The sequence below is a fragment of the Callospermophilus lateralis genome, chromosome 17 (genome assembly GCF_048772815.1).
Source record: "Callospermophilus lateralis isolate mCalLat2 chromosome 17, mCalLat2.hap1, whole genome shotgun sequence".
NCBI lineage: Eukaryota > Metazoa > Chordata > Mammalia > Rodentia > Sciuridae > Callospermophilus > Callospermophilus lateralis.
In genome coordinates, this window is record NC_135321.1 from 73,903,511 (window position 1) to 74,047,689 (window position 144,179).

The 144,179-nt window shown below is 42.1% G+C and overlaps 4 protein-coding genes and 2 pseudogenes across 10 annotated transcripts in view; 3 read left to right on the plus strand and 3 right to left on the minus strand.

The window, feature by feature from the left end:
- LOC143382720 (NUT family member 2G-like) overlaps positions 1-5,361 on the minus strand; it is a 9,116-nt gene extending 3,755 nt beyond the window's left edge. Inside the window, exons 1-3 of the mRNA XM_077105634.1 lie at positions 5,195-5,361; positions 4,965-5,095; positions 1,101-1,785 (exon numbers count right to left, since the gene is read on the minus strand). Of these exons, the coding sequence (XP_076961749.1) occupies positions 1,101-1,785; positions 4,965-5,095; positions 5,195-5,361 (983 nt within the window). The remainder of the gene's footprint in view (positions 1-1,100; positions 1,786-4,964; positions 5,096-5,194) is intronic.
- A 20,617-nt stretch (positions 5,362-25,978) lies between these two features.
- LOC143382570 (uncharacterized) lies at positions 25,979-26,212 on the plus strand. The gene has a single exon (XM_076836743.1). The coding sequence runs from the start codon at positions 25,979-25,981 to the stop codon at positions 26,210-26,212; it is 234 nt and encodes a 77-aa protein (XP_076692858.1).
- Positions 26,213-53,004: 26,792 nt separating this feature from the next.
- Positions 53,005-92,267, minus strand: LOC143382610 (F-box/WD repeat-containing protein 12-like). 3 transcript variants are annotated; one of them, XM_076836825.1, is made up of 10 exons: positions 92,149-92,267; positions 89,517-89,554; positions 85,753-85,904; positions 85,053-85,168; positions 72,275-72,484; positions 57,537-57,695; positions 55,769-55,979; positions 54,594-54,772; positions 54,388-54,515; positions 53,005-53,433 (listed from the first exon to the last, which is right to left on the minus strand). In XM_076836825.1, exons 1-10 carry the CDS (start codon positions 92,236-92,238, stop codon positions 53,307-53,309), a joined length of 1,410 nt encoding a protein of 469 aa, XP_076692940.1. In that variant the 5' UTR covers positions 92,239-92,267; the 3' UTR covers positions 53,005-53,306. The 3 variants fall into 3 exon arrangements, with proteins under 3 accessions (XP_076692940.1, XP_076692941.1, XP_076692942.1); XM_076836826.1 differs by having other exon boundaries at positions 53,310-53,433; positions 54,601-54,772; XM_076836827.1 differs by lacking the exon at positions 54,388-54,515 and having other exon boundaries at positions 53,348-53,433.
- Positions 92,268-94,823: 2,556 nt separating this feature from the next.
- Cdk20 (cyclin dependent kinase 20) lies at positions 94,824-109,444 on the minus strand. Of its 5 annotated transcripts, none has more exons than XM_076836666.2 (8): positions 109,112-109,444; positions 108,641-108,754; positions 106,211-106,399; positions 105,902-106,023; positions 105,723-105,785; positions 105,004-105,127; positions 104,451-104,606; positions 94,824-102,806 (listed from the first exon to the last, which is right to left on the minus strand). In XM_076836666.2, exons 1-8 carry the CDS (start codon positions 109,184-109,186, stop codon positions 102,609-102,611), a joined length of 1,041 nt encoding a protein of 346 aa, XP_076692781.1. In that variant the 5' UTR covers positions 109,187-109,444; the 3' UTR covers positions 94,824-102,608. The 5 variants fall into 5 exon arrangements, with proteins under 5 accessions (XP_076692781.1, XP_076692784.1, XP_076692782.2 ...); XM_076836670.2 differs by having other exon boundaries at positions 102,662-102,806; positions 104,498-104,606; XM_076836668.2 differs by lacking the exon at positions 94,824-102,806 and adding an exon at positions 103,666-103,784.
- Positions 109,427-117,579, plus strand: LOC143382721 (S-methyl-5'-thioadenosine phosphorylase-like; annotated as a pseudogene).
- An 8,757-nt stretch (positions 117,580-126,336) lies between these two features.
- Positions 126,337-127,404, plus strand: LOC143638121 (keratin, type II cytoskeletal 8 pseudogene; annotated as a pseudogene).
- Positions 127,405-144,179: the final 16,775 nt, after the last annotated feature.

Sequence of the window (144,179 nt, forward strand, 5' to 3'; positions counted from 1 at the left end):
CATGCCCTCCTGCCTTTGTTACATCTGCTCCATCATGTTCATCTCAAAGCATTAGCATTTAGACTCCAGGACACTGTACCTTATGCCAGACATTAACACCAAGGTCTGCATTGGCCTTGGGATTTTACTTGGGTTCTTCAGTGGTGTGGTGTACTAGGTGCTGAATGTCTTTTTATCCTCCAAATCCACCTGTTGAAGTCCTAACCCCCAATGTGGTGGTATCTGGTGAGATTATCTTTTGTGTTTAGGAGGGTTAGATGAGATCCAGAGGGTGGGCTTCATGAGGGCATTAGTGGTCTTCCTGGAGAAGACAGAGACACTGAAGAGATGTCAGTCATGTGAGGATGCAGGTGAGCCAGCCATCTTCTCTAGCAAGGAGAAGAGAGAGGCCTCATGGGACTCTGGGTCAGGCACCCTTCCTGTGGGACTCCAGACTCCATAACTGTGAGAAATGAACGTGTGGGGTTTCATCTACCCAGTCTATGGCATTCAGTATGGCAGCCCCAGATAACCAAGACCATGCAATGAGTGGCCTGGGAGCAGGGTTACAAACTGGGGCAAAGATGATCATCCCCATCCAGAATCCAAAGTGAGCTTCCCCATGAGTGCCACATCTCCACAGGATCCTGATCGGGGTTTCAGGACAATGTGTGTGGGTGTGTGCAGTGTTCACCCTTGGGGCCAGTAGCCCTAAACCCACTTCTCCTTGTGATGTCCTTTGTGCCAGGAACAGTCAGGTCCATGGTGGAAGGTGAAATTGCTAGGGGAGGGACCATCTTATGGAGTGAGACAGGCAACTCCAAATCCTGGCTCACGTTAGCTCTGAAACCTCCTCTGACCGTGAGTCTTCATGTGATGGAGAGGATCATTGGAAACAAAGACTGCTGCACTCACAGGGCTCTGATGGGCACCTGGGATGAGGCACATTTCATCTACTGGTGCAAGATCAATCTTCCTGGGAGTGTTGGTCTCTCAGCTCGTCCCCCACCCTCAGGACCTCCCTTCCAGTTCTCTACACCCCAGCCTCCTTTGTCCATCCCATGCTTTTCCCTCTGTCAGAGCTCCAGGAGGAGTTCTGGGTCCCTGGGAAGAACACTCACACAAGGAAGCAAGAAAGTGCTTCCACATCTGGAGTCTGAGGAAGGTGCCTGTGGACCAGGGTCTTGAAATGCTGCCAGCGCCTGAAATCTTCATAGTTGCTCTGAGGTTCACTGGAGTCATCTGCTGGCACTGCAGCCTGGAAGGTGGGCTGTGCGCCTTCCCTATACACTCCATCTGGTGATTGTTGGGCGTTCACTGGGAAGGCGATGGGGGCCAGGTGGGCAAATGGCCGTGGTGCTGGAGGGTGAAGGCCCAGGTGCCAGTGGATCCCATGGATCTGGATCCCCCCACTGGCTGAGGCAGGCACAGTGGTCCTCAGGACGGAAGGTGCGGTGAGGAATGGAGCAGGATGCTCCACACCCCCACAGAAGGCCCCTGGGGCCCTGTAGTTGAGGGGTGCCTGAGTGTGGGCAATGTTCTGAATATGAGGAGGCCCTGCTGGCCTCAGTTGTGGCCCGTGTTGTCCTAGGGTGGACAGCCCTGGCACATATGGTGGTCCAGGGTAAGCGGACAGCACCAGAGGGTTACACTGGGAGATGGGTGCAGTCACCCGTGGTGCCAGGGGCGGCTCCCAGAACAGCTGGTGTGTTGGCACAGGGGCAGCTGGAAGAAAGGGCAGGCCCCGGAACGCAGACATGTGGGCACCAGGAATGAAGTTCATGCCTGGTCTCTCTGATGCGGATGCTGTGGAGGCAAAGCAAAGGGGAGAATGGAGGAGGGTAAATGGCAGCAGGACTGAGGCCCCCCAGTTCCTTAGTCAGTGGGAATCCAAGGACAAATGCTCACAGCTCAGGGCCCTGTGGGCAAGGAAACTGTGCAGTTTGCAAACGACACTGAGTGAATTTCATGCTGTGTTCCCTTCGTCATAGTTCTACCCTGAGAAAACTGGTTCCCGGGACACCAGGACTCCCTGAAGGCTGTCAGTGGACTGTGGCACCTCAGCTTTCCCTGCCTCTGAGAGGCCCCTTGTGCATCCTTGGCAGACACTCCATTGGCCTCCTAGGTGACTCCCAAGAAATGGATCAATTCTACTCTGCTCAGTGGCACCATGCCCCTCCCAGGCTCACCAACAGGGTAAGGGACCTTCCCCTGGGCAGTTCTAGGCTCTCCAAGGTCATTTGTGAAGGTGACAGGTTTTCCTTTGAGCTCCCAAACAAAGGAAGGAAAATGTCACAGAGATCCAGGTCTGCGCCAGGTTCCAGGTGTGGCCAGGTTGTCTGGAGCACATCCTGTTCACCAGGACGTCATGCAGAGTGTAGTCAGGGAATGCGAGGTCCACCGCACTTCCACGCTTGCACATGTTGATCAGGACCCCTGCCTAACTTCAAGTGACAATATGAGTTGGGCCCCTTCCTAACTGGGTGCTATTCTCCTTCCTCTCTTGGAAAGAACCTAGTCATCTTCCAACCTGATCCTTGAAAAAAGAAGGACACCCCACATGTGTTCATGGAGAACCAAACAAGGAAGATGAGAGAAGGCTTCCTGCCAACATGAAATGAAAGGCTTGGGCTACCCCACCGAGAGGGGCCAACACCAGAAGCACTGAAAGAACTCTTCTTTCCATGAAAGTGATAACGATTCAGAAGACCTCACAGGAGCCCAGATCTATGTTGGTTGAGGTTTCCTGGGTTCCCTGACCTTTAGGAATCACGAACAACCAACTGTCTGAATGGAAGGAGAAGTTTTCCTGGGCAGGAAGTTGGTGAGGTGCCCTGGGCTGTGGCAGTTGGAGTGCCCTGTAGCCTCACCCACAGAGAGTACCACCCTGCTTTTGTGGTCATCGAGAACCCCACTGGGCAGTTTTCTAGCTAAGAACACTTCTCAACACTGCCCACTTATGATCTGAGACCCTTCAGCCTCTCCCCGCTTCAGGGAGCCCAAACTGCCCAACACTGTGATACCGTGTCTGACTGCCTAAAAGGCCACGAAGTGACCTGTGTCCATTCTACAAGGATGCAATCCCTTGCCTCTCTCCTTTCTGCTGGCCCCATGTACTTCCCGTGAGTTCTCTGGATCTATGTCTTAGGAGCTCTCCTCCCCATGAGCAGTATCAGTCTTCCCTGGGCTTTCCCAGCCATGTCAAGTGTGTCCTCTAGTGGACTTTCCTTCCTCTACTTCTTCTCACATGGAGAAAGTGCTCCATTCAAATTCCCAAGGATTTAAGGAGTGACCAGCAGTCAAAAACCAAACCCTCCAGGCTCACCTCCTCCTAAAGGCTAGGACACTGGACACAGAGTCTGGAGTCTCCAAGTGGGAAACGTCAACACAGGACCCAGAGAGTGACCTGGCTATAGCAGATGCTCAGGGTCCAACTGAGCCAAGCTGGGCAAAGTTTGAATGTAAACCCCAGTGGAATGTTGGACCCAGACATTCTGCAGTGGGGAGGGGCTGAGGGCAGCAGGCCTGGGTGGGGGCTGGGCAGACATTCCATGAAGAGCTCTGGCAGGTATGGAAGAACCTCAAGTTCACATCAATAGTTTAGTAGTGACCCAAGAGGTGTGTGCCTCCGGGCCATTTTGGAATAGTTCCTCAAATGCACAGGAGAGTGGCATGACAGGTGCCCCTCTATTGCAATGCCTCACCTGTCATTTTTGTTTTCTCCCCCTGCTGGGCAGGGCCAGTGAGCAGGGCTCTCATCAGCCATAAATCATGGGTATAAACAGCCAATATGCTAAGCTGTAGGGTGTGGCTTACATTCTATAGGATATAATGGTTTTTCATCCCATCATGTCTGTAAAATGCACACTTTGGTGTTTGTGAAATATTCAACACCTTGTTACAAGCCTTTTCAAAGGAACCCAGAGGCAATCCTTGATACTCAGGAACTGAAAACATGCTTCTTTCATTCTTCACTTGTCAAGTCTTCTAATTACTTCCCACATTCATGTCATTGATATTATGTCTGGCAGGGTTTTTTTCTTTTCTTGAGTCAGTGAAATAAGTGAAACAATAGGGGCAGTATGGAAAAAGTGTCTTCTCCTCATTCCACAATCAGTATTTTCTTAAAATAATGGTTTAGTGTAACTAATGATGGAGAGTATATTTTTGAAGCAAGGTTTATTTGCTAGACTGAGAGATTTCAGGGCCCTTGGAAACTTTCTAATCAGTGCTTTGCTGCTTAGCTTCACCCTCTACCCCATGCAATCAGTTTTGCACTGTTTCAGATGCATATAAGCCAAATAGCTCAAATCCAATTCGTGCAAAGAGGCCATGGGAACTAGGGGTGAAATGTCCTTCTTCCCTACCATGAAACAAAAAGGTTTCTGCACATGGATGTCCCCTTAATCAGGAACATTGGCGGAATGGCTAAAGGCCCTGTCTGCCTCCTGTAGAGCCTTTAGTTCTGTGCAGGGGGAGGCCCTTGGCAGTGTCACCTGTGACATATCTTCTCCATTATCCTTTAGAGGGATACTAATTACCCAAATCCCCAGAGAGAGCATCAAGGGAGTGGATTTTCTTTTTCAGGGTGTTCTAAGGTCATGCGAATCCATGGTACACATTCATAAACTTCCAGCTGAAAGTATGCCATGTAGGAGACAAAGAAGAGGATCAATTTGCTGTCTGCTGAAATTGGTCAACATTGCCAAGTCTTCATTAAACGCAGAAGAAAAACTTTCAGAGAGCACATTTGAGCATCCGTATCTATTGGGAGAGCTCTCCGTATGCAGTAATATGCCGAGGACAGTAAATGCAGCAGTAGGTAAAATCAAGGAATGGGGTTGTCAGAGGTTGCCCAGACCTATAATTCTCTGCAGAGCTGTTTCTTACCGGAACCTAGAGATGGCCTGGGAGGAAAGCACACACTGATGTTTGGATGAGTGAGCACGAATCAAAAGGACTGAGTGCAAAAGGGGTAAAATCACCGGGCCCAAGATGAGCCTGTGTTCCAGGGTCCAGAGAATCCAAGCACTGCAGCAGGGTGGTCTCTAATGCAGAGATGACAGGTTTGTAGATGGACTCGCTGAACGCTGAATGAAGGGCCAGCCCAGAGGCTCTGGGACGAGGAGCCGCCTTTCCTGAGACACCCAGAAGCCTTCAGACCAACTTGGTCCTCTTCCTGCCCGGCGCTCCTGGCTTCTAGTCTGCTCCGCACCCCTCGCGCATGCGCACGCCCTTGGCTGGAGGCGCTCTGGCGCTCGCGGGCCACCATCCAAGGGCTCCAGAGTCGGTTGGGGCTCGGGCGTCCGTTGGGGCTCCAGCGGGGCAAGGCGCAGGCGCGAGCGCGGGCGGCTGGTTCCCAACGGCCGGCCAGGTTCCCATGGCGGCGTCCAGACCCAGTCCCACAGGACCCGAGGTACTGGACCCGCGAACCTCTCTGGTCCCCAGTGTGTCCCTGCGGGTCCTCCGTCCCCTGCGCCTCGCCGGGCAGCCCGGGCGCCGGTCTCGCCTCCCCTGGGACGCGGCCGCCCGCACCAGGCCCGGAAGTGAAGTGAGGGGTGCGTTGGCCAGTGCGATGGCCACTGTCCATCCGTGTCCCTTACAGCCTGTGTGGCGCCCGGGCTCCAGGGCACCTGTGCAGTGATTGAGAAGCGCGGTCCTGGTCAGCAGATCCGCGGCTCCTGTCAGTGTCAGACGAAGTGGTGACGGTCATCTCCTTGTTCCTGGTGAAAGCTGTGAATGTTGGGGACACCGTCAGCTGGCATCCGGGTTGTTAGGCTGAAGGACGTGAATTTCTCGTGATGTTAGTGATTTTGCAGAAGGGAACACACTGAGCCGAGTGTGCTGAGTCCGCTGTGGTCACACCGTGATTGAGGGCCCTCCTAGGTGGGCTGTTGGTGGGCACGTCTGGACAGAGCACCTAAATGTGATGGGAGAACCATGTGACCTCAAGTCGTGTGCAATAAAGAGACTCGTGTTGTATTATTCAATTTTGTGGTGCTCATCTTTTACATTAGGAAAGTTATGTGTTCTTTTTTCGTAAATGTTCATTGGCCACTGCGGTGTCAGAGTTTGGTTTGGGGGATGCTAATACGTTTTGATTCTTCTTTTGCCTGCGGTGCATGGTTGCATCTGACTATGTTGCAAGCTTTTTTCCTTCTTGGGAATTATGTAAATTCAGAGGCCATGAATTTTTTGGTTGCGTGTCCATTTTGAAGATGGTGTTCCTAATGTATTTATTTGCATTCATACTTTTGGGTTTGTTATGTTTTAAGTTGGCTGGTGAGAATCTGAGATTTGTATGTGTCTGGATGGATTATTGAGAGAAAGTTGTATCTCTAATGGGAGAGTAGGAAAGTTGCATTTGGAGGGTGTGAGAAATAATACATATCAACTCAGGGAGTTTGGTGTAGGTGTTTGTATTTTGCCTTTGGAATATTTCACCTGTGGTTCTCCACACCACCCCCCACCCCAAATGCTGCAATTTTTGTTTATATCATGGGTTATTTGGAAGAGATATGTGCATGTGTATATGAGCAATGTTAAGTAACATCATTGGGTGCATTTTTGATGGGTATACAATCTATTTTGGGAAATGTAGTGGGAATGTTTGTGTATTTAGGATATTATGTGTATTTGTGGGTTTGTTTGTTGTTGTTTTATGGATTTTTGTATTTCCTTGTGTGAAGTCACGTCTATTGCTAATCTTGAGGCGTGGCAGAATGAATATGTGTGATTGTGATGTGAAGTGTATGTTAGTCTCCATTTGGGGAAATGGATGATTTATTTCTTTGTGAATATTTGGAAGTGTGTGACTTTGTATATGCAGGTAGTGTGAGATAATAGGAATTTGCATATTTGAGAGTTACATGTGTATTGACTGTAGTTACTAGCATTCTTCGGGTTTGTATGGGGTGTTTTATAATCAGAGTTGTGTGAAGAAAGAATGTTAAGGGGACAGGTATTGCAGGGGTATGGCAGTTTTGATGAATATCTTCGTTGGCAATGTGTTTTAAGTGGGGATTTACTAGTATGTAACTGGGAAGTAAGGCTGTCTGTATCTGATGGAATGCTGGGTTTGTGCATTTATGCCAAGAAGTATGAATTATATTTGTATGTATTATAGGTGTGTAATATGCTACAATTATTTCTTAGTATCTGGGGGATGTTGGATCTGGTTTCCATTTTAAAAAATTAAAAATTTATAAAATTTATGATTGGGTTGATGAGTATTTTTAAGTGGTGTGCTAGAGAATATTGTGTTTGGCATGTGTACTACTTTGTGTATATTGAGCTGTGGGTGGATGAATCAAGTAAGTTTATTTTCATAAATGTGGTTGTTATATCAAAGTGTATTTATTTGAAGAATGCTGGGGTGTCTACAAGTGTGTGAGAATATTTGGGGATAAGGTTTATGTTGTGTTCTGAAGATGTGGAATGTGCCAGTGTTTGAGAGGGGTCTGTATATTCAGTATTGGGAATGTTTGTGTATATGTGTTAGTGTGTGAGAGTTGTGTGTGAATTAGTCACTGTACCTTTGTACATGTGTTTGCTCTTCTTTGTGTATTGTTTGGTACTGTGATATGAACCCAGGGCCTCATACTTGTGTAATTAGTGTTTTAGCATGCAGGCATATGAGTGTTTGGGCTCAAGGGTCCTGTTTCTGTTTATTCTGGAATGTAATGTTTAGAGAGAATGGTGATGTTGCTTGAGGGAGTGGTCCTGACGTTTGTGTTTGGTCTTATGCAGTTGAAACGTGTAGGTTATGGTGGTCATGTGAGTATTTTAACTCAAGGTTTTTTGGTGAGTATTCTGGGGTTTGGGAAGTTCGTTGTGTTTGTTTAGAGATAGATAGAGAAGCCGTGTAGACAGGCTGTGCATTTGGGAATAGCAGATTACAGGAATTTGAGAGCTTTAGGCTGTTGCTTCAGTCTTGGCTGGGGGGGGTGTGTGTGTGTGTGAGACAACTTGTGTATGCTAGGTGGTTTTACTGTGCCCATAGTATTTTCACGGTGTGCATATGGACAGTGTATCTATTGTATGTTTGTATCTAGCGCATGTGTATGTGTGCGCATAGGTATAGGAATGGTGTGAACATTCAGAGTACTATGGTTTTCTATTTTAGATAAAAACTGGTAATTTGTCTATGTGTTGATGGTGCAGGTGTCACCAGTGAAGGGTTTGAGAAGGTCTTCAGAAATGTGGGATCCTCTACTCAAACCTTCAGGTTTCTTGGCAGAGAAGAATTTAAGGCCCAGATATTAGGGAAACTCAAAGAGCTTGATTGCAAAGCAAAAGTACACACTCGAAAGGCTGAGTGTGGCCATACTTAGAGGCCGAGTAGCCTCCCAGTCAGATGGTTGGTGGCTTCTATTTTTCGTAGCATTGGCTACATGATGTGCAGAAGTCATAATGTTGCATGATTTCTTGGGCATGAGGTGAGATGGGAGATGTTCTCTCTATGCAGAATGCTCTGATAACCAGCTGGGCAGCTACAGGGGCTGTCTGCTTCTCTGGGCCATAGCTGGTGGGCAGAGACACCTTGTTTCATGGTTTGAGCTGTTGAAAGCCTGCAAAATCTGTGCCTCAGCTACCATGTGCCTCCTCAAACCTCATACACACACACACACACACACACACACACACACACATACACACTAGAGGTGTTCTAGTAAGATGTCCTTTAGGGGTAGGCAGAAGAGCCTTGACTTCTAGTTTACAGGGCTGTAAGTGTCCCACCATGGTTAAATTCCACTACCAAACTGGAGCCACTAAACACAGTGTATCACAGTGTTCAGTGATGCTCTGATCCTTGGGCAAGTGACTTTGCTCAAGTGTCTTAACCTCTCTGAGCCTCTGCTTACTTCTCTATAAAACTGGAATAATAAAGCTAACTCTACAAGATTGTGAAGATTAGAGTTCAGGTGTAAAGTGCTTGGAGCAGTGAATGGTGTGTTTTTAGTAGTTGCCAAAAATGTTTGGTATCCTGTTTATTGGTCCATCCAGAATATAACTGTCCATCTCCTTAATATATCTCCCCCCCGTTTCCATCCATATCAGTGCATCAGCATGTATTCCATGGCCCATGGAGAACATGGGCTCCCTGCTCTTGGTCCTAAGCCCTAACTTCCACCTCTCCCTCATAAGAACATTGAGTTTAGCATGTGTCTCATGTAGGATTGATACCTCAGGGACAGCAAGCAGACCCATTGACTTCAAATCCTCCACAGCATCCTTCAGTGTCTGTATTAAGTAAGCAATGAAGAATGAAACAGATATAGGAGGGTATGTTTTTGACTTTCCAAAAGTTTAAATACAGTAACTTGCTTTTGGGTAAAATTTGTTCCCCAAGTCTACACCTAGTTGAGGGAGTAGCAGAAATGACCTGGTTCCTTACCTCAGGGCATCTCTGCCCTGTGCCATGTGACTCAACACAGCCTCCCTTCTGTTCTGGCTCTGAGCTTTCTGTCAACATAAGACTCCAAGCCTTGCTTGGAGTCCTCCTCTTTCTTTTCTATCATAGACAGGAGGACATCATGAGGCTGATTGCTGGAGGATATGGCCCTGGGAGAGCTGCATGTCTCTGTCACTTGAGTGAGGCCAGACTGGGGGAGGAGAGCTGTCTGCCAGAGCCATCCCTAATCCTGACCCTCATGCCATGCCTGAGAGGATAAATGCCTGTCATTTTGAATTGCTGAATTTTCCAGTGTTTGTTAGTCTACAATATTGGTTCACTAGGTATCTAGTGGGCCCGAAAATGAATGTACACCTTAAGATAAGATTGTTAAGATTGTATCCAGTGAAGAGAAAACCACAAAAGTTGAAACCGTTCAGTACAAGGCAATGTATTCTTGCATTTGCACTTTTCCTCAAGCCTATATTTGTAGCCCTTCCCTTCTTTCTGTAGAGACTCTGACCCTTAATCTAATTACTGACTGATTCTCTCCAAATACTCCATGTGTGAATCCATAGTACATATATTTATTGTCTATTTCCTTCTGTGGGGTGAAATATCCATAAGAGAGATGGTCTTTCAGTGTCTTTTGGTGCTTAATGAGTAATCATTGAAGGAATCAAAGAATGCTGTCATATGTTGAGTTCTTTGCAGTTCAGTCCCTGAGACAGTTTTGTCAGCATTGTATTTTTTTTTTCTTGAAGAAAAGTTCAAAAAGACCATAATCAGGCTGAGGATAAGTTGAACTACGACCCAGGCCCCCATACCGTCTCTGCTAGCCTCATGTGTCAGGGGAGAATTAATATTGTCATTAGTGCTGTGCTCAGCTTTTTATTACGCATTTATCCATGAAACCTCCCTAGAAAGTTGTAAGAGCTCTTGAGGGTGCTCTCTATAGCTGATGCAGTGTCAAAGGAGCTGACAGCCAAGGCTGTTTCCAGCAGCATTCTCAGAAATTGGTAAAAGAGTCCCTTCATTGAGAATAGATCCAGGTTACAGATGTCCGTATCCAACATAGTCTACTTCTGTTGAGTTCAAATTCATTACTTTCATTTCCATTCTGAGGAAGGAAAAAACAAATGTGTGTTTGTGTTCAGGATTGTGGGAGTTGTTTGCATATGTTCAGAGTAATTTAGGTTTATATGTTTAGTTTACATGTGTGAATTTAGGGGCTGTGTGAACTGTGTACAAGAGGTTTAAAAGTAGCATGCATATATATATATATATATATTTTCAGTTGTAGATGGACACAATACATTTATTTATTTATTTATTTTTGTGTGGTGCTGAGAATAGAATCCAGTGCCTTAGATGTTCTAGGCAAGTGCTCTACCACTGAGCCCCAGCCCCAGGCCCAGGAAACATATACATTTTTGATATGAATAATTTCAGGAGAGAATTTGCTAGTGTTTTGTTGATCATTTTACATCATGTGTGTGTGTGTGTGTGTGTGTGTTTTCACTGTAACCCAGTAGAGTCAATGACTTGAGAAGTAGTGAGAATGAGCTTTATTACAAACAAGGTAGCCTGCTGGAATGGAAGATGGTAGGCGCCAAGGAAAATATGGTGGGTTGAATCAGTTGCCTAGGGTTTCTAAAATAGCCTCTTCTGGAGTGTGGGCTGTGTATGTCGTATCTTATTCATGTATATGTCATCAAGAGTTCCAGTCCAGTAGATTTAAACAAGACTTAAGTGATCAAGGTTTTTGTATGTGGTTTGTGGGTTTTGTTGTGGTCAACATTTCTTTCTTTCTTTTTTTTTTTCCGGAGTGGGGGTGGTTACTGGGGATTGAACTCAGGGGCACTTGGCCACTGAGCCACATCCTCAGCTCTAGTTTGTCTTTTATTTAGAGACAGGGTCTCACTGAGTTGTTTAGCACCTCACTGTTGCTGAGGCTGGCTTTGAACTCTCGATCCTCCTGCCTCAGCCTCCCAAGGTGCTGGGATTACAGTTGTGCGCCACCATGCCTGTCATGGTCAAGCTTCTTTTCAGGTGTGACCTTTTCCCATAACTTTGGACTAGGGAGTTTCCAAGAATGGAGGGTCTTGTGCATTTCTAGCTGGGTTTATAGTGTGCAGATAATCTGTGAGTGACAGGGCAGGTATAAGCTAAGAGAATTGGATTTTGATTGGGTGAAGGGCTTATATGTTCTTTCATGATGATTCTTTGGGTAGTTTATTTATGTGAATATTCAGAGTTTTTAAGCAGGCTCAACAAGTATTTGAGGAGGGTGAGGTTATGTAAAGTACACATTGAATTTTATTTGACAGAGCATTGTGAATTCGTAGTTGTTCAAGTTTTATGCATGTGTTTGAGTTGGCTAAGGTATCTAATATATGCATCTGGGGATTGGGGTTTGGGATGTGTGTATTTGAGTCAGAGTATTATGGGTGTGTGTATAATTTTAAGGGATTGAGGATGTGTATTTGAGGAGTTTTGACGGGATTGTGTGTGTGTGTGTTTGTATACAGTGTCACATTTTTCTGTTTTGGTATATGAGACATGGAATATGCTAGATTATCTGATATAAAAATATAATTTTGCATCTACGTGTCTTCCATACACAAATTTTTGTTCCTCACTTACATTGCCTACCTTCCATTGGTTAGTTTTAAGTCAATATGGTCTTTTCACCTTAGATCCAAATGAAATGAGCAATCCATCTGGGACAAGAACAGAGGGAGTCATGTGTGACAGAGATTTCTCCTTGTACTTCATTAGCCAAGGCAATTGACATGGTACTTGAACCTGAGTTCAGTGAGGTCAGGATTTAGAGACACCACAGAGGGACAGTAAATACTTGTCATAATGGTATGTCTACCATATTGTGTATATATTTAGATCTTGTTCCATTACTGTATGTACATTTCCCAAAGGAGTATCAAGACATAAGGATCTGTGTTTAGATGTGGAAAGGCTGCTGTGTGATACGAACTGCATTGCCAAGTTTGGAATTTTTAATAATAATTTTGTGTATGTTTTGAGGGAGAGGAATTGGGTGTGTGTAATCTGCATCATTTTATGTATATATTTCATCTTTTTTGAAGAATTATTTTTTTACAATACCTTTATTGTATTTATTTATTTTTATGTGGTGCTGAAGATCGAACCCAGGGCCTCACACATGCTAGGCAAGTGCTCTACCAATGAGCCACAGCCCCAGTCCTATATTTTATCTGTTTAAAGTGTGTATTAATTGCACATGGATGAATTTAACATGTATTCTAGTGGTATTGGAAATGTGATTTTACGAAATGGTGTGTGAATTGTGTATGTGCATTTGAGTGGTAGTGGTAATTTTATGTTTTTTGAGGGCATTGTGAGATATTGTGAATGTTTGTGCATATATTTGAATAGATAGCTAATGGTATGCATTTTATTGTTCTGTGTTAGATTTGTGTATTCATAATAGAAAAATCTGATGTATGCTCATGGTTTTAAGGGAAAAATTTAGGTATACATTTTTTAAAAATATTTATTTTTTAGTTGTAGTTGGACACAATGCTTTTATTTATTTATTTATTTTTATGTGGTGCTGAGGATTGAACCCAGGGCCTCACACATGCTAGGTGATTGCTGTACTGCTGAGCCACAACCCTAGCCCCTAGATTCTTGGGCTTTCTCTCATCCAATGAGGAGGTCCATGGAACAGGGTAGAGGAGAGTGTGACTGCGAAGTCACTAATCAAGACCTCAGGAGACCAAGCAGGAAGCAAATATGATTTTATTGAACATTACCATGTATACATACTCAGGCAGTAGTTAAGCAGAGTATAGGCAGCCACCAATGCAATTTCTGCTAACTGTCCTTGCAATGACCAATTGAGGAGTGAGGTATGGAGCGAGCACAGGGACTTCAATACATGGCCTTATGCCCAGGGCTATATCTACAGGGTAAGTGGCCTGCTGCTCACACACCTAGCTAGCACTAGGGGAGTGGCCTGCCACTCAGACGCCCTTAACATACGCCATGTATGCAGTACTCCATGCACTTGTCCCCACATTTCCCCCCTTTGACTGTGCTGCAAGGACTTCAGCCAACATTACTGTTTTTCGTTTGGTGGCCTTTAAATGGTTACATAAGCATCTCACTGCCGCAGTCTCTGGCTGGGCACAAATCAGGAGCCTCCACACAGCTTGTAGATTCAAACAGCAATTCTTTATTCCCGAACTCACACCGGCCATCTACAAACACGCTCTGGGGGAATCCACGTTCTCTGCCCAAATCCACTTCTCCCAAATCCACTACTCTGCCCAAATCCACTTCTCCCAAATCCACTACTCTGCCCAAATCCACTCCGAATGGGCTTCTGTCTCCCAAAATATACTGTCTGACCCTAAGCACTCAAGAGGAACTCAGCAGCAGGATACGCCCTATTCTAAAGGGGGAACACCCTAATCTCCTATTATGCTAAACCGCCCTATTCTAAAGGGGGAACACCCTAAACACGGATCCTGCCCTGGTCCTTGAGCAAGGTCACCTTTCAGAAGTCCTTCCACTAGACAGCATGGGAGTAAGCTGGCAAGGAATTTGTCATACCTACTTGGCTGATGGCTCCCAGCATCTCACAACACAAGAAAATGTTATCACTATTATAAACAGTAGGGCCAGGGTAATAGCATTATAAGGATTGGTTAATTTGGCTTTCAGGTTTTTCCAATATTCAGTCAATCCCTGGAAGAAAGAAGAGGTTGTCAAAATAGACACCTTAGTCTCATTGATTTTGACAATTGCCTTAGTAAGGTTGTGCATAGTCATAACATAGTTAGCATCCCAAGCACCCTTAATACACTGAGAAAAATTGGAGAAGTGTAAGGTTATGTTTTCAGACACAGCATATTGGGTGATACAAATACTATGGAATTCAGGGTCACAGGTGAGCCTCTGCAACATAAACAGAATATCTAGTTGTTCTTGGTAGAGGTCTAGTTCTTGCTGAATGACTAAAATAGCAGTTCAGGACAGTTTATTCAAGTCATTTTGAATGACAAAGGCTTCTGCCATGGCAGTAGACAAATTGCTTGCAGTCTGAGCCATCTGGATTCTCTGAGTGAGTGAAGTAGTGGCAGTGGCTGTGGTGGCGATGGTGGCTACCAGGGCAATAATTCCAGATGATGAGGCTAATTGCATGCCTTGTCTGGTGCAGGATCTCATTTAGAAGATTCTTCATCTCCATGTCCCATGGACTCCTCCACTCTCTGGACAGGTTTACTGGAAGCCAGATTGCTGGGGGCACTCTGAGGATAAATATACATTTAGCTTTCATAGCAGAGGTTAGACAATTTGTGAGCCAGCAGGATGTGTGAGTGATATTTATGCCCACAGTATCATTGATTATTAGCATGGCAAAGGGTTGCATAACACAAGCCTGTGGGTATGGGTATAAAGTGGCACAAAGCAAAGCCATGGTTCAGGGTCTGGACTCAATATAGACCCATTTATCCAGCTGGCTGCTGCCCGTTTGATGGGTCTAGCAGCCAGTAATATCTGTGTGATATCCATCATTGCATACTGATTTCCTGCATAATGGTTGATAACAGCTTGTCCCTTGTAGCAGTTACTGCAGTAGCCCTTATGGTTTTGGGGGACATCAGTTACATTCCAGGGAGCTGTGCCCTCCCAGGTACATAGATATTGTTCTTCCCTGGAGAAATTCCTCTTATCAAGGAGATAAGGTATGGCAGTGACACATTGATTCCAGGGGATGCTATCATTATCTGAGGGGGGCTTTCCAAAAAGTGTTGTTGGGCATGTTGGCAGCAAGGGTTTCTTGCATTTGCCATGGGGGAGTCTATAGCTATAGAGAGCATCAACTATAACTCTAAGGTCAATGCTTATTGAGAGATAGCCCAATATATGACTTATAGTTATCTACAATAGTTTCATTGGCAAGAGCAAAACAGAGAGGACTGCTTGGAGAATAGGTTTTATTATCTAATACAGAGAAATGAATGGGAAGAGTAGGTATGGAAATGCTGGTATTCCAGAGTGTGGTTCCTTCCTGGATGGATAACTCAGGATCAATAAAGTTGGAATTATTAGAGAAGAGCTTAGGTAAAGCCCCTTCCCAATTAGCCACTGCTAAAGGTGGTGGCCTAGTGACCAAAGCTCAGTTTAACTCATGAGAGGCTTCACCAGCAGTAAGCATTGGACACACTAAGACCATCATCATAGGTCCAGGGATGGGGTTGCCATCAGACAAAGGGGACAATCTGGTGGCTGTTCAACAAAACCTTTAATATCACTCCAGGTTACTTTACGTGAGGTCCATTTGCATTGTTGAGTCCTTTGTTTGTGAGGTTTCTCCTCCACAGGTAGTTCCTTCATTTCTTAGTTGGTGGTTCTAGGGGTCCAGGGCTTGACTTTCTGGCAGGCACGCAGACGGGGTGAGGCTCCTGTTAACATATGTCAACCCTTGACCCATGGTTAGGAGGGGCCCCGGACCATCCCGTGCATCTGTTATGAGATCCTTCCATGAGATCATAGGTAGATGGGAGGACCCTGTGAAGGGGTCCCAATGCTTATGGGCTGATATTTCTGTAAAAATTTTGTAATTGAAAGAAAATTTAAAGTAAATAGAATTATTTTCAAGGCATCACAAAGGGACTTGATGTAGTTTCCCCACTTTGTTTGGTAGCATGGTCTTTAATTCCTTGTGTGTTTCTATGATGCCTTGAGTCCAAGGGTTGTAGGGGATCCCAGTTAAGTGCTGTATATGCCAATCATTGCAAACCACTTGAAATGTCTTGCTAGTATAGGCTGGCTCATTGTCCATTTTCAAAGACATGGGAACATGCATAATTCTAAAACATTTAAGTAGATCAGAGATGTCTTTTTTTGTGGTTTCTCCTGTGGCCATCACACAGTCTGAATAGACATCAATAATTACATGAATGTATGTTAAATTTCCAAAAAGAGCAAAATGAGTGACATCCATTTGCCATAAACCATTAGATCTTAACTTTGGGGTATTGATTCTAGCAGGTTTTAAAGGGCCAATGGGGAGAAAAGGTACACATGTTTTGAAGTCTCTGACTAGTTGTGCACAAGCCTCCTTAGTCCTGCTTTTATGCAGTTGCCATGGCTGAGGGCCACAGAGAGGCTTGAGCTGTCCTATATCATGGGTGGCCGAATTCCAGTCATCCAGTATGCCATTGCATACTGGCACCACTGCTGCTTTATGTTCCTTATTTATTCTGTTCCAGATAATTCCTTGGCTAAGGCTGCCCTAGCTCCTTCCCAAGACACCTTCCTTTCTACCACCTTGTTTACTCTGTCAATAAACCGAGGCAAGTCCTTGGTGGTTTTCAGCCTTGAGCCCTAAATAGAAACTGTACCTCCCCCAACTGGCAACTTCCTCCAGGCTCTCAGAGCACAGAGCCACACCTGATCAAAATAATTTCGTGGGCCTGTGGTCTGTACCAGAGGGGAGCTGTAGATTCCCTCTCCCTGCAAGCATTCAGCTGGGAGATTAACATTTGTGGTGTGGTTATGATCCCCCTGCTATCCACATTCATCATAGAAGAATGCCTTCCACTTCAAAAATGTTGTGGGCTCAGGAGCTGCTCTAGCTAGGTCCTTCCAGTCTTGGGGGCAATTAAGTTCAAGACTGAGTGATTTGAGCATTTGCTCTGCAAATAGCCCCTGGAGCCCATCCTCTTTTACTACTTTCTTTAACTTCTTCAGGGTACCCAATGCATATGGATACCAAGTAGCAGGGTGCTATGATGTGCGGGCCGTATTGACTGGGAAGGCTTACCTTACCCCACTTTTCATCTCTTATCTTTCATAGATCTTCAAAAGGATCTCTGGCCTCCTGGAATGGGTTTCTGGGAGCCCATGACTTGGGCCTGTCTAGTAGCCTGGTCATTTTAGCTGTCATAGTCCCTTGATGGCTTTGGTGTTGCCTCATAAGGTGGCAGTTGTCATTGACTTAGGGAAAGATATAATCCTTGCCTGTTAGTAGAAGGCACCTGCCTCATTTGCGGTCACCTTTTCCTGCACCATGAAGGCTAGTGGTACCGTTTCCTGCCTCTCTCCCTCCTGCACCCGTTGTGGTTGCTTGCTTTGAAGTAGATTTTTGCCCCTGCTTTCCTGTGCTTGCTGTGGTTGCTTGCTCTGAGGTAGATTTTCACCCCTGCTTTTTTCATCTTCTCTGTCTTTCACAGCCTCATCTTCCTTCAGGGCCATCATTATATGGCAAGGGTCTGTTGCAAGGCCCCCTAAACTTTGCTGAATGGCTGTCACAGTAGGAAAAAAATGTAGTGGTAAAGAATACCCCTGTCTCACTTTAGCTTGCCATGCATTTGCCATTATCTTGTCCCATACTCTAGGATCAAAAACACCAGCAGCATTTATCAATGGACTGGTATCAATCACAACATCCCAGAACTTCTGGGCTTCTCTGTTATTCAGGGTTAAACCTCTAGTATCTAAGAGACTGTGTAGCACTTGCATCTGTGAGCCTTTGGTGGAACTCAGTAGTTTCCCCATTTCCCCTTCCTCACCACTCTGTGAGGGGTCACACTCTGTCTTATAGGCTTACCCCAGGTCCCTGTTCAGGCGCCAGCAGTCTGGGTGCTCTCTTTTCTAGAGAGGAGGTCCATGGAACAGGGTGAGGAGAGTGTGGCTGCGGAGTAACTAACCAAGACCTCCAGAGACCAAGCAGGAAGCAGATCTGATTTTATTGTGTATTTACCATGTATACATACTCAGGCAGTAGCTAAGCAGAGTACAGGCAGCCACCAATGCAATTTCTGCTAACTGTCCTTGCAGCAACCAATTGAGGAGTGGGGCATGGAGCAAGCACAGGGACTTCAACACATGGCCTCACGCCCAGCACTGTGTCTACAGGGTAAGCGGCCTGCCACTCACAAGCCTAGCATGAGGGGAGTGGCCTGCCACTCAGATGCCCTTAACATATGCCATGTATGCAGTACTCCATGCACTTGTCCTCATAATTAGGTATACATTTTTTATATGGAGGGACTTCAGGAGAGAATTTGCTGGTGATTTGTTGAGCATTTTTACATCACTATATAAGATATATTGTTCTATCATTTTGTTATAGTATCTTTGGTTTGATATCAGGGTAATGCTGGCTTCATAGGATTAGGTTGAAATTTGTTGGAAGAGTTTGAGAGGTATTTACATTTATCTTGAAATGTTTGGTGTTTTGAGGGATTGTGAGTTGTGTGTGTGTGTGTGTGTGTGTGTGTGTACACACATACATTTGTGGGGGGCTACCCAGGATTGAACTCAGGGTCACTCGACCACTGAGCCACATCCCCCAGCCCTTTTTTGTATTTTATTTAGAAACAAGATCTCACTGAGTTGTTTAGTGCCTTGCCATTGCTGAGGCTGGTTTGAACTCATGATCTTCCTGTCTCAGCCCCCGAGCTGCTAGGATTACAGGCATGAGCCACCACACTCAGCCAGTTAGAAAGTTTTTGATTACTATTTCCATCAGTTTATTCATGGTTTTAGAGACTTCAGTCTGTGATTAGTTGGCTCTGTTGTTGGGTCCTGTGGCAAAGCAGAGCCTCATGACATGTGGCAGAACAAAGTTGCTTACCTCCCAGTGGCTGCAAAATAGGAAGAGAGGACGAGGCTAGGACCCCAGTAGAGGTCCTAACTTCCTAATGACCTAACTTCCTCCAGCCAAGCCCCAGCTTCTAAAGTTGCCACTATTTTCCAGTATTGTCATCAGCTGGAGACGAAACCTTTAACACATGAGCTTTTGGGGGACATTTAATATTCAAACCTGAACATGGCGGCGGGCGCGGAGAGATCACCTCTCTGACCTCTTCAGCTGCATGGGCATAGGGAGTCGTAAACCGTCTAAATGCTGTTTGTTCAGGATCACTAGGCAATGCTGAGCTGACATGGATCTTGGGTGAACAGTCTGGGCCTCTCGGAACACACACCGAGCCTGGATCGGCTGAATTCAAGCTCCGGTTCGCCTGCGTCTCGCAGACAAACCCGCTGTGACTCAGCACTAAACGATCCCGCTGAAACAATTGGTCGGCCCTTCTGAACCTACGGAGGTTAATACCAACCAAGCCTTCATAGGCAATGGCCACAGGATTGAGACAGGGCTTGGGAGAGCCAGTCAGGACCCACCTGTTGCATTGGTCACCCGGCAAAGGGAATGAACTGTCGCCATTTGCATGGGATACCACCATGGCAGAGAATTGACGTCACCAGAATGCGGTGGAGGAGATTACTTCATTGAAACAGGCGGCAACAGGTGTGTAACCCACTAGCCCTTCCTCTCCACACAGCGGGGAAACCTTAAGGGCCCCTCCCAGCTCTCCCGTGAGCGTGATAGTCAGACCAAGGGAATTAGGAGTGGCACAGGACCCGCTGCGTGGAACCCCCTGCTACCGCTCCCACCAGTGCTGACAACTGAGGTCTCTTACACCAGCTACCGGGGCGTGGCTACCGGAGGGCAAGCAAAATACGCTGAGGGCTCTCAGCCCCAAGCTCCACAACCTTAGGGTCTGAGGGAATGGCAAACAGGGAGAGTGTGCCCAGTCGTTCAAGAAAATAGGGCTCCTGGGAGCAGCAGACCTGGCTGTGTAGCCAGTATTGTGGTGAGCGTCACCGGTGAGCGCGGCCTGGCTTGAGGAAAAGTGGGGAAGTGGCTAGACACGAGAGGAGGCCCTAGGCACTCAGGATTGGAGACCCACCCAGTCGGGGAGGAGGAGCTGCTGCACAGTGATTGGTTCCGGCCTATTGAGAGGAGAAGCTTGGCGCAGTGGGCACAGCTCCACCTACTGGAAGAGAAGTTAATCGAACTCTAAGACTGCATTTATTAAATTTTTGGGTTTTTTTTCATTTTCATTTTTTAAAATTTTTTAAATATTTTTTTATTTTAATTTTAATTTTTTGATTATTTTTTAAATTATTTTTCTTTTTTATTTTCTATTTTTTATTTTCTATTTTCCATAAACTATTGTGAACTGTATTCCCCAAGTGAATGTGATGTAGCAGCATTGAATGTAGTAATTCTATTCTAAGTAGTACTTAATTCGTTTTTAATTCTGGAAAAAACTTTAAAATGTAGTGGAATTAAAGACTAAAATTTGGAAAGCAAATCAGTAGTCTTTAAATGTATACTTTATAACATTAGTATAAATATTTTTAAATTCTCACAGACCATGAAGTAAAGGAAAAGACATGGATTATAATAGAATTTCAATGAAAATATTTGTTGCTGGACTGAGAAGCAGTGCCTTTTTGCATTATTTAGCTTAATTTCTAGCTGTCCAGACTCCTTATCATGCATGTACCTGCAGGTTTTCTTCTACTTATTTTACCTCTGAAAGAACAACTCCAACTGCAAAATTATATAATTCAGAGAGCCATTTTAAGGCTAGATCGTTATAGTAAAACTCATCTTTTTCTTAGAAAGTCTTATACTTATAGATGACTTTTCAGCCAAGATCTTTCCCAAGAGATTGCCTATAGGATCAAAGCAGTATCGCCTGTCTCTTAAAGAGCTTGTAATGGATACAAACAAAAACACAGACACACACAACCAGAGAGGAGCCCCCAAACCATGGCTGACAGATAAGAATCTTTAAAACAGACCAGATGGGAGGGAAATCCCCTAAGTTCCCTACTTCCACTTAACCATGATTCCTACAGCAGTGATGCCACAGATGTCTCAATAAAGAGGAACCAAATGTTCCTATGAAAGGGAACCAGATATATGGAATCAGGTATCTCAGAGTGCACACCCAGGGAGCTTATTGAATAACCAAGGTGTTGCAAGTTTACTGCTTTGGGTTTCCTTTTTCTCAGGGTAGACCAATTGATGGAGCAACACATGCAGTTCAGGGAGAGAAGGAAGGCATTCCCAGAAGCAAAATAAACTTCAGCAGCTGCTGGGATGGTCCCTCAGTCCCTCCCTTTACTCACAGGAACAGCTCTGGTTTGGCCCCAGGCAAACTCACCTCATCTCCTAATTCTCCAGTTGTTGGCTCTCAACAAGCTCACCAGCTACCTTGCATCCTTAGCATGGAAGGAGGGTTCCCCAGAATGCTAGACCATCCCTAGAAAATTGGAGTGGCAGGTCCATCTGGACCCCATCAGGTCCCATCTGGACCACCAATTGTTACTGAATGCTCAATACTCATCCCTGATGCCAAACCAATAATGAAGACAAGGTTTTGATCAAAAGGGAAAAAGGAGTTTTCTTGATTTCTAGCAAAGGAGAAACATATCCCACAGCCTGTGATTCTCTTACTATCCGTTTAGTATTTATAGACTCTGAAATTTTATTCAAATATCAAAGAATAAGTTTTTTTAAAGGTTAATCTCTCTCTCTCTCTCTCTCTCTCTCTCTCTCTCTCTCTCTCTCTCTTTTGTAATTGTAGATGGACAGCATGCCTTCATTTATTTTTATATAGTGCTGAGGATGGAACCCAGTGCCTCACATATGCTAGGTAAGTGCTCTGCCACTGAGCTAGAGCCCCAGCCCCAAGTATAAACTTTTAAATTCATTTATTTTCTTTATTGCTTTTCCTTTTTTCGACTTCATGATTAATGGTCTTTATTTTCTGCTTACTTTGGGTTTAATTTGCTTATCCCTTTCTACTTTTGTTACTGTATGTGTAAACTCAAATTTTAAACTTTACTGAAGTATAATTGGTATATAAACCTTGGCACATATTTAATCTGTACAACTTGATGAATTTAGACATATGCATATATTCACGAAAATATCCCCACTGCCAAGGTAATACACATCCGTTGTTTCCAAAATTTTCCTTCTGTTTCTTTTTTGGATTCACTCATTTGCTTCTGGTGGTTTTGTCTGTTTGCTGCAATACTGCATGCTAGGCAAGTTCTCTGACAGTGAGCTACATCCCTACCCTTTTTATTTTGAGACAAACTCTTGTTAAGTTTCCCAGGATGGCCTTTAACTTGTGATCAGGCCTTTGTCTCCTGAGTAGCTTAGTTTATAGGCATAGACCAGCATGGCCAGCTTTGTTGCTGGAGTTTTTTTTTTTTTTGATGTGTATATATATTTGATAGTAAAATATTTAACATGAGGATAGGGATGTAGCTCAGTGGTAGAGCACTTGCCTCGCATGCATGAAGCCCTGGGTTTGATCCCTAAGCACCATGAAAAAACAATTTAACATCAGGTTTTAATGGAATTTTAAGGGCATGATACCATATTGCTAACTATAGACACTACGTTGTTCAACAGATCTCTAGAACTTATTTCATTTTGTGTAACTGTAACTTTATACCCATTCAACAATGTCTCATTTTCCCCTCTCTTATCTCCTGGAGTCTACTATTTAGTTTTCTACTTCTTTGACTATTTTAGATGCTTCATGTAAGTAGAATTATGTATTGGTCCTTCTGTGCCTGATTTATTTCACTTATCATCTTCTAGTTTTATGCATATTGTCACAAATGGTAGGATTTCTTTCTTTTTCTTTTTAAAGGCTGTAGAATAGTGTTCCATGATGTACGTATGTGTACGTATGTGTGTGTGAGTGTATACACATCATATTTTCTTTATTAATTCTAATATTCCTAGATATTTGGGTTGTTTTTATATCTTGGTTATTGTAAATAATGCTACAATGAATATGGATGTGCAGATGTATGTCTTTGAGATCCTGATTTCAATTCTTTTAAATTCATACTCAAAAGTGAGATGCTGGATCATATTGTACTTCTATTTTTAATTTTTTAGGAAATTTTTAAAATAATTTACTCACATACTTATTATCCAAATATTCTTTATTCCTTTGTGAAGATTCATATGACATCTCTTTCCTTCAAGCAGAAGGCAAACATTTTAACATTTGTTATATAGCAGATATTCAGTTGACTGATTATGGTTTTCCTTGTATGAAAAGGTCTTTGATGGGCTGGGGATGTGGCTCAAGTGGTAGTGTACTCGCCTGGCATGCGTGTGGCCCAGGTTCAATACTCAGCACCACATACAAACAAAGATGTTGTGCCCGCCGAAAACTAAAATAAATAAATATATATATATATATATATATATATATATATATATATATATATATATATTAAAATTCTCTCTCTCTTTAAAAAAAAGAAAAAAGAAAAGGTCTTTGATTTAAAAATTATCTTTTTGTATAAGTACTACAAAGATGTTACTTCAGTGTTTCCTACCCTAACGTGTTTCCTAAGAGAAATATTCTTTTGTTCTTTTTTTATTGGTTCGTTTTAGTTACACATGATAGTAGAATCCATTTTGATAAAATTATCATAAGCATGGAATATAATCATTGTTCTTTTATATGTAATCTATCTTATTTCTCTAGCTGTTTTATAACATTTTGAACAATCTGATTATAATATGCTTTGATTTAATTTTCTTCTTTTTTCTTATATTTTGGGCTCATTGAGTTTCTTTGGTCTGTTAGCTTTTTAAAAATCAAATTCGAAAATATTTTACCTATTGTGTGACTTTCTATCACTAAAATAGTGATAGAAAGGGGCAATGATGCTTTAGGGATAAAAATCTGGACAGACCTCCCGTTCTTGCTTGAGTTTTTGGGAAGCACACCTTTCTGCAGAAGTAAAATTTGCCTTGCTGAGTATGTGTCTGCTTTCTAGGCACCCTGATATTTCTAATACTTTCATTCAGATACATGGTTTATTAGCCCTAACCTATCTTGTCCCCCTTCAAAACTGGGAACACCAATATAAAAGTAACTAACGTATTGGTTTGTAAGGACATTGAATTGCCAGCATCCTGTTCTAGATCCCCTAGAGCAGCACTAGAAGTCTCCAATCATTGCCCAACCTCTTCTCGGAATAGTGTAGCCTTGCAAGCAGATCACGCCATAATGAGACTGCAATTCTAAGCAAGAACAGGCATCTCATGGGAACCTGACTGCCCCTTTTGAGGATCACAGACCTGATAGATAATCATGCCCCTCAAGTACTTAAGGACTTCTCTGGAGCCACTTCACAGAACCAGGACTGAAATCATGACCAATCAGACCACGATTTGACCAGGAATGTTTAATTATGCATACCTCTTACCCCCTGCTAAGCCTAAACCTCTTGTCAGTACTCTGAAGACAAAGCCAGGATGCTGTCTTGCTTTGCCTTCCATTATGGCCATATTGATTTAAGTTCATTTTCTGCTTTTCACCATTACTTTTTCCTTTTGGTTTTTGGGGTGAGTAGCCATACCTGATTTGTTGGGATCCCCAGAGTTGGCCCTCTGGCCTGAGATTTCAGTAATAAGAGAGCTAAAAGAATTATGCATGTGTAAAAAATTTAAAGGGAATAAAACAACAGAATCAAGACTTAAGTGAAAGTCAGAGATAAAACCCACAGAGAGAGAAATAAACCTGTTTTTTTGCACCTTCCAGAAAGTGAAGCTGGGAATAAATAAACAGGCCTCAATTTAGGTAGGAACAGTCACAAAGTTTCAAGTCTCTAAGGTTTCTCTGGAGACCAGAGTTTCTAGTGGACCATTCCGCATAAGAATTTATACTGATTTATATAGCCTCAGATTCATGGAATGATTAATTTATGCTGAGTCATATAATCACAAATTCATACTAATGCATAGAACTACAGATTAGTACCGACTCATATAATCAAATTCATGCTGATTCATAAAAGCACACATCCCAGTCTAGCACCATAGAATACAGAATAGCCTTTCTTCATTCTTCATTTGTAGCTCTTTCTCCAACACAGAATTTAGTTCTCAGTCCTCACAAAGTTTTTTGCATCTTTGCTCAATCCTGGAGTTCACATGAAGTAGTTTGGGATATCACCTCCCCCAATCTTGTTGAATTTAATTATTTTGAGCACAAGAAAAATGAGCATTTCTAAATGTCAGAATAGTAGACTTGAGTGTACTCAAAGAAGCAGCCTTCATATTCCTCCTACCTAGCTCCCATTCTCCATCCTATCTGCATTGCCTCTTTCCATTTAGATAATCTCATTAATTCTTAGTTTATATTTTTTGTTTTTTGTGAAGATGAACAGAATACATACATGTTTCTTGTTTCCTATTCTTATATGAAAATTAGATAGTTCATGAAAATATTCTTGTCTAAGTCTGACTTTAAGTGTAAACAAAGACACAATCTAATTCAGAAACTTTAGGTAAATAGATAAGAGAATGAAGAATAAGTTTCTAAAACCCAATTGTTGAATCAACCTTCTAATTTTCTCTCTCCATGAACATCTTGGTCCTGATTAGAAGCCCCTAAAGGCACCATTTAACCTAAGTAGAGGAACAAGATAGTGGTTAGTATTAGATAGCCTTCACTACACACATCTATATTCCTAAACTAGGAATAATTTATCTTCAAACTCAAAATCTTCTGATTAGTAAATTTAAGGGTTTGGACTAGGTAGATCTCTGATGTCACTCAACTCGAAGATTCTTTGAGGCTCTGTTCCCATGGTGCTATGGTTTCTAATATTCTAAAACACAAATCATTTTACAGAGACACTTACAGGCAGCTTCACTATCCTGCCTTGAATCTCTTCAGTCACAGTTTAAGGACAAATAGAATGGGCTTCATGATAAAGAGGAGCATCTTGAAGTCTGGAGACCCCATATTCCTGCGTAGGGCTCTTGTGAACAACCTCGGAGAGGAAAAGAAGACCAGAATTCACATTGAAAAACTTCAGAAATCTTTAATCATCCGGTTCAAAGAGATTGAGCAAGAAAAATTAGCCCTGAGAAGGTTTATGATACAGCTTCGCCAAACAACTGGTTATTTTCCTCGAATGCCTTTCTGGTGACTGATGTTACTGTAGGTGAGGAGTTCAACTGAGTTTCTATTAGAAAAAGTCTGAGTCTCCTGTTATCTCTGTGTAACCTAAGAAAGCAGTGTAAGCAACTATGACAAGTACAAAAACAGATAAAAAGATGCAAATGGAATGTCTACTGAAAATCAACTGATATCTCCTGAAAGAGAATAAGCATTGATTTTTTCCCATGATACCATTTCTTTACAACTTGAAATAGTAATATGCAATGCATATTTTCTTAAGAGATTTCCCTGAGACAAGAATAAAGCTTAGCTGTTTTCAAGATCTTTCTGATATTGACCGTGAAATACATATCATACCTGAAACATATTTGCCTTAGAATGCCTTAATTGACATAATTTCAGTTGTTTGTCTATAGTTTGAATAGCATGAATAAAAAAGTTGATGCCAAAGTTAAGAGGAAAATAATATAGTGGGAAAAGGATAGAATCTTGACTCAATTCAAGGGCCCGGGTGGTGGCTCAGTGGTAGAGCGTTTGCCTAGCATGCATGAGGTACTGGGTTTGCTCCCTGGCACCACATTAAAAATTAAAAAATAAATAAAATAAAGGTATTATGTCCATCTACAACTAAAAAATATTTTTAAAAAATAATTCAAATCTAGAAATTTGTATCTATTATATGTGTGATCCTGGAATTAGAACTCTTTTATTCAAGATGGATATAGCAATAATTATATCAAAAGATTGTTTTAAGGATTAAATAAAAGACAATATAGAGGGCATATTGTAGACATCCCTCTATGTTCCAATGGTCCCTTAACAAGGACATCAATCGTTGAATTAACACGGTTACCTCCGTAAAGCCCCTATCGCCAAGTACGATCATATTCTGAGATCCTGGGTGTTGGGATTTCAGCATATTAATTTTAGGGGTGGTCACAATTCATTCCATCACAGGGAGTCCCTGGGTCACAGAGCTCTGAAGAGCAGCAACTTGGGTATGTTTTTTTGTCAATGAATCTTTTTTATTTACTTATATGTGGTGCAGAGGATTGAACTCAGGGCCTCACACATGCCAGGCAAGCACTCTACCACTGAACCACAACTCCAGCCCAACTTGGGGTCCTTTATACCCCAGGGTTTGTCTTTATCTACTGCTAGCAGATATTGAGTTCAGCTGCTTCCATAAAGCAGGCAGCTCTAAATGCATAAGAAATTTTTGTCTGTTCGGGCTATATTTAAAACAATTGGATATTTGAATATTTTTGTTTGGTCCCATCAGGCTTTGAGCCAAGAGTCTTGGCCAGCTAAAAAGAAATAAATAACACTGGGGCCTACATACAGGGGCTGGTTTATGTAGTAACCCATTTTTCTGGCTCCATGTTGTGTTATAATCTAAGTTGGATGTTACTTTGTAGTGCCTGAATTTGGAGCCAGTGATATAGGTTCCTGAAGACCTAGCATTCCACATGGACATAAACCAGGGTTTCAAGCCTATTCTTAGCCTGCCGGCCCACTTATAGATAATAAAATAAGAAGCTTTTTATTTATTCCATCCATTTTGTTAATAGAATGACCTTCTGACCGCTTTGATACATGTTCTTGCTATTATTAAAACAGCGAATAATGTCCACCAACAAGCATCAATTTTCATCAAATGCACAGCTGATTATTGATCCAGGGGTGTAGTTATCTCACATCATGGTCCCTGAAGTGCACTTCCATGAGAAATTTCAGTCATTGGGCAGTTGTATAGTTTGTGTAGATAATTCTTTGGGTATGGCTGTGTTTCTTTTAATTGTTGTGTGGTATGCCACATATATGCTATTCCTGCTGCCCCCCAAATTAGTGATCCAGGGTTAATAATCAGGGGCGGGGGACTGTTGGGAAAATTCTCTATGGCTTTGGAGAGTTGGGCCAGTATAGCTGGTAGGGACAGACTGCTGTTCAATAAAATTATTTTTGCATTTTGGGCAACATTCAAGTGTGGAAACAATTTTCCAGGGCTGGATGGGAGAAAGATTGTGATAAGTGAGGCTATTTGATTTTATTTCAGGCCTGCTGGGTTCCCCTTACAACCTGTATTCTCTGTGTTCCTGTGAAGGTAAGTTTGAGTGACTTAGTGCAGTTCCAAATAGTAGGAACGGGAGCATATAATGTCAGATAAGCTTATGGTTTACCTACTTCACCTTCAGTACCTGACTCAACTCAATTGGATATGGCTTCAGCCTACCACTACCCATATATTTGCATGAGGTAAATCTCACAGTTTATTGGATGTTAATGTCATTGTAGGATATTGGTGGTTAGAATAGGCTCCTCTTATAAGGGAAGTTTATGGGAAAGGAAAATCAAGCAAGAGGTGATAAACTCTGTGAAGATCAGGTTCTTGAAATCAACCTCAGCATGTAGTTTAGATTTGTGCAGGTATGTATTACTGTATCTAATGCTATATACAATATGACCATACAGTTGGTGTGCATTAATGATTGAGTATTCTACTGATTGCCAATGATCAATAGCATTATTACATTTGAGTAGTACATAGATTCAGGTGTTCTCAACAGTTTAAAAAAAATTTAGCTGTATACCAAATTGGGCCTGAAACTATGGGGCACTCACACATGAGATCCTCATAGGTGGATTATTCCAAAAATAAACATGAATTGCATTGTACAATTGGCTCATTTCCATCTCTATTTGTTGCAACACATTATAGCTGTGCTTTGTAGTATGACTACCTGCTGCACCTTTTCCATTCTAGGGGATACTTCTCAAGGAAGTTTGAATACCTCTAGTAGCCCCAGGGGTGGCCTCTTGTGAGGTGGTGGTGTGACTGCACCAATACATTTCCTCCCAGGTTAGTTTTCATTCTGATCTTTTCACTCTTGTTTCTATATTCTATAAAGTGAGATGTGAATGGTTTCTTAAGGTGGCCCCCAGAAGACTAACATTGGATGGTGATTTCCCTCAAATATTTCCCAAGTCATTATTGTGGGTGGTGTTGGTAGGCCTAGCAAATTTTATAATAGCTGTATGCGAGCAGTTGGATGGAGAAACCCCCGTGCAGAGAGAACAGTAGGTAACTCCATCAGTCTGATCAAATATATTTTTATGAGAATTATCTTTGCTGCAACACCCAAGTGATATGATTATTTTCTGTGAGCAGCATTCATTGTTGTAGAGCCTATTTCCACAGATTATTGTGTAATAGTTGTAGTTGGCATTGTGAGAGGATTAAGTGTGGTTGTAGTCACTGATTTCTTAGATACGCCTTGCCCAGGTAATATTATTTAGTGTTCATAGTCTTCCTCGAAGCCACAGATGAGGTCCATGGTAATGTGTCCTTGGCAACTCAGTGAGATTTCTTTTCTCCCCAGTAAATGGAGATTGTAGTATAGGAGGTAAAAGATCATTATAATTAATAGTTTAGGAGGAGAAAATCATTATAATTAATAGAAAAAGAGGCCAACAGTTACAAGGGTGTACATTATTGCATGACTTACACTGACAGAGATGGGAAGAGATCCAGCCTCAGTTGTTGACCAACCAACCCAGGTGACAAACATTGTGGTCCCATTGCCCCAGACTGACCCCATGTTGTGTGTCCCTGTTATGTTGTATGGCATGCTGTCATCAGTCGTAGGGGTGCAGATGACCAAGACTATGGTGACCCACTGATGGACATGAAGTTGACAATGGCAAATGTGGGAACTCCTCAGGTAAAGAAGAGGCACAGCAACAGAGTAGGGGTTAAAATTACAGGGCAACTACATCCAGGAGGGGAGCTGTATCCGGAGCAGCACACAGTAGTATTGTGCATCCTGAGAATTGTTTTTTCCACGGCATCTGTAGTGGAACACAGCACGTGGATGGCAGCTGAGGATGTCTCTCCAGATAGTGGCTGGTGGTGTGGGTGTTGTGCTCAGCTTACAGTGAATGATAAACAGATACAGGTTGAGAAGTGTCCCAGAGTCAATGGTCTGTACCAGTGCCTTGTTGGGATCAAGGGGAAACTGTTCAGTCTTTGAAGGTGAAGGGAAAGATGGAAGAGCCATGGTTCCTTGGCTGTGAGCAACCCTGGCAGAGCTCCCCTGTCCTTTAAAACTGTAAATATGTTGTATCCAATATGATTATTAGCAGAAGTCATAGCATCTCTGTTGGTTATCTCCCTATTTGTTATGAGTTTAAATATGGGGTGATTATTGTTCATGACTTGCGTGGCTGAAACTGAGAAACTAGTGAGGGGCAATGGGGAATTAAGAAAAACACAACACATAGACACAGTGAGAAAGCTGGGTCAGGTGGAATACTGCATTCTGAAGGAGACAGAGTGATGCAGTGCTGGCCCAGCAAGCTTATTATATATAGTCTCATAATCAGGAAGTTAAAGACTGCAGAGGCATTGTTCTTTGTGCACTAGAAAGTTATGGGGCTAGAAACATTCTTGTAGCTATTTCACTGTTGCAATGCTAGGAGCTTCATGTGGCACCCAGGAAGCCCATTGTCCAAAGTTTCTATTAAGCAGGCAGGCTTGAAGTTAGCAGATCTGGTGAAACATTGTAGTTATCTGACTATGCTCAGAATCCTCCATCCCTGGGAACTGGCTTCTGAGATCTAGGCCAAGATTCTGTGCTTTGCACAGAGCCTTTTATAAACAGGGCATCACCATAGCAACTGGGCTATCTTGTCCCATACTTTGTAAAGGAAATTCCCAGCATTTGCAGGTGCACCACATGGTGTTTTATCCAAAACATCATGCTCCCCAATATTGTGTAGACAATGTAATCAGAACTAAGGGCATTGTTTTTATGACTTAAGAGATCATTGTCCTCAATGTTCCCTCAATAGCCATTGTTTAAAAAGCCTAGTATGTCTTTGTCTGTAACCTGCTGCTCTTATTTTGTAATGTTCATTGTTAGTTTTGCTATGCAGTAAAATGGGAACCTCAATCTGTCTGTATAACTTGTGACATTCCCAAAGGCTATGGATATGGTTTGAGTATATTCCCCAAAGGTTCATGTGCTGGAATCTTGGCCCTCAGTGTGGTGGTTTAGAAGTGGTGGAAACTTAGTGGAAAGCGATTAGTTCATAGGGACTCTGACCTTATTAATGCACTGTTAACTTGGAGGAGGTCAGATCTTTGGGAATTGAGAGAGTACTGAGAATAGGCTGTTACGAGTTAAGGTTTCTCAGCTCATTCCCTTATTTCTCCCCTCTCACACATGTGCTCTTCTGTCCATGCCCACTTCCTTTTACTCCTCTGCCATGTTGTGATGCAGCTGGGGCAGGGGGTGTTCTTGCTATATCTTGGTGCCCTACTGTTTGGACTTCCCAAGCATGAGAATTATAAGTTAAACAAAACTTTTTTCTTTGTATATTTGCCAGCTTCAGATCTTGTTATAACAACAAAAAATGAACTAAGGCTATGAAAGGTGTTTTGTTCATTCCTCAATAATATTAATGGAGGTTTGTGCCTGTTGTAGACTTGTGTAAGTACCCACCACTGTGAAGACCCTGCCACACAACAGGAAGAGACCAAATAAAGTGGATTTTTCCAGTTCTTATGTGGCCTTTCTCTTCTGCAGGTTCTCCCAAGTAGTGGACCCAGTCTTTATGTTTCTAACATGTCCCTAAGTTTGTCCTAGGCTTTGTGTAAACATCCCAATTCCTCTGTGAAAAGTCTATTTTCATAACTCTATGATTCCCAAATGCCCTGACCTCTTCTCTTACATACCTTTGAGTAGAAGAGGTAGAGTGCCTCATCCCTAAAGTCTGGGACTCTGCCTACTGCAATAGGTTTACTCACTTTGATGTTTTGGTGAGTGTATCAAGGTTGTATGTGCTTCTTCTATGTCTTTTCTTGTGTGGGCTGAGTTCATCTGTGCAAGGGAGGCAAAAAAGGAGCCAGTGTGATAATATTTTCCCACATTTTTTTACCCCAAATGCCTTAGCCTGATGTTTTATAGCACTGATTTTGCCAAAGTCCCGACCAATAAGTGGTTGGTGGCTAATGGGTGAAAATGTAAGTGTTAATGTTTGTCAAGGGGATACTGTATTGCTGGGAGTATTGCACACATGGAGACTGGAGGACTTGTTTGGGGACGATAGGCTGCAGCTCTCCTTTGTCTGGCTCCCTTATGTCCTGAGCTCACTCCACCAGTGAAGAAAGACCATTGATTTTTCTTGTTTTGAGTGCTGACCATTCTCCCTCCAGATCCAAATCCCTTCATGGAGGGATTTGACAAGTTAACCTTAGTGGCAGGGTATGTATCTATTACCATGGAGGATGACATTCTAGTAGGGTTCAGTGTATCTTGATTCTGTAGATCCACTTTAATAAGGAGCTCTCTGTTGCTGACTCAGTTTTACAGTGAACTTTTTCCATTATCCAGGCATAATAGGAATCTCAGTTCATAAGGTAAACTGGCCCTGCCCTGCAATAAGGACTTCAGTTTTGATAACTGAAAAGTGGAAAAGTTGTAGGTTATTGAATAGTTAAGAACCAGCAAATATCAGAGCAAAGAATGTTTTGGTGCCAGAATTTGCAATTGGTTGGATCCCTGAACTGATGAGGGCTTTGACAGATTGGGAAGGGTCTTTTATCTTACGTGGGGCAATTGTCCATCCCTTTCCAGTGAGGTGTTTGTTCATGGTTGTAATGGGCTGTGAGACATATTTGGTCAGGACCATTGAGGATATGATGCCACTGACTTTCCACCAAGTTTTTTGGTGGAAATGTGGGGCAAGTGTTGATGCCCTGTCAGCAAAACTATAAAGCTAAATAAGTACCCTATAGGTGATGGGGTAAAGGTGTGCTGTTGATCTTCACAGGTTAAGGTAAATTGTGGTTGACCTTTCTGTAACTATTTACCCACATTGTTTAGTCATTCATTAAGGTGACAATATCTGGTAGAGATTCTCTAATAAAGAGAACTGCCTTGTTCTGTATTTTTGTGATCAATAGTTAGCATCCATTCATTATTAGTAGCTTTAAGCACAGGCCATTCCAGGGAACTGAAAGGTGAGACTGTGGAAATCAGTACCCCTTCCTATCTGAGTCAGCTTTGACAGGCTGTCATCCTTCAGTGCTTTGTCTAAGCCATTACTGTGGCATATTTACCACCTGAACCAGGCAGGGAAAAGCTCACTGGTTCCCATGGAGTGGTGCCCGCAACAGTACAAAAACCTTAGGGTTGCTTCCTGAAGTTCCCTATTGAGAGAAGGTCCATTTAATAATGGGAAACAACAATAACAGAAATATTTCATAGCAAATCTGGGTCAATTTTAATAATTGAGTAATTACCCCCTATTAATTCTCCTTCCAAGCCTGTTACCTCCTTGAGGGGTCTTTGTAAAGCCTGCATGATTCTTAGAATTAGGGAGATTTGAGCATGTATGTCCAACAGAGCTAGCCAGTGTTATGTATTTTTGGAACCCAAAGCAAAATTGCTGTAGTTATTTGCCAAAAGGAGCCGGTCTCCATGACCACTCAGTAAGGTGGGTGCATGGCACTGGTGGTAACTGTAACTTGACCCTATTAAGTACTGTAACTGCTCTGCCAGTTTCCCAGAAAACAAATTTGATCCCGCAGTGTTCAGTATAACCTCTCATGTTCATCTTGGGATTCATGTGAGCAGAAACACAGTTGTAGGTGGTTATTTCAACCTGGCTGAGGGGGACAGTCTTGCCATGTGTAGTAATTTTGATTTAGGTCAAATTTTGTTTGCAGAATAGGCAACACTTGATTCTGAGTTTGCCCTTCAAGAGATCCTATTAAGTCCAGGGCAAGTATGGTCTCTTGAATTATTTTAGCATTAGCTCTCGTTATCAATAAAGAGGACTTATATTTAATATGTTAGGAATGCCCCTGAGAAACAACTGGGTGGATTTAACCTTCTCCATACTTGGCAAGACATGACACATACCATCTGTTGCCTGATGAACCTATTCCAATATTCCCAGATAATGGAGGATCTCTTTGGCTTCATCAGTATTGTTTATTGATAATCTTTCTGGGAATGTTTTAGGTAAATTAGTAGTAAGATAGGATGATAACAGTAACATAAGATGAGCAGTCTTCTAAGCCATAGAAGTTCACATCATCAAGATATGTATGGAACAGGGTCCAAAACCACCTCTGTGGGTCATTCCCACATTCCACCCTGATTTTCTGGAGCCCTTAATAGGGATATAATCCTTCTTATACTCTGGCAGCCTCAGTTTGGTAGAACCTGCTCCCTATCAGATTTATTCCATGTATCTAAGCAGCCCCTTTTTATTTGGTTCTTGGGCTACTTCTTAAGAATGTATCTCTTTCTCTAAATAAGAGAAGTCCCCTCCTTGACCCTTCTGCTTGTATTTTATATTGTTATCAATTTGCTGGTGACTGACAAGAAAAGGTAGATTATCCTAATCATTATTGTGAGGACACTGTGCTCCTTTCCTATGGAGTCAGTCTTCCCAGGGTTGTTCAATCTGTCTGCTCTCTTAGAGTTTGGGCTCCTGCCTCCTAGTCCACAGGTGGTATCCCGTGAAAAGCAGTAGCCTTGATGTACTTGGGCATTGGAGCACCTGCTCAGCAAGATTTCCACATCTACAAGAGTTCTTGGAAGAGCTGAGATATAAATTTCCTTGCCTTTAGTGATTTTCAGTAGTGCTTTAGTCATTTTAGCCCAAGTTTTAGAATATGCCTCTGTGGAGAGGCTAGAATAATGGCATGTATAACCACACGATTGTCACAATAGCAGAAGCATGCAGCTTGCAAGGGGTCTCTTCTAACCATGCTCTGGAGACTGGCATCAGCCTATCATCTCTGCTTTACTGACTCCTTTAACTGCCACGGTAATCCCCAGAGGGGTAAGGGCATCATTTCATTTCAGAGTACCTGAAATAATTGGTCCACTACAGGAAACTTGTTGCGGGGTAAAAGGTACACCAACCCTCAGTCTATAGGAGTACATTACTCTTCTTTTTCTGTTCAAGCCAAAGTCTTACCATATACACTGCTTGCTTACTGGAGCAACCCAGACAGGCATGGGTTGACCTCCATCTCAGAAAACTTCATGTTTCTAACCCAAAATTTAGTCTATTCTTGGAGACCTTAGCCTCTGGGTTTCCTAAAGTTCATTTTCCATGTCAAAAAAATAACTTGGCAAAGTGATAGATAAGTGCCAAAACAGACCTAGTCTGCAAAAACAGAATATTTTTCTCTTTTGTATTTATTCAGTATTTTTTACAATTAATTTTTATTGGTACTTATTAATTACATATATTAATAAGATTTGGTCTGCTATTTCCATACATGTATGTAGCACTGATCATATCTAATCACCTTCTTCCAAACCTTTATCCACCCGACCCTGGCATCCTTCTCAGTCCCTAGTAACCACTATTCTACTTCCAGGCCAACACTTTTTTTTCTTAGTTTCTGTCATAACCGAAAGGTAGATGGAACTGGAGGACATTATGTTAAGTGAAATAAGTCAGATAGGAGAAAGACAAGTAAGTATCTCATGTTTTCTCTCATATGTAGAAACTAAGAAAAAAAAGTGTTGGCCTGAAAGTAGAATAGTGGTTATTAGGGACTGGGAAAGATGCCAGGGTCATTTTTCTTCATGGCTGAGTAATATTTCATTATGCATATATTTATGTATTGTGCTTTCTTTATACATTCATCTATTGGTAAGCACCTACGGTGATTCCATAGTCTTTGCTATTGTGAACAGTGCTACAATAAACGTAGACATGCAGGTATTTCTTTTGTATGCTGACTGTATTTTCTTTGGATATATACCCTGGAGTGCGGTAGCTGAATCATATGGTAATTCTCTTTCTTTGAGGTACTTCTGTGTTTTCTGTCATGATTGTACTACTTTACATTCCCACCAACAGTGTATAAGAGTTCCATTTTGCTATCATTTGTTATTTTGATATATATATATAGTCATTCTAACTGGGAAGAGACTGTATCTTGTTTTAGTTTTGACAATTTCCCTGATTGATGATATTGAGTATGTATTCACCATTTATAATTGTTCACTTTAGAAGTGTCTATTCAGATCATTGGCCTGTTTTAAAACTGTGTTATTGTTAGGTTTTTGTTGTTGTGTTTACAGTACTGGGGATGGAATGCAGGGCCTTGCACGTGCTAGGCAACTGCTCTAGCACTGAGATACATCTCCAGCCCTGTTTTTATTTTTGAGACAGGGTTTCACCAATTTGCCCAGAATGGCCTCAAAATAGAGATCCTCTGGCCTCAGCCTCCCAAATAGGTGGGGTTACAGGCATATGACACACTGTTTTCTGAGTTCTTTATATATTCTTGATGTTAACTCTGTCAGATGAGTAGCTGGCTAATATTTGCTCCCATTCTGTAGGCTATCTATTGATTGTTAGCTGTGCAGAAGCTTTTTAGTTTGACGTAATCCCATTTGTCAAATTTTGCTCTTGTTTTGTGTGTTTTCAGGGTCATATCGAGAAAGTCATTGCCTATTACAATATCATGAAATGTTTCCCCTATGTTTTCCTCTAATACTTAGGAGTTGCAGGTCTTTTTTACCCATTTTGAGTTGGTTTTGTATGTGGCAAGAGATAGGGATGGAATTTCAGTCTTCTACATGTGGATATCTTGTTTTCCCAGCACCATTTGTTGTTAGAGACTGTCCTTTTGCCAATGTTTTTGGCACCTTTCTTAACAACCAGTTGTCTGTAGATATGTGAATTTATTGCTGGGTCTCTATTCTGTTCCACTGGTTTACGTATCTGTTTTAAGACCAATACCATGCTATTCTTGTTATTATGGTTCTGTAGTATGCCTTGAAATCAGGTCTTGTGGTGCCTAAGCTTTATTCTTTGTGCTCAAGATTTCTTTGGCTATTCAGGGGTTTTGTGCTTCTGTAAGAATTTTAAGATTTTTTTCCTAGTTCTGTGAAGAATGTCATTAGGATTTTGATGGGATTTCGTTAATATATAGATAGACATTTTAACATATTTAAACATATTTAACACATTTAAATTATTAATTCCAACAATCCAACATGGGAGATCTTTCCACCATTTGGTTACTACAACTTTTTTCAACACTTCATAATTTTTATCATAGAGGACTTTCACTTCTTAGTTTATTCCAGATATTTTATTTGTGGCTATTGTGAATGGGATCACTTTCATGATTTCTTTCTCAGCAAATTCATAGAAATGTTACTGCATATAGAAAAGTTACTAAGTTTTTTATGTTGATTTTACATACTGTTACTTTACTGAATTCATTTCTCAGCTGTAATAGTCATTTGGTAGTTACAAGGTTTATCGGTGTATAGAATGATATCATTAGTAAACAGGGATAATAATTTGATAGCCTCCTATCCAAGTGAATGTCTTTTGTTTCCTTCTCTTGCCTGTTTTTTTTAAAGTATTAGTTGTTGATGGATCTTTTCTTAAAAAAAATCCTTTATTATTTATACATGGTGCTGAGGATCGAACTCAGTGCCTCACATATGCTAGGCAAGGGCTCTACCACTGAGCCACAACCCCAGCCCACCTAATTGCTTTTTCTAAAACTTCTAGTACTCCATTGAAAAAAAAAAGAAGTGACAGTGAACACTGTTTTTAGAAGAAATGTTTTCAGTTTTTCCCCATTTAGGGGTAATGTTGGCTGTGAGTTATACTTTGTTGAAGTATGAGCATACTATATCTAATTTTTTCAGAGTGTTTATCATGAAGGAATATTGCATTTTTATCAAACATGGGGTTTTTTGCATGTATTGAGATGATCATATGATTTTTTCCTTTATTCTGATTACATGATGTAGCACAGTTATTTCCCCTCCCCTCCCCTTTCCTGACAGCGACCTGCTATGTTACTCATCTGGTCTCAAACTCACAATAATCCTGCCTCAAGCCCCCAAATCACTGGGATTACAGGTGTGTGCCAGAATGCCTGGCTTATTATGTTTATTGATTTGCATGTTGAAACAGTCTTACTCCCTTTCATAAAATCAGCTTGATTATGGTGTGTGGTTTTTTGATGTGGTGTTGAATTTGATTTGGTAATATTTTGTTGAGGATTTTTGCATCTATGCTCATCAGGGATATTGATATATAGATTACTTTTTTGTTGTTCTGTCCTTGTCCAGTTTAGCAACAGGGTATGCTGGCCTCACAGAATGAACTTGGAAAGATTCCCTCCTTTAAATAGACGAACTCTAGAGAGGGCAAAAAGGGGTGGGAGGTAAAGGGAGGGGCATGGGGATAGAAATGATGGTGGAATGAGATGGACATCAGTATCCAAAATACATGTATGAAGACACGAATGGTGTAAAGATACTTTGTATTGAACCAGAGATATGAAAAATGATGCTTACACATGTTAGACAAGTGCTCTTACCACTGAGCCAAAACCCCAACCCCTATTGGAGTCAGCATCCACATATCAGCTATTGTATTCTTAATAGCTGCCATTATGACTGGAGTGAAATGAAATCTTCGTTTGATTTGCATTTCTTAAAATGCTAGAGATGTCAGACATTTTGTTCATATATTTATTGATTTATTGTATGTCATCTTCTGAAAAGTTTTCAGTTCCTTGGCTCATTTATTGATTGGGTTATTTGGGTTTTTTTGGTGTTAAGTTTTTGAGTTTTTTATATATTGTAGAGATTAGTGTTCTATCTGATGTGCGTGTGGTAAAAATTTGCTCCCATTCTGTAGACTCTCTATTCACCTGATTGTTTCTTTTTTAAAAAAATATTTTTTAGTTGTTGATAGACCTTTATTTATTTATTTATATGCAGTGCTGAGAATTGAACCCAGTACCAGGCAAATGTGCTATACCCCTGAGCCCCAGCCCCAGCCCTCTGATTATTTATTTTACTGAGAAGAAGCTTTTTCATTTGAATCCATCCCATTTATTGATTCTTGATTTTATTTCTTGTGCTATAGGAGTCTCTTTAAAGAAGTCAGAGCCTAATCTGACATGATGAAAATTTGGGCCTGCTTTTTCTTCTGTTTGGCTCAGGGTCTCTGTTTTAATTCCTAGGTCCTTGATCCACTTTGAATTGTTTTGTGCGTGGTGAGAGACAGGGGCCTAATTTTATTTTGGGGCATATGGATTTCCAGTTTTCCCAGCACCATTTTTGAAGAGGCTATCTTTTCTCCAATATATGTTTTTGGTGTCTTTATCTGTTATGAGATAACAGTATTTGTGTTTGTGTCCTCTATTCTGTACCATTGGTCTACAAGTCTATTTTGGTGCTAACGCCATGCTGTTTTTGTTACTATTGCTCTATAGTATAGTTTTAGGTCTGGACTAGTAATGCCACCAGCTTCACTCTTCTTGCTAAGGATTGCTTTGGCTATTCTGGGTCTTTTTATTTTTCCATATTAATTTCATGATTGTTTTTCTATTTCTATGAGGAATGTCACTGGGATTGCATTAAACCTGTAAAGTACTTTTGGTAGTATGGTCATTTTGACAATATTAATTTTGCCAATCCAAAACCAAGGGAGATCTTTCCATCTTTTCTAAAGTCTAATTTCTTTCTTTAGTATTTTCTGCAGTTTTCATTTGTAGAAGTCTTTCACCTTTTTTGTTAAGTTGATTCCCAAGTATTTTATTTTTTGAGGTTATTGTAAATGGGGTGGTCTTCCTAGTTTCTCTTTCAGAGAATTTGTCACTGATGTATAGACGTGTCTTTAATTTATGGGTGTTGATTTTATATCCTGCTACTTTGCTGAATTCATTTACTAGCTCTAGAAATTTTCTGGTGAATTTTTTGTATCCTTTAGGTGTAGAATCATGTCGTTGGCAAATAGTGATAGTTTTTGAGTTCTTCTTTTTCTATCTGTATCCCATTAATTTCTTTCATCTGTCTAATTGCTCTGGCTAGATTCAAGAACTATGTTAAATAGAAATGGTAAAAGAGGGCATCCCTGTCTTGTTCCAGTTTTTAGAGGGAATGCTTTCAATTTTTTTTTTTTTTTTTGTATCAGGGATTCAACCCAGTGTTGCTTAATCACTGAGCCAAATACCAAGCCATGTTTAATTTTTGAGACAGGGTCTCAGTAAGTTGCTTAAGGCCTCACTATATTGCTGAAGCTGGCTTTGAACTCACAGTCCTCCACCTCAGCCTCAGCCTCCTGAGCTGCTGGGATTACAGGCATGTGCCACCATACCAGGCTGATCTTTTGAATTTCTCTATCTCTTATGTTTCCTCTTTCATCACAAATTTTATTTACTTGGGTCTTCTTCCCTCACCACCTTGTTATTCTAGCTACAAATTTGTCAGTTTTATCTTTTCAAATAACCATTTCTTTGTTTCACTGATCTTTTGTAATTTTTAGACTGTATTTCATTTGTTGCTGCTCTAATCTTTATTTTTTTCCCTCTGCTCATTTTGGGTTTGGTTTGTTCTTGCTTTTGAAGTCCTTGAGATGCATTATTACAATGTTTATCTGAAAGCTTTCTAATTTTTTGATGTAGGCATTCATTACTATAAGCTTCCTTCTTTTTCTGCATCCTGTGTGTTCTGGTATGTTGAGTTTGGTATGTCATTTGTTTCAAGAACTCCTTTAATTTCCCTTTTGACCTCCTCAATGACCTACCATTCATTCAAAGGTGTGTTTGATTCAGTCTCCATTTATTTGTATAACTTGTAAAGTTGCTGCTGTTATTGGCTTCTAGTTTCATTCTGCAATGATCAGAAAAGATACAAAATATTTTATTTTTTAAGAATTCCTTAAGACTTGTTTTGTGACCTCATATATTATCTATTCTACATAAAGTTCCATGTGCTGATAAAAAGAATGTGCCTTCTGTAGCTGTTGGATGGAAAGTTCTGATAATCTGTTAAGTCCATTTGATCCATAGCAGAGCTTTTACTGGTGCATATTAATTGCACACAATAGTGAGTTTCATTGTGACATCTTCATACATGCCTAGAACAAAATGTGATCAAAATTTGAGCCTTCAGCATGTCCCCTTTCCCTCCTCTTCCCTCTCTTCTTGATGCCCTTCCACTAAACTAGTGGTTTTCCCTCTATGTTCATGGCATCCTTTTGTTGTTGTCATTGTCTCCTCTGCCTTCACATGATACTTGTTTTTTCTGAGTTTGGTTTATTTCACTTTCCATAATGCTTTTCACCATTGGCATTTTCCTGCAAAGGACACAATTTCGTTCTTTGTGACTGAATAATACTGCACTATGTGCCATATTTTCTGTATCTATTCAACTGCTGATGGACACCTAGGCTGAATCCATAACTTAGCTGTGAATTGTGCTAAGATAAACATGGGTATGCGTATTATCTCTAAAAGAGGCTGACTTTAATTCTTCCAAATAAATACCAAGAAGTGTTATACCAGGATTACACAGTAATTCTATTTTTATCTGATTTCTGGTGGCTATACTAATTTACATCCCGACCAACAGTATATGAGTTCCTTTTCCCCACATCCTCATCAATCATTTGTTATTTGTGTTTTTGATGACTGCCATTCTAACTGACATGAAATGAAATCTTGAGTGTAATTTTGATTTACATTTCTCTGATGGCTAAAGATGAGCACTTAAAAAAATTGTTGGTCATATGTACTTCTTTTGAGAAATATCTGTTTATTTTTCCACTTAAAATGGTTTACTGCTTTATTGATTTTCAGTTTTTTGAGTTCTTCATATATTCTGAATCTTAATATTGTTAGGAATATTAACTGGCAAAGATTTTCTCCCATTCTATAGTGTGTCTCTTTACTCTGATTATCATTTTGTTTGCTGTGCAAAAGTTTTTTAATTTGATACTATCCCATTTATTGATGCTTGTTATTTCCTGAGCTATTGGGGCCCTATTTGGGCAATCAAGTGCCTATACCTCTATGTTGAAGTATTTTCCGTAGTTTTCTTTTTCTTATAGCAATTGCAAAGTTTTTGGTCTCAGGTATCTGACTGGTTTTGAATTGACTTCAACAATGTACAGGATGAGAGATAAGGATCTAGTTTCATTCTACATATGTATATCCAGTTCTTCCAGAACCATTTTTAAAAAGGTTCCAATATGTTTGGGGTACTTTTGTCAAGAACCAGACGATTGTGCTAGGGCTATAGCTCATTGGTAGAGCGCCTGCCTCACATTTGTGAGGCACTGGGTTCAATTCTCAGGACCACATAAAAATAAATAAATTTATTGTATACAACTACAACTAAAAAAAATTTAAAAAAGAATCAGATGATAGTAGTTCTATAGACTTTGTGTGGGATCTCTCTTATCCAGCAAGGAGGTCCACAGAACAGGGTAGAGGAGAGTGTGGCTGCAGAGTCAATAATCAAGACCTCTGGAGACCAGCAGGAATCAGGTCTGATTTTATTGTGAAGTTACCATGTATATATACTCAGGCAGTAGTTAAGCAGATTACAGGCAGCAACCAATGCAATTTCTAACTGTCCTTGCAGTGATCAATTGAAGAGTGAGGCATGGAGCAAGCACAGAGACTGCAACACATGGCCTCATGCCCAGGGCTGTGCCTAGCACAAGGGGAGTGACTTTAATGTATGCCACATTTGCATACTCCATGCATTTATCCCCACAGGACTTGACTCTGTGTCCTGTCCTATTACATTGGTCTGTGCCTGTTTTTATGCCACCACTGAGCTGTTTTTGTTACTACAGCTCTGTAATGTAATTTAAAGCCAAGTGTTGAGGTCCCTCCAGCATTGCATTTTTTTTTTTTTTTTGCGGGGTGGGGGGTGAGGGGGCTGGTACCAGGGATTGAACTTGGGCACTTGACCACTGAGCCACATCCCCTGCTTTTGTATCTTATTTAGAGATAGTGCCTCACTGTTGCTGAGGCTGGCTTTGAACACATGATCCTCCTACCTCAGCCTCCCGAGTTGCTGGGATTACAGGTGTGTGCCACCATGCCTAGCCAGAATTGCTGTTTTATCAGTATTGCTTTATCTATTCTGGGTCTTTGTTCTTCCTAATGAATTTTATAACTTTTTCTAGTTATGTAAAGAATGTCATCAGTATTATGACGGGAATTACACTGAATATGTAGATCACTCATGTGGCCAATTAAAACAATACTAATTCTGCCAATCCATGAGCATGAGAAGTCTTTTCATCTTCTAGTGTGTAGACTTTTTCTTAGCATTCTGTAATTTTCCTTGTATAGAATTTTACTTCCCAGGTAAGGTTTATTCCTAGGTTTTAAAAAATTTTTTAAGCTACTATGCATGGAATTGTTTTCTTGAATTATTTCTCCATGAGTTTATTACTGATGCATAGAAAAGCTATTGATTTCTGTGTTTATTTTATATCCTGCTGAATTATGCATGAGTGTGTTTTTCCTGGGGATTGAACCCTTGGATCCTCTATCACAGAAATATATCCTATACCTTCAGCCCTTATAAATTTTTAAGACAATGTTTTGCTAAAGTGCACAGATCTCAAACTTGTGACCCTCCTGCCTCAGCCTCCCGAGATACAGACATATGCCAGCACACCTGGCTACGTTGCTGAATTTGCCAAATCTAGAAGTATTCTGGTGGAGCTAGTTATCTTCACAGTACAGGATCATACCATCTGCAAACAGGGATAATTTGACTTCTTTTCTATTTGTATCCCTTTATTTCTTCCTCTTGCCTAATTGCTCGGGCTAGAAATTCTAGTACTATATTGAATAGAAGGGAGAGAGTGGACATCTTTGTACTATATTGGATAGGAGGTGTGAGAATGATTTTAGAGGACATGTTTTCAGTTTTTTTTCCAACCAATATGATGTCAGGTTCGGGTTTATCATATACATCCTTTATTATGTGGAGGTTAGTTCCTTCCGTCCCTTGTTTCTTCAGGGGTTTTAACATGAAGGGGAGCTGGATTTCATCAAAGGCTATTTATGCATCTGTCATAGATGATCATGTGATTTTTTGTCCTTGATTTTATTTATATGGTATATTGTTTTTGCTTTTGCTTTGATTTTAATTTGCATATGTTGACCCATCATCCTTACTTCCCTGCAGTGAAACTAACTTGATCATAGTGGGTGATTTTTTTTTTTTTGACATATTGCCAAATTTGGCTTGCTTGATTTCCTTTGGTTCATGATTATCTTGGAAAGTTTTTATTTGTTCTTCAATTGTGAAGGTTAGTTCTACTGGACACTGTGATCTAGACTGGCAATTATTTTTTAGAACTTGAAGTAAGACCATTCCATGCCCTCCTGGCCTTTAGAGCTTCTCAGAAATCTGTTATTCTGGTGGGTTTGCCTTGTGACGTGGTAAACTTATCTCTTGCAACTTTTAAAATCCTTCCTTCTGAACTTTTGGCATTTTAACTATAATAAGGCACCGAGAGGTTCATTTTAAAAATATTTTTTAGTTATACATGGACATGTTTATTCATTTTTATGTGGTGCTGAGGATTGAGCCCAGTGCCTCACATGTGCCAGGCAAGTGCTTTACCTCTGAGCCACAACCCCAGCTCACAGAGAGGTTCTTTTATGGTCATGTGTATTTGGAGTTCTAAATGCCTCCAGTATTTGTCTATCTGATTATCAACATTAGGGAAAGTTTTGTGGGGTTTTTTGCTTTTATTTTTGCAAATAAGTTTTTTATGCCATTAGTCTGTATCTCCACTCTTTCCTCAGGTCCTGAGTCTTAAATTTGAACTTTTAATGTGAAAATTGTCATACATTCTGTTCCTACTTTGTTTTTAAAATTGTCTGAATGTTCTAGTTCATCCACTTTGTCTTTGAGCCCTGATTTCTTTCTTCTGCTTGGTCTAGTCTATCTGTGAGACTGTCCGCTGAGGGTTTTTTTTTTTTTTTTTTTTTTTTAATCTCCAAGATTTCTGTTTGGTTCTTTTCCAGAATCCCTGTATCTTTATGTGCTTAGAAGTATCACATGCCTAAGGGTATTAATGCTGCATTTCTCTAAACAAAGTAGCTCTGCAAGCTCTGCAGTGGGTCCGGCACTTCAAATCACCTATTTCAAAGAAAGGAAGCATGCTATGCATTCCTCTGCTTTGCTGACCAGACTAACAGACTGCACCTCCTATTGCCTAGAGCTTTCAACAGATAGGTACCATCATCTCTTTCCAGGACCCAGCGTCTCAGGTGGGTGTCCTCTGACCTAGAGAGGGGAAAGAAAGAAAACACAGGAAACCTACCTGCTGCAGTGGTGACCTGAATACCTCTGGACATGGGAGGGATACAAGCACCAATGGGGATCTTTTTGTGAAGGAGGAACTTTGGGCACCAGGTTTTCCACTGGACCTGACCCCCTTACAAATACATATACAGCTGGACTTGCCAGTTTCTCTTCACTTGCTATACCATCAGATCAGCAGACCATGCCTCCTACCATCTAGTTCTCAGCTGGCCTATTATAGATTCTTTCCTGGTCCCAAATTGATTTACAGTGGGCACTTGATGAGCAGTGAAAAACAGCTATCCAACTTCACAGATACTTAAAAGTGTTGTTTTTTTTTTTTTTTGATCATCCTGTAGAACACCTAGATAATGGCCCTCCTCATAGCTCCGTGCCTCAGCACTATTTGAATCAACAAGGAAGAGTACTGCACTATAGAACTATCTTTTTTTTCCTGTTAAGAATGTCATTGGTATTTTTTAAATATATATTTTTAGTTGTAGACGGACACAATAATTTTGCTTATTTATTTTTTATGTGGTGCTGAGGATTGAACCCAGTGCCTTGCACATGCAAGGCAAGTGCTCTACCACCGAGTCACAACCCTAGCCCATCATTGGTATTTTGACGGGGATCACACTAAATCTGTAGATCCTGTTGTAATATGCTTATTTTGACAAAATTAATTCTACCTTTCCAATAACAAGGGAGTTCTTTCCATCTTCTTGTTTTTCTTCAGTGTTCAATCATTTCATTATAGAGAACTTTCAACTCCTTAGTTTTCCTGATTTCTTTCTTGGCAGATTCATTATCGGAGTGTAAAAAAGCTACTGCTTTTTGAATGGTGATCTTGTATCTTGTATATTTGTTGAATTTGTCACCATGAGAAGTCCTCTAATGGAGCTTGTTGGGTCTTCAAACTGCAGGATAATGTCATCAGGAAATGGATGTCACTGGGAAACAATTTCTTTTCCTACGTGAAAATGCCCTTAATTCCCTTCTTTGGCCTGATTGCTCTGGCTGGCTTCAAGAACTATATATAGGAGTGGAGAGGGGACATCTTTGTCTTGCCTGATTTCAGAGAAAACGTCAGCTTTAGATTTATTGTATATAACCTTTATGATGTTGCAGTAAGTTCCATCTAGTCCTAGTTTAATATTTTTAACAGGAATGGGTAATGGATTTATTAAAGCTTTTTCGAATCTGTTGTTGAAATGATCATGTAGTTTTTTTCTATAATTCTCTTTATGTAATGAATTATATTTATTCATTTGCATGTTGAACCAAACTTGCATCCCTGTGATGAAACCACTTAACTGTTTCTGCTAATATTTCATTGAGAATCCTTTCATTTATGTTTATTAGGTATACTGCTTTGTAGTTTTCTTGATGTTTCTTTATCTGGTTTTGGTATCAGGGTGATACTGGTTGTATGGAATGAATTTGGAAGTGTTCCCTCCTTTTCTAATTCATGAATTATTTAAGGTTTGGCATTAGCTCTGTAAAAATCTGGTAGAACTTGGCTGAGAATCTGTCTGGTCCTGGGCTTTCCTTTTTAGAAGGCTTAATCTTTACATTAATCTCACTGTTCAGTATTTGTCTGTTTCATGTTTTTTTTTAATATCCTCTTGGTTGAATATGAAATCATATGTGTTTAAAAGTTTATCAGTATCTTCTTGATTTTCCAATTTATAAGTTTTCAAAATAGTCCCTAATGATATTCTGGATTTCAGAAATGTCTATGGTGGTATTTCCTTTTTCGTCACTAATTTTGTTGACTTGGATCTTTACTTCCTTTTAGTTTGGCTAAGGGTTTGCCAATCTTGTTAATCTGTAAAAACAAACTCTTTGATCCTTTGTATAGTTTCCTTATTCTCCTTTTCATTAATTTTCGTTCTGATCTTAACAATGTCCTGTCTTGTCTGGTTTGGGAATGTTTGTTCATGCTTTTCTAGGACTTTGAGATGTAATATTAAATTGTTCATTTTGGAACTTTTGTTTTTTAACACAGGTACTTAATTCTATATCTTCCTGTTAGAACCACCTTTATAGTATCCCAGAGATTTTGGTATGTTGCATCAATATTCTCCTTTGACTCTAGGAATTTTATTTCTCTTCTAATTTCATCTGTGATCCATTCTTCATTCAAAAGACTTTTGTTCCATTGGCATCTGTTTATATGGTTTCTATAGTATTACTGGCTGTTGATTTATTTATTTATGTTTCATTTCATTAGGATCTCACAAGATATGAGAGATCAGGTTGATTTTTTTTTTTTTTTTAAGGTCTGGAATTACCAGACTCAAGGAAAGTAAGCACCACTCCACTCTTTTTCCCTGACCTGAAAGCCTTTAGGCACAGTCTTCTGAACCTGTTTCCACTGCACACAATCCTCTGAACCTGTTTCCACTGCACTCTGCTAAACACATCTTGGCCACAGGGTAAGCGCTTGCCAGAACAACATGGCAATATTTACTATGGTTTCTCAGGCTCCTGCAGCAACAAGCTGCAGTGTGGCCTTTTCAAGATGGCTCCCTGCCTTTTCTCTCCACTTGCCAGTTGAGAAACACGACTTTTAACACCAACTTGCAATGCAGCCTCTGGTTCAAATAAGTTCAGACTGCTTTTCTCTATCTGTAGGTTTTCTTGTGCCAAATTTGCCATTATTTTGTTACACCTTTCCTCCAAGGTGAACTGATGCTGCTGCTACCACTGGCTTATCTCCAGGGAATTCTTTCATGTCCTCTGTTCTAAGCACCAGATTACTGGGACTGTATGATTCCATGACTATCCACTATCAAATTTCTGTGATTTCTTCATCACACATCTTGCAGAAGCACAGTACTCTTGCTGTTTAATCCCAAATCAGAAACTCAAAATTGCACCCTTCTAATCTGCCATATTTATATCTTCTTAATGAACTGATCCCTTGACCATAGCTATCTTCACTGTCTCCTTTCACCTAGGGTCTATTTTGTCAGATGAGTATAGCTACTCCTGCTGACTTTAGGATTCCATTAGGAGTGTCGTTTTCCATCCTTTAACTTTGTATCTTCACTGATGAAGTGAGTTTCTTGTAAAAGTAGGATATTATAGAGTCTTGTTTTTAAATTCATCCAGATAAGTCTGTATGTCTTAATTGGGGTATTTAGTCAACTTACATTCAAAATTATTGAAAGGTATAGGCTTATGCTTGATATCTTTATTTTCTATTTGTTTTGAATATTTTTTTAAAGTTCATCATTTTTTTTAGTTGTAGATGGGCACAATACCTTTATTTTATTTATGTTTATGTGGTGAATATTCTTTATTCTTCCTCTCATGTTTGTTACTTAATGATTATTTTATTAACGTTTGGTTTTTTTCCTTCTCTTTTGTGTATCTATTCTTCAGTAGGATTTACACATTTACATGCTGTCATGACAGCAGTTATTTTTCTTTCATTTCTAGAGTTAGGACTCCCTTAAGTGTCTTTTGTAAGGCTGATCTAATACTTATTTATTCCCTAGAATAAACTTGCTGGGAATAGTAATCTTGGTTGGCAGTTATTTTCTTTTGGGACTTAGTAGATATCATTCCATTTCCACTTGACCTGTAGGATTTTAGCAGAGAAATCTGTTGTTGACTTATTAATGTTACCTTTAAATGTGATTTTGTGATTTTCCTCTTGAAAATTCTTGCTTTGTCCTGTACTTTTGGACTGTTTCACTATAATGTTTTGTTTTGAAAATCTTTTCTGGTCATATCCATTTAGGGTCTTTAAGTCTCTGTTCATCTATGTCCAAATCTTTTCCAAGATTAGGGAAATTTTCTGATATTTCATTGATATGTCTATGCTTTTAATCGTTTTCTTGCCTTCACATATTACAATGATTATAGATGTTTGATACTACAGTAGAATCCTAATGACCCTTAATAGTCTCCACTTGTTCCATATTTCTGTCTGAATATGCCACTGGAAAAGACGTGCCTTTAAGCTCTGACAGCCTTACTTCTGCTTGTCATTGAAGCTTTCAATTGAATGTAGTAGGCTGTTCATTTTCAAGATTTGTTTGGTTTGTTTTAAAGATGTCTCTTTGCTAAATTTCTAATTCATATCCTGCATTGTTTTCCTAATTTACTTCACTGCTTATTTGAACTTTATTGGATCTTGTTGTTGTTTTTTTTTTCCAAATCATTTCTTGGAACCTGTTACAAGTGTGTTATGATCTTTTGGAGGTATCACATGCACTCATCATTAGCTAAACAGTGGCGCAGGTCCAGGAGCTTCATAGAGAGAGGCAGTGATAGGAACACTCCCAGCCCTTTGTTTTGGGTTGTAGATGGACACAATACCTTAATTTTATTTATTTATTTTTATATGGTGCCAAGGATTGAACCTAGTGCCTCACAGGTGCCAGGCAAGCACTCTACCACTGAGCCACAACCCAGCCCCCATAACCGTCCTTTTTCTGATGCTCAAACCTGTCCTGGTAGCATGTGATCAGACACGGTAAGAGAGAGGTCCACACCTGTAATCCATGCAACTAAGGCAGATGGACTACAAGTTCAAGGCCATCTTCAACAACTTAACAAAACCCTGTCTCAAAGAATAAAAAGAACTGCAGATGTAGCTCAGTGATAAGGGGCCCCTGCATTCAATCCCCAGTACCAAAATAGCAACAAACCATAGCAATTTTATAGTATTGCTTTTGATTTATGAGCTTTTTAAAATAGTCACTCTTCTATTTACAGATATCTCTATATTCTTTTTTAAAATATATTTATTTTTTAGTTGTAAGTGGGCACACAATATATTTCATTTTTCTGTGGTGCTGAGGATCGAACTCAGTGCCTCACACATGCTAGGTGAGCATTCTACTGAGCCACAACCCTAGCCCAAGATTATCTCTATATTCTTTATTACTCTAGAAAAGCTTTGTGGATTTTTTTCCCTCCAAGTAGTAAATAGCTTTTTATCCTTATTTGCTATTTGCAAGTTTTCCTTTGTAGTTTTGAAGAATTTTTCACGATGTGTGTCTTGGTTGGGAGCATTTGCTGTTGAACCTGAAGGAGCCAGACTCTCCTCTCCTCCCCCCTTATCTCTTATTTAAGAAAAAAAAATTTTCACCAGGTGTGGTGGTGCACAGATGTAATCCCAGCAACTGAGGAGGCTGAGGCAGGAAGATGACAAGTTCAAGGCCAGCCTCAGCAACTTAGCAAGTCCCTGTCTTAAAATAAAAAATAAAAAGGCCTGGGGTAAGCACCCTTTGGTTCAATTCCCAGTCTCATGCTGAATTTTTGCTTACTAATTCTTAAAATTTTCTTAGTTTTCTAAAAGAGATAATCTAGTTCAGAAATTATGAAAAATATGCATCTTCCTTTCTAATGTTTTTAAAAATTTATAATTTTTTTAAAGGTCCTACATGTACTAGCACCTGCAGGACAATACTCAATTATGATGATGATCCTTGTCACCCTTACCTCATTTCTAACTTGCAATAATAGGACATGAAGAAGGTTCATAGTTGTGCATGCTTCTGTGGACTTCTGTAGGTCCTCACACTTCCCAGTGCAGCAGTGCCTACTAAGTGCTATGGAAACAAACAACTTTCAGATTTTGCACCTGAGAGAACTTGAGAATATGGCATATTCTCCAGGTGCTTCTTCCCAAGGCTAGGGCAACATGCCCCAAAGACCATGTTGTTCTGGTAAAAGCCCATCTGCCAGATTTAACACACACCTTCAGCAAGATAAACAAGAGTTACTAGTGAAGGGTTCTCTGTTTGGGATTGGGGTCTCTGATGAATTTTCATTGTGGCATGCTTGGTGGCCAGGAAGTTTCTGTGCAAAGGCACAGAACACTTGGCTGATGGGAAACTTAATTGCCTGGCCCCTGTAGCAATGTTCTTCACAAGGAAGTCCGTGTTAAGAGTTTTATCAGTTTCAACCTTGATCTTGGGCATATAACTCCTGGGAATAAAGGAATTTGCTTGCTAGATAACTACAATGTTTCACCAAGCTCCAGTGCTCCTGGATCTGCCCACTAAACAGCAACTTTAGACAATGAAGTTTCTTAAGAGCTGCACAAAGCACCCGACATTGCATGTTGTAACTGCCGACTGTAACTGCAGAATAAGCAACCTTATATACTGATACAATAATATAGTTGTGGCGCTAAGGACCTAATGCAACCTATTGGTATAAATAAAGGTGGCCGCTTGGACAAGGAGCCACTTTCCTGCCTCTGCACCTTGTTTCTGTGTCTCCCTTTATTATTTCCTTACATACCAGAGCTTCCCGTGTTCCCCATGAATCTCCCTTACCCAGCAGTCACACACCCTGAGGGTGGGGATCCCTAGAGCTGTAAGCTTTCTTGGGTAGGGCCACCAGACCCAGATGCACCACCGTATTGTAAGAGCCAACACAGGCAGGCTTTCCCAAGGAGGGCGGGTATGGGTCTAATTACTTCCTGCCCTTGAGGACTTATAGAACTGTACCTGTGTCCCTCATTGCCCAGGGACCCAAACCTCTCAGGTGGACCTATAAACTCAACATTCTTATCTCCAATCTCTCACCAATTTCCCAGCCTCTATCACTGTATCTTTAGCAAACTCTGTGTTCTCGGTTCCATGAATTCCCTTTGACCTTCTAAATGCAACAGCTCTTTCCCTTCTTGCCGTGTCATGGAATTTTCACGTCAGCCAATTTCTCGTTTCCTTCCCCTCCTCACTGCTGCCTGTCAAGATACCTCAGTCCTGGTCATCCTTACAACTCAGGCCAAGAGCTCAGAACATTACACAGCATTACGATGGAACTAGAAAAGACCCCTCGCTGACAGTTTTAAGAGCCAGTAGAAGACCTTGGACAATGACCCCATATAGTCTTGGTCATAGGATACAGCTGCTATAGCTATGCTAGGTTAAAAAAAAAGTTTTAAAGGTTTAATATAGGAAATGGGACATTATTGTATTGGGCAAAGTACAAAGTATTTTTGGAGAATTTTTCACCATGTACATCTTGGTTGGGAGAACTTGCTATTGAACCTGAAGGAGCCAGACTCTCCTCTCCCCCTCCTTATCTCAGTGGAGTGGGTGTTATGCAAGTGTGCATGTGCACGTACACACAAACACAAACACACACACACACACATGCACACTCACACTCACACTCTGAACACACTACAGAGCAGCTGGGAAGTGTTTCTGTGGTGGCCATAGTGCCTATTCAGTGACAGACAAGAAGAACAGTGGTAGCAAAGCACAGAGCCTGAGGGAAATGGAGCCCAGGGGTGGTTCAAGTCAGACTTGCTGGAGCAGGACATACGTGTCTCCCATCCTGTCTGTCCAGCTTTCCCAATGACCCAGTGGACTACTCCATTTCCTTCCAATAAATTCCTTGTTTGGTTTCAGTGTCTGCTCCTGTTGCTTACAATTAAGAACTCTGAATGATACACCCACCAACCCAGCCAGGCTTCCATACTGACCAACTGGAGCAGGTACCAATGAAACAAAACAAAAAATGGCAGCTCTAGGGTTATATAACAGGGTACCACAGATCCATCTATGTGACAGCAAGAACTAATGTGTCTAAAGCACATAAAACAGAATTTAGAATTAAAAATACTCAGTTCATGGTATATTTAGATAAAATAAACCCTTATAATTCTAGTAATTTAATCATGGGCTTTCTGGTACACTCATAATTTTATTCAACTCCTGTCTGCCACCAATAATCTGAAAAATCTTGGGCATGTTGCTTAGTATCTGGAAATGGGGATAATAATGGCTAATTACTCACCTTTTGTATTTTATTTTCCTTATCTGAAAAACAAAGAAGATAGTACCTACTTCATTGGCCTGTTATGACAGGATTTAAAAGTCACAGAGCACAGTGCACTTGACACACAGTAAACATGTGACAAGGACTCTCCTTTCCCAACACTGATGACATCATTAGTTTTTATATGCCATGCAGGCTCTTTTCCAAAGTGAGATAGCTTCAACCGGTGCAAGCTTTTTGGCCACACTGAACTTTGAAGCAATATGATCTCAGAATACTTGTTCCAGTGCTTCTGACTTCCACACCCACAATGCTCATGATGTCACTTTCCACATGACTAAATCCTCTGCAAAGAGAAAGGCATGCCAGGTGTTAATCTGAAAAAGGGTCAATATTTAAACAGTAAAAGCTCTTTCACGAACATCAACCTCAGCCTTCTATGCTTTCTCACACCCAGTCAACCCCATCCAGCCCTCTTTCTATCTCTTGCTTACTCTGAGCCTAAAGTCATTTGTCACAACTGGCAAATTACTGGCACACTCTTAAGTGGAAATACCATTTGGACCCTCCTGACAGTATCAGCCTGAATCACGGTGATTTTAGCTGTTCTAAGATACGTTTTTAAAGAGAAGCATCTAATATAATCTGGGCAAATCTGAGTCATTTCCCCAGAATTTAGAATTAATTTTATCAATTTCTGGACAGGCTCACTCCTTTTTTTTTTTTTTTTTACTGCTCTCTTGAATGGAGGAGACTGAACCACAAGGGCTCATGGGTCCAGTCAAGTTTTCATAAGGCCAGAGTCAAGGTCCTACCTGGGCTTGGCCATGCAATCCCTGTGGGACTTTGAACAAATCATCCACATCTCTCAGCCTGTCTCACCTGTGGATGATGCCAACTGCATGTGGCTGTTTGTGCATCACAGGAGATGACATATATACATCACAAGAGATGACATATATACCTAGAGCAAGCAGTCTGGTTTAACAGAAAAGGCAGCAGAGCATGAAGAAGCTGGTCTCACGTCCAGTAAGTAAGGGGCAGGATGGGCACATGACTAAGTCCTGTTAACACCCTTTCCAACATTTCCTTTAAAAACCTTCTTTGAGACAGGTGTGATAGCAAAGGCCTGTAGTCCCAGGTACTTGGACAATGAGGAAGAAGGAGTGCTTGAGCCCTGGAGTTCAAGGCCAGCCTGAGCAACACAATAAGACCCCGTCTCCAAAACAAAATAGAAACATGGCTTTGTAGGCCACATAGCCCATTTTTACAGGCAGCACGAAGAAACACAGCCAATTACCTGGCCCATCTGTGGGATCCCCCAAGCAAGTGATAGCAGCTCTTGAGGGCTGGGAAGTTACTTTTCTTATTCCACGTATAGACACGCAGAGAGAGGTCGAAGGAAGAGGTGATGACTCGCTCTGGGCCCTTGAGAGGAAGTCAAGTAAGGCCACGGTGTGGGCTCCTGCAGGAGAGCATGGCAGGGGCAGGGCACGCTGCACTCACCACCCACAGGGATGTGATGGGCTTCTGGTGGTCCCGGAAGGCCTCAAGCTGCAGACCACGTATGGTGAAGAGAACCAGTTCCGACCCAGAGGTCAGCAGGATCACCTGAGAGCCATGGCTCTGCATGAGGTGAGGAGGCATCATGGCGTCTGGCAAGAGGAAACTGGCCATCTGTTGTGCTTTTTGGAATAAAAACACAGACTGGCTTTCTCTGAGTTATCAGAGACATCACTTAAGATGATGTGCACACTTATTCCACTGCTTTGCAGTTAGACCCACACTCAACCCTGATCCATGCATTTACTCCCCTAAATCTCCAGTTCATCAGCAACAGAATAGTGATTGTAACATTGCAATCACAGAGGGTGGACTCAATGCCATATGCTTATGGGAATTACTGACAGCATGTGGTACATAGAACCATTCAGGGAACCAAGGCTCCCTTTACCTCTTCCCTTAGTTGAAGGGAATAAGTTGAGTGAAAAGAAGAAATGGCCATGGGACAACTATATGACATCTGCCCAAAACTCCTCTTTAAGATACAGTTCATTATACTGCATAGCATTCCTTTTTACAGGAAAAAAATTACCTCTTAAGAAGAATTTGTGTGTTTCCTTATATCAGACAAGGCACATATTATACATCCTGTTTCCCTTTTTTCATCAACTGACAGGAAGCTCAGAGCAAAATTTAGTCATAGTATATGAAAACAAAAGAATACAAAGGAAAAAAATGCCAAGAACCAAAAGCAAGGCCTATCAGAGTAATGTGGGGCCTAGGAAATAGAGGAGATAGCGGGGAGGGTCACGGTTCTTACTAGACTAGAAACTCCTTGGGGGAAAAAAGTAATTTTAGCTTTTATTCATCTTTGTACACGATGCTGAGAGCAGGGGCTTTGACATAATCAGGAAGAGAAAGGTAGTAATAAATGGAAGCAGGAAGATCACTTGGGGTGGGGAATCTGTGGACGTGTATTAGTGTCTGAATCTCAGGACCATGAAGGGGGCCCAACATGTGCACCATCTTCCCACCAGGACATAAAATCACAATGTGACTTCTGCTGGGCTACACCCCTGGGAGAGAGGAACAAGTAAGAGACGCGGAAACCCGCCCTAGAAACACCACACTGTGATGCTGGTGATATGCAGACCGTGGCCAGCATGGGGGACTCTTACCCAGAATGCTCACTCTGTCCCTGGATTTCATGGCTTTTAACTCAAAGGTAGTGACAACCAGCTGCCTGACATTGCCATTTCTGTGCATAACAATCAGCCTGGCAGCTTCGTCAGGGGCCCAGCAGGCTTTGGAACTCAACCGGACAGTGAGGGTGGTAGAAACAGGAAGTTGATCTTCCGATGGGTGCAGCAAGGACTGAGTGTAGAATACCTGGGGAAATACCCCTGAGTGGTCACCGTGTAGACGAGGGAGTGGCCTCAGACCCTGGGCACTCAGAAAACCTCCCATGCCCAGCCTGACTCCTGCATCATGGGCCTGGCCAGGGCACCAGGCTGTCTGCATACCCCACAATGCCTGTATGCCTGTGCCACCATATACCCTCCTTCCAGGCTATGAATGGACCAAGCTTTTTTTTTTTTTTTAAACTGGGCACTGAAGTTAGGGGCCCTCAACCACTGAGCCACATCCCAGCCCTACTTTGTATTTTATTTAGAGACAAAGTCTCACTGGGATGCTTAGTGCCTTGCTTTTGCTGAGGCTGGCTTTGAACTCGCGATTCTCCCGTCTCAGCCTCCTGAGCCACTGGAATTTCAGGTGCGTGCCACCTGGCTGGACTAAGCTGTTTCAGGTTAATCCCAACTTATGTCTGGCCCTGCTGGAAACATCCTGATATGCCATTCCCACTAAGACTGGTGTTGGTGGGACAGATCCATCATATAAATGGCATTTCTATTTGTGACCAGCTGTTGTCATGTTTTGCTGATGTCACATGTCTCCCTGGCATCTCTCTTCAGTGACTCCTTAGGCCTCCCATAGACCCCAGCCTGTTCCTGGTAGTTCCCTCCATGCCCTCTTTGCACCTGTCTGTTCTCTGACCACTTACCTCCCTGGCTTCTAGGTCCTGAGGCTCCCCAACCTACTTCTTGCTCTGCAACAACTTTTGTTCTCTCTGTCCTCCTTCTCCACAAGACCATAACCAACTGTCTATATTTCACTAAGATCTAATTTCCCAGTCCAAACCCTGTCACTCAAAAAGTATTTTATTTGTTGGGCACAGTGGCCCATGCCTGTAATCCCAGCTACTCAGGAGGCTGAGATAGGAGGATCACAAGTCTGAGACCACCCTCAGCCACTCAGCAAGACCTCGTCTCGAAACAAAAAAGAAAAAGCGCAAGGGACATAGCTCAGAGTGCCCCTGAGTTTGATCCCCTGAACAACAAAAAAAAAAGTGCTTCATCCCCTGGCAAATGAAAGCCACTTGTGCATGCATGTCACTGGGACTCGACACCATGGCACAGGAAGAGGGCAGCACTGAAGACATGCCCACCATTTCCTTTTCCAGACACCAAATGCCCCTCACTCATGCTCTCATTGAAACTATTCTCACCACCAAAGGCTCTAGAACGCTTTCCTCCAGTATGTCACTAAGGTCCCAAACCCGTTCCATCTGAACACTTCTGCCTCCCCAGAAAGGCCGGCTCCTTCTAGCTCACAGGCAGCAAGGCTGCCAGAAAACAGGGCTCTCCGGGGCCAGGGACTTCCAAGTGTCCCTTCTGCTAGAAGCAGACGTGACTGCTGGGAACAGAGCCCCCTGCGGACAGAATGTGGCTCCTGGGAGCAACAGGGCTCACTCCTGCCAGCCATGGGGCTTGGTCTTAAGCACAAAGCAGCTCTTGAGCTCATAGGATGCAACTCCAGAGGCCAGACCCTCTATTTCCTCTCACAAGGCGAGGCCTCCCCCAAGGAAAGGGTTCCCTAGGCACTGACCTTTGGGCCTAGGTCTGAATTGTGTGCAGATGCAAACAGCCACTGTCGGTCAGGAGAGCAGAGGAGGCTCACAAAGGGACTGGGAAACAAAGTCACTTTGGAGACCACCTGCAGCTGAGGCACCGTCAGTGTGTAGAGAGTCCCTTCAGCACAAGCCACCTGCAACAGATAAGGAACCAAAAGACCAGCAGAGTGTGAGAGGGCCAGGCCCTGAGCCCAGCAGGAAGCATCATGTCTGACCTGTCCTCACCAGAATGGAAACCACTGTTCAACTGCTGCCCCCACAGGGTGCAAGTGCCACTTACTTGAGATTGCACCTTAGAATATTTTTTCAAATACACTCATGGGACTAGGGTGTAGCTCAGTGGTAGAGTGCTTGCCAAGCATGCATGTAGCCCTGGGTTCCATCGCTAGGATGGCAAAAATAAATAAATACACAGACAAAAATGAATACATTCAAACAGAGACTTCAAAGCTTCTGCTCACCTCCCTGCAGGATTCGCATGTGACCCTTTCATGCCTTTCTACCCACTGGCAAAGGCATCCACGGTCACAATGGCATGCTGTGCTGCAACCGGCCTTTGAGTTTTACACTGAAAATACTCCTTGGAATCTCCACATTAGTGGACCTTTTCTTTTGATTTCCTGTCCTCCTGATAGAAATTTAAACTGTTCAACAATCACTGCTGCAGAGAATACTCCTGCACACACCTGGACACTATGTGTCTGTGCTGGGACAGGGAAAGACCCTAACTGGAACCACTAGACCAAAGAGTATGCAGCTTTCAAAAATCTCTCAAACTATATTCCTCCAGTTCCCTGCATAAAATAGCTATTTCTCTTAATCCAATTTATAATATTTTAATGGATTTTTAAATTTGGATATAATAAAATACCACCTTTGATTTTATTAGACTTCCTCCTTCTCTCCCTTCCTCCCTCCCCTTGTTCCCATCTCTCAACTTCACTGATCGCTTTACTAATTGATTTTTTTTTTGAGTGTTTTGTGGATGTACATGAGAATGAGAATCACTCTGACATATTCATATGTGTACTTGGGGAAGTTAAGCCAGATTCATTCTGCTGTTGTTCCCTGTCCTATCCCTCCTACCTTCCCTTCATTCCTCTTGGTCTACTCCACTGATCTGTCAATTCTTTTTTTGTGCCCCCTCTATTTGGATTAGCTTTTGCATATTAGAGACAACATCTGACCTTTGACTTTTGGGGTCTGGCTTATTTCACTTAGCATCGTAATCTCCAGTTCCATCCACTTACTAGCAAATGCCACAATGTGTCATTCCTCTTTCCGGCTGAGTATATACTCCATTGTGTATATATACCACATTTTTTTTCTAATCCATTCATCTATTGAAGGGCACCTAGATTGACTCCATAACTTGGCTACTGTAAATTATGCTGCTAAAAACATAGATGTGGCTGAGTCACTGTTGTATCCTGACTTAAACCTTTTGGATATATACCAAGAACTGGGATACTGGGTCATTTGGTGGTTCCATTCCTAATTTTTTGAGGAATCTCCACATTTTTCAGAGTGGTTTACTATTTGCAGTCTCAACAGTGTGTCAGTGTACTTTCTCCCTTACACCCTCACATGGATTTATTATTCGTGTTCTTGATAAATGCCATTCTCACTGGAATGAGATGAAATCTTAGTGTAGTTTTGATTTGCATTTTGCATATGGCTAGAGATGTTGGAGATTCTTTTGTGTATTTATTGGCCATTTGTATTTCTTCTTTTGAGAAATTTGTTTGGTTATTTTGCTCATTTGTTGACTAGATTATTTGTTCTTTGGCACTGAATTTTTTGAGTTCTTAATACATTCTGGGCATTAATCCCTGTCAGAGGAATAGCTGGCAAAGACTTCTTCCCATTGTGTAGGCTCACTCTTCACTCAGTCATTTCCCTTGCTATGCAGAGCTTTTTGATTCAAAGGCATCCCACTTAGTCTTGGTTTTATTTCTTGAGCTTTAGGGGTCTTGGTGAGGCAGCTGTGTCTGCTCCCACATGATGGAATGTTGACCCTAGGTTTTCTTTTAGCAGTTGCAAGGTTTCTGGTCTAATTCCAAGTCTAGGATGCATTTTGATTTGACTTTTGTGCAGGGTGAGAAACAGGAATATAATTTTATTCTTCTACATATAGATATCTAGTTTTCCCAGCACCATTTGTTAATAAAGCTGTCTTTTCTTCAACATATATTTTTGGTACCTTTGTCAAGTACCAGATGCTTATAATTATATGTGTTGGTGTCTCCTACTCTATTCCACTGGTCTTCATATTTAATGTCAATACCATGCTGTTCTTAATCTTTAAAAATATCTGTTCATCAGGCTGGGCACAGTGTCCATGCCTATAATCCCAAAGACTGAGGAGGGCGAGGCCGTGTTTCCACCTGACTGTGGCTCCCTCTCTACAGAGCACTCAGCAGGGAGATTAACAACCTGACCAACAAATGGGTCCACAGGTTGTAAAAAAGACCAATCACCATGTGATGTGCTTAGGCCCTCACTCCTGAAAGCAGGTGGCTCACCAGGATCCCATAAAATGCCTGAGTTATTGTTGCTGCCTAATGTCTCCATACCAACAAAGATTCTGATGTTCTGGGTTATTAGATGTTTTAGTCAACTTTTTCACTGCTGTGATCAATAGACCTCTTTTATAATTGTTTTTATTTGGGAGCTCACAGTTTCAGAGATTTCAGTCCACAGACAGCTGACTCCATTCCTTAGGACTTGAGGTAAAACAGAACATCACAGCAAAAGAGTGTGGCTGGCCCAGAGAAGAGTGTGGCGGAGGGAAGAGTGTGGCGGAGGGAAGAGTGTGGCGGAGGGAAGCAGCTCACATGATGATTAGGAAGCAGAGAGAAAGAGACTCTACTTGCCAGATATAAAACATGTGTCCCAAAGGCACACCCTCAATGCCCCCTGCCTCCTTCAGCCACACTCTATCCACCTTCAGTCACCACTCAGTTCATCCCATCAGGAGAATTTATTCACGGATTGGGTTACGGCTCTCAAAACCCACTCATTTCTCCTCTGAGCCTTCTTGCATTGTCTCACACACTAACTTTTGGGGGACACTTCACATCCAAACCATAACACTGGGAATAACAACTGTGTCACCCAGAGGCATCAACTTCTTTAAAAGCAGTGACAGTGCTTCGCCTACCTGTCTTTACCATAGTCTCCCTGCTAGACAACTACACAATGGCCAAGAGATTCGGGGTTCCACTCAGTCCGCAGGTCACCAATGTGATAAGGGCTACTTCATTCCTAGCTTAGGCTCAGGGCCTCTGAAGCCAATAAGGTAAGCACTGCTACAGGGATCCCCTACACTTAACTGGGATTCTTTGGGGGTAAATCACTTATAAATATAACCAGGATAGAGAAGCTCTCCCCCTTCCCCAAAGCATTCATGAAAGAAAAAAGAAGAAATAAGAAAATTCAAGGGAAGGAAACAAAAACTCAAAATAGAGATGGGCCTATGACAAAATCACCAGTCCTCCTCAACACCCACAATGTGAAAGGGAAAAAACTTGATATCTTTTAGATCTTCTGAGGTGCTACTAAGGCTAAGTCATAAAACAGCAACTTCCTATTCTTAAAAACTGCTCGAGCTGTGCACAGTGGCCCATGCCTATAACCTGGGACTCAGGAGGCTGAGGCAAGAGGATCACAAGTTCAAGGTCAGCCTCAACAACTTAGGAAGACCCTGTCTCAAAAAAAAAAAAAAAAAAAACTGTTCAAAGGAGGTAGGAATGTAGCTCAGTGGACAAAAGTTTGCTTAGCATGTGTGAGGCCCTGGGTTCAATCCCCAGTACTGCAAAAAAAAAAAACAAAACAAATGCTATTCAATTCTTTTACAGGACACAGGCACAGATCCCTAGGACCTTAATAATTTTGTTTTTGATTGTTGTTTTTTGGGCTGTGCTAGGGATCGAACCCAAGGCCTCATGCTTGCCAGGCAAAATGCTCTATCACTGAGCAACATCCCTAGCCCACACTGAAAATAATCTTGAGGGCCTGGGAGAACAGGAATAAGAACAGAGCCTCAGAGACCTAGGTTAAAACCAGGGATGCCTGCAACAATGCAGGACAGATCCACCTGGATCAGTGTGTGCTGCGTACTATTTCATCAAAATTTTCCTGTTTCAACGAATCCACCCTCTATTTCCCCTTACATTACCACTTAAAATCCTCTGCTGCTGGCCAATCAGGAAGACAGATGAGGTTGCATCCTATCTCCTTGTTGCTGAGCATCAACAAAGTCCTTTGTGTTTGCAAAAATTCAGTGCCATAACATTAGCTTATTGTGCTTCTCGTGCAGCAAGCTGTTGCTCACTGTCTCACTGTAGACCATATATTCCCCATTTACAAATTTTCTTTGGGCCTCTTTATAGTGGTATTCACAACTTTCATAAAAAAAGGCTCTTGAAACTGTTCATAAACAGGTGATGTGGTTCCAATGACTAGTGAAAACCTCAGCAACTGAGTAAGACCCTATCTCAAAAGTTAAAAAAGGACTGGGGATATACCTCAGTGGCAAAGCATACCCTGCATTCAATTCCCGGTATAAAGAAAAGAAAGGAAAGGAAAGGAAAAAAAAAAAGAAAAGAAAGGAAAATTAAAGAAAAAAGGAGGGAAAGGGAGGAAAAACTGTCCACTTTGCAACATTATAAGCATCTCATTAGTGTCCCCAGGGATTTCTGTACCACACAGCCTTTAGTAACCACCTCCTAGGCCTCTACCAGACACTGGATCACCCATGATGGCCTATGCTACCCCTGGCCTTGGTACCAAAACTTGTCATACCTCAGAACAAAAACTGCTGGCTGCACATGGGGCCCTTCTAGGGGTGGAGGCTCACAGTTCCTGAGCCTGTGACTCTGTCCCCAGTTGCATGTTGTGCTTGGGTCCTGGAAGCAACACCCACAGAAGCCTTCCTGCTAAGAACATACCTGGCATCTTCAGGACAAAGTCAGACCTGAGGCATAAGCACAGTGACCTCTGTAGAAGGATGCAGCTCCCCTTCTGCTCAGTCACTCCCTAGATGCAGTGGTCTTAGAGGGCCCCAATCTCTAGGACCACTGACTCCCCGAGAGGCTCCTGAGCAACTCATGAAGTGTGTTCGTATGTTTTCTGAATGGCACAGCCACCCTGCATGTGACGACCTCACTGGAGAGGTGCTACAGTCTGGCCCTTAACTGAATCTATCACTCTTAAACAAACAAACAGCAGCAACAACAACAACAAAAAAAACACAGTAATACTAAACACCATGACCCTACAATGCCCCTTTCCCAGGAAGCTAGCCAAATTAGAAGAAAAGTGAAGAGCAAGCCTGAGGGGCGCATGTGTGTGGTCCTGGGTTCGCTCCTCAGAACCACTAAAGATAAATAAATAAATGTATTGTATCCATCCATAACTAAAGAACATTTTTTAAAAACACTAGAAAAATTCATGTTCAAAACACTAGAAAAACTAGGGATGACAGGAACATACCTCAACATCATAACAGCTGTCTGTGCTAAGCTCCAGGCCAACATCATTCTAAATGGAAAAAAACTGAAAGTATTCCCTCTAAAAACTGGAACAAGACAGGGATGCTCTCTTTCACCACTTCTATTTAACATAGTTCTTAAAACACTGGCCAGAGCAATTAGATAAAAGAAATTAAAGGGATACAGATAGGAAACGAAAAACTCAAATTAGCACTATTTGCTGACGATATGATTCTATACCTAGAAGACCCAAAAAGTTCCACCAGAAAACTTCTAGAACTAGTAAATGAATTCAGCAAAGCAGCAGGATATAAAATCAACACTCATAAATCAAGGAGGATCCAATATGACGACGGGCGCAGAGAGATCAAGTCTCTGACCTCTTCCGCTGTGCGGGCATAGGGAGTCGTAAACCGTCTAAATGCTATTGGCTTAGGATCACTAGGCAATGCTGAGCTGACGTGGATCTGGGGCAAACAGTCCGGACCTCTCAGAACACACACCGAGCCCAGATCAGCTGCATTCAAGCTCCCGTTCGCCTGCTTCTTGCAGCCAAACTGCTGTGACTCAGCACTAACGATCCCGCTGAAACAACAGGTTGGCCCTTCTGAACTTACGGAGGTAAAAGCCAACCAAGCCTTCATAGGCAGTGGCCACAGGATTGAAACGGGGCTTGGGAGAGACAGTCAGGACCCACCCGTTGCATTGGTCACCCGGCAAAGGGAACGAACTGTCACCATTTGCATGGGATACCACCATGGCAGAGAACTGACGTCACTAGAACAAGGCGGAGGAGACAACTTCGTTGAAACCAGTGGCTACAGGTGTGTAACCCACTAGCCATCCCTCTCCACACAGCGGGAAACCTTAAGGGCCCCTCCCAGCTCTCCCGTGAGCGCAATAGCCAGACTGAGGGAATCAGGAGTGGCACGGGACTCACGGCGCGGAACTCCCGGCTACCGCTCCCACCAGTGCTGACAACTGAGGTCTCTTGCACCAGCTACCGGGGGCGTGGCTACCGGAGGGCAAGCAAATTTGCTAGGGGTTCTCAGCCCCAAGCTCCACAAACTTAGGGTCTGAGGGAATGGCAAACAGGGAGAGTGTGCCCAGTCGTTCAAGAAAATAGGGCTCCCAGGAGCAGCAGACCTGGCGTGTAGCCAGTATTGTGGTGAGCGTCACCGGTGAGCGGGGCCTGGCTTGAGGAAAAGTGGGGAAGTGACTAGACACGAGAGAAGGCCCTAGGCACTCAGGATTGGAGACCCACCCAGTCGGGGAGGAGGAGCTGCTGCACAGTGATTGGCTCCCGCCTACTGAGAGGAGAAGCCTGGCCAATGGGCACAGCTCCACATACTGAAAGAGAAGTTAATCAAACTCTAAGACTGCATTTATTAATTTTTTTTTCATTTTCATTTTTTTGTTGTTGTTTTTTAAATTTTTTAAACTTTTTAATTTTATTATTATTTTTTTTTATTTTAATTTTCATTTTTTTATTATTATTTTTTCTTTTTTTATTTTCTATTTTTTTCTTTTGTCTTTTCTTTTCTTTTCAATTTTCTTATTCCCCCTTCCTTGAATTCTACCTGCTTACTCTCATTCTCTTTAGTGACTACTTCACTTCCCTTCTAATATCTTTCCTCCCAAGCATCAAATAAATTTATTAGAGTAAACAGTAACTCAGCAGTCAAACAGAACAAGAAGTAACTCGAGCAGCATGAAAAAGCAAGGAAGAAAAGGAGTACAAACAATGCCGGACAGCCTAAATATTCAGGAGGACCTAGAGTCATCAGAAAAATGGTCATATAAAGAACTCAAGGAATACCTTAGACAGACAGAATGGAATCTTAAAGAGGATACGAGACAGCAAATTCAAACAGTGAAAGAACACATTGAGAATGAATTACATAAACAATAAAAGAAGAGTAAAGCATCTTTATCAGGAGATAGAGATTAAAAAAATCAAACAATAATTCTAGAAATGAAGGAAATTATAAACCAAATTAAAAACTCAAATGAGAGTATCACTAACAGAGTGGAGCAAGTAGAAGCCAGAATGTCAGATAATGAAGACAAAATATATCATCTTGAAAAGAGTCTAGCCAACTCAGAAAGGCTGGTAAAAAATCATGAGAAAAACATCCAAGAGATATGGGGTAACATAAAAAAAAAAACTTACGAGTCATCGGGATAGAGGAAGGTATAGAGATTCAAACCAAGGGAATGAGTAACCTGCTGAATGAAATAATTACAGAAAATTTTCCAGAAATAAAAAAGGAAACGGATATACAAATTGTAGATGCATACAGGACATCGAGCATACAAAATCAAAGTAGACCAATGCCAAGACACATTGTTATGAAGATATCCAATATACAGAACAAAGAGAAAATATTAAAAGCTACAAGAGAAAGGAGGCAGATTACATTCAGGGGTAAACCAATAAGGTTAACAACGGATTTTTCATCACAGACGCTGAAACCAAGAAGATCCTGGAACAACATATTTCAAACACTGAAAGACAATGGATGCCAACCAAGAATTTTGTATCCAGCAAAATTAAGCTTCAGGTAAGACAACAACGAAATAAAAATCTTTCATGATAAACAAAAGCTAAAAGAAATTGCAGCCAGAAAACCAGCATTGCAAAGCGTCTTGAGCAAAACACTATGCGAGGAAGAAATGAAAAACAATAACCAAAACCATCAGTGGGAAGTGCCTCGGTAAAGACAGAGGGCGGGGGGGAAAGCTAATCATGGAGAAACAAACTAAATAAAAAAAAAAGATAAATAATCAAACATGGCTGGAAGTAAAAAACATATATCAATAGTAACTCTAAACGTTAATGGCTTAAACTCTCTAATAAAGCGACATAGGCTGGTAACATGGATTGAAAAAACAAAGCCAACAATATGCTGCCTCCAGGAGACACATCTGATTGGAAAAGACATACACAGGCTGAAGGTGAAAGGTTGGGAAAAAATATACCATGCACACGGTCCTCGTAAGCAAGTAGGGGTGGCCATCCTCATATCGAATAAAATCAACTTCAAGACTAAGTTAATCAAAAGGGATAAGGAAGGACATTATATACTGTTAAAAGGAACCATTCACCAACAAGACATAACAATTATCAATATTTATGCACCGAATAATGGTGCTGCGACGTTCATAAAACAAATTCTCCTCAAGTTCAAGAATCAAATAGACCACAACACAATAATTATGGGTGACTTCAACACACCTCTCTCACCATTGGACAGATCCTCCAAACAAAAGTTGAATAAGGAAACTATAAAACTCAATATCACAATCAATAACCTAGACTTAACTGACATATAGAGAATATATCAACCATCATCAAGTGGATATACTTTTTTCTCAGCAGCACGTGGATCCGTCTCAAAAATAGACCATGTATTATGCCATAGGGAAACCCTCAGTAAATATAAAGGGGTGGAGATAATACCATGCATTTTATCTGATCATAATGGAATGAAACTGGAAATCAATGATAAAAGAAGTAAGGAAAAATCCTACATCACATGGAAAATGAACAATATGTTACTGAATGATCAAAGACATAAAGGAGGAAATCAAAAAATTCTTAGAGATAAATGAAAATACAGACACAACATATCGGAATCTATGGGATACAATGAAAGCAGTTTTAAGAGGGAAATTCATCGCCTGGAGGTCATTCCTCAAAAAAAAAAAAAAGAAAAGAAAAGAAAAAACCAACAAATAAATGAGCTCACACTTCATCTCAAAGCCCTAGAAAAGGAAGAGCAAAACAACAGCAAATGTAGCAGAAGGCAAGAAATAATTAAAATCAGAGCGGAAATCAACGAAATTGAAACAAAAGAAACTATTGAAAAAATTGACAAAACTAAAACTTGGTTCTTCGAAAAAATAAATAAGATCGACAGACCCTTAGCCATGCTAACGAAGAGAAGAAGAGAGAGAACTCAAATTACTAACATACGGGATGAAAAAGGCAAGATCACAACAGATGCTACAGAAATACAGAAGACAATTAGAAATTATTTTGAAAACCTATATTCCAATAAAATAGAGGATAGTGAAGACACTGATAAATTTCTTAAGTCATACGATTTGCCCAGACTGAGTCAGGAGGATACACACAATTTGAACAGACCAATATCAATGGATGAAACAGAAGAAGCAATCAAAAGACTACCAACCAAGAAAAGCCCAGGACCGGATGGGTATACAGCGGAGTTTTACAAAACCTTTAAAGAAGAATTAATACCAATACTTTTCAAGTTATTTCAGGAAACAGAAAAAGAGGGAGCTCTTCCAAATTCATTCTATGAGGCCAACATCACCCTGATTCCGAAACCAGACAAAGACACCTCAATGAAAGAAAACTACAGACCAATATCTCTAATGAACCTAGATGCAAAAATCCTCAATAAAATTCTGGCGAATTGAATACAAAAACACATCAAAAAAATTGTGCACCATGATCAAGTAGGATTCATCCCTGGGATGCAAGGATGGTTCAATATACGGAAATCAATAAATGTTATTCACCACATCAATAGACTCAAAGGTAAGAACCATATGATCATCTCGATAGACGCAGAAAAAGCATTCGACAAAGTACAGCATCCCTTTATGTTCAAAACATTAGAAAAACTAGGGATAACAGGAAGTTACCTCAACATTGTAAAAGCTATCTATGCTAAGCCTCAGGCTAGCATCATTCTGAATGGAGAAAAATTGAAGGCATTCCCTCTAAAATCTGGAACAAGACAGGGATGCCCTCTCTCACCACTTCTATTCAATATAGTTCTCGAAACACTGGCCAGAGCAATTAGACAGACGAAAGAAATTAAAGACGTAAAAATAGGAAAAGATGAACTTAAATTATCCCTATTTTAGGACGACATGATTCTATACCTAGAAGACCCAAAAGTGTCTACAAAGAAACTATTTGAACTAATAAATGAATTCAGCAAAGTGGCAGGATATAAAATCAACACGCATAAATCAAAGGTATTCCTGTTTATCAGCAACAAAACTTCTGAAATGGAAATAAGGAAAAACACCCCATTCACAATATCCTCAAAAAAAAAATAAAATACTTGGGAATCAACCTAACAAAAGAGGCGAAAGATTTATACAATGAAAACTACAGAACCCTAAAGAGAGAAAGAAGAAGATCTTAGAAGATGGAAAAATATACCCTGTTCATGGATAGGCAGAACTAACCTCATCAAAATGGCGATATTACCAAAAGTTCTCTATAGGTTTAATGCAATGCCAATCAAAATCCCAATGGCATTTCTTGTAGAAATAGATAAAGCAATCATGAAATTCATATGGAAAAATAAAAGACCCAGAATAGCAAAAGCAACTCTAAGCAGGAAGTGTGAATCAGGCGGCATAGCGATACCAGATTTCAAACTATACTACAGAGCAATAGTAACAAAAACAGCATGATACTGGTACCAAAACAGGCGGGTGGACCAATGGTACAGAATAGAGGACACAGAGACTAATCCATAAAGTTACAACTATCTTATATTTGACAAAGGGGCTAAAAGCATGCAATGGAGGAAGGATAGCATCTTCAACAAATGGTGCTGGGAAAACTGGAAATCCATATGCAACAAAATGAAACTGAATCCCCTTCTCTCACCATGCACAAAAGTTAACTCAAAATAGATCAAGGAGCTTGATATCAAATCAGAGACTCTGCGTCTGATAGAAGAAAAAGTTGGCTCCGATCTACTTTGGGTCGGGCTCCAAATTCCTTAATAGGACACCCATAGCACATGAGTTAATAACAAGAATCAACAAATGGGACTTACTTAAACTAAAAAGTTTTTTCTCAGCAAGAGAAACAATAAGAGAGGTAAATAGGGAGCCTACCTCATGGGAACAAATTTTTACTCCTCACACTTCAGATAGAGCCCTAATATGCAGAGTATACAAAGAACTCAAAAAATTAAACAATAAGATAACAAATAACCCAATCAACAAATGGGCCAAGGACCTGACCAGACACTTCTCAGAGGAGGACATACAATCAATTAACAAGTACATGAAAAAATGCTCACCATCTCTAGCAGTCAGAGAAATGCAAATCAAAACCACCCTAAGATACCATCTCACTCCAGTAAGATTGGCAGCCATTCTGAAGTCAAACAACAACAAGTGCTGGCGAGGATGTTGGGAAAAGGGTACTCTTGTACATTGCTGGTGGGACTGCAAATTGGTGCGGCCAATTTGGAAAGCAGTATGGAGATTCCTGGGAAAGCTGGGAATGGAACCACCATTTGACCCAGCTGTTGCCCTTCTCGAACTATTCCCTGAAGACCTTAAAAGAGCGTACTACTGGGATACTGCCACATCGATGTTCATAGCAGCACAATTCATAATAGCTAGACTGTGGAACCAACCCAGATGCCCTTCAATAGATGAATGGATAAAAAAAAATGTGGCATTTATACACCATGGAGTATAGAGGACACAGAGACTAATCCATAAAGTTACAATTATCTTATATTAGACAAAGATGCCAAAAACAAACACTGGAGGAAAGATAGCCTCTTCAACAAATGGTGCAGGGAAAACTGTAAATCCATATGCAACAAAATGAAATTAAACCCGTATCTCTCCCATGCACAAAACTCAAAAGTGGATCAAGTACCTAGGAATTAAATCAGAGACTCTGTGTCTGATAGAAGAAAAAGTAGCCCTAATCTTCATCATGTGGGATTAGGCCCCCAACTTCCTTAATAAGACTCCTATAGCACAAGAATTAAAGCCAAGAATCAATAAATGGGATGGATTCAAACTAAAAAGTTTCTTCTCAGCAAAAGAAACAATCTGTGAGGTGAATAGAGAGCCTACATCTTGGGAGCAAATTTTTACCCCTCACACATCAGGTAGAGCACTAATCTCTAGGGTATATAAAGAATTCAAAAAGCTAAACATCAAAAAAAAAAATAATAACCCAATCAACAAATGGGCCTAAGACCTGAACAGACACTTCTGAGAAGAGGATATTCAATCAATCAACAAATATATGAAAAAATGTTCATCATCTCTAACAATCAGAGAAATGCAAATCAAAACTACTGTAAGATATCTCACTCCAGTCAGAATGGCAGCTATTATGAAGACAAACAACAATAAGTGTTGGTGAGGAGGTGGGGAAAAAGGTACACTCATACACTGCTGGTGGGACTTCAAATTAAAGTAGCCAATATGGAAAGCAGTATAGAGATTCCTTGGAAAATGGGAATGGTACTACCATTTGACCCAGTTATCCCATTCCTCAGTCTATACCCAAAGGACTTAAAAACAGCATAATTCACAATACCTTAACTGTGGAACCAACCTAGATGCCCTTCAATAGATGAAGGACAAAAAAAAAATGTGGCATATATACACAATGGAATATTACTCAACAATAAAAGAGAATAAAATCATGATATTTGCAGGTAAATGGATGGAGTTGGAGAATATAATACTAAGCAAAGTTAGCCAATCCCCAAAAACCAAATGCCTAATTTTTCTCTGATATAAGGAGGCTGACTCAGAGTGGGATAGGGAGGGGGAACATGGGAGGAATAGATGAATTCCAGATAGGGCAGAGGGGTGGGAGGGGAAGGGGGGGCATGGAGTTAGAAATGATTGTGGAATATGATGGACATCATTATCCAAAGTACACGTGTGAGACATGAATTGGTGTGAATATACTTTGTATACAACCAGAGATATGAAAAATTGTGCTCTATATGTATAATAAGAATTGTAATGCATTCTGCTGTCATATATAAATAAAAGAGAGAAAGAGAGAAAGAGAGAGACAGAGACAGAGAGAGAGACAGACAGACACAGCAAACAAGCCTGGACCAAATGTCCACGTGAATACTATCTCAGAAGACCCTGATTCTCTCATGGTATGTTACAAAGAGGGCAAACCAGTGTTATCTGTAAGAACTGCTTTCTTGCACACATGTCAGAATAGCTGCTCATTGAGATGCTGATCATGCAAAGAACAAAGCAAACTGATAATATGACTACTTCTTCAGCCTAACGTTTACCCCCATCCCTGCAGTCACTGGCATGGATCTGAGCACTGTGCAATGGAAAGAGCTTGAACCAGCTGCTGTCACTGAACAAAGCATCGTGGGAGAATGTAGGTGTGCTTTTCTGGTGAAGCACAGACTCACTATGTGAAATGGAAGTGCAGCTGTGCAACCTGTCACCCCTGGACTTTCTGGAGAAGCTTATCACCACTGGATCTTCCTTGTAAGCTTTTCTCAGTAAACCTTACATCCTAACATCTCAACCCCAGGAGTTTTCTTTGGTCCCTGGGCCATCTTCTCATTGCGCTAGCACAACAGGGCTGTGAATGATACACTGGAATGTGCAGCTAAAGATGAGGAAGGTGGGGCCCCCAGAAGTCAGTGTGACTCAGGCATGTCCCCTGCTTTTATATCCAACCCCTGGGTTCTTAATCTTTGTTAATGAATTCTTCTAGAATTTCCATTAAATCTAGTTCTTTTCTAAATATGTTACATTTTATTTTTTAGATAAATAAAATAACAGATTTAGAAAGTTTTTGTTTTCTGTTAATATTTATTTCCCTGAACAACAACTTCAGGTGTCTGAAGCCCTGTGACTCACTTTATATTGTGTGCTGTTTCTAGTGCCAGTTCTAGCTCATGTGACCTCATCTCTTCATGTGCCTAGTTTTAAGTGTGTACTGAACACTGTATTTGGAAACAATGTGAGCTGTGGGACACTATTATTATCGAGAAATTATTCTCATGTACACCAAATGAGTAACCAGAGTGCTAAATCCCACTTACCTTTGGGTTGTAACACTTGCAAATCCTATCTAATCCATGAGGGTTCACAGGGTCCATACATGGTGGCCCCACACTCCAACGTTTGTCCCTATGCTATCAAAGGTCTGCTCAATCTCTTGGCTGCCTAGACTAAGGTTCCATGGCAAAGAGTCCCAAATGATAGGCTCATCACTTTGACTTCTGCCATCTCCTTAATCCTCATCTATTAACTATTCACTCCTTATTTTAGATCACTGGTACTACCAAATAGGTCTGCCAAGGAGAGGGTCTGGCTCAAGACTCCACCAATCATGGAAGCCATGATGCCAGTACTCAGATCTTGGGAGGCAGCTAGGCCCTGCAAAGGCTCCTAAGAGCCAGGTCACTCACCAGCAGAAAAGGACCCTCTGGATGGTCACAGGCCTCCACTGCAGAGCAGGAGGTAGGTAGGCAGAAGGAGGCCCCCTCCCACCCAGTCTCTGCTTTCCACACTTTGATCAATCCCTGCTTGTCCACAGTAGCAACCAGCTGCAGCTGAGGATAGGTCACCAAATTCATCAGAGGAGCAGGCTGCAGAGGGCTGGACCAGATCTCCGTGCCCTGACAACAACAAAATTAAAATTAACAACTGACATATGCATCCATTTATTTCATAAACAGTTACTATTTTCATACAGTCAACCAGCATACATTTTCCTGTGCCTATTCTGCCAGGCTTCACAGTACACATAGGCACACAGGTGCACAGGATGTGACCCACCTTACTGCACTACAAGGAGAGCAGTAATAGAGACCCATGTCCTAGATGGACAAAGAGCAGGACCTACAAGGGACACTTAGACCTCCTGGAGGCTGGGTAGCATCCATTAGGAGCACAAGAGGGGAGAGTTTCACAATGGCATGATGCTTTAGGCATTTCCAAATAGTTACCCAGAGCTCAAGGAAAAAGAAGGTGCAGACTAGACAGGGAGGCCAGAGGCAACACTGACACACCACACACACATACCACACACACACACACACACACACACAGGCTGCCTGCAGCTGCACTCTCAATTGACAAAGACTTTTCTTTATTCTTTTTGATATATATTTTTATCTTTTATTTGTTCTACTTAGCTGTACATGATAGCAGAATGCATTTCAATTCATCGTACACAATGGAGCACAACATTTCAATTCTCCAGCTGACAAAGACTTTTCATGTGTGCTTTCCCACTCAAGTCTCATGGCAGCCCAGTTTTACTGACAAACTCATATGAATAGGTCATGCTGCACAGATGGCAGCTGCCCTGCCGAATGCCGCCTCCTTCTCGAGGATGTGCCCCGCAGTGAGCCACGGGCTACCCCCAGCCAGGCCTGTCCCCAGCCAGTCCACCGATTCACAGGCAGACACCTGCCCTGAGCCGAGTCCTCCAAGGTCTCTCCTGGGATTTTGCAAATTGGAACAGAGAAGCAGGACAACCTGTTGCCACAAAGCACTGACACAGGGTGTCAGAGTGGATCTACCCAACTGCTGCCCCAGGCTTCCCAGGCCTGCATGCGGAGGTTTCTTCCCGATTTTGAGTCATTATTGATCTCTCTTCTTCATTATGATTTATCATGACTTTTTTTCCAATCATGATACCCTAGAACTCCTCCATTAGCTTTTCTTTCCCCTCTGTCATTTGACTTCTGTTGACTAAAGAGGTAATATAACAGAGACTGGGGACAAGGGATTCTGACAGAAATACAGAATTTTTACAAATTTTCGTTTGTGGTATTAAGAGGGAAAAAAGCACTGTAACTCCCCTTTCTATTTCTAAACCGAAAAACAACACCCACTGAAACAGAATGAGGAATATGCTGGTCAATTCCTGCCTGCAATCTCCAACTCCAGGGCCTCACAAAGTGGGGGACCCAACTTGTGAGACAGGAGGACTCTGGTGCCTCAGGGCAGATGGATGCTTCTGCTGGTACTGAAAACTGTGATTCTAGGAGGAGAGAAGTTTAACCCTACAATTTTTCAGAGGTTAAGAGAATAAAACATAGCATGGGAAACCATCAAAAATGAATGCAGATGACCCGTTAAAAATATGGAGTTGAACATTGTTAAGTACATAGAAAAATTAAGCAAGTAAAAAAAAAAAAATGTCTAGCTTCAGGGATAGTAAAAGGGGAGGAAGAGGATAAAAATGATAATGTCAGTGTTACCTCATGATTCAACCATGAAGATCATGTACATTAATAATTATGGTAATATAGCCTGGTGTGGTGGCACCTGTCTGTAATCCCAGCAGCTTGGGAGGCTGAGGCAAGAGGATCGTGAGTTCAAAGCCAGCCTCAGCAAAAGCAAAATGCTAAACAACTCAGTGAGACCCTGTCTATAAATTAAAAAAAAAAAGTAATATAAACAATAACTGTTGGCCTAAACAAAACATACTTGTTTCAGGACAGGAAATTTAAACCTGTGTAGAGAAAAAATGATAAATCACCTGCCCACAAAATTCAACAGATAATTCCTTTGGGAATACCCTTTCCTCCAGGGAAACATGAATGGGACATGATTGGTTTTTAAAACAAATCTTTTGAGCTAGGCATGGTGGTGCACGCCTGTAATCCCAGTGACTCAGGAGGCTGAGGAAGGACGATCACAAGTTCAAAGCCAGCCTCAGCAATTTAGCCAAGTCCTAAACAATTCAGGGAGACCCTGTCTCAAAAAATAAAAAGGGCTGGGGATGTGCCTCAGTGGCCCCTGGGTTCAATCTCCAGCACCAAACAGTAAAAATTAAAACAAACATTTTAGGTTTTTTTGTAAGGTGCTCAGGATGGAACCCAGAGCCTCACACATTCTAGGCAAGTACACTACCCATGAGCCACCCCCAACCCCGCTTTTAGAATTTTGACCTTTAAACTATATGTAACTGCAACATATGTGGCATCTTCATTTCTATCATCTGTGGGTAAGATGACCACAAAACTCTCTTATGCTTTTAATTTTTTTCAAAATAACAGTTATGAATTTTACAAATAAACAAATAATTTTAAAATTTGATAGAGGTTCAGGATGGCAGCACAGAGAGACAAAGCACACGGTAACTATGATGCAGCTCCCTGGCCAGGGGTCTCTACATTGCCAGAAGATAAGCAGGAAGGCACAGGCTGGCAGTCCTAATGACAAGAGAATTTCTTAGTGCTCACAGACTTTGAAACTGGTGTGGGGAACTACTCATGTGACTGCTTTGTAGTCCAGAAAAAGAAATGCATATGGGCAATCCCACTCCAACCTCCAGAGCTTAACTTAAAACAGGATGTCATCTTGGGAATGGAGTCACTACTACAGTCCATCCTGCTGTAGGGGCCACAGGGCCCCAGCAGCATGGCTGCTCCTGCCAAGAACCCCAGTACCACTGGCACACACCTCTACAAAGACTGAGGACAAGCCTCTCCACGGCCTGTGTCCCTTGATGTCATATCCACCATCATCGTCACTCCTCAACTGTGGTCATGCATCTTTGATAGCCTGGGTCCATTCCAAAGTTCTACCACTATTTTCAAAACACCTGCAGTCTAGACTGCTGAGGTACTCTTAGATGTGATGCTGATTACGGATGGCTAAAGAAATGACAAGGAAGCTATAATTCTGGGCTAAATCAAAGCCAGTGCACCTACCTGACATCTTACACTTTAGCTAAATGCCAAAGTCTTTCCCTATGAAAGTTTCTTCATAAAATTGGAAGAGGCAACTATTACACCAGATGCACAGACATCAGCATACAGACACAAGAAGCACAAAATTCTCCAGAAACTGATCCCAGTGTAAAGGAAATCTTTTTATTTGATTTTGAAAAGAAATTCAAAGTAACGATTCTAAGGAAACTCCACACGATACAAGAGAATAGATAATAAGAAGAGGAAAACAATTTATGATCTGAATGAGAAATTCAACAGATAAAAATCACAAAAAAGAATGAAATAGAAATCTTAGAGCTAAAAAAATCTTCAATTTGAGGCAGCATGGACAACTTAAAAGTAAGATCCTATTTCAGAATCAATTTTCAAAATGGACTAGAGATGTAGCTCAGTGGTAAGAGTACTTACCTAGCATGCATGAGGTCCTGGGTTAAATCCCCATATTGCAAAAGAAAAGAAAAGAAAGAAATGAAGGAATTCTCACTGGTAAAACAGACACATACAGAAGAAAAAAATCAAACTTTATCACTACAGAAACCACCAAACCATAGGATAAATCAGAGAGCCAGAGAGGAAAAAAGAATACACAAAATAATCAGAAAACAATAAACAACTTGTCAATAACCTTGAATATAAATGGACTAACTTCTCCAATAAGAAGATACAGACTGGTTGAATGCTTTACAATCACCAGTAAAGACACATGTAGTCCAAAAGGGAAAGCATGGAAGAATATTCCACACTCATGGAAACCAAAAGCAAGTAGGTACTATACTCACATCAGATAAGATTTTGAGATAGGGCAATTCACGAGAGGATATAAAAACTGTAAGTATATACAAACCCAATAACAGACCATCTAATTAGGGAGATACTCCAGAACAATAATATTTGAGAGTATCAACACCCCATTTTCATTAATGAACGTGTCATCAGACAAAAAATCAACAAAGATACATCAGAGTTGAACTATATACCATGGAGCTAATGAACCTAACATGATTTACAAAACATTTCAGCCGCTAACTGAAGAATGCATTCTCATCAGCACATGGAACACACTCTCCAGGAGAGACCAAACAGTAGTCCACAAACCAAGCTTCAATAAATATAATAGTGAAATTATATCATGCATCTTCTCTGACCCAAACAAGACTAGAAGTCAACAACAGCAATGGAAACAAACATATGGTCTTGAACAACCAATGAGATGCTGAAGAAATTAAAAAGAAAATAAAAATTTTCTTGAAACACATGGAAATACAACCCATCAAACTACGTGGAATACAGCAAAATAAGTATTAGAGTGTTACATGTTAGGGAAAAAACTAGAAAGATTTCAAATAACCTAATGATATACCTCAGGGTCCTAGAAAAAAGAAGAAAAGCCTAACCTAAAATTAGTAGAAGGAAAGAAAAACTAACAATGAGAACAGAAATAAACAAAATCAAGAGTGGTTTTTTTTTTGTTTTTTTTTTTTTGTACTGTGGATTGAACACAGAGTTGCTCTACCACTGAGCTGCATCCCCAGCACTTTCTACTTTTTATTTTGAGATGGGCTCTTACTAAGTTGCTTAGGGCCTTGCTAAATTGCTAAGGTCAGTCTTGAACTTGTAATGCTCTTGCCTCAGCCTCCCAAGTCACTGAGGTAGGGTTGGGCCACCATATCTGGCTCAAAATAAAGACTTTTTAAAACAAGAGAGATCAACAAAATGAAAGTCTGATTTTTGAAGATAAAATTGATGCCCTTAGCTGGCTAAAAAGAAGAAAACTCAAATAAAATTAGAGATAAAAGAAAAGATGTTACAGATAATACCACAGAAATACAAGCAATCATAAAGAAGAATGAGATTATGGCATTTTCTGGTAAACAGATGCAACTGGAGACTATCATGTCAAGTGAAATAAGACAGTCCCAAAAAACCAAAGGCTGAATGTTCTCTATGATATGTGGACACTAACCCACAACAAGGAAGGGTGGGAGGGGAAGAAAGGAAGTTCACTGGATTAGACAAAGGGGAGTGAAGGGAAGGGAGAGGGGAAGAGAGTAGGAGAGACAGTAGAGTGAATTGGATGTGACTTTCTCTTGCTCATAAATGAGCACATGACTAGTGTACTGTGACTCCACATCATGTACAACCACAAAAATAGGATCCTAACTGGAATGGGTTGTACTCCTTGTGTGTACAATGTCAAAATATACTTTGCTGTCATGTATATCTAAGAACAACAAATAATAATAATAAAAAGATTAAAAAAAATACAGGCGATCCTAAGAATCTACTATGAATAATTATACACTAACAAACTGAAACACCCAGAAGAAATGGAAAAGTTCCTGGACACATACAAGCAACCAGATTCAATCAAGAAGTAATAGAAAATCCAAATAGATTTCTAATAAGACATGAGACTAAAACATTAACTGGAAGTCTCCCATCAAAGAAAACTCTAGGATCTGATGGCTTCACTGCTGAATTCTACCAGACATGTCAAGATTATTTCAACTCTTCTCAAACTATTTTAAATAAACAAAAAGAGGAAACTGTGTCAAATATGACCTACAAGGTCCTTCCTCCAAATGCAGACAATGACGCACACACAAAGAAAACTACAAACTGCTCTCACTGATGAACACACATGCAAAAATTCTCAACAAAATACGAGCAAACCAAATTCAAGAGCACATCAAAAACATTATGCACAGTGGGATGCACCTGTAATCCCTATTATTCAGGAGTCTGAGGCAGGAGTATCATGAGTTCAAGGCTAGCCTGGGCAACAGTGAGATCCCTGTCCCAAAAAAGACTTTGGGTTGGGGATATAGTTCAGGGGTAGAACACTTTCCCACCATGTACAAGGCCCTGGGTTTGACTGCTCTCCAGCACAGCGACTTTATAACAACAGAAAAAGATTTACACCATGATCAAGTGTGATTTATCCCAGGAATGCAAGAATAACATGCACAAGTCAATAAGAGATAAGAGATGATATATCACATCAACAGAATGAAGAACCAAAACCTTTATGAGCATCTCAATTGATGCAGAAAAATCACCAGATGATATTTAACATCGCTTCGTGATAAAAATTCTCAAAAAATTAGGCAGAGAAGAAACACAACACAATAAAAGTTATATATGACAAACTCATAGCCAACATCATACTGAAGAGGTAAAAGCTGAAAGTGTATCCTCTAACATCTGGAACAAGGCAAGGATGATATGATTTTATACCCAGAAAAACCTAAAGACCACTCCTGCCAAAAAAGAAGCGATAAGCAAATTCAGTGAAGATACGGGATATAAAATTAACATACAAAAAAGTATTTTAAAAAAATTTAGTTGTAGATGGACACCTTTATTTTATTTATTCATTTTTTTTAATGTGGTGCTGAGGATCGAAGCCAGTGCCTCACATGTACAAGGCAAGAGCTCTACCACTAAGCCACAACCCCAGCCACCCAAAAAGCATTTTTATACACCAATAACAAATTTGTTGAAAAAGAAATCAAGGAAGCAGTCCCATTTGCTTGGTGTTTGTCATTCCAGATGTAAGACAGATTTTGAACTCAAGTGCTCTAAGGGAGATAAGGGCATCTCTGTTCTTTCTCCCCCGGGTCCTCCAGAAACAAAGTGCAACAAATTTTGAGAAGCCAATGCCTTTCAACACTCCAAGAGTATCACAGACATCCAGAGTATTATAGAAGTTCTTTTATACAACAAATCTGCAAATGTCAGATATTCTTTTCAGCTTAATGACAGTTTTTTTTAATACTCCTCTATGATTTCTTCTGTTCCCCAATTTGTAGGCAGACATAAATTTGGCAGCTGCTATAGAAATGGGAAAATTATAAGGCATGCTGAACGACTTAATGACTAGATATATCTTTGAAATGTATTTTCCCTGCATTCTCCTAATTAATTACAACTTTGAACAGTTGGATAGCAGATAAATTGACAGAAGGCTTTCACCCTCTGGCTGAAATAATCATAATATAGTAAATAACTCTTCAAATTTTATGACCCCAGAGTATAGTAAGTAGAACTGTGCTTTTCACAGCGGAAAGTAAAAGTATTTCAAAATAAAAAGAAAGAAAGAAAGCAGTCCCATTCACAATAGATTCAAAAAAATAAAATTTATGTGGGAATAAATTTAATCAAAAAAGTGAAAGGTCTCTATAATAAAAATTATAAATCACTAAAGAAATTAAGACACACACACAAAAAAAAACAAAGACATCCCATGTTCACAGACTGGAAGAATTGATAGTTAATATGTCTAAACTACCCAAAGTGATTTATAAATATGATGTAATCCCCATCAAAATACCAATGATATTCTTCACAGAAACAGAAGGAAAAAAAAACATTAAATTTACATAGAATCACTAAAGACCATGAGTAAATAAAGCAATCCTTAGCAAGACAAATCTAGAATCTAGAAGGGAAACAATATGTCAATTCAAAACATACCTCAAAACTATAGAAACTAACCGCAGCACGATAAACACATCAATTGAACACAACAGAAAATTCAGAAAATGACACAATTTATTTATTTATACCCAATTCATTTTCAATAAAGATGGTAAGAAACTGGAGAAAAAGTCTCATCAACAACAAACGGTGTTTGGAAATCTGGATCTACATATGCAAAAAGAATGAAATTAAATCTCTTCCTCTCAAAAATCAACTCAAAATGGATCAAAGTCTTACATGTAAGACCTAAAACAATGAAATTACTATGAGAAAACAGGAGGAAACACTTCAAAACATTAATATAGGCAAAGGCTTTTTGCATAACACCTCAAAAGCAAAGACAACAAAAGCAAAACAAGGCAAATGGGCTTCTTTCAAACTAAGAAGGTTCAGCAGCAAAGAAAATTGTGAGCAGAAATGACAACATGCCTGCAGAATGGGAGGAATCTGTCAACTATTCATTCAATGAGAGAGTAATCCAGGACACACAAGGAACTCAACAGCAAAAGAACAAATACTTTGATTTTTAAAATGGGCAAAATACGTGAATAAACATTTCTAGAAAAGACAAATTGGGACTGAAATGAAGTAAATCAAATTCCATGCATGTATGAGTTTGTCAAAATGAACCAAACTCTTATGTATAACTGTAATGAAGTAATAAAAGAAAAAAAACAAATGGCCATAAGTATATGAAAATGTGTTGAATATCACCAATCATAAGGGAAAGAGAAATTAACAACACAACGAGTCAGACACAATGGCATATGCCTGTCATCCCTGTGATCTGAAAGGCTGAGGCAGGAGGAGAGCAAGTTCAAGGACAGCTTCAACAACTTGGCAGGCGAAGCCCTCAGCACCTTAGCAAGACCTTATCTCAAAATAAAAAATAAAAGGGCTGGGATGGGGGCTGTGGATATGGCTCAAGCGGTAGCGTGCTTGCCTGGCATTCGTGCGGCCCGGGTTCGATCCTCAGCACCACATACAAACAAAGATGTTGTGTCCGCCGAAAACTAAAAATAAATAAATAAATAAATAAAAAGGGCTGGGATGTAGCTCATGGTAGAGCATCCCTGGGTTCAATCCACAGTACCCAACAAAAACCACGATGAGATATCATCTCACCCTAGTCCACAAGTGACTATAAACAAACAAAAAGGCAAAAACTAACAAATGTTGATGACAATGTGGAGAAAGGGGAATTCTCACACACTGTTAGGAAAGTAAATTAATATGGTCACTATGAAAAACAGTATGAAGGTTACTTAAAAGAAAAAACTAGAAAGAGAACAACCGTGATCCAACACCATTTCTAGGTACATATATAAAGGAAATGAAATCATTATTTGAGAGATACCTGCACTTTTTTGATTATTACAATACTCTTTTATTGTTGTTTTGATACCAGAGATTGAACCCAGGGGTGCTTAACCACTGAGCCACACCCCCAGCCCTTTTTGTATTTTATTTTGAGACAGGGTCTTGCTGAGTGGTTAGGACCTCACTAAATTACTGAAGCTAGCTTTGAACTCACAATCCTCCTGCCTCAGCCTCCCAAGTCACTGAGATTACAGGCATGTGCCACCACACCTGGCTATAGTACTCTCCATAATACCTGAGATAGGCAGTCAACCAAGGTATCCACTGATGGATGAATGGATTAAAATGTGGTATTTGTACACATGTGGAATATTGTTTAGTTATAAAAAGGATGAACTCCTGTCATTTGTGGCAATTTGGATTGAACTGGGTTATGGGAAATCAGCCTGGCACAGAAAGAAAAATATTACATGTTATCACTTTATGGAAGCTAAAAATGTTGATCTCATAAAAGAGGGAAGGGCAAGAGGAGAGAGATGTTAGATGAGAGGTTACCAATATATGGTTAATATAGTAGGAATAGTCCTAACGTTCTAGAGCACAATAGGACAACTGCAGCATACAACAATTTACATACCTCACAGGAGGTTCCCAGCACCAAAAAAAAAAAAAAATGTTTGAGGAGATTGAAATACTAACTACTCTGATTTGATCATTTTACACTGTATACACTATACCCCACATGTACATATACTGTCAAATTTTTAAAATTGCATTTTATCCCATAAATATGCACATTACTTCTCAGTAAATTTAAAATTAAAAACACTTTTAATAACTATAGATACAAAAAGTTTTAAATAAATTATCGGCAAACTGAATCCTACAGGATTTATAAAAACACCGACACACTAGTAAGAATGGGAAAGGACTGGACTGCAACCAGAAAGGTGATGAGAAAATTAGAGCCAATAAGGAACAGATTTAGATAAATTCCACATTTGAAATTTTAGAAGAAATGGTCATTTTCTAGCAAAATATAAGTGAGTCAACTTGACTCAAGAACAGGTAAAAATGTGGACAGAAGAGAAGTTCTCAGAGAGGCCTTCTGCAAAGGCCGTAAAACATCATGAGCGAGACAAAATTTCCATAGTGAATTCAATCTTTCAGCTTTATTCTTATAGTATTGTTCTCTCTTTTTTTTCAGATTACAGGAAAAGAACTCAAAATGAAGTGTGCAATCAAAGATGACTGGGAAGAAATTTTTTTATCTTTTGGAATCAGGGTCTTGTTGTGTTGTCCAGGATGGTGAACTCACAGCGTTGTGGTGTAAATTAATCAATAAAATCAGTAAGAGTGTAAGTTATAGGATATATATATAGATATATAGATATAGATAGATAGATAGATAGATAGATTATAGACATAAGATTTTGATAAGTGAGGTAAGACAATTATAAATCAAGAACTGACATAGGAAGGCCTACGACTCCATTTTGCTGCCTTCTATAAAACACTGTTACAAGAGCTGTTTTTGAGAAACTGAAATGAAAACTGTTTTCTTATCATATATTGTTTTCTGTATATTGTACCCCACAAATTGTACCCTACTCAGGATGCAGCAATGGTTGTGGTAAGCTGCATCCTGGGTTGGAGTACCCTCGTGGGTCTACATGACTTTGAAATAGACTCTTGCCCCAGCCAACCCCTGCTCAACTCAGGATATGACTGGCTAATACCTGCTCGGACCCAAGATGTGGCTGAGTTGCAAAGCTGACCGCTCTTATTTCTAGTTTCTATAATTGGCTTCCTTGCATGATGCTAAGGAAAGCCCTTGAGTTGTGGCTCATCTTTAGGTTCCCAGGACATAGGCCAGGAAGCTACTGTTCTCCCACAGAGCTTCAATCTCTACGGGTGAGTGACAGTCCCTGGCCAGGTAAATAAAGCTCTCTTTGATTTGAATTTGGACTTAAGAGTGTTTTCATAAGTCCAAATTTGGACTTTTAACAGGCTCATGTGATCCTCTGGCCTCAACCTTCTGAGTAGCCAGGACCATTTTGGTGTCATACTGCACAGGGCTGTGTCAGGATTTCCTCAAGAAAGGTCCTGTGGTTGGGAAGCAAGGCAGACAGGAGCATGAAGACCCTCGAGCACCCTGCAGCCAGCCACACTGGAACAACCGCACACATTAACATAGGGTTTGGCAAACCAATCCAGCCAAATTCAGACCACTGCTTATTTGTGTATTATATGAATTTTTTATATTTTGGTTAAAAAACAACAAAAATAATTAATATAATTATTAATGTCACATGAAAATTATATGAAATTAGAAAGGAGAATTACTGAGGAATGAAAATGGTCAAATTAGGGGCTGGGGTTATATCTTAGTGGTAGAGCGCTTGCCTAGCTTGCATGAGGCATTGAGTTTGATCCCCAGCACCACATAAAAATAAACAAAATAAATTCATTCTGTCCATCTACAACTAAAAAAAATATTTAAAAAAATAGAAAATGTCAAATTATATTGTTGTGTGCATGTATGAATACATAACAACGATTTCCACCATTATGTACAACTGCAACACACCAAAAATCATGGAAAAAATTATATGAAATTTGCATTTCAGCCAGGCATGGTGGCACACGCCTATAATCCCAGTGGCTGAGGAGGCTGAGACAGGAGAATCGTGAGTGAAATAATCTATAATTTTAAAGAAAAATCTATTACAGGAGGTTGTGTTCTATCCACACGTGGCCCTTGGCAGAACTCCTGGCTATGTAGGATACCATGTGGTTCAAGATTCAGGGACACAGTCCCTCCTTCAGTCTTCAGTTTATATTTCTGTGAAGTCAGGATAACAATGAATACCTATTTGGCTGCTGTAATGAGAAAAAGGATATGAAAACTGAGATTTTTTTTTTTTTAGTTGAGGATAAAAACAATATCTTTATTTGCTTATTTTTATGTGGTGCTGAGGACTGAACCCAGTGCCTCACACATGTGAGCACTCTACCACTGAGCTACAGCCCCAGACCTAAAAACTGAGAACTTTTGAACTGTATATGCTAATAAAGTTTAAAATGTTAAGTCACCCAAGCTTGCACAAAGCTGTGACTGAAAGCTCTTACTGTCTTGGTAAAACAACCCAGTGGGCCAGCATCAGTGCAGTGTGGAGGATCGTATGACAGAGAGATTTCAGATCAAATTCTGATGATGCATGCAACCACTGGAACACTACAACAGCCGCCATCACAAGTACTGTTGGTCAATTCTGTCTTCACGAGGCAGCACCCCAAGAAAGCAAAACTGTGCCACCTAAGTGACATTCAAATTTCAAACATGCTCCACCCCACGCTTATTACCAGTATGACCTGGCACAGTGACTGAGCCAAACTGTGCTCATATTTCTTATCAGCAAAAGGGGGCTCCCTCTCCCAGCGACTCAGGAGGCTGAGTGAGGGAAGAGGATCTCAAATTAAAGGCCAACCTCAACAACTTAGGGAAACCCTGTCTTGAAACAAAAAATAAAAAAGACTATGAATGTAGCTGTATGGTAAAGAACCCAGTGCAAAAAAAAAAAAGTTTTGCAAAATAATTAAGAAAGATCATAAAGACAAAGGCATTACGAAGACCAAAGTAACACAGAGGTTGGATTTCTTCCCTGCCTTCCCTTCCTAGGGACCAGCTCACCTCATGCAAGTCCCAGGCACGGACAGTGCAGTCTGAGGACACAGTGCAAACCACAGACTTCTTTCTGTCAAACTGGTACTCACTGGTTGAGATATAAGCCAGCTTATTTATCTCTCCTGTAAGAGAACACAGAGATGGCCTGGGATCTGAACACTCAGTGAAAAGGCTGGCAGGAATGCCACTTCTTTCTCTCTCAGGAACACAATGGGCACTCAGGGGACAATAAAATAGAAAAGAACTAGCGCTTTACGGTAATAATTAGGGACTGACCATCATCCACCAGTCATATGATCTGGAACTACTCCCTTTTCCATTAGTTTTGTTTCTGTCTACTCTGAAATGTGATGATTCTTTTCCTCACAGGGTTATTGTGACATACCACAAGTGATATGGAACCCAGCAAGATAGGTACTCATGAAGTGACACTTTTAGGCCACTCACTGCAATGCCAAATCCCATAAGACTTGCCCAGGTAGGGCATCATGGCATATACCTCAAATTCCAGCAGCTTGAAGCAGAAGGAGTCAAGTTCAACAACAGCCTCAGCAACTTAGTAAGATCCTGTCTCAAAATTTAAAAGATCTGGGGATGTGGCTAGGTGGTTAAGCACCCCTGAGTTTAATCCCCTGTACAAAAAAGACTTGACCAGGGAAGGTGAGCAGTATGAACGCACATATCTGCTACATTCTGCCCCTCATACCCGTGTGCCCAAAAACTGCTTTGCAAATGAAGTCCTTCTCTGGCCGCCCAGTCTCCATTCGGAACTCCAGCTCGGACCGGCAGAGGTAGTACTGTTTCCATGTCTGTGTGCCCAGGACCGTGGGGCAGGACCAACGCCTCAAACACAGCTGCCTAAAAACAGAGGCAAATTCTAGGCAGACAGAATACAGCAGGCATGAATTTTGGAGTCTTATTTTGGAGTTGAGCTCTGGATCCTGGCTCTGTTATTTACTGGTTTTGAAATCCTGGACAATTAATGTTGGTGACCTACATCTTGATTTCCTCTCCTATAAAACAGGACAAAGATAACACTGAATGAGGCCAGGCGTGGTGGTGCATGCCTGTAATCCCAGTGGTTCGGGAAACTAAGGATCGAGAGTTCAAAGCCAGCCTCACCAAAGGTGAGGCACTAAGCAACTCAGTGAGACTCTGTCTCTAAATAAAATACAAAATAGGGCTGGAGATGTGGCTCAGTAGTTGAGCACCCCCGAGTTCAATCCCTAGTACCAAAAAAAAAAAAAAAAAAAAAAAGATAACACTGAATGAATCTTATAGGTGTGTCAAAGAGAAAGTGTCTTTTTATGTATCCAGTCAACCCAGTGAGGCATGATATCCTCATTCTACATGTGACAACACAGAAGCAAGAGGTTACAAAACTGGGATTCAAGAGCCTCAAACTCTTATTATTGAATTGCCTATTTCTCCCTTTAATCCGTCAGGACCTGCAAGTATTTGTTGCTCTGTTGTTAGGGACACATATAAATGTCATATTTTCTTGACAGATGGACCCATTTATTATTATAAAACACCCTTTGACTCTAGTAACACTGTTTTTGTCTTAAAATCTTTGAATGACGCTACAAGCACAACCATTCAGCGCTTTCTTGGTTACTATTTGTCAGGCACATCTTTTTCCATTCTTTCATTATCACTTACTTGTGTCTTTGAATTTAAAGTATATATCAGGGCTGAGAATGTGGCTCAGTGGTAGAGAATTTGCCTAGCATGTGTGAGGCCCTAGGTTCTATTCCCAGCACACAGAATAAATTGTGTCTCACATAGATGACATACAGATGGATCACTTTTTAAAATACATTCTGTCAATCTTTGCCCTTTTAATGGAGTGTGTAACACATTTCATACAGTTACTAGTAAGATGGGAGATAAACGTCATTCTGCCATTTTATTTTCTGTGTCTTATGCCTTTTTCCCCTCTATTCCCCAACTACCGCCTTCTTTGATGCTACCTTCTAGTATACTATTATAATTCCCTCACCCTTTCTCTTACCATTTTCATATATTTGACACTTTTTAGTGCCTTGAGATCAAAATTTAAATCTTAACTTATAACAACAATGTTTGAATTAGTAACTTAATTCCAGTAGAACATAAAACATTTCCTCCCTGCCTCCTTTTCACTGTTATTGTCACAAATTAAGTTCCAGAAGAAAGGAGCAGCTTATGATGTGATGGAAGTTGAGTGCCAGGAGAGTGAACGCCTTAGGGATGGAGGTTTTCAGCACTCAGGTTACACCAGAGCTGATGTGGCATCTCCTGGCTCCAAGTCCAGCACTACATCTCAAGAGGGGGAGAATGAGGTCAGCTGGGAAATCACTGTTTCACAGCCCCATGGTCTGAGTAAGTACTGGTACTACACGAAGTGTGTCTACTATCCCGCCCCCCCCCACTCGCTGGGCACCTGTGTGTCAGGCTCTGTGCCAGACACTGGATGAAGACCCACTGTGCTGCTGAATCTCTCACCTTTTCACAAGTGACACACTGATGGCCTAGGGGGGAAGAAGGCCCAGATTTTTGTGTGTGGCCTGCATAAAGGTTGGCTCACATGAACGAGCTGCCAACGTTTTTAAAAAAGGAGACTTTACAAAATGAAAAACAAAAACAATCACAAGAGATAATTTTACACTAAAATCAAGACGAACACTATGGAATAGTAGTTAAAAATCTACTTGTGATTTGGCCTACAGACAGCAGAAAAACTTTTAGGAGGAACCTGGAAGGCACAACATAGGAACAAATGACACTGTGGAAGTTAAGTGGTGAGGTGATTTTTTTTTTTTTTTCTTCTTGTGGTACTGGGGACTGAACCCAGGGGAACTCTACCACTGATCTATATCCCCACGCCATTTCAAAGATTTTTTTTCATTTTGAGATAGGGTCTCACTACGGTGCTTAGGCTGGCCTCCAACTTCCTATATCCTCCTGTCTCAGCCTCCTGAGTCACTGGAATTACAGGCATCTATCACTGTGCCAGGCCTAAATATTTTTTTAACTTCTCAAATAAATACATATTTTACTCATAGGGAAAATTTTTACTCTGTCTTATCAGCAAAGATGAGAACAAAGAGTGGGGATGGGATTGACATCTCAACCATTTAAATATGGCCACTCCTCTGCAAGGACTTCTATAAGCAGTTACCCTGATCATCAGTCGATTCATTTATTCCTAATGAAACAATTTAAGAAACACACTGGCACCTGGAATCCCAGCAGCTCAGGAGACTAAGGCAGGAGGATTGCGAGTTCAAAGCCAGCTTCAGCAACTTAGCTAGGCCCTAAGCAACTATCTCAAAATAAAAAGTAAAAAATGGCTGGGCATGTAGCTCCGTGGTTAAATACCCCTGGGTTCAATCCCTGGTACCAAAAAAAAAAAAAAAAAAAAAATTAAATTAAAAGAAACACTGGCAAGACAGAATCTTGTCTACTTGCCTACAGGAAAGCCAATTTCCAAACTTTTTTTTTTTTTTTTTTTTTTTTTTTTTTTTTTGGTGTATGTGGTGCTGGTGATTGAACCCAGGGCCTTGTGCATGCAAAGCAAGCACTCTACCAACTGACCTATGTCACCAGCCCCTGAATGTTATGTCCTAGCCCACAACCTCAGACTAAAGAGAGAAAGATTGAATTCCAACAAAAGTTCTACTTCAAAACTGAATAAATAAGAGAGTATTTGTTTATTTATTTTTTTTTTTAAAGAAAGAGTGAGAGAGAGTGAGAAAGAGGGAGAGAGAGAATTTTTAATATTTATTTTTCAGTATTTGGCAGACACAACATCTTTGTCTGTATGTGGTGCTGAGGATCGAACCCGGGCCGCATGCATGCCAGGCGAGCGCGCCACCGCTTGAGCCACATCCCCAGCCCCGAGTATTTGTTTAATTGTTAGTAATAAAAAGCTACAAATAGAAAGTGCTCTGTAATCCTGAAAACAAAATATGGTTAAAATTGGCATTTCTGACTTCTCAGATATCTCAAGGCATAATTATCCTAAAAATTCCCTCCATCTTTCAAAGAATCTTTGATGTGTAAATAGGTATTTCCCATCATGAGTGATTAAACACAACTCCTGGTTAACAGGCTGAACTGTATGCAGCAAAGAGACTTGACAAGTCTTTTTCTTCCCTATTCTTAAGTTTTAACATCATACATACTTACATTGCTACGTTATTATATAAAGGCTGGATTTAAAATGAAAGTAATATGATCATATTTCTGTTCATTTGTCTTCTGTCAATCAGCAGCATTCATTTGCTGTATATTTCTGCCTGAGTCTGGAAACCCTCCCATTTGACAACCTTATGTCCCTAACCAGAGCAGCTTTCTGCTGGTAGGGTCAGGGATAATCATTTCTATGCACTCAACAGAGCCAGAAATTCATAGGGCACTCAGAAGACTTATCAAGTAGACCCATCTCTCCTTTGTAGGATCATCTTTGGCTCTTCCTTCACTCACCTCCAGAGTTCCGTGGTCATTGAAACTTCATTCCAAATCTAGTACCAGGAGGGAGAGAAGAGAATATCTGGTCAGTCAAGAGGTGATTTGAACCTAGCCTGCCAAGCCCTGTGAAAGGCGCAGAGAGACAAACCAGACCTAGTCCCTGCACTCAAGAAAACTTACCTTGGGGAGTTAGAGACACATTTAGATAATTAAACAAAAACATTCATAACCAGGCATGCTGGCTCAGCCTGTAATCCCAGCAGCTCGGAGGCCGAGGCAGGCGGCCAGCCTCAGGCCCTAAGCAACTCAGCAAGACCCAGTCTCTAAATAAAATATTTTTAAAAGAGGGCTGGGGGGGAGCTGGGGTTATGGCTCAGTGGTAGAGCACCTGCTTGCTATGTGAGGCACTGGGTTTGATCCTCAGCATCACAAAAATGGAAGGAAGGAAGGGGGAGAGGGAGAGAGGGGGAGAGGGAGAGGGAGAGAGGGAGAGGGGGGGGGGAGAGAGAGAAATTGTATCCATCTACAACTACCTAAATAAATAAATAAGAATTTTTTAAAAAAGGGGGTAGAGATGTGGCTCAGTGGTAAAGTGCCCTGGGTTCTGGAGATGTGGGGATGTGGTTCAATGGTTAAGCACTCTTGGGTCCAATTCCTGGTACAAAAAAAACAAACAAACATTCATATAATGAGTAAGAAGAGACTCAGAGGGCCTAGTAGGGCTCAGAAAGTGATTACTGATCAAGTTTCAAAGAATGAATAGTTGTTACCACTAAGAGAACAGCTGAAGCATCATAGATGGAACAGCTGGGCAAATATGATAAAGTGTGGGGGGAAAATGGTTTATTTACCTGCACAAGCACATAAGATTCTGGTTGGGAAAAGGAGCTGGACATTGACTTAGACCAATCCCCTAAAGCCCTAATGGCAAAAACAATAGAAGTTACTTGAGAACTTTGACTACGGGAATACCAGCAACAAACCACATTATAGGAGTCTGGCAGTTGTGAGAAGGAAGGACGTGAAATGAGATCAGAAAAGAAGACCTTCCATAAAGGCTGCAGCAATGGAGTAAATTAAGGCACTGACCAAGGAGACGTTGCAGAGATGCCAAGATGGAGAATGAAAAAGCCTTCCAGGGAAGGAACTATTCAGACCTTTCTCTCACAGCTTCTCTGCAGAAATACCTGCCAAGGGAACAGGAAGGTTCTGAATGTGGAATGGGAATCAGTGTGCTATCTAGACCTTATTCCCTCAGGCCCACACTGTCACCTGGAACTTCCTGGCCTCTCCAACCAAGCCACTCTGGATTCTGGAGCACAAACTGCAGTGGGTAACTCAGAGCCATAGGTGGTCTGGTGGCTCTGCAGTCCCATGCCAGAAGAGTGTATTTCCTAGCCCTGGCAGAAGCAATCAACACCTTCTCCAAGCCTAGACTCCCCTTCAATAACCCTCATGTATCTGCTAAATCAAAATCTCCTGGGTCTTTAGTAACTACTAAAGATGTAAAGTTTGTATTTTGCAAAATCAAACCAAAAATCTGAGTACTTTTCATTCTAGTTATAGTCCAAAACCCAAATGAAATCTTATTTCCTAAAGAGTACTATAACATCTTTGAGAATCCTTGATAAGATTCTATAGTCTTCATAACGACATTACGAGGCAGGAAATACTGACCTCATTTTACCTATGCAGTAACTATTACCAGGGAAAATGGTGCTATTAAAGGGTATGATGCACCCATCTTTCAAAATAGGCCTCTCCATTAGCCCTACCTTACTTCTGTAAAAACAGAGATCCAATTTCAGCCCAGTGAGAGATTCTGTGAGTTACCTTAAACAAATCACTTATCAGTAAGAAGAGATGAAATAACATCAATAAAAGTACTAGATGTATTTAAAATTATGATTATGGTATTCAAATGAGTATATTTACGAGCCCTTTCATTAAATGAAATAATAATGTGCCTTGAATGTCCTTTTATTCAACATTTACTAAGGGGCACTAAATGTCAAGGGACACTGAATGCTAGAGATAGTTATGAAAAAGACAAAATCCCTCTCTTCGGATGAGTCCAGCAGGGAAAAACAGTTATTAGACAAATACATTATATAGTCAAGTCGCGCTGCGTCCTTCAAAGAAAGAATACGGAGGACCTGTAACGCAGGTGGCAGTGAAGCTGCAACAGATGAGGCTATTTCGCTCAACAAGTGTTTCGTGAGCAGAGCCAAAAAGGAGATGGCAAGGGAATGGGACAAGAGAGGGACAGCAGAGCCCACAAAACGAGGAGCCACTATGGGTGGAAACCGGGAGGTGCCCTTCCGAACTCTGCCCGTAACACAGAAAAAAACAGTAAGAAAGTTCCAGAATATTTCAGAAAACCCGGAAATGAGAAGAAAAAACATCCCTCAGCCACCCTCAGAGGTGAATGCGGACCACCGCAGGGAGCGCGGGTCCGCGTCAAGATGCGCGGCTCAGCAGCCCGGACCAGCCCGGCACCAGCCCGGACCAATGGGTGACCGAAGGCGCCAAGGCCCCCCCGCTGGACCCGGAGCAGCCGGATGCCCCCGCGCACGCCCCCAGGGTCGCGAAACTGGTCCCAAAGGCAACAACCCTGTCCTCAGGCGCCCCAGGCCGAGCGGCGCACCTTGTTCACCTGCGCGGCGCACAGCAGGTCTTGGGCCTCCAGGAAGGAAAAGACCCGCAGCAGCTCGTGCACCCCCAGCCGCTGGGCCATGGCTCCGGGCGCCGCCGGGCTTGCCGCGCCCGAGACGCCGAGCTCCCACACCCCGCCCCGCTCCCCGAGTCCCCGCTCCCCGAGCCCCGCCCCGCTCCCCGAGCCCCCGCCTCCGCCTCGCTCGCTCTGCCCCAGCCCCCGCCTCCGCCCCGGGACCGCGCCCCGCCCCGCTCCCCGAGCCCCGCCCCGCTCCCCGAGTCCCCGCTCCCCGAGCCCCGCCCCGCTCCCCGAGTCCCCGCTCCCCGAGCCCCCGCCCCGCTCCCCGAGCCCCCGCCTCCGCCTCGCTCGCTCTGCCCCAGCCCCCGCCTCCGCCCCGGGACCGCGCCCCGCCCCGCTCCCCGAGCCCCGCCCCGCTCCCCGAGTCCCCGCTCCCCGAGCCCCCGCCCCGCTCCCCGAGCCCCCGCCCCGCTCCCCGAGCCCCCGCCTCCGCCCCGCTCGCTCTGCCCCAGCCCCGCCTCCGCCCCGGGACCGCGCCCCGCCCCGCGCCTGCCCCCCCCCCCGCCCCGCTCCCCGAGCCCCCGCCTCCGCCCCGCTCGCTCTGCCCCAGCCCCCGCCTCCGCCCCGCTCCCCGAGCCCCCGCCTCCGCCCCGCCTAGTTAAACTGCACTTCCGCCGCGGGCGGACTCGCCGCTGTCGCACCTGCATTTCCGCCCCACTTGTACCCCGCCCGCCCAGCAGAGCTTAGGTCCGGTTGGCCCAGGCCCACCTGCCTATTCTCGCCCTTCCCAGCTCCCCCTTAAACCCTGCTTTCCCTGATCGTGGGCAGGCCCCTGCTCCCACCCAGTCTTTGTACTGACTTTCACCCGGGCCCAGACCCTCTCTGTCCTTTGGTTTACCTTCTCCCAGACTCACCTTCACCGTCCCTCTCACCACCCCTGTTCCTCTTCAAGTGTCCCACTCGCTACTGTTGTCCTTCTCCCAGGTTCGGTTCTGACCCTGTCTCCTTTCCTACCACAGATCTTCAATCTGGCCCTGATGTCCTCACTTTTCCTCTCCTTATCATTAGCCTTCTCCCTGGCCCTGACGCTCTTCTACCATTGGCCTTCTCCTTGACCAGGGGCATGATTTTGGCCATAATCCTTAACCTCCCCTGACCCTAGCTTTTGTCTTGACTTTGGCACTGCCCTTGGTCTTTGCCCTGTCCCTTACTTTGCTCTCATTTTCCTGGGCTTCCACTCTCATCCCCAACTTAAACCTGACCCTCCTCCTCCCTCTGCCTAGTTTTGCCCTCATCTCAGGCCCACCCCTCAACTTTACCTTTGGGATTGGTCTTCATCCATGCAGGGGTAGTTTCCTCCACCTTGACCCTTCCTTGTCCTAGTCTGGGTATTGATCCTGGACATAACACTATCTTGGTCCTGGATCTTGCCGGGTTCAGATCAGATTTAGCTTATGGGTAAAGTTTGGGGTGACAGTCACGGTAAAGTTCAAGTTCCGGGGTCATTGCTGGTATGTGAGGGTATGGCCAGGGACAAAGCAATGAGGGTAACAATCAGAATGAGGGTGTATCTAGTCTAGGGTGAAGTATGTGCCAGGTGAAGGATGATGGTGAGAGGTCAGGACCATAGTTAGAATCATTCAAGATCAAAATCAATGTGAAGGAAGTTTTATAGCCAGGGTTAAGTTCTAAATCAGGTTAAGGTCATGATCAGGATTGGAGTTCTGGTAAGGGTCAGAGCAGTGACAGGGTGAAGGTTAAGTTCAATTCATGGTTAAGGTGAAGTTTAAGAATAGGGTAGGTCAGGATCAGGATGATGGTCACTGTCAGGGTGAACTAAGGCAGAGAGTTGGATCTAGGCTGATGGTAAATATCCAGGATAACCAAGTATTTAACGTTCAGGATTGGGGTTAGTGTCAGATTCAGGTTCAACATGAAGATAATGTCAGGGTCCAGTTGAATTAGATGCCAGGTCAGGGTAAGCATGAGGTTAATTATCAAGTTTAAGTAATTAAAAGTCAAGGTGGGTATATTTCTATTACCGCCTTACTGCCTTAACAAGTTACCACAACCTTGTGTCCTGTTAAAACAACAATTATTATCTTAACAGCTGCAGATCAGAAGTTTGGTTTCAGTCTTATTGGGCCCAAATCAAGGTATCAGGTGGGCTACATTCCTTACTGCAGGTTCTAGAATAGAATTCATTTTCTTGGTTATTAAGGTTTGTACAATTCAGTTTCTCATGGTTTTAAGAATGAAGTTTCCATTTCCCTGCTGACTGCCAGTGGAAAGCCATTCCCAGCTCCTAGGGGCAACCTGGATTCCTTGGCTTGGGGGCTCCCAAGTCCATCTTCAAATTAAAAAAAAAAAAAAAAAAAAAACAGTAATTGGGTCAAGTCCTTCTCCTCATCCTTCCATTTTCTCTCTCAGTGCAGCAAACAAAGGCTCTTGCATATGATTAGTTCAGACCCACCTACATAATCCAGGATGCTCTTCCATCCCAAGGCATATATCCTTTATCACATCTTGAGCAAAGCTCCTTTATCCATGCATCTTAGACCATTTTCTGTTACTATAACAAAATATGTCAGACTGGGTACTTTATAAGGGTTTATTTAGTTCACAGTTTTGAAGATCACAAACCCAAGATCAGGTGGTGTCATCTGTTCATCCTATGGTAAGGGCCCATAGTGAATGTCATCATGGTGGGAGCACATGTGGAAGATCACAATGCAAGGCAGGAGGCCAGCAGGACTCACGGGGCCAGGCTTCCTCCTTTATAACTTGCTAATGGGGACTAACTGGAGTCCCACAATAACTGCATTAATTCCTTGTAAGAGTGGCATTCCCAATGGCCCAAGCACCTTCCACTAAGTCCTTCTTCTTAAAGGTTCCACCATTTCAAAATGGCCATACTGGGAACCAGGCTTCTAGCACAAGAACTTGTGAGGAGTACACTCAAACCATAGCACCATTATAAGACAACATAGTCATGGATTAGAACACTGGGGTGGTATTATTTTGTCTACCAATGCAGTTAAGATCTCAGGATGAAAATCAATGACCAGCTTGTGGTTAAGGTCAGGTTCAAGTCTAAGTTCAATGTAATGATGAATCATGGATAAGAAGCAGTCTCAAGGGTCAACAAAATGAGGGTCAGTATCAGGGTGCAGTTCAGTTTTAGGGTTAAAAGCCAAGTTCAAAGTCAAGTTTAAGATTTTGATGGGATTTAAAGTAGGTTAAGTGTAAAGGTCAAGTGAAAGGTTCTCCCTGTAGGTCAATGTTAAGGATGAGGAAATGGCTACACAGGAAAGAATAGTGTCGGGGTGAAGAACAGGTTCAATTTCAGTGCCAAGTTGATGTCAGAATCAAACAAAGGTCATGTTAAAGGGGAGATTAAAATTGAGGTCTGAGTCAAGGTCAGAGTCTGAAGCAGGGAGCAGGGGTCATGATCAAGGTCAAAGCCGATTAGTTTCACTGTATGAATATAATTCAGTCAAGTTCAAGGTTACAGTGGGTCAGGATGATGGTCACTGTCAAGGTGGGGATTCAGTCTTGAGGCAGAGTGAGGTTGAAGTTCAAAGTCAAACTAACAATGAGTATGCTATTCAAGATAACGTCCTGGGATACTGTCAAATTCAGAATCATGATTAGTGTGAGATGTTTATTGTCAGGTCAAGGTTAGGGTGCATGTGAGGGTCTAGTTAATGTCAGGGTCAGGATCAGAGCTGTGGTGAACATCAGTCTAAGATGAGTCATTGTCAAGGTAAAGATCAAGTTCATAGACAAGTTTAACTTCTAGGTCAAGTAAGGTCAGAGTTAGGTCAGTGCCAGGGTTACAGTAGAGCCATTATCAGGGTAAAAGACGATGTGAGAATCACTTTCAGGTTTATGATAAAGTCAGATGTTAAATTTGAGATCAGGTGTTAATAAGAATCTGGGTTTGGGGCTGGGGATGTGGCTCAAGTGGTAGTGCGCTCGCCTGGCATGCGTGCAGCCCGGGTTCGATCCTCAGCACCACATACAAAGATGTTGTGTCTGCCGAAAACTAAAAAATAAATATTAAAATTCTCTCTCTCTCTCTCCCCCCGCCTCTTTAAAAAAAAAATACCATAAAAAAAAAAAAAAAGAATCTGGGTAATGTGTCAGAGTCCAGCAAAGCATTGTGAGGGTGAAAGTATAGGTCAAGGTCAGAGAAGCCTGAAGTCCATTCAATCAAGGTTAGGGTTGGTGATGTTTAAGTTAAGCATAAACATAAGGTTGTCTCAGATTCAGGTTAAATGTTAGGTTCAGCCTCAATCAGAAAATCAGGGTGAAGGTCAGATTCAAGGTCAAGCCAAAAGTTAGGATGGTGTCAAGTTTAGGGAGTTGTATGGATGTGTTTGGTTGAAAGTCAGTGACCAGGGTGGGTATCTGGATTAGCATCAATGTAAAACTGAAGTGCAGTAATAGGGTCAGGTTCCAATCCTAGATCCAGATAGTCAGACTGGTGATCAAATACCCAAAAAGAATGGAGTAGCCAGCCGCAGTGGCACACCTGCAATCCCAGCAGCTCAAGAGGTGGTGGCAGGAGGATCAAAGCCAGCTTCAGCAAAGGCCAGGCACTAAGCAGTCAGTGAGACCTTGTCTCTAAATAAAGTTCAAAATAGGGCTGGGGATGAGGCTCAGTGGTCAAGTGATCACTGAGTTAATTCCCAATACTCCCCTACCAAAAAAAATGAGGTTCAAGGTGAAGTTCCAGGTCATTGTAAGGTTGAATGTGAGAGTGGTCAAATTTATGGTCTAGATATGAAAAAAGCTCATGTGTGAGACAATGTAAGAAAGCTTAGAGGTGAAATAATTGGGTCACGAGAACCTTAACCATTATCAGTGCATTGATCCTCAGGGGTCATAACTTTAGGCAGATAGAGTATGGATAAGGAGGTAGGTCATTTGGGGCATATCTGGGGGATACATATTTTGTCCTTGGTGAGAGAATTCTGTTTCCTGGAGCCACGTCTGGAGCAGCTTTCCTCAGCCACACTCTTCTGCCATGATGTTCTGCCTCACTCAGGCCCCAAAGAATGGAGTCAGCTGTCTATGCACCAAGACCTCTGAAATGTCGACGCTAAATAGACTTTTCCTCCTTCAAAATTGTTCTTCTCAGGTCTTTTGATCACAGCAGCAAAAAAGCTGACAAAAACAAATTCCATGCTAAGTTCAAATTTAAGTTAAGTTTGAGGCTCAGACTCAGTCTGAAAGTGAGCATCTGATTCAGGCTCGGGTTCAGAATCAAGATGAGGTCAAGAATATGATTCTCAGCATCATCACAGTTAGGAAAGTGTCTGAGATCAGGCTAGTACCAGGATAAGGCTTGAATTCAAGATCAGATTAAAGTCAATGTCAAGTTTAGGGTCATGGTAAGAACAGGTAGGTGGGGGTTAGGACAGGTTTATGATTAAGGTCAGTTTCAAGTGCAAGTTAAAGATCACTATAGGTCAGAGTTAGTTTGAAGTTTAGTTAGAATGCCAAAGTATCAGAGAAAAGTTCAATCTGAAGGTCAAAACAACATATTTTTAATCTTTTAATGAATTGTCTTTGTAGAAAGGTTTTTAATTACAATTTTTATAGATTGATACTGGGCTACTCAGTTACATATTTCTTCTTGGGTAAGCTTTGGTAATTTCTCTTTCTCAAGGAACTGGCCAATTTTTATGTTATTAATTTTGTCAATATAAAGTTCATAATATTCTAATATATGAAAAAATCTGTACCATTGATACTAACATCTCATTCCCAAGTAATCCTTGCCTTTTTATAATCTGTGCCTTTTCTTTTATTCCTCTTGATCAGTATGGCTAGATGTTTGTCAGTTTTATAAATCTCAATGAATGACTTTTTGGTTTCATTTTTTTAAAAAACTTTTTTATTATTTTGGGGGTGGGGTGAATTGAACTCAGGGCAGTCGACCACTGAGCTACATCCCAACCCTATTTTGTATTTTATTTAGTGACAAGGTCTTACTGAGTTGCTTAGCACCTCACCATTGCTGAGGCTGGCTTTGAACTGGCCTCTACCCCCGGAGCCGCTGGGTTTACAGGCATGTACTACCATGCCCAGCTTTAGTTCTACTTCTTTTTCTTTTTGTTTCAATCTGGTCAATATCATTCCCTTTCTTCTACATATTACAGACTTCTCTTTTTTAAAAATCAAACCCCTCCAGGAGAGGGTCCAAAGATGTTGTCCAGGCTGGTTTTGAACTCTTGGGCTCAAAGGTCTCTCCTCTCTCTCCTCTCTCTGCTTCCCCAGTAGCCAGGACTACAGGTGCACATCTCCACACCCAGCACCAGCCTTTTTTATATTGTTATGTTATAAAGATTATGAATCAGAGTGGGGGCTGGAGTTGTAGCTCAGTGGTAGAGCGCTTGCCTTGCACCTGCAGGACCCTGGGTTCGGTCCTCAGCACCACATAAAAAATATATGCATAAAATAAAGGTATTGTGTCCAACTATAACTAAAGAACAAATATTAAAAATAAGAATAATAATAATAAATAAACAATAAAATAAATTAGAGCTGGGCGTGGTGGGGCATGCCAGTAATCCCAGCAGCTTGGGAGGCTGAAGCAGACTGTTTTGTCTTCTTGACCTCTATTTCTTGGAGAGATGTTTTAATCTAACCTTTTGAAAGTATGTTTGTCTGATTTTTAGCTCTGCTATTATTTAGTTAACATCTCAATATTTGAGACTATTACATGTATATAAATTTAGAAAATTTTGCCAAAGAATTGAATATCTTTTCATTAGAATATAATCTGTTCACACCTTGTAATTTTTTTGCCTTAAAATCTATTGTTAGATATCAAGTAACTACATTTTTTTGTCCTTTTGTTTGCATGTTTGGTATTTTCATGTTTGGTAGTTCAAAGCCAGCCTTCACCAAAGTGAGGCCCTAAATAACTTATCAAGACCCTGTCTCTAAACATAAAATTTAAAAATTGGCTGGGGAGTGGCTCAGTGGTTAAGTGCCCCTGGGTTCAAACCCCCTGATTCCAAAAAACAAAAAACAGCAAACAAACTAACAAAAAAAAAAGATTATAAATGAACCTCTAAGCACTGCCACAACTACAGCACAAGTACTGGCATGTATTATCAGTAAGCAAGTTCACAATATTTTCTATATTTGTTTAATCTATGTTTTCAATCACATGGGAAATTGTATTCTTATTAGTTTCTAGCTTAATTATATTATAATAAAAAATTAGATACCTAATTTCACTTTGATCCTTTGAAATTTGTTGAGACTTACTGTGGCTCAGTATATGCTCAATGTATTTTAGTGTGTGCTTGGGAAGAACATGAATCCTGCTTTATCTGTGTCCTATAATGGCCAAGCATTCACAAATGTCTGACTGCCTATTATTCATTTTTAGGCTTCTCTCCCTGCCTTAGGCCCCCTGCACTTTGGGCCCCTCAGTGTAGGCAAGCATCCAGAGGTAGATCTGCTCTCGTAAGGCCTCAATCTGAAGACTAATGAAAATAAACAGTCCTGGAAGACATCTGATGATGCTGTCTCCTGGCTCTCACTGCCTGCTCCCACTCCCTGGACTTTTCTGCTGGCTCTGCTTATCTCTCCTAAGAAAGAAATGCCCTTTTCCATTTGCTTTTCCAATATTTCAGGTCCTGAGATGGAGGTGTTCTCCCAATTAAGTCTTTTCTAACAGTCTCTCAGTCTGGACTTATTTTTGGCTATATACAACCACTAGGTAGATCTGTTCACCCTCTCGGTCAAATTGCCTACCTTCAGAATTGCTTTGTCTTCTTGACCTCTGTTTCTTGGAGAGCTGTTTTAATCTTACTGTTTGGAATATTTGTCTGATTTTTAGCTCTGCTATTATTTAGTTAACATCTCAATGTTTACTATATTATTACATGCATACAAATTTAGAAAATTTTGCCAATGAATTGAATATATTTTCATTAGAATGTAATCTGTTCACACCTTATAATATTTTTTGCCTTAAAAATCTATTGTTAGATATCAAGTAACTATTTTTTGTCCACATATTTTTGTCCTTTTGTTTGCATGTTTGGTATTTACTTTTCTCTTGAAAATACCAGTTTCATTTTCTTTTTAATTAGGATACCCATGTTTCAACTGGAACATTTATTCTATTTATATTTAAATTACTGGCATTTTCAGTTTAAAACTATCATCTTACTACATGCTATGTATTTGTACCTTATTATATTATTTCTTAATTATTCCATTTTTCATTGTAGTTTTGGATGTTGCATATTCTTTATTCTAACTTTAAAAAAAAATTTTTTGTAGTTGTAGATAGACAGAACACCTTTATTTTGTTTGTTTATTTTTATGTGGTGCTAAGGATTAAACCCAGTGCCTCAAGCATGCCAGGCAAGTGCTCTACCACTGAGCCACAGCCCCAGCCCTCTTTAATCTAACTTTATTTTTACCCAAGAAAGTACAAGGCATCCCGGGCTTATGGAGTATAATTGTTACATAGTCTGTTCTTGTAAGTCCACCATCAAGAAAACCTACAGTAAGTTTTCTGCATCTGTACTGCTTATTTTTTAAAAATATCTATTTTTTTAATGTGGTGCTGAGAATTGAACCCACTGCCTCACACATTTGAGGCAAGTGCTCAACCACTGAGCTAAGACCCCAGCCCCTGTGCTGCTTATTTATATTCTTGTCTTATGTGCCTGGTTGTTGTATAATATATAGTTAGAAAAAATTTTGCCAAAATAATTTAAGGCATCTGTTGATAATCACCAAATGAGCTTTTCATCAATCAGCTGTATTTTTTTAAAAGTATTTTTTTAGTTGTCAATGGATCTTTATTTATTTATATGCAGTGCTGAGAATTGAACCCTGTGCCTCACACATGCTAGTCAAGTGCTCTACCACTGAGTTATGACCCCAGCCCCCAATCAACTGTATCTTATTTAAACCGTTTTCAAATATATCAAGTCTAGGTACAGGGTGGTCTACATATGGTTGTGTAGACCTAAGAGCTTGAAAAACTGAGCTTGACTGGAGTTTAGAGTATGCAGATATACCTGGAAAAATAAATGGAGGCCAGATCATGAAAACATCCGACTTTCCTAAAAGCAACAACTGGGATTTTTTTTTTCTTTTTGTCTCATCTTCCCACAAAGAAACCAGCAGCTACAGTGACATTAAACACTTCTGTATCCTTAGTGCTCAAAGAATTTATGCACATGACGCCTAAAAAAAAACCCTTAAGAATAAAGGACTGCTATGGTTAAGCTTCTGTTTTTCTCTCTCACTGAACCAAAGTCTTTATGTGACCACCATCCTAGTCATTATGTGACCTTATAGTAAGTCTTGACACCTGGTAAGTTCTTTGATCATCACCTCTTCTTCTTCCTCCTCTTGGCAGTTTGCATTCATATATATATATATATATATATATATATATATATATATATATATATATTTTTTTTTTTTTAAATATTCTTTTTAGTTGTAGATGGAAAATAACTTTATTTTTGCTTATTTTTATGTGGTGCTAAGGATCGAACCCAAGGTCTCACGCGTGCAAGGCAAGCACTCTACCACTGAGCTACAACCCCAGCCCTCCCATGTATTTTTGGAATCATCTTTCCAAATTGTTATCAAATAAAAATATCTGTACCGGCTGGGGTTGAACTAGGATTTATAGAATAAATGAATTCCAGGTCTGCCAGGTTTCCTTACTTGCACAGCTGCTTTGGTTCACCCTCATCCTTAGTAACATCCTAACAGGCGAAGACTTCGCTACTGAATCCCCAGCCTGCCCATCCCTGAACCTAGACTTCCCTCTACCTCATTTCCAAATAAGCACTCAGTCACATGAAGCCACAAGAAGCCCTCAGGGCAAAAGCAGCTGTGCTTGCAGTCACCTTTCAGGTGAGGGCCAGGAGACACTGTCACTTCAAACATCTCCCTTAGTAGAAACAGAGGAGGATGAGACATAGGCAAAGTCACTTGGGGCTTTTATATAAATCTTAAATCTTGAATTAAGAGTGTTCACTGTCTCTGAGAACCTACCTGCCCACTCAGGTTCCCAACATGAAGATACCTTTCTCTCTGCACTTCCCAGATGCTTCTAACAGGAATGTCCTGGAGGAGGGCAGTGCCACTGCATGGGTGGTCCTGGGACAGTATGCAGCACAATGGAGGCCATAGTCTCCTCCTCTGCTTGGCTAGACATCCTCATTGCCTTGGCTGAAACGTGACCTCTGCCTCCTTGGAACCCTGGAACCCCCGTCAAGGAGGTTAAGGAGCAGGCCACAGTGGGAGAAAGGCTAGTGTGGAGTGAGTCCAGTGTGGCCCTGGGAAGGCCCGGGAAGGTGGAATCAGGCAGGAGGCAGACAAACAAGCAGCCCAGGTACTTCTGGGGGTCAGGCAGGACCTGCGCCAGCGTCTCACCCCTCTGGGATAAAGGGCCGAATCAGTTCTGGATCCAACAGCGACTCCTCAAGAGGCCGGTCCACATGGAAGTCATGGACATGAGGAGGTCCTGGGTGGGCTTTAGAAGCAGGCCCTCCTGGGCGCTGGGGAACTGGCAGCTCAGATGGGTGGGCAGGAAGGGGAGCTGTGAAGAAGTATTGATGCAGAAGAGCCTGGCAAATAAGGGGCAAGAGAAGGAAGGCCAGTCACCATACCATCCCAGCCCCAGGCAGAGGTCAACAGCTGACTTAGATTCAGCCAACTCAGCAACCTTTCCTGGGGGCCGCCTGTGTGGAGCCCTGTTCTAGAGACTGGGGACACAGTGGCTAATACACAAACCAAGCTCTGCCTTGTCCACAGCAGCGGGGAGGGGATGGTGGGGTAAAGTTAGGAGGGATAATAAACCAGATAGAGATAAAATACACAGTATGACCTGTAATGATTAGTGCTATAAAGAAGATTGGGGAGGAGGGTTGGTAAGGAACACGGAAGTGAGGCTACAGGCTTGAAGAGGCTTGAAGAGTGGTGAGGGGTTAGCTGGGCACAGTGGCACACGCCTGTAACCCCAGAGACTCGGGAGGCTGAGGCTGGAGGAACACAAAGCAGCCTTAACAACTTAGTGAAGCCCTCAACAACTTAAGACCCTGTCTCAAAATAAAAAATGGAAAAGGGCTGAGGATGCAGCTCATTAGTTGAAAGACCCTTGTTCAATCTTTGGTCCAAAAAAAAAAAGAGAGAGAGGGAGGGAGGGAGGGAGGGGTAAGGGTTACCTGAGAGGCAGGTGAGTGAGTCAACAAATGGAGCAGCAAGAGTCCTGGGGAAGAGTGCTCTGGGCCAGAGAGAGAAGGGCACAGGCCCCAGGGAGAGGAAGGACCATGAAGGACAGTAGCAAGCAGGTCAGAAGGTGACAGTGCCCACCTGCAGTGGCCATGGGCTCCAAAAACCCTGACTCTTCCTAAGTGAAGGGGCACAAGAGGCCCCTGGCAGAAGAGGTGTGTGACCTGCTCCACTGGAGAGTCACTTTCTCTGCCGGGTGGAGAAGAGATTAAACGGGATGAGGGAAGTCACAGGTTCTGGGAAGCCATCCAGGAGAGGAGTCAGAGTCCTCAGGAGCTGCTGAGGGCAGGAACCGAAGACATGTGCAAACACAGCTGCAGGTGCCAAGTGTGAGAGGGAATGGGCAGCTCTCAGGCTGGAGGCACAGGACCCCTGGGAGCGCGGCTCCAGCACCCCCAGCCCCTGCCTCTGTGGTGCTCACGTCTTTTCCTGCCTTCTACAGCCAGCCCTCCCGGACTGGTCCCCCCTGGACCATCTCACCACTTCTCTTCAGCAACAACTCAAAGACCTTGTGCTTAAAACTGCCCAATGCCAGGGCTGCCCCTGTTCAGCAGCCCTGGTCTCTCCCACCAGGGGAGACCACCACACTCGTGACCCTGTGGGTTTGCGGCTGCCTTACTACGGGGTGAGGGATGCCCTGGAGACAGGTCACATTGTCTATGTGAGGGCCCAGCAATGCCTGCCATGTGCCACGTGGTACGTGCACACCTCTAAAGAGATGAGGGCATGAAGCCCCAGGGACTCTGCTGCTGTCTGCCACATGGTCTGCACTCTCCCGGGACCCCAGGGGCCACCCCTACTGTACACCCCAAGAGGTACTGGAGATGTCCAGTGGTGTCTGTTCAGGGAGAAGCACACCTGCCCCGAGGCTCCCATCACCTGGGGTTCTGGCCCATCACAGGTTCTGAGGATCACTGACCTGGGTCCCATGGCTCCTGGGGGCAGAGTGTGAGGACAGTGACCATGGACTCCTGCCTTACCTGGGAGGCTGCAATGCGCTGGCGAGGAGGATAGAGGAGAAACTGACCCAGCAGGTCCAAGGCCTGAAGAGAGGCGTCTGACAGGACCTCCCCCAGGGGCACTGGCGCCTGTTCCTTAAAGGAGATCTTGTTGTAGTCTGGCAGCTCTGTGATCTCCTGGGCCAGGAAAAAGAGAAAGCGGCACTGCCCCAGCTGCTCCCCGATGCAGCTCCCAGTCCCTCCTATTCTCAGGTTCGCAGTTCTCCTGTCCAGTGCCCCATCGCCACTCACTCACTCGATCCTCACCCTCTCATGTCCACTCCGCCCCCAGAGACAGACACTGTGTGTGCACGTGTTGGAGTAGGAATAGGCAGAGAATAGGACCTGGCCCTCCTGCCTCCAGTTGGAAAGAGAGAGGAACCCTGGGCTGGAACAGAGGTCCCTGTTGGTCAAAGAGGGGCTGGGTCAAGGGGAACTGGGGCTGTGAGAGAAAGTGGCAGGGCAGAAGCAGTACTTGCTATTGGAGAATGGAATGAACCTGACCCACACCCTTCCACCAAGGACCCCTACAAACCGGCCAGACTTGAGGGCTAGGGGTGCCCAAGATGCGAAGCACACAGCAAAGCTGCTCAATGTCGTTCTCTCCGGGGAAAAGAGGGGACCCATTCAATAGTTCCCCCATGATGCAGCCCACAGCCCTGTGGATACAGAATCCCAAGTAGCTCAAGATCTCACCCTGTGGAATGCAGACCTACTCACATAGCTCCAAGGCTTAAAGGCTTCAAGTCCAGGGGTGCAGACCCCCAAACAGTCAAAGTGCTCAGCCTTAGAACACAGAGCAAGCCCCCAACAACTCCAAGATGTCCCGGAGCCTCATGTTCTAGGATACATAGCTCCCCCTTCACTTTCTGGGGCAGACCTACAACAGCCCCAAATCTCAGATCCCTTGGGCACAAAAAAAGGTTCAGAGCCTTCAAATCCCACAAAAAAGAAAATGTTTCAGAGCCTTTAAACCCAGTGTCACAGGCCTCTGATTAGTTCAGACACTTATCCTGGGCTCTGACCCCTGCACATACCAGCTTCAATAGCCCACACCTTGAATCTCAGACCACCTCCCCCTTGGCCCAGAACAATCCACTCTCTGATTGAGACAATCACTTTCCTTCTACCCTAATCTCCCACCCAGCTCAAAAACATCAGAGTGAGGAACACTAAACTCACGCCAAACTGCTGAGAATACCCCAGCCAGGGAAGACTCCCCCGTGGCCCACATCACCCTTTTCCCTGTCTTACCATAGGTCAACGCCCTGGTCGTATTGGCGGGCACCATACAGGAGCTCAGGGGCTCGGTACCACCTGTGCAGAAGAGGGTTGCTGGTCACTGGTCTGACAGGCTGCCCTGGAAGTTCACCCCAACACCATAAGCACCTCTTCCCCTGGGAAGGGCCTGAGGGGAATCTGGCCCTCCCTACCTGGTAGCCACCTGGTGTGTGTAGAGGCGGCTGCCATCAGGAGAAAAGACCCGGGCTAGACCAAAGTCTGCTATCTTGAGCTGGCCTGAAGCACTGATGAGCAGATTGGCAGGTTTCAGATCCTGTGACATGAAAGGAAGCATCAGTCTCTCTGTGGCCACTGTAGGACTCTGGGATGTGAGGAATTGACACCCAGGGCAGCCCCAGCCCCCGCTTCCTCTAAAGCACTCCTACCCCCAGCTACTCACCTAAAAATCCCCTCTAACTTCTTCAAGAGTTAGCCCACCCCTAGCCCATGCTGGGACTGACCCGATGCACAATGTTGTTGGCATGGCAGAAGGCCACACCCTTGAGCAGCATTTGCAGGTAGCTCTTGATCTGTGCTGGAGCCAGCGGCCTCTGGGCATGGCGCACCACCTCTGCCAGGTCTGACAGCATGAACTCGAAGGCCAGCACGAAGCCCGCACCATGCGGGAACACGGCCTTCAGCTGCACCACCTGCAGGCAGGCATTCCATGACTCACCTTGCTTCACCTCCTCTGCAACCTCAGGACCCCCATCTTGCTCTGACAGAGGATCAGGAGGCAGAGAAGTCAACACAGGGCCTAATGTCAGCTAGGGACTCAGCACTCACACTGGTCTGCAAGTGACGCACTCAACCTCTCCACAGAAACTCAGGGAAAGGGTTAGAATAAGGTCACTTAGCAGGCAGAATTTAGCACATCCAACCAGCACAACCCCAGAGACATACGTGAGCAGCCTACCTCCCACTTCCTCTACAACCATTAAACCCCAGGATCTAAGGAAAGCACCAGGAAACCATCACAAATACCCAGGACACCTGTGTCAGAGGGCCTGCTGAGCATGGCAGAGAGTTAGAACACAAGGACTCTAAGGAACTCATCTCAGGAACAAATGATCAACAAAGGAACAAAAGGGATGTGTACAGGAACGCATATACAAGATGGCAATGGGATTTTAAATAGAGAAAGGGACACTTTATTTGGATGATGTGGGGTCAGAGGAGGGCACAGAGATTAGCCAGTTATGCTGTGATTTGGAAGAAGCTCTGGGCAGGGAGAATAGCAAGTGCTAAGCCCTAAGACAGGGACAGAAGGAGTCTAGAAGGGGCTGGGGATGTGGCTCAAGCGGTGGCATGCGTGCCACCCGGGTTCAATCCTCAGCACCACATACAAACAAAGATGTTGTTTCGCCCGAAACTAAAAAATAAATATTAAAAAAATTATCTCTCTCTCTCTCTCATCTCTCTTTTTTTTTTAAAAAAAAAAAAAAGAGTCTAGAGGGAAAGGAGAATGAATGGAGCCTAGATTGGTGCTAGTCATGGGAGAGATGCCTAAGAAATTATAGTGAATGGTGACAATAACCTGAGGTGGAGACAAATTTGGAATATTTTTTTAAAAGGAACCTTAAGGACTGTTGAACACCAGATGCATGCAGAGGCCCTATCACCAGCCTCTTATGGATTTTTCTCCACCTGCCACATACAAGGTTGATCTGGAAGCCCTTTTATTTTCCACAAAAAATAAGAACAGCCTTGCTGTTTTTCTGACTTTTCAGGTAGTATATAATTATCTTATGGAAAAAAACACATACCTATTCAGATAATACATAAAGTTATAAGGAACAAAACAACAAATGAAAAAACCTACCACCTACAATCTTGAAGCACATCCTACCAGACTTTAAAGATTATTTTCATATAAAACCAAAGGACACCTAACGTTTTATAAGATGCTATGTCACCCAATACATCATGAACATCTTCACAGGACCATGAACATACGTCAGAGGCTCACATACAGACTCAAGCCTGTCACCCTCCAGGAAGCTGACTATTCTACTCCAAAATGGAAAAGAGAAAGCACCATATGAACAATAATGCTGGGGGATTTAAGATGTCCCTCCTTTAGTCCCCATATTCCCCTGCCACACATCATACCAAGTGGGCCCTGTTGCCTCTGCAGGTGTCCCTTACACTTTTAGTTCTTAGGAGTCAGGTCAAGGCCAGTTCTTCACTGTGTCACAAGTGCCCCACAAAGGCAGAGCTTATTAGGGAAGCCCCCAAGAGAAGGCTGTCTGAACTCCTCTCTCAGACTTGAGCCAAAGCCTCCACTGACAAGGAAGGGCTCATGAGCTGGTGACAGAAATTCCCATCTTTGCCTGAGAAACAAAGATACTGAAACCTGTCTTGCACAGTAGTGAAGAGGACTTGAGATGACAATGGACAGAGGTAAAGCATTTGACAGTCTACAGAGCACATTAGGAGCTCAACAGATGCTACTTATTAGAAATCACTAGGGCTGGGAAAACGGCTCAATGGTAGAGCACTTGCCTAGCATGCCAGAGGCCCTGGGTTTGAACCCCAGCACCGTGTGCATGCTAAAATAAATAAATAAACAAATAAATGGGGGTAAAAATCCACTAAATATTTTAAGAGAGACGTGCAAGTTGACAAAGAGATCAATGCTCACACACATGAAGAAATGAGTGAATGACGGATAAATGAAGCAATTAAGAGAATGGGGGTAGACAAAATAGGGCATAAATAAGGTGTAAGGAATCAGATGGATGAACACAGTGGGGAAGGGAGGGAATCCCTAAAAGCAGGTGTATCTGGATAGATAAAGGCTGGAAAGGGTGGGAATGAGTGAAGGGGGACAAGAAGGTGAAACCTCAGAAATCACCTCTTGCCCACCTGGGCCCAGAAGCCCCACTCACATACTGATTATCCTCAATTTCTTGCAAAGCCTTGATCTCCCGCAGGGCCTGGTTAGGGATGCCATCCTCCAGCCGCCGCAGGGCCACCTTCTTGAGGGCAACGATCTCGCCAGTCTGTCCAGGAAAGAGCGCAGACACTGCCAGCCCACTCCAGGGGCAGAAGGAAAGTGAGAGGGAGGAGAGGTGGGGAAGAGGAAGACACGCCTCCCGGGTCAGAGTGGCCCAGAACCTGATGAAAGGGGCGCGAACCTGCCGCGCCAAGGTGAGCCGCTAAGGGGTCCACTCAGGACCCAGCAGGCCCGCCGCTGGACGAACAGGGACCACAGGGATGAAGTCGGAGCTAGGAGCACGGAGGTAGGCGCCACAGTCCAAAGGAGGGCCGGGAAACCCGCACGTTTAAGCAAGACCATCCCGAAGGGCTGCAGCGCGGGTGGGGCACACTCCCAGGCGGCCCGAGCGGCAGCGTCTCACCTCTACGTGCTTGGCCTTGAAGACGATGCCGTGGGCGCCTTCCCCGATGCGGCCCAGGATGTAGTACTGGTCCATCAGCGCCCCGCAGCTCCCAGAGCCCACCCTTTATCCGCCCGCGCCGCCCAGATCCCAGACGCAGTTGCCTAGCAACAGGGCGGCCTGCTGGGGCGGAGCTGCGGAAGCACGTGACCGAGAAGACTGAATCTGCGTTGGGTCAAGGATGGTTGTTCCGGTTCGACTGCGCGTTTCCCTAGCCCTCCGCCATAACGTAGCTGCCCGCTCAACTCCAAGCGCCAGCTGCGAGTGTTACGAGCAATGGCTGCCCGCGCGTCCTCGACACCGCCCCGACGTCGCGTAAAGAGGGCGGGCGTCGTGCGCTCCTGGAGGGGCGGGGCCACGCAGCCTCCGGACAAGGGGGCGTGGTCGATGGGGCGGGGACTCCGGGTAAGGAGGCGTGGAGGGTGGGCGGACCTCCGGGCAAGGGGGCGTGGAGAGTGGGGCGGGGCCTCCGGGTAAAGGGGCGTGGAGGGTGGGCGGGTCTCCGGACAAGGGGGCGTGGAGGGAGGGAGGGGCCTCTGGGCCAGAGGGTGTGGAGGGACGGGCGGGCTCCTACTACTGGGAGGCCCGAAGCTCCGCACCTGTGACTCAAGTACCCTTTATCCTGCTAAGACTCGGAGCTACAAAGTTTCAACTTGTGTCCTTTTATCCATCTTTGCAACGTTTAAAACAGATGAAAAGATGAGAGCATATGTAACGTTGCAAATACATGTTCCCTTTGAAAGAAGAAAACGTGTTTATGCTCCTTTTAATAATGTAAATTAAAAATATCAGATCTTTAGGGACTGGGGTTGTGGCTTAGTGGCACAGCGGCTTGCCTTGCACATATGAGGCACTGGGTTTGATCCCCAGCACCACATAAAAGTAAATAAACAAAAAATGAAGATTTTTTTTAAACCTAGATTTTTATTTGAGCATGAAAATCAGTTTTCACTTAGTCATGTTTTAGTACCTAGAGTTTGAAGCACAAGAAACGTTTCAAAGCAAATGCCATTCGTTGTTTGTTCTTTTTAGATATATGACAGTAGAGTGTATTTTGATATATTATACATGAATGGAGTATAACTTCCCATTCTTGTGATTGTAAGTGATGTGTAGTTACACTGATCATGTATTCAAGTATGAATATAGGAAAGTTATGTCTGATTCATTCTACTGTCTTTTCTATTTCCACTCCCCTCCCTTCCTTTTATTCCACTGTGTCTAATCCAATTATCTTCCATTCTTGGCAAATGTCATTCTACTTGACTGATTACTTTCACTTGACCAAATTTTACTTCCTTTCCCACACAGAAAACCATTGTATAATTATTAAATGCTATACACACCTTTTTTTTTTTTACATTGCATCAGACTAAGAAGACTTGTACAATTATGGTAATACAGGAGTCATTCACTGTTTTCTTCAAGAAATACTAAAGGGTAATGATCATCTCAATTTATACAGAAATAACATTTGACAAAATTCTACACCTTTTAAAGAAGAAAGCAGTCAATAAATTAGGAAGGAAAGAAACTAACTTGATTTAACAATGGCTATATATAAATGAAAAGCCCGTAATCCAAAAAGGAAGTCAAGAAAATGATTCCACTTAAAATAACATCAAAAGGATTAAAGTTTCAAAAAATAAACAAGAAAGCAAAAAATTCACATGGAAAAACCACAAAATATTTTTGGGAATGTAGCTCAGTGGTACAGCATTAAAATTTGCCTGGCATGCAGGAAGCCCTGGTTTTAATCCCCAGTAAAAAAATGAGCAAAGAATTTGAATAAACAGTTCTCCAAAGATGGTATATAAATAGCCAACAAGCAAATGAAATGACACTCAACATCCTTATTCATTAATGAAGTTCAGTCAACCTACAACGAGATATCACATCATACCATGAGGATACTACTATAAGAAAAACCAAAAATAAGAAGTTTTGTCAAGGATGCAGAGGAAACAGACCCTTGTACACTGTTTATGGGAGAATGTAAAATGTTTAGTCACTATGGGAAATGGTTCCTCCAAAAATCAAAGAGTGGGCTAGGGTTGTAGCTCAATGGTAGAGCACTTTCCTAGTACATGTGAGGCACTGGGTTCAATTCTCAGCACCATAAATAAATAAATGTCCATCAACAACTAAAATCTTTTTTAAAATTTAACAAAAATAGAATTAGCATATAATCCATCTACTTCTTGGCCTACACTTGAAAGAATTAAGAACTTTATTTTGAAGAGGCTTTGCCCACTCCTATATATCAGATGGAAGTACCTCATATCTTGATTGGTGGATGAATGGATAAACAAAATGTGGTCTACACACTTACAATGGAATATTACTCAACTTTTAGAAGGAAGGTATCATATAATAAACATAACTCAACCTTAAAGACATTATGATAAGTGAAATAAGCCAGTTGTAAAAAGACGATAACATATGATTCCTCCTATGAGAGGTATCTAGAATAGTCAAATTCATAGAGACACAAGGTAAAATAGTAGTTTCAGGGGTAGAGGGAAACAGGAAATAGTAAGTGGCTATTCAATGGGTGTCAAGTTTCAGTTTTGCAAGATGATAAAATTCTGGATATTGGTTGCTCAAGAAAGGGTACACTGTTGAACTTTACATTTACTTTACATTTAGAAATAATTAAGCTAGTAAATTTTATATGTATTTCTTACCACAATTAAAATTTCACAAGATAAAAAAATATTAAAATAAGCTCCTTCCTGATTGCCATGTCATATACTGCTTTCTTCTGCAACAACACTCTTCCACCATGATATTCTATCTCACTTTGGGCCTAGAGTTTGGGAGTCGACAACCATGGCCTGAATCTCTGCAACCTGCACTGAGGTAAGAAACTGAAGAAAACACTAGAAGATAGAAAGATCTCCAATGTTTTTTTTTGTTGTTTTTTTTTGTACCAGGTATTGAACTCAGGGGCACTTGACTATTGAGCCACATCCCCAGCCCTATTTTATATTTTATTTAGAGACAGGATCTCACTGAGTTGCTTAGTGCCTTGCCATTGCTGACGCTGGCTTTGAACTTGCAATTCTCCTGTCTCAGCCTCCCAAGCCAGCTCTCCCACATTCTTGGATGTGCAGAATTAACACTGTGAAAATGGTCATATTACCCAAAGCAATATATACGTTCCATGCAGTCCCCATCAAGATACCAATGACATTCTTCACAAAGCTAGAAAAAGCAGTCCAAAACTTCATGTGGAAGAATAAAAACCCAGAATAGTCAAAGCAATCTTGAGTAGTAAGAGCAATACTGAAGAATTCATAATTTCCAACTTCAAATCATACTACAGAGCTATAGTAACCAAGAAAACCCTGCATGATATTGGCATAAAAAAAAAAGAAATGGAATAGTTTAGAGGATACAGAGATGAACAAACCCAGATACAATCATCTGATCTTTGACAAAGGTACCAAAAACATACATTGGAGAAAAGACAACCTTTAAAACGAAAGGTACTGGGGAATTGGATATTCACATGTAGAAGAGTGAAATTAGATCCCTATTTCTCATCTTAAAAGAAGCCAATGCAAAGTGGATCAAAGACCCAGAAACTTTTCAACTGCTAGAAGAAGACACAGGATGGACATTCCATCATGTAGTACAGGCATTGACTTCTTCAATGAGACCTCTAATGCTCAGGAAGCACATAAATATAAATGCATAAAGAACTCAAAAAAATTAACACCAAAAAAATCATTCTTATGTCAAAAAATGCATTCTACTGGCATGTATAATTAATTAGAACAAATAAAAAAGTCATTCTTAATTTTGGCCCTGGGGATTGAACTCAGGGACACTTAACCACTGAGCCACGTTCCCAGCCCTTTTTAATTTTTTAAAATTTTCCTATACCTTAAAACACAATTTAAGCCCAGCAGTAGAGGGCCTGCTTAGCATGTGAAAAGCTCTAGATGCATTCCTCAGTACCACCACTATTACCACCATAACTAAATCTTCATAAGGTAAAAATCAATATGCCCATGTCATTAAGAGAGTATCAGTGCTCAGAAATGTTAAGTAACTTATCCAGTGTCAACAGTGAATGCTGGAACCAGGGTATGAACACGGATGTAGCAACATTATAGAGCACGGACTTTTCCCACAGCTTCAGAAATGTGAAGGTACTTAAGAGCCAGGAATGGGCTCCATCATCAGAAACCCATGGGATCAGTTACACTGTTTTTCTGGAGTGCGTGTTTGTGTGTGTGTGTGTGTGTGTGTGTGTGTGTATCTGGAGATTGAACTCAGGGTCTTAGGTGTGCTAGGTGACCACTCTACCACTAAGCTGCAGCCCCAGTCCACGAATCCTAAAGACTTCTTAACTGAGAGCCAAACATAGTGGCATACACCTGTAATCCTAGCAACGCGGGAGTCTGAGGCAGAAGGATCATAAGCTGGAGGCCAGTCTCAGTAATTCAGCAAGGCCCTAAGCAACTTAGTGAAAACTTGTCTCAAAATAAAATATAAAAATGGGCTGGGGATGTGACTCAGTGGTAAAGCACCCCTGGGTTCAATCCTCAGTATCCAAAAACAAAATTAAAAAAAAGACAGACAGCCTCTTTATTAAGAGACAGTTGCATTGCATCTGAGTTCTTGTTAATGTCTTCTTTATTTATTTACAATGCTGAATATTAAACCTAAGGCTTCTTGCATGTTTGGCAAGCAATCAACCATAGAGGCACATCCTTAGCCAAATTTTGACAAATACATACAGTTCTCCATAAGACAGAAGCAATTTTCACCTATAATTTTGAAACAGGACACACTGTGACCTTAGGAGAAGAGAAATTATGTAATGCTGAAAAAAATACTTGTACTGAATTTTTGAGTGTCAAAAGTTTAGACTGAAGACTGTCTGTACAGATGGTCACTGAATAAGAACTATTTGACTTATGATGTTTCAAGTTTTTAAATAATGTTGTGAAGTAATGTTCATTTGTTAGAAACTTAATTTTTATTTTTTCTCAGGCTGGCAATACTCCATGCAATACTGTTTCAAGATGCTGGGTGGCAGCAGCAAGCCATACTTAAATACCCAGCAGTGAGATCATGAATACAAACAACCCATACTGTGCATTATGCTGTGTTGCTAAGCTATAATAGTTCATAAATTAGGTATATTAAATGCATATTTGGCTCACAATATTTTTGACTTAAAATGGATTTATAAGGGCCCAACTGTCATCAGTTGAGGAGATTCTACACTCCATTTCTTTCATAAAGAACATACACTATTACAATTTTCCTATTTCACAAATGATTTGTAATCTTGTGTTTCATTTCTGCTATTGACTAACATGCATACTTATGAAGATTGTTTTTCCATTTAAAAAAGTTAGAGGGTTGGGTGCAGTGGCACACGCCTATAATCCCAGTGGTTCATGCCTGAAATCCCAGTGGCTCAGGTGGCTGAGGTAGGAGGATCAAGAGTTCAAAGCCAGCCTCAGCTACATAGTGAAGCCCCAAGCAATTCAGGAGACCCTGTCTCTAAATAAAATATATATTTTTAAAAAGGTCTGGGATGTGGCTCAGTGGTTAAGTGGCACTGGATTCAATGCCATTGGATTCAATCCAAGAAAAAAAAGAAGAAGTTGGAGGGAAAACTCAGTAGTTTAGTATGTACTTAGTAAGAATAAAGCCTAGAGTTCCATTTTGAGCACCAAAACATAATTAACACAAGTTTCATCAATATGGGGCAGTAAAATTTTACAGAAAAATGCATTATCATCATTCATAAAAATTGATTACAATTTTAATGAAAAAAATTAAAATAATTAACAGAGTTTCTGGGACCTGCCAGATAATAACATCAAATCTAATATTTACGAGAAGAGAAATTATGTAATGCTGAAAAAAATACTTGAATAAATAATGACTGAGAACTTTACAGATGGGAGGAAGACATAATCTATAGATACAGGATGTTTAGTGAACCCCAAACAAAATAAATCCAACAAAATATGACCCAGCTGAGCATGGTGGTGCACACATGTAATCCCAGTGACTTGGGAGGCTGAGGCAGAGGATCACAAGTTGAGGTCAGCCTCAGCAACTTAGTGAAGCACTAAGCAACTTAGTGAGACCCTGTTTCAAATTTAAAAATATTTTTTTTAAAAAAATTTAAAGGGGCTGGGAACGTGGCTCAGTGGTTAAGTGCCCCTGAGTTCAATCCCCAGTGCCAATAAAGAAAATATGATCTAAACGTATACTGTCTACAAGAAACTCACTTTTAATATAACAATATAGATAGATTGAAAGGAAAAGAGTTAATAAAGTTATGCCAACAAGATGCCTGATGCATCAAGTAGTGAGAGAAATAAAGGAATTATTTGAAAAAGAACTCATGAGGTTAAATCAGAGAGACATTAGAATTAACTGAAAGAGCTCCCAATGGTCAGGTGGAAAAATTTACTAGAAACCCCAGAAACTAAGGAGGCTCAGACAGGAGGATTGCAAGTTCAAGACCAGCCTCAGCAATTTAGTGAGATCCTGTATTAAAATTAAAAAAAAAAAAATAGAAAGGGCTACAAATGATATCCCCCTCAAGGACAAGCGGCTAATAAAAATACATTCCCCCCACCAACAGACCCTCCTTTGCCTTACACAGGAATTCATGATGAAATTGGGAAACACATAGTTAATATTAATGGCAAATGGGTTGGGGTGCAGAGCCTGCCTTTTAGTTAAAGAATACAAAGACGTAAGACTTGGTATTCTTTGGCTAAGGATCAAAGAAACTCTGTAAGAGAGAAGTTAAATAGGTCATATGAAAAAAAGAAATGACCTTGGAAAATAAAAATAAAATAACATAAAATTAACATAGATATATTTTAGAGGCACTTCAAGTAATAGTCTTTTAAGTAATAGTCTTTCACTATTTTAAGTGTGTTTTACTGGGATTTTAGATTAGAAGTAAGAAAGCTTACCAATAATCATAGGTATGCTTTAAAGTTAAAGGTTAATGAAATAATTATAGGTATACTTTAAAGTTAAAAGTTAATAAGAGGTCAGGAGGTGTGTTGTTTAGTTGAATAGTCTATCACCCAGTGATTGAGGTGAAACCGTAAAAGGTTAATTATGATTGACAAGGCAGAAAAATATTTTAAACAATGTAGTCAATATCTTACGTAATCAATATATGTCACCAAAAGATTGTAAGTCTTAAGACGTTTCAGGGCTTGGGGTTTTCATTAACTACCTGTAAAAAAGTATAAAAATAAAGGCCCCTCTAGGGGCAGCAGATAACTTCTGAAGGCTGCTCATAACTTGCAACCTGTTGTCTGCCCCGTCTCTTCTATTTCACAGACACCACTCATCCTTTAGGACCCCTGGATCCTTGCTGGGGCTGGACCCTGGCAAATGTGTCAAAATACACTCTACTGTCATGTATGTCTGAAAAGAACAATTACAATATTTTTTAAAAGTCAACTACCAGGTGAACATCTATGCTCTGAAAGATGAGGGAGGTCCACATGTTGTAGTGACAATAGCTTGTTGCCGCAGTCTGGCTGGGCACAATTCACAGGCACTTATCAAGCAGAAACGAACTTTATTTTTAGAACACACGTTGCACCACATGAGCTCTTCAGGAATTCCCTCAGAGCCCAACTGCCACCACCAGTTTCCCACAAACCTCTAACCCCCCCCCCCCCGCCCCCACTCCTCCTGCTCTTGAGGCTGATTGGCTGGGTCGTGTGGGTGGAGCCAAAAAAAGCCCCCAATGAGCAGCTCCCTGGACTGAAAGGGCAGGGAAACAGCCCAAAGAGCAGAGGAGCCAATCAGCTGGCAGCTGGAAGTTTGCTGGGACCCCTTGGGCTGTGGCTCTCAACAGCTTGTAGCTCCTTGAGGGAGGAGATTCAGCCTGGTGACATCATCATCATCCGTCACTTCATCAATAGGACGACCCTGAGGCCCTAGACCTTCAATGACAGATGTGTCACTACTGTGCCAGAGAAGAGAGCCATATTCCATTGGCCTAGCCATTTTGCCCCCAAATAAGAGACAGCTAAGAAGCGAGGACTGCAATGCCACTCAAAGGAGATAATAGTCACAACCAAGGGACCTCATTTTAGCTCCTGAGTAGAAAGCTTCAGGTTCCACACCTGGGGAGTGGAGGTTATCAATAGGACCACAGTTCCAGGGTTGGTTCTTGCTAAAGAGACTGGAACTTGCTGTGCAGGCATCACCATGACAACAGGTTATGATCACTGGAAAGAGCACTAGGAAGCAGCTGCCGTGGACTAGGTTTTAAAGACCCTGAAATAAAATGCCAGCAAAGCCAAAGTTTACTGCTCACTGCCATACCTCAGACAGGGCCCATGGAATGTTCAGAAACCCTGTGTGGCCTGAAGAATACGGCCCAGTTTTCTGTTTTATTACCAGTACACTAAAATAGTGTGGCTGCCCAGAAGAAAAGAAGATTGCTCAGTCATTTGGGGTATTTTGCTAACTTGGGTGTGGGTGAGAAGCTTGGGAAAGACCTGCAGCTTTCATGCCCTTGCCAAAAAAAAAAAGAGCATGTGGAAAGATCGACAAGACGTTGCAGGAACTGGAAATTCCTCCTGCAAGACTGAGACTGCTTCAGAGCACAGAGGGAAAGCAAATGAACAGTAAACTCGGGGGAAGTCTTACATTTTGGGAAAAACACCAAAAAGACAGCATTCTCCCCTCCCCTCCCCTAAATTTGCAACAATAGAGGCTGGAAGGTAGAATCCACTTCCCTGTGTTGCCTAGGAATGTGGGAAGAAATGGAACTCTGTCTACTTTTAGTTAATTGGTACAATTTTTCTGAAGGGCAGTTTGGCAAAATGTATCAGAAGGCTTAGAAATACTTATGTACTTTGTTGGGTACTCCTAGGAATTTCTCTTTTAAAAATTATGTTAAGAGATACATACTAGAAACTATGTATGAAGAGGAATGTTTAATGGCTATTATTAGTTATGATAAGAATTCATAACTATTTGGATTTCCAACAATTGGAGGCTAATCATGGTTTAGTTATAATTAGATTATAAAGCAGTCGCCTGAAGATCATGTTTTCATGTAATATTTAATGTCCTAAAGAAATGATTACTGGCATCTCTAGCAAGAGAAATGCAAGTAAAAACCACACTGAGATTCCATCTCAACTCTAGTCAGAATGGCAGTTACCAAGAATTCAAGCAACAATAAATGTTGGTGAGGATGTGGGGAAAATTTACGTATATACATTGTTGCAAATTGGTGCAGCCATTATAGACAGCAGTGTGGAGATTCCTCAGAAAACTTGGAATGGAACCACCTTTTGACCCAGTCATCCCACTCTTAGGACTTAAAAACTGCAAATTACAAGGATGCAGGCACATCAATGTTTATAGCAGCTCAATTCACAAAAGTTAAACTATGGAGCCAACCTAGGTGCCCTTCAACAGATGAATGAATAAAGAAAATATGGTATGTATACACAATGGACTATTTCTCAGCCTTCAAAAAGAATGAAATGATGGTGTTTGCGGTAAATGGATAGAACTGGAGACTATCGTGCTAAATGAAATAAGCCAATCCCAAAGAAGCAAAGGCTGAATGTTTTCTCAGATCTTCGGATGCTAATTCACAATAGGGGTGATGGTGGGGGGAATAGAGATATTTTGGATTAGACAGAAGGGAGTGAAGGGAGGGGTGGGGTCATGGGAGTAGGAATGATAGTAGAATGAATCCGACATTATTATCCTATGTGCATATATGATTACATGACCTGTGCAACTCTACATCATGTACAACCAGATGAGTGAGAAGTTAGACTCCATTTATGTATAATGTGTCAAAATGCATTCTACTGTCATGTATAACTAATTAAAACAAATAAAAATATATTAACAAAAAAAGAATATTTTGAAATGGGGGAAAAGTAGGCATTTTACTGTACTAGTTTTGTGTTAAAATGTTATATAAATATAAAAAGACTAGGGGCTGGGGATGTGGCTCAAGTGGTAGTGCACTTGCCTGGCATGCGCGGGGCACTGGGTTCGATCCTCAACACCACATAAAAATTTAAAAAAAAATAAAGATTGTTGTGTCCACTGAAAACTAAAAATAAATAAATAAAAATATATAAAAAGACTAGAAGTAAATATACATAATCTTTTGTCACTGTTTTGGGGAGAAGGATATTGAATATTTTTTATGTTCTTTAAATCTTTCTGTATCTTCACATTTTTCTACAAATAGCATAATCAAATAATAAAGTTGTAAAAATTAAAAAATAGAGATACTGGGGGTAGGGTGTAAGTTACATAGGAACTCTATACTATCTTTGAAATTTTTTGGAAAATCAAAAACTATTCTAAGGCTGGAGATGTAACTAGGTGGGAGTGTGCTTGCCTAGCATGCATAAGGCCTTGGGTTCAATTCCCAGTAACACACACACACACACACACACATACACACACACACACACACCAAAACCAAAACCCACTATTCTAAAATTGTAAAGGTTCCTGAACTGTAGAGTGTAGCTCAGTAGTACTATGTGGCTTAGAATGCCCAAGGTGATGAACTCAATCCTCACATCATAAACAAATAATTTAGAAGTTTCCTTTTAAAAGCAGATGCCAGCTGGGTACGGTGGCACATGTCTGTAATCCCAGGGATTTAGGAGGCAGAGGCAGGAGGACTGAAAATTAAAGCCAGCCTTGGCAATTTAGCGAGGCTCACTTAAGTGAGATGTTGTCTCAAAATGTGAAAAAGGGCTGCAGATGTGGCTGTGTGGTTAAGCACCCCTGGTTCAATCACTGGTACCAAATAATAAATAAAAATTAAATAAATAGCATATGCCATTAAAACACTAAAGAACTTTGGAATGGCCATGTTACTATAAGACAAAGTCGACTTCAAAGCAAAGAAAATTACCAGTATCAAAGAAGGACATTACAATGACAAAATGGTCTATTCACTATGGAGATGTAATCCAAAATGTGAAGGCACCAAACAATAGAACCGATAGAAATGAGGGAAGAAGCAGATAAAGCCTCAACTCCAGTCAGGGACTTAAACATTCCTCTCATAGTAATTGGTAGAATCACCAGAAAAACACTCAGCATATAGAGAAAGGAAGTGAAAAACACTACCAAACAAACACCCACAGGATTTTCTGTGGATGTACATGGACTGATTGTGAATTTACATACAAAGGCAAAGAAAGTAGAATAGCTATACCAAAGAGTTTTGAGGGCTGCCTTTGTAGCTCAGCGGCAGAGTGCTTGCCTAGCATAAGCAAGGACCTGGTTTGATTCCATCACTGCAAATAAATAAGTAAATTAATAAACAAAGCTTTGAAAATGAAGAATAAAGTTGAAAGAAGAACCTCACTGCATTTTAAGAAGTCGTGTACAGTTACAGTGGTGAAGACACTGTGAGACCCGTAGAGATGTAGACACATAACTCAGTGAGACAGAACGGAAACAGACTAAGACAAGTATGATCAATTGTTTGTTAGGGTTTTGTGTTTTTTTTTGGGGGGGGGCGGGGAGGGGTACCAGAGATTGAACTCAGGGGCACTTGGCCACTGAGCCACATCCCCAGCCCTATTTTGTATTTTATTTAGAGACAGGGTCTTACTGAGTTGCTTAGTGCCTTGCTTTTGCTGAGGCTGACTTTGAACTTGCCATTCTCCTGCCTCAGCTTCCCAAGATGCTAAGATTACAGGAATGCACCGCCATGCCTGGCTGTTAGTTTTTAATTGACATATAATTCACACATCACAAAATTCTCCCTTTTAAAGTGTACAATTAAATGGTTTTTCACAATATTTACAAGGTTTTCAATATAGTCAAAGATTACGACCATTGCCACTGTCTAATCTAAAAAGTTCATGATTTTCCAAAAAAAACCACCCATACCCACAACAGTCACAGCACATTCCTCCTTCCCCTCAGCTCCTGACAATCACTATTTTCCACCTCCATGGAATTGCCTATTCAGGATATTTCTTGTAAATGGAATCATTCAATGGGTGATATTTGGTTTCTTTCATTAGCATAATGTTTTCAAGGTCCATGCATGTTGTAATTTGTATTCATACTTCATTTTTTATGGCTGAATAATACTCCATTGTACAGATATAGTATAGTTTATTTACACACCCCTAGCTCTTTAAAATTTTTTTTAATATTTTTTTTCAGGCAGGATCTTTCTAAGTTACTTATCCTGGCCTTAAATTTGCATCCACTGCCTCAGCCTCCTGAGCTGCTGGGGCTATAGACACGTGACACTGCACCCAGCTAATAGTTAATCTTTTGGCTCCCCTTCCACAGCTACTCATTCCCAAATTCAATTTCCCCAGCTAGTAAGCCTGGATTGGTGCCTTTCCATGCTCTTAGAAATCGTCAAGTGATAAACAGTAAGCTTCTACTGAGGGTCCATGATGTGCCATCCTCTGGGGCCAGGATTGTGGACCAAGGCTCCAACTGCGGGGAGCTGTGTGCTACCTGGCAGGTAGATGCTTAGAGGGGGCCTTAAAGCACAGGCATGACTTAGTGACATCATCACGTCACCCACTTGTCCCTAAGAAGTCCTTAAATTCTCAATAAGTGCTTATCATTATTAAGTCACTACAAGCCTGGTAAGTCTTAGCAGCAGTTCTGTGAGAATTATTTGTGAAGACACTGATTATTTGTGAAAACATCAGAGAAGTTAAATAATAGTGTATCTAAGGATCCAAAGTGATGCCAGGCTTTCTTTGAGATGGATGTCACTTGAACCCGTGGGCTCATGTCTCTGACTGCAGTCTCCTGAGTAGCCAGGGCCTCAGATGTGCATCAGCGTGCCTGACCAAATGCTCTATGTTTTTAAATCACAAATTACTTTGTAGTTCTTTGTACTACAAACAGTTCTATCTGGTGGTATGTGTATAAATGTTTATGAAATGACTCTACAGTGGGAGGCATTGTCAATGCATTATAAATTGATTATAAATTTTACTGAAATAAAAAACATGTAGCACACAATTTACTAAAAGTAATAAAATATACAATATATTTTTTTCTCTCTGTCTGTCTTTTTTTTTTTCATACTGAGGATTGAACTCAGGGCTTTGTGAATACTAGAAAACCACTTTATTGTTGAGCTATACTTCCCCAACCCTTATTAAAAATTGTTATTTTGAGATAAGGTCTCACTTAGTTGCTCAGGCTGGCCCTGAACTTGAGATCCTCCTGCCTCAGCCTTCCCAGTAGCTGGGATTACAGATGTGTGTCACCACATCTAGCAAATATACAATATTCCTTATTGCAAATTTTGTGTGTCTATGACTTTGATGTGACTTGCTAATTCTTGCAAAATCCAGAAGAATCTTTAATAATTTGGTCGTAGCATGGGAGAGCTGCACTTGCTCAATGAGGAGTGACTCTTCATAATTAGTCAAATAATGAGCAGGTAGTGAGTTTGAGTATTTAATACTGTGTACTTAATATAATTCATTTAATTATTTAATTATAAGTCTATATAATTTGTTTTTAAACAATGGCTGTTTTAACAACAAGCTTGCTAAATTCCTGATCATTTAATCATCACATCTCCCAGGCTAGTCAGTATCAGCTCTATTTTATTTTATTTTTTTTTAAAGAGAGAGAGAGAGAATTTTTTTTAATATTTATTTTTTAGTTTTCGGCGGACACAACATCTTTGTTTGTATGTGGTGCTGAGGATTGAACCCGGGCACTACCGCTTGAGCCACATCCCCAGTCCCCCAGTTCTATTTTAGAACTAAGAGAATGTAGCATTGGGACCCCAAATTGATTGACCATATTTTTACTATTATATATTATATTTTATTATTATATGTTATTTATTACTACATGCTATTTATTTTATATATTATATACAATATCATATGTCATTTATTATTATATATTTTATGTTATTTATATGAGCTATTATACGTTAGTTATTACTATATATTGTATTTATTACATATTATATTTTTATGATTTTAAATATCTGGGACTGGGGATGTAGCTCAGAGGTCAAGCACCTGCTGAGCACCTGTGAGACTCTGCATTTGATCCCCAGCACGGGGAAAAAAGTTTATTTCCAATTTACAGTTTGTGAATACAGCTGATATGCTTTATTGTAAGTTTGTAATTTATTAAATGATAAACCAAATTTAATTGCTATCAATTTTTGAGGATTCCAGCTTTTTCTCTTCTGCTCTAAGAGGCTGTTAGCACTCCATTTTAGGCCACAGAATCTAAAAGAAATTCTCACACAACCTGTGGGGCCTTCTAGAGGGGGAAGTCCCCCAACCCCCTCACCACAGTCCTCCAATGTGAAAAGTCCTCTTGAAGTTTGGAGTTCTCTCTTAGCTACTCAGAATTCTAGTTACAGACGGTCGGGCCTTCTTTTTATGTTCTGAACATTGTGTTATTAAACGAAAATTTTCTCATTACAGATGCTCAAAGCGATTGGGAGAAAACTTCCCTCCCTTAACTCCTGACTCCTGAGACACCCACATTGAACTCCTTGCTCACTAGCACCTCTTCTAGAGGTTTTCCTGAAGTTTCTCTCCTCCTCTTGCCTGGCCTCCACCTCTAAGGGTGTGCCCCCAGCCCAGCTCACTGGTACAGTTCTTGCCCACTGGCGGGGGTTGCTGTGGCCACAGCTTTCCCAGCATCCCTTCCTGGGAAGAGGCCCCCCAGTCTGTCTGCTAGGGCATCTTGCAGAAAAGAAGACCCTAGAAAGGAAAAAGCAGACCATAGAGCCAGGACACTAGGGGGTGCCAAAGATGGGACATTGGCTCCTATTAATCTTGCTTAGGAATAGAAGTAGTGGATGTTCCCCCAAGTTATTCAAGATCCTCAAATGTAATGACTGCATCAGAAAGGCACCCATGAGCCATTTAAATCCTTGTGTCTGAAAAATCTGGAGCTCCCATCTAGTTTACATGATTCTTGCCTTTGACTGAAAAATAAACGGCTCTGAGTTATAAACAGAAGATGGGAATTCTACATTTTCCATCTAAGCCCGGATGTTAGGTAGCAGCTGCCTTGGGTCTATAATTTATTTTTATCTTGTTCCTTTATAACATTAAATTTAAAATATATCTATTTCTCTATGCAAGTGGAGTGTCTAACCAAGCATTTTACATATGAAAATAAAATTTACTATCAGCACATCACATTGTAGCTGTCAAAAGGTTATTTTCTTGGACCCCAAGAAGCCATATCAACAATAACAATAATAATGTATCTCAAAAAAAAGAATAAATTTGAAGATTTCACACTTCTGGATTTGAAAAATCATGACCAAGTTACAATAATCCAAGCAGTGTGGTACTGGCATAAACATAGACCTATAAATCAACAGAACAGAGAACCCAGAAATAAACATATACATCTATGGCCAAAAGATCTTTGACAAGGGTATCAAAATCTCTTATTGGAGGAAGAATAGTCTTTTCAACAAATAATATTGGGGAAGCTGGTTATCTACATGCAACAGCATAGAGTTGTAACCTTATCTTATGCTACAGACAAAAATAACTCAAAACAGAAAAAAAAGCCTAAGTATAAAATCTAAGTAAAACACTTAGAAGAGAATATAGGGAAAAGTTTCATCATATCACTTTGGCAATGACTTCTGAGATGTGAAACAAAATAAAAAATAAATAAATTGGATTTTAACAAAATATAAAGCTTTTGTGCATCAAAAGACACAACTAACAGAGCAAAACCAACTCATGGAGCCCAGCAAGGTGGCATGTGCCTATAATCCCAGCTACTCTGGAGGCTGAGGAAGGAAGATCACGAGTTGGGTCCAACAGGTCAGGGTTTAAGATCCTGTCTCAGCATAAACCAAAAATGACTGGGGATGTAACTCAGTGATAGAGTTTTGACAGCATGTGTGAGTCCCTGACCACATGTGTCATTCCCAATACTGTGCAAAAGAAAGTATTGGAAGGGATGGGAGAAAATATTTGTAAATGATATATCTAATAAGGGATTAATACATAGAATATATAAAGAACTCCTACAACTAAAAAAAATATGATTAAAAATAAGTAATGTTGGGCTGGGGATGTGGCTCAAGTGGTAATGTGCTCGCCTGGCATGAGCGGGGTGCTGGGTTCGATCCTCAGCACCACATAAAATAAAATAAAGACATTGTGTCCACAGAAAACTGAAAAATAAATATTAAAAATTCTCTCTCTCTAAAAAAAAATGGGTAATGCAAGGTGCCCATCTATAATCCCAGCAGCTTAGAAGTCTGAGGCATGAGAATTGCCAGTTCAAAGCCAGCCTCAGGGGCTGGGGCTATAGCTCAGTGGTAGAGTGCTTGCCTCGCACATGTGAGGCACTGGGTTCCATCCTCAGCATCACATAAAAAAATAAATAAATAAAGATATTGTGTTTAAAAAAAAAAAAAAAAAGCCAGCCTCAGCAACTTAGCGAGGCCCTGAACAACTTAGCAAGACCCTCTCAAAATAAAATGTAAAAAGGGCTGGGGATGTGGCTCAGTGGTTAAGCACCCTTGGGTTCAATCACCAGTACAAAAAAAAAAAAGAAAGAAAAGAAAACTATTTTTTAAAAAATATTTATTTTAGTTGTAGTTGGACACAATACCTTTATTTTATTTATTTTTATGTGGTGCTGAGGATCAAACCCAGGGCCTCGAACGTGCTAGGTGAGTGCTCTACTGCTGAGCCACAACCCCAGCCCAAGAAAAGAAAATTCTGACATGCTACAACATGGATAAAACTTGAAAAAGTTGTGTTCAGTGAAATTAACCATTTCCAAAAGGACACATGCTATGATTCCACTTATATGAGATACCTAAAGTAGTCAAGTTCATAAATACAGAAAGTAGAATGAGACCCCTGTCTAGAAGTACCTCCTCAGCTACTTCTCAAAACTCCATCTGGCTTGGTTTCCCTGTCTTCACTCCAGCCTACACCATGTCTACCAGGGTGACCCAGAAATTCTCTAGAGTGTCTACCTTCAGCCCTGGGGTTTCAGCAGCTGCTTGTACATGAGTACCCCGGTGCCTGCCATGAGCTTCTAGAATTTCCCCTGGGTGGGCAGCATCAGCAGCTTCCAGGATGGCCTGGCAGTCACCGAGGGGTCTGGGAGTGGGGTATGGCAGGTCTGGTGGTGCTGGGGACATCACAGCCATCATGGTGAACCAGAGCCTGCTGAATCCTCCCGTGCTGGTGATGGGCCTCAACATCCAAACTGTGCACACCCAGCAGAAGCTGCAGATCAAAACCCTCAACAACTAATATGTCTCTTTTAATGACACAGTGTAGCTCCTCCATCATCAGAATAATATGCTGGAGACCAGGTGGAGCTTCCTGCAGCAGCAGAAGAAGGCTTGGGAAAAATGTGGACAAACAGCATGTTCGAATTCTACATCAACCAGCTTCCTGGGTACCTGAGCACACCAAGCCAGGAGAAACTGAAGCTGGAAGGGATCTTGGCAACTTGCAGGGGCTGAGGGACGACTTCAAGAATAGGACACCAAGCGTACGTTGATGGAGAATGAATCATCTTCCCCATGAAGGATGTGGATGAAGCTTGTGAGAACAAAGTAGAGCTGAGTCTTGCCTGGAAATGCTGATGAATGAGACCAAATTCTTCCATCAGTGTATAAAGAGATCTATGAGCTGAAGCACCAGATCTTAAACAGCTCATGGTCCTGTCCCTGGAGATGAATGGCATCATTGCTGAGGTCTGCATCGAACAGTAGGAGATCACCAATCGCCAGGGCTAAAGCTGAGAGCTATACCAGATCGTGTGGTGGGAAGTACAGGGATGATGTGTGTCGCACAGAGACAGAGATCTCCGAAGTAGACCGTTACATCATGCAGCTCCAGGATGGTTGGAGGGCCTCTGAGATCAGAGGGTGTCCTTGGAGTCTGCCATTACTAATGCTGGACAGTGAGAGAGCTGGCCTTCTTGGTGTGTGTGTGTGTGTGTGTGTGTGTGTGTTTTGCTGGGGATTGAACCCAGGGCCTTGTGCATGTGAGGCAAGCACTCTACCAACTGAGCTATATCCCCAGCCCTGAGAGCTGGCATTTAAGGATGCCAGCATCACACTGTCTGAACTGGAGGCTGCCCTGCAGTGAGAGAAGCAGGACATGGCACTGCAACTGCATGAGTACCTGGAGCTGAAGAACATCAAGCTGGCCCTGGGCACTGAGACCAGCATCCACTGCAAGCTTCTGGCGGGCAGGGAGAGATGACTAGAACCTGGAATGCAGAACATGAGTATCCATAAAAGACCATCTTGCAGGTGGGCCTAGCTTGGTTGGCCTTACAAGTCCTGACCTCAGATATGGCCTAGATTCCTTCCAGTTTGGGTTTTGGTGGGGTTCTGGTCCCTACAGTAACACCAAGGTCATGGTTGTAAAGAAGATCAGAATTAGCAATGGATTGCCAGCATCCAAGTTTTCTGAAGTCCTGTCCAAGTGATTGAGTGACTGGTCACTGCAGTCCCTCCCAACCTACCCACTCCCCAACCCTGTGGCTGCCCTGGGGTTTCTGGGAAAAGCAGCTTCAGGGAACCATGAGGAGCTAGAGTTCAACCTGAGGCTCAGCCCCAGCTTCATCTCACACTTGGGATGAAGTCTCCCGCTTAGGGTACCCCCTCTTGCCCAGGCCCCCAACTAAAAACCAGTTCAATTTTTTTCCCCAAATTACAGCCAGGCCCTCCACGCTCCCCTGCCCCAACCCCCCAAAAGAAAGAAAGCAGAATAGGGATTGCCAGGGGATGAGGAAAGAGAGTAGACCGAAACTCATGGGGGTAGAGGTCTCCGTCTGGGAAGATAAGAAAGTTCTAGAGATGGATGGTGGCTTGGCGGCACAGTCTGCTCAATGCCTCTGAGCTGTACACTGAAGCCCAAGTAAAATGGCCCATTTCTTTCCGTGCATTTTTTTTTTATGATTCTAGGGGTTGAACCCAGGACACTCTACTCACAACTGAGACAAGATCTTACCAGAGATTGTGTTGTGCTGTTGGTTCTTGTATCATTTGCATGAGAGGATTTCAAGCAAGATGCCAAACCTAGTAAATGTAGCAAAGTTTATCTGGAAAGAAATAAGAAGGGGGGAGAGGGTTTCCTTCAAGGGGGAGAGCGGGCCTCTCAGACAGGAGAGAGACAACTCACTTCTTTGAGAGCTCAGTTTTATTGGGGGTGGGAGGGGAGGTTTCTAAAGAATCCTGCCTGTGCACTACCTCTAGACTTTTGACTATATCACATTTTTTAAGGCCCTATGTTACCATCTAGGGCTGCTGGGTTCGTTGTCTCTGTTCGGCCCTTTGCCTACCCAAAATTGTATAGAAAGACACACTGAGAGTTAGCAGGTGGCCTGCTTGTCCAAGGCTGGGAAAGAGAGTGAACAGAGCCATTTGTCCTCAAGGTGTTTTTGTTTTTGAAAGATACTTCAAGATTTTGCTACATCAGGGCTACAATTCTGCTTTTGAAAATGTTTCGTGTCCCCTGTCAATTTACGTTCTTCTATAGCTCCAATTCTTTCTTTCTCACAGGTTTAAACGAGGTCAAAGGGTTCCTGATTTCCCAGCTGATTTCCGGACCTGTGTGTGTCCATGGGAAGCTTCCGCCTGTACTGTAGGGCAAACCTGCAGTGTGAGTCACGGGCTTCTGCATTTGCTAAGCTCACCGTACAAATCTTGCCAACAGAAATGAATTTTACAAGATTGTGCGCGAGGAAGTTCACTAAAGCTCCAAAATACTAGAAAGAACTTATCTACCTGTGGAAAAAGAATGAAATCCACAAAAACTGAATTCTACATAGCAATTATCTCCAAGAGAAAATAGATTTGCAGTCTAATAGATTTTGCATATTTTTGTAAAACAAATAATATATTAATGTATAAATGCAAGAAGATTCCAGGAGAATAATGTAAATGGTTAGCTGGAGGGGCAAGTATTGGGGGGGGATTATAAAAATAGATATAAATAAAAATTAAATTTATTTATTTTAAATTTATTTACTTTTTGAGACGGGGGTCTTGCTGTGCCTTCCAGGCTGGCCTTGAACTGGGCTCATGCAATCTTCCTGCCTCAGCCTCCTGAGTAGCAGGGTCTATGAGTGCTGGCCTTCACACCAGCTATACCATTTTAAAAAGCATGCATGTATGCAAGGGCTGGGGTGGTGGCTCAGTGGCAGAAAACACTTGCCTCACACATATGAGGCACTGGATTCCATCCTCATGTAAAATAAATAAATAAAATAAAGGTACTGTGTCCATCAAAACTAAAAAAAAAAAAAGAAAAGAAAAAATAATTTTAAAAGCATGCAAGATGATTGTTGACTTTAATCTTGTTTATATGATTTATTTTCCTCTGAAATGAAACTAATAAAATTAAAATAGAGAGGAAAAGGGTTTCTGTCTCAATTAATCTGCATCCTTACCCCCAGGACCAGTCTCTGTTTTCTAGTGAAATAGAACTGGATAAGTCCCTGCCTGTTGGAGTTGGGTGACTGCTTAGAAATCAGGATCCAGCATCTCCTGTTTCAGGGGGTGCCAGGATGTAGACCTTCACCTGCAACCTGAAGTTCAGGTCAACATGTTGACTTTGCCATGTGTGGATGAGGTTCCGTTGGGCAAGTGATTTTCCATCTCTAAGCTATAGGCCTCGCATTCCGGGGGTTTTAGGCTGATTATTTCAACAGATCTCTGAGTCATGGTTACAACCTCAGGCAAAGAAACTTGGAGAAAAGTCACACCAAACATTTGGATAAGGCAAGGGCAGGGTTTTGTTTTGTGTTGTTTCTTTTTTTTGCATGGAGTTGTTAAAACACTGGGGTGGGGTGGTGTGCAAAGGTGGCCTTGACAGTCTATATATATCTCAAAGGAAGTGAGTTAGGGATGTTCTATAGTGAGAACCTTACCTCACCCAGTAAGAACTGAGACCCTTCATATAATGGGTGTGGGGGTTGGGAGGGTGCTGGGGTTGTGGCTCAGTGGTAGAGCGCTTACCTAGCACATATGAAGCACTGGGTTTGACCCTCAGCACCGAATAAATACAAATAAACAAAATAAAGAACCGAGACCCAGAAAACAAAGTGTTCTATGAAAGCCACTTATAAGTTTCTTAGCCAAGGCAAGTCCAGGGTGGAGACAGGGTTAAGAGTAGGCAGATCTCATTCCTCTCTGCATTAAGGAAGAAGTTCACAATCTCCAAATGCATCTCCCTTCTGGGAGTCTGTTATCTATGCACCTTGGACATTACCAACTCTGAAGGTATACCTGGCTTCCCTTGCTCGCTGCCTCTTCCAGAGGCGGGGAGGAGGCAGAAGACACTGGCCAAGATGTCAAAAGTTTCCAAAGATGATTTGGAAGAAAAGATGAGAGGGGGGATATAGACATTTGCCCATAAGTGGAGGAAGCTTGGCATCCCTCTTGGGAATACGTTACCATAGAAGGATGGGAAGGCTCCAGTTTCTAGAACCAGGTTGGCACCACAGCTCTGCAGCACAACTGAGGGGCTGCTGGCAGGTTCAGTTCCCACCACCCTGGAGTCATGCAGCCCGGGAGAAAATTAATGCAAGCTGTGAATTTGGATTTTATAGTAACTACTTTGCAAAGAAGCCAGGTACAGTGGTGCATACCTGCAATCCCAGCTATTTGAGGGCTGGGAGGATCACTTGACCCCAGAAGTCCAAGGTCAGTCAAAGCAGTGAGACCCTTTCTCAGAAAATATATAAATAAACCAGTACAAGCTTTAAAGAAACAAGTGATGGGGCTGGGGATGTGGCTCAAGCGGTAGCGCGCTTACCTGGCATGTGTGCGACCCGGGTTCGATCCTCAGCACCACATATAAACAAAGATGTTGTGTCTGCCGAAAACTAAAAATGTAAATAAAACATTTTTTAAAAAAATTAAAAAAAAAAAGAAAAAAGAAACAAGTGAAATGGATTATAATGCCACAAATGTTATTTCAACATGAAATATGTGTAAAAATCAGTAAGATTTCACATTCTGTCTTCATGCTGAGTCTTCAAAATGTAACCAGGCGGGCACAGAGGTACATGCCTGTACTCCCAGTAGCTCGGGAGGTTGAGGCAGGAGGATTGCAAGTTCCAGGCCAGACTTAACAACTTAAAAAGGCCCTAAGCAACTTAGTGAGACCCTGTCTCAATATTAAAACAAATAAAAGACGGGCTGAGGATGTGGCTCTGTGGTTGAAAGTTCCTGGGTTCAATCCCTAGTTAAAAAAAAAAACAAAACTGATGTGTGTCTTAGGGTTTTGGGGGCATCTCAATTTGGACTTGCCAAGTTCAGGTGGTACCTGATTGTCCCCTGTGATTCATAGCCTCTACATTGGGCAATGCAGACCAGTGAAAGCAAATTCCCTCACTGCCTTTCTCTTCCCTCACACACTAGCCTGTGACAGGAGGAAGCATTCTGTCTCCAGGGTACTACACAGTTCATGGTGACTGAGACTAGCCTTAGTCCCAGGGCTGTACCTACTCAGCTGAGGGACTTTGGGAAGGAGCTAAGCCTGGTCTCTGGCTTCCTCTCCAAAAGAAACGTAGATAAGAATTGTTTTGATGGCTAAGTAACACAGGGGAAGGACAGGACAGACCTTGACGCAGAGGAGACATCAAAATACTCCAGCCTTGTGCTCCCCTTGGCCTACAGCCATGCTGGAATTTCTCTCATTCTAAAACAGGTTTCCCGCCAGGCATGGTGGTGCATGCCTGCAATCCCTGGAGGCTGAGAAAGGAGGATCACAAATTTGAAGCCAGCCTCAGTAACTTAGCCAGGTCCTGAGTAATTTAACGAGACCCTGTCTCAAAATAAAAAATAAAAATGGCTGGGGTTGTGGCTCAGGGGTAAAGGGCCCCTGGGTCCCATCCACAGTACCAAAACCAACCAACCAACCAACCAACCAAAACTCCAAAAAACAAAAATAAGTTTCCCCTTGTAGGGGAGGGAGAGAGCTCCCTACCTATCGTTAGTAGTCTTTCTCTCCTCCTCCTTCTTCTCTTCTATTCTTCCTTCTGAGATGGGATAGGAGGAAATCTCACTATGTTGCCCAGGCTGGCCTCAAATTCCTGATTCTCCTACCTCAGTAACTGGGGTCACCACACCCAGTTAATCCACCTTTAGTTCTTATGCGGGCTCTTTAGTTGGAGTCAAATTAATATGAAAGCGAAAGACAAGAGAAAAGCGTACAAGTTTTATTGATTTTATGTGTGTGTGTGTGTATCTTCATGAGAACAAAGTCTGAAGAATTGGCTATTGCAAGATGTTTTTGTACGTTTAAAATAAATAATAATACATTTGTGAAGGAATGACAGGACAAAGGGATTTCAGACTAGGATAGTAAATTCTAGAGATGTCATTAAGATATATATGGGGGTGGGGGAGTGATGCTAGTGGCAGGTAAATAAATTTATTTATTTATTCAGGTTTATTATAGCCCAACTGACAGTCTTTTCTTGTTTTTTTGCAGGGGGATGGGGTGCCGGGGATCGAACTCAGGGACACTTGGTCACTGAGCCACCTCCCCAGCCCTATTTTGCATTTTGTTTAGAGGCAAGGTTTCACTGAGTTGCTTGGCGCCTTGCTTTTTCAGAGGCTGGCTTTGAACTCGGGATCCTCCTACCCCAGCCTCCCAAACTGCTGGGATTACAGGTGTGCACCGCCGCACCGTCTGCAACTGACAGTTCAATGAGTTCATTTATTCAGTTCATTATAGCCCAACTGACAGTCTTGGTGATGGAGGCCATTTTCCTCTCTGGGTACAGGGAGGTCACCATCTTTACAACTTGCTGCCTGTAACAAAACAGGACAAATGGCCCTGTCTGAGATGACAATTTCTTGGGTGATTTCAGCTTGAAGTAACAAGTACACCAATGTGGCCTGTTTTGAGATGGCACACCCTCAGCTCCACCCCCAAACTTGTGTCCATCTCTCTATGGGGGTGGATCCTTCTGCGTTCATGTGAACTTCACCGTAGCCACGTTGCTGTTCTCACTTCCGCACCCCTGGCCACTTCTCTCCTCTGCAAAAAAATTTCCCTTCCCTCCCTGTCCTGGAACTGCTATCAGTCTCCTGAAGTTGCATATTAAACAGGGTTCTGGGAGGGAAGGAATGAAGTGAGAGATTTCCAGGGTAGAAGATTAGTGGTGGTCCTGTGAGGCCTTGTGGGGTTGGGTGGTCAGTAAGGAGATGGCAGAACTGTCCCCTGTTCAAGGAGAGGGTTAGTCTGTGTTCATCTAGGTCTGGAGGAGCCAAAGAAGTGGTGAGCTGGAAAAGAGCTTTGAGACAACCAGAAGACGGTTCCTTCTGCCCCAGGTGACTCACAAATAGCTCAAGAGATCATGGGTAAGCACACCTCGGGAGGGTTGAGACCTGTCACAACCGGAAACTTTCTGTGTCTCCCACTTGGCAGCCGTGAGAATGCGCAGCTCCCCATTCCTCTGCGATTCCTGGAAAATGGAGTAAGAACAGAGGAAGGACGTTTCCCATCGAGACACTGGAGATGGAAGTTTCCACAAGAGGCAATTCCCAAAAGACTTTATTTGGATGTCCAAAACACTTCATATACAAATTAATCCAGTGAAAAACAAAAAGAAACTTGACAACAGTTTGAAAAGGATTACCTGATGACCGTCATTACAGTGATTGTCACTAGAACCATCCTGCCAGTTGCCCAAGTGACTCTGAGAAACTGGATGTGACGCCATTTTTGAGAAACCAGCCTCTACCTCAGAGCAAAGCCTGTCCAAGGAAGGGGGTGTGACCCTTGTCCTTGGAAAGACCCACAGAGTACTCCTAGGCACATACCCACCCTGCTGAGTTGTATGTGGGCAAATAACAGGAGAGATCTGTGGCGCTAGGTGTCCCTGACTCAGTCAGTAGGTGGGGACCCATAGCAACCCCCTAGCAACCACCAATCAGCATGAGACAGGGAAAAATACCTGGGATGCCAGATGACCCCCCAGTAGTTTATGGTGGGTGATAACATGTTGGGAAACCATGTAGTTCAGCACAATCATCCCTTGTGGCCTAAACCAATCAGTTCAAAGGACTCCCCCTCTTGTAGTAACCAATCACCCCTACCCAACTTGTTCCCACCAGTGAATGTGCTAATCAGTGTTAAGAGTCGTTTGATTTTCCCGAGGTGTGGTATGATTTGCTCTGTGATGTTGTGACGCATAGAGTATCCTCCCAAACCTATAAAATCTCACTGAACAAAGGACCGGGACTCACTCCCTGGGACCGCTGCATCGGAAATGGCTGTGAGTCCAGGCTTGAGCTAGGACCTGATCATGAAAAACCAGCCTCTACCTCAGAGCAAAGCCTGTCCAAGGAAGGGACATGACCTTTATCCTTGGGAAGACCCACAGAGCACTCCTAGGCACATTCCCACCCTGCTACATTGTTTATCTACAAATAACAGGAGAGATCTGCTGTCCCAGGTGTCCCTGACTCAGTCAGACTAGGTGGGGACCCATAGCAACCTCCTAGCAGCCACCAATCAGCAAGAGACAGGGAAATACCTGGGATGCCAGATGACCCTCCCAGTAGTAGTGGTTGATAACGTGTTGGGAAACCATGTAGTTCAGCACACACACCCCTTGTGGCCTAAACCAATCAGTTCAAACAAATCCCCCTCTTGTAGTAACCAATCACCCCTACCCAACTTGTTCCCGCCAGTGACTGTGCTAATCGTGTTTAGAGTTGTTATTTGATTTTCCCACGGTGTGTGATGATTTGCTAAGAGATGCTATGATGTATGTGGGGGTCCCTGCCTTCCCCAAAGAATGTGTAAAACTGCTGCAAACCCTGGGCTTGGGGCCTCTCAGCATCACCAGTTGCTGTGCATGCGCGGAGGACCGAGCATGCTCGCAATAAACACCTCTTTGATCTCTGGTGGTCTTTGGGGGGTCCCGAATTCGAACATAACAATCAGTCCCTCTAAATTCAAGAAAAATGGTGTCTGATATGGCACAACTCTAAATATGATCTCACTGCCATCTTCTTTCTAGGCAGGCACAAGGAAAGCTACTCTATAAGAGCTCATTCCATGATGGAATGTCACATGGGGTCAGGAATCAGTGCACAGTAACACTGAGCAATCAAGATGAAGAAGCAAGCAGTTCCGTGTGGCTGGGTAAGGAAGTGTCATTGGGAAGCCCCACCCTCCTCCAGAGTGTCCTTGGTGTGTGTGGGTGAGGGTGGGGGTGGGCTGCACCCAACCAAAAGGGCACCTTCAGGTGGCACAGTTTCCTTTGTAATCTGTAACCAATCCATCTGTGGCTGCGCTCCTCCAAATACTACTCCCTGATGAGGAGGCTGCTCACATCTTAGAGGCCAGAGGAGCGCATGAAGAAAAATCTCTAAGCTCCTAACGAGAGAGCCAGATGCTCTTGGGAACATCCCTTTCTGGAGAAGATCATGTAGAACTATGAAGGGAAGTGGACTTTAGGAAGTGCCCCAAAGGGGCGGGTCCCAAGGCCTTTTTTATAGGCCTCACTGGAGTGAGGTGGTCTGTTTCCATCAAGCCTTTGGAGAGATCAGGGCTGGGACCATGGCTGCAGACAGTAAGTTCGTTTGGAGGGAGGGCCAGCTGGTATAGAGTCTTTAGCGGAAGAGCTGGGGACCCAGGGAGCTTCATCCAAGCAGCACCCTGAAAGCCACCTTTCAGAAACTGGGGAGGTGGAAGGCAGTGCTGTGGTAGTGTGCTCCAATTCCTGCGTGTAGAAAAGTGGGGAGTTTCCCTTGGTAGCGGGGGGGGACTCCGGGAGCTCTGGTCTGGGCAGAGGAGCTGCTTCCTCCTCCATGAAGAAGAGGTCTCAGGAGGAGCCGCCGCTTCTCCTGGGTCTGGGTTTTGCGAGTCTATTTCTCTGAGTGAATTCTGCTTTGAGCTGAGTTACAAGTCAGACTGTGAGTCTGACTAACTTGAAAGGACTCGGGCTGCGGGAAGGGCAAGGTCGAAATGCAGGTCTGGGGGCTTCTCCATTCACACAGGAAAATAGAAATACTGATTGTGTGAAAAACCCCTTGAGTTTAGGTCTTCCCTCATGAAATTGACTTATGTTTTCGCTTTTGGAAACTCTTTAAATATTTGTGTTTTCGGGCCTTGGAAAAGGACAATTAACAGGATAGTTCATTAGAATAATCCATCTGGGTCCAGGGGCCTGTAATCGCAGCAGTTTGGAAGGCTGAGACAAGAGGATTGAAGTCGAGGCCAGGCTGGGCAATTTAGCAAGAACTTGTCTCAAAGTAAAAAATAAATAAAAAGGGCTCTCAGTAGTAGAGCACTTCTCTAGCGTGCACAGGAGGGTCTGGGTTTAATCCTCAGCCACAAACAAACAAAACCTTCAGATACCCTAATAGGATATGTGATGGGCTGGGCATGTGGCTTGGTGGTAGAGCACTTGCATTCCATGAACAAGGCACTGGATTCTGTCCCCAGCACAGGAGGAAAAAAAAAAAAGGGACTTTCTGCAAAGCAACAAATCCTTGTTGGGAGCCTGTGGTTCCTACTGGGACAGGAGAGAGGGTCTTGGGAAACACACCTAGGCCTACAGTCTTTCTATTTCTTCTCTTCCCTTACCCTGGGTGGCTATAGAAGTACCCAGGCAACTCCAGAGGCGCAGGAGGACCAAGTTCAACAAAAATCAGTACAAGGTTCTTATGAAGGCCTTTGAAAAGAACCAGTATCCAGACTTTGGAATGAGAGAAGAACTGGCCAAGCTAACCCAGATTCCCGAGCCTCGAGTCCAGGTAAAGAAAAAGATGACTTTTCCCCATCTGCTTGACATGTACTGAGCACCCATTTTTCTCCAACATCAGAGCCAACCCCCGCAACCCCTGGTAATGGGTACTGAACCCAGAGCTTCCCGCCAGCAGGTTTGCTTTAATCTTCTCAATACCCCGGTGCTGTCGGTTGGTTTGCTCTGCATTCACTGGATTGGGAGAATAAAGATGAGATAATGTAATTTAATTACAACTCTGTCAACAAGTAGTGTCTAATACCTAAAAAATGAGCTAAGAGTGTATAAGTCAGTGGTAGAGTCCTTGCTTGGCATGTTCAAGGTCCTGTCATCCCCCTCCCCCCCCCCAAAAAAAAACCTAGGAAATTTTGAAAACTAAAAATAATTCATTAATATAATGCAATTTAAAATAATAATTACATACACATTTTATCTTAAGTAACATTATTTAAAAAAAAAAAACACAAAATAAAACAACCCTGTCCTCAAAGCCAGAAAATAGCTTCCTGAAATATCTCCTGAGAGAAGGGGGAAAGGAAAAGGCAAATCATATTGGAGTATTAGAATGTTATAAGTAGAGAGTTTTGACTTCACAGGAATCCCTGGGGTTTCTAGGGCTCCTGATGACATCTGTTCCTTGGGATCCAAGCTTTGGGGCACATTATAGTCACCTGGGGCCATCTGGCCCCAAGAAGTTTGCACTGTTGCCCTAAATTAAATCTCCACATCTCTGAGAAGGGAGCCTGAGACCGAGCAGGTGTGTGAGAATCCCCCAATTGGTTCTGGTGCAAAGCTGGGATTGGATGGTTCTGTCCTGGACGCCCTATACCAAAGCCCTGGAATCAGAATCTTTGGGTGTGGCCAGGCACGGGTGACTGCAGCATGCAGACCTCCCTCCTGGCCTATAAGTAGCTCCTGACCTTGATCTCATGTTGTCATGCACTGTCAATTGACCTGTATAACTACATATTGATCTGGGGTATGGCCCCTGGGGATCTGGTGAGTCCTGAAATAGCCCCAGGTGGTCTCAAAGATGTTGACATAAATCAGGATTTGCTGGAGTGAGAATAAATGTCCATTGAGAGTTTGTTAAGTGCCAGGTACTCCATGGCAGATGACATTTTTTTAAAGTCCATGTGACCACTGAGAATGGTGGTGCATACCTGAAACCCCAGCTATTTGCAAGGCTGTGACAGGAGGGTTACAAGTTTGAGGCAGCCTGGGCAATTTAGCAAGACCTTGTCTCAAAATATTACAAGGGCTGGGGATGTGGCTCAATGGTATAGCACCCCTGGATTCCATCCTCAGTGTTGTCAAAAAAAAAAAATCTGTGTAACCCCAAAGTTATTTAAATCCACTACAACCCAGCTGGGAAAATTTAACAGAAGAGCCAAGCACAAGTGCCTGGTTAAAGAATTGATCTGGAGAGTGAGGCGGGCTTTTGATTTCATTATTTAGCAATGATCCCAAATGAATCTTTTCAAACTATCCAGCAGAGACTTGACTTTTACAAAATGAAGTATAATACAAAAAAGCTGAGAGAAACCCCCTTATCAGCTGGCCTCAGGGGGTTGTAAATCAAGGGAGGGAGCCCGAAGCCCAGGGAGTGGTTTGGATCAGCCTTGCCCCAAATTCTGCTTTTATCCCAAGTCCTACTAGAAGTCTTATTTGACAAATGTTTGACCCTGGTCATATGCTACTTGATGATGATAATTATGGGACTAGGTTTAATGAGTAAATATCTTTTCTCCTTCTCTCTTCCCTCTCCATCTCTCCCCGACCCACTTCCAGGTCTGGTTTCAGAACCGGAGAGCTCGAAAACTAAAGAGAAGCCAGAGAAACTCTGGCCGGAAGGCAGCTTGGGCTCAGGTCCCTGTCCCAGGCCAGGAGAGCCTTCTGGGGACCCCGAGACAGATGAACCACTTCCCCTGGGAGCCGGAGCATGCTTCTGGTCCAGCTGTCCTCTGCGGGCATGCTGGTATCCTAGACGTGGATAGGACTTTCTCTGGCCTGGAGACTGCAGCCTGCGTGTGGAGCGAGCCTTCTGGAGACCTCTGTAGCTCTCTGTTCTCGAATTTTACTGTGTTTTCACCTCCTGCTTCCCCTGAGTTCTTTTCACAGCTGGATCCTACTGGTGCTGGGACTCGGGTTTGTGTGGAGAGACCTGGGCTGCTGCCGCCTGGGAACTGGGTCCTGCATGGAGAAGAGCAATATCATTGTTCTGGGGAACTACAGTCAGGAGTGGCATGTGGATATGGGGATCCCTGTAAGCAGCCATTACTGTCCCCTCCCCAACCGTTCTGTCTGTATCCAGCTTCTTTGCCTTTGCTCTGGCCTCAACTCCAGCCAGTGATGGGGACGTCTGAGTGTCAGCAGCAACTGCTCCCTCCCTAGGGAACCTTTATAGTGCCCTAGAGTGCCCAGCCTCCGGGTGGCTCTGTAGTGCAAGCTTCTGCCACAGCAACATAGGAAATGACCTAAGTATATGTCCACTGATAAGAGATGATGAACTTAGCGGTGATTCTACATTGAAAAATTAAATATGCAAAATTTGTTTTCTCTGCCATGGAAATTTTGGCCTCCCAGACAGACGTTTCAGTGAAATGAAGACATGTCCTGCAAACTAGACAAAGGGCTCAGGGACAAGATGAAGATTGCTCTCAAGAAGTGCATTATTCTACAATTAATACGGCACAATGATTTGTGCACTCTCTGCTTCTTTTTCTTCATTATTTTCTGTTTCACAGTGCTAGGCACTAAATTCAGGGCCTCGTACTGCATACTAGGTAAGCTATACTTCTGAGCTCCGTCCCCAGCTCCACCGGCTGTTTCTTGAGTGGGTTCTCCCTCTTCCAAATGTGCGCAGTGGTGACATCCCTTGGCCAGCCTTACATGCCCCATTCAGCCTCCGACTGATCAGCTATCACTTCTCAGCTTTGTGCAGAATTCTCCCTCTGTGCAGCCAAGAAAGGCTTCTTTCCGGACACTTGGCATAAACCTATCAGTTTTGGCGATTTCTTGGAAACAAGACCTTCCCACCTGACTCACCTTGTAGGGCCTGATGCAAACTCCAGAGAACAATGAATGGGTCTGAGCAGAGACAGAAACACATTTTTTCTCTCCACGTGTTTATAGTCTAGTACATAGCATGTTGTTCCTCCTCCTAACATCCAGCCTGCCAACTAGGGGCAGGAAGGGGAGGAGAACAGTAGAAAGAGGAGGAGTAGGGAGGCTGGGAGCCCACCAGCATGGAGGTGATGTGCTCAGCCAGAGACTGTTGGGAGGACCCCTCACGCTTGGGGAAATCATCTCATTTCTTGGAAGACCAGGACTTTAGGCTCACTGGGAAGCAAAATTGACCTTATTCTTATTTATAAATATAAAAGGATCTGGTATGAATCCGAGGAAATCAGGGAGGATTTAATGACCCTGCACAGTTTTTTAAAAATATCAGGGGCTGAGCAGAGCTCAGAGATGCACGCCTGCAGTCCCAGTGACTCAGAAGGCCGAGGCAGGAGGATAGTAAGTTCAAGGCTAGTCTGAGCAATTTGGCAAGATCCTGTCTCAAAACTGAAAAAAATTTTTTAGAGGGCTGGGGATATAGATTAGTGGTAAAGTGCCCCAATTCAGTCTCCTGTACAAAAGAAAAAAACAATATGATGTGAATATGATAGAAATGCCCAATACTTGCATATTCCCTTCCATGCAACCGTATCAATCTGTGAAGAGAGACCGTATATTCACAAACCCGATCATGCACCTGAGCCCACCATGTCATTCTGGTGTACTGGCTGCCCCTGTGTTCCACACAAGTTTGATGTGGAGATGGCAGGTGAGGCCTGGCTGTTGTGTCCCTGCCACAAAGCCCCAGGAGTCCAACATGGGATCCACGAGTACCGCTACAGATTATGATTCTAAAACACTCGTGCAGCCAGGCACAGTGACACATGCCTGTAATCCCAGTGACTCCAAAGGCTGAGACAGGAAAGTCAAAAGTTCCAGGCCAGACTCAGCAACTCAGAAAGACCCTCAGCAACTTAGGAGATCCTGTCCTAAAAATAAAAAGGACTGGAGATGTAGCTCAGTGGTAAAGCACCCCTGGGTTCAATCCCCAGTGCCAAATGAAACAAAATACACTCACGCCCTGATCAATAGACGTCTTTCTAGCCTAAAACCCTAGCTCTTGGGCACCTGTCCCCATTTTTCTCTTCTTTTTTTTTTTCAGTTGTTGATGAACCATTATTTATTTATATGTGGTGCCAAGAATCGAACTCAGTGCCCCATGCATGCTAGGCAAGCGCTTCACCCCTGACCCACCACCCCAGGTCCCCGTTTTTCTTTCTCAGATGAATCTAAACCCAAGGGGCCACCAGAATGAACTTTTTAATAATAATGCAGTGCCATTCTATTCTTTTACCTATTCTGTGGATTCCAAAGTAATAATTTCAAGCTGGATGTAATGGTGCACACCTGTAATCTCAGCTACTCAGGAGCCTAAGGCAGGAGAATTGCACGTTTGAAGACTGCCTCAGCAACTTAGTTGAGATTCTGTCTCAAAGTGAAATTTTTTTTAAAAAAAGGACTGGAGATGTAGCTCAGTGGTAAAGTGGATTTAATTCTAGTACTTCAAAATCATAATAGTAATAATGATAAAAATATTAGCCACATACAGTCAGATATTTAAGGTTCAGTCCCTAGTACTGCAAAATAATAATAGTAATGATGATAAAAAATATTAGTCACATCTGGTCAAATGTTTAAGAAGCATTTTTTATAATAGTAAATATTAGAAATGATTTATAAAGTTTAATGAAAGCAAATGAACTCATGCTTGCACCCATTTCAATGTCCTAAGTGAATATTTCATGATACACAGTCTTGTTTTCAACATCTGGGCAAAAATTATGTGGCTAACTAAATCCCCTATAATGTAAGAAAAGAATTTGATTATCTAATTAGCCAAACTCAACCTTTATTTTTTTCGTCAGATCTCTTCAGCTAAATTAAAAATGCCTTTAGAGGCACAGAAACATCTTTCAGCAAAATCACTGAAAACTAATGAAATGCTCCATATCATGTACAACCACAAGAATGGGATCTTAATTAGGATAAGTTTTACTCCGTGTTCGTGTATGCATCATATGTCAAAATGCACTCTACTGTCATGAATATCTAAAAGAACAAACAACAAACAAAAAAGAATCATTTATCTCTTTCTCTCAAACAACCAGCCAGAAATTTGTTTATTTCTCCCTTAAAAGAATCAACTTTAGACTTTGTTGACCCTTTGTTATGCTCAAATTTGGGACCCCCAAAAGACCACCAGAGACCAAGATCAATGTAAGCAGCAAAGAGGTGTTTATTGTGAGCAGCTCGGTCCTTCGCGCACACAGCAACTGGTGATGCTGAGAGGCCCGGAGCCCAGGGTTTTCGGCAGTTTTCTACACTCTTTGGGGACGGCAGGGACTTTACATACATCATAGCATCTCTTAGCAAATCATCACACACCACGGGAAAAATCACAAAACAACTCTAAAACATGATTAGTACATTCACTGGCGGGACCAAGTTGGGTAGGGGTGATTGGTTAGTACAATAGGGGGATTCTTTGAACTGATTGGTGTAGGCCACAAGGGATGTACGTGCTGAACTACGTGGTTTCCCAACATGTTATCAACCATTGTAAACTACTGGGGGGTCATCTGGCATCCAGGGTATTTCCCTGTCTCATGCTGATTGGTGGTTGCTAGGGGGTTGCTATGGGTCCTCACCTAGCCTGACTGAGTCAGGGACAACTGGCTCCGAAGATCTCTCCTGTTATTTGTAGATAGACAACTCTGCAGGGTGGGTATGTGCCTAGGAGTGCTCTGTGGGTCTTTCCAAGGACAAGGGTCATGCCTTCTTCCTTGGACAGGCTTTGCTCTGAGTAGAGGCTCTCCAAAGAATGTAAAACTGCTGCAAACCCTGGCTCGGGGCCTCTCAGCGTCACCAGTTGCTGTGTGTGCGCACGTGGGGAGGACTGAGCTAGCTCGCAATAAACACCTCTTTGCTGCTTACATCGATCTTGGGTCTCTGGTGGTCTTTGGGGGTCCCGAATTGGAGCATAACAATTTCAATACTTGTATATAATATATAATGATGACATCTGGGTAACTGGCCTATCTATCACCTTATAAATTTATCATATCTTTGTGTTGGGAACATTCAACATTGTCTCTACTATTTTGAAATCTAAAATTAATTGTTATTAACCATAGTTATCCAACTGTGCTACAGAACATTAGAAGTGATTCCTCCTATCTTACTGCACTCCTCTACCTTATTTTTAAAACTATTTTAAAGTTGTAGATGGATACCTTTATTTTATTTATTTATTTTTATGTAGTGCTAGAAATCGAACCCAGTGCCTCACACGTGCTAGGTGAGCACTCTATCACTGAGCTCCTATTTTTTTTTTTTAGAAAAAGGAAAAAGAAGGTTTATTGCTATTTTGTATTTTATTTAGGGTCTCACTGAGTTGTTTAGCACCTCACTGTTGCTGAGGCTGGCCTTGAACCCTTGGGATTACAGGGTGGGCCACTGGGAGTGGCCTCTTGTTTTGTTTCTGGTTTTGACCTTTCATGGTCAGGTTTACAATCTTAAATCCTTTATCTGTTTACTATCCAATCATAAAGACTAAATGGGAGGACTCCTTCTGTTATGCTCGAATTTGGGACCCCCAAAAGACCACCAGAGACCAAGATTGATTAAATAGCAAAGAGGTGTTTATTGCAATCTAGTTCGGTCATCCGCGCGTGCACACAGCAACTGGTGACGCTGAGAGGCCCCGAGAGCCCAGGGTTTGCAGCAGTTTTATACACTCTTTGGAGAAGGCAGGAACTTCACATACATCATAGCACCTCTTAGCAAATCATCACACACCGCGGGAAAATCAAATAACAACTCTAAAACATGATTAGCACATTCACTGGCAGGAACAAGTTGGGTAAGGGTGATTGGTTACTACAAGAGGGGGATTTATTTAAACTGATTGGTTTAAGCCAAGAGGGGTGATCGTGCTGAACTACGTGGTTTCCCAGCACGTTATCAACCACCATAAACTACTGGGGGGTCATCTGGCATCCCAGGTATTTCCCTGTCTCATGCTGATTGGTGGTTGCAAGGGGGTTGCTATGGGTCCCCACCTAGCCTGACTGAGTCAGGGACATCTGGCTTGGAAGATCTCTCCTGTTATTTGTAGATAAACAACTTAGCAGGG

Bases quoted from the DNA above. Each gene is read 5' to 3' on its own strand.
- Cdk20 (XM_076836666.2), bottom strand. From the start codon at position 109,186: ATGGACCAGTACTACATCCTGGGCCGCATCGGGGAAGGCGCCCACGGC. The intron at 105,128-105,722 runs GTAAGACAGGGA...CTGTATCCACAG, and splicing joins GACCAGGGCGTTGACCTATG to GGCTGTGGGCTGCATCATGG. The intron at 104,607-105,003 runs GTTTGTAGGGGT...TTCCTGGCCCAG, and splicing joins CTAGCCCTCAAGTCTGGCCG to GAGATCACAGAGCTGCCAGA.
- LOC143382570 (XM_076836743.1), top strand. From the start codon at position 25,979: ATGGGCTTCATGATAAAGAGGAGCATCTTGAAGTCTGGAGACCCCATA.
- LOC143382610 (XM_076836825.1), bottom strand. From the start codon at position 92,238: ATGGCCCAGCGGCTGGGGGTGCACGAGCTGCTGCGGGTCTTTTCCTTC. The intron at 85,905-89,516 runs GTGAGTGAAGGA...CTCTGTTTTTAG, and splicing joins ATGACCACGGAACTCTGGAG to GCAGCTGTGTTTGAGGCGTT. The intron at 57,696-72,274 runs GTGAGTGACCTG...TATCTGTTGCAG, and splicing joins CAGAGGGTCCTTTTCTGCTG to GTGGCTTGTGCTGAAGGGAC.